The sequence below is a fragment of the Brassica rapa genome, chromosome A01 (assembly GCF_000309985.2).
Source record: "Brassica rapa cultivar Chiifu-401-42 chromosome A01, CAAS_Brap_v3.01, whole genome shotgun sequence".
Classification (NCBI taxonomy): domain Eukaryota; kingdom Viridiplantae; phylum Streptophyta; class Magnoliopsida; order Brassicales; family Brassicaceae; genus Brassica; species Brassica rapa.
In genome coordinates, this window is record NC_024795.2 from 21,945,649 (window position 1) to 22,075,779 (window position 130,131).

The 130,131-nt window shown below is 34.3% G+C and overlaps 15 protein-coding genes, 1 long non-coding RNA gene and 2 other non-coding genes across 21 annotated transcripts in view; 11 read left to right on the forward strand and 7 right to left on the reverse strand.

Moving 5' to 3' along the window:
• Positions 1-8,447: 8,447 nt before the first annotated feature.
• On the reverse strand, positions 8,448-9,848 carry LOC103836447. Its single transcript, XM_009112707.2, has one exon. It carries the CDS (start codon positions 9,846-9,848, stop codon positions 8,448-8,450), a length of 1,401 nt encoding a protein of 466 aa, XP_009110955.2.
• Positions 9,849-14,083: 4,235 nt separating this feature from the next.
• Positions 14,084-14,961, forward strand: LOC103835095 (protein DMP2). Its single transcript, XM_009111198.3, has one exon. The coding sequence runs from the start codon at positions 14,186-14,188 to the stop codon at positions 14,741-14,743; it is 558 nt and encodes a 185-aa protein (XP_009109446.1). The 5' UTR covers positions 14,084-14,185; the 3' UTR covers positions 14,744-14,961.
• On the reverse strand, positions 14,814-18,131 carry LOC103835105 (protein DMP1). The gene has a single exon (XM_033276918.1). It carries the CDS (start codon positions 17,029-17,031, stop codon positions 16,423-16,425), a length of 609 nt encoding a protein of 202 aa, XP_033132809.1. The 5' UTR covers positions 17,032-18,131; the 3' UTR covers positions 14,814-16,422.
• A 5,631-nt stretch (positions 18,132-23,762) lies between these two features.
• On the forward strand, positions 23,763-25,378 carry LOC103835126 (histidine-containing phosphotransfer protein 1). Its single transcript, XM_009111229.3, has 6 exons — positions 23,763-24,051; positions 24,332-24,462; positions 24,564-24,632; positions 24,750-24,821; positions 24,907-24,979; positions 25,076-25,378. Exons 1-6 carry the CDS (start codon positions 23,992-23,994, stop codon positions 25,133-25,135), a joined length of 465 nt encoding a protein of 154 aa, XP_009109477.1. The 5' UTR covers positions 23,763-23,991; the 3' UTR covers positions 25,136-25,378.
• A 6,232-nt stretch (positions 25,379-31,610) lies between these two features.
• On the forward strand, positions 31,611-39,299 carry LOC103835135 (X-linked retinitis pigmentosa GTPase regulator-interacting protein 1). Of its 3 annotated transcripts, XM_033274551.1 has the most exons (5): positions 33,695-34,478; positions 34,573-34,731; positions 35,246-37,990; positions 38,085-38,243; positions 38,790-39,299. In XM_033274551.1, the coding sequence occupies exons 3-5, from the start codon at positions 37,798-37,800 to the stop codon at positions 39,116-39,118; spliced, it is 681 nt and encodes a 226-aa protein (XP_033130442.1). In that variant the 5' UTR covers positions 33,695-34,478; positions 34,573-34,731; positions 35,246-37,797; the 3' UTR covers positions 39,119-39,299. The 3 variants fall into 3 exon arrangements, with proteins under 3 accessions (XP_009109506.2, XP_009109514.1, XP_033130442.1); XM_009111258.3 differs by lacking the exons at positions 38,085-38,243; positions 38,790-39,299 and having other exon boundaries at positions 31,611-34,478; positions 35,246-35,800; XM_009111266.3 differs by lacking the exons at positions 34,573-34,731; positions 35,246-37,990 and having other exon boundaries at positions 31,628-34,478.
• Positions 39,300-40,170: 871 nt separating this feature from the next.
• On the reverse strand, positions 40,171-41,877 carry LOC103835161. Its single transcript, XR_004449090.1, has 2 exons — positions 40,969-41,877; positions 40,171-40,880 (listed from the first exon to the last, which is right to left on the reverse strand). It is a non-coding gene; the product is annotated as an uncharacterized LOC103835161 (transcript).
• An 836-nt stretch (positions 41,878-42,713) lies between these two features.
• Positions 42,714-46,039, forward strand: LOC117126487. Its single transcript, XM_033274546.1, has 8 exons — positions 42,714-43,066; positions 43,151-43,351; positions 43,429-43,863; positions 43,945-44,148; positions 44,240-44,562; positions 44,648-44,930; positions 45,029-45,452; positions 45,979-46,039. Exons 1-7 carry the CDS (start codon positions 43,051-43,053, stop codon positions 45,295-45,297), a joined length of 1,731 nt encoding a protein of 576 aa, XP_033130437.1. The 5' UTR covers positions 42,714-43,050; the 3' UTR covers positions 45,298-45,452; positions 45,979-46,039.
• A 2,845-nt stretch (positions 46,040-48,884) lies between these two features.
• Positions 48,885-49,631, reverse strand: LOC117127663. Its single transcript, XR_004450680.1, has 2 exons — positions 49,286-49,631; positions 48,885-49,217 (listed from the first exon to the last, which is right to left on the reverse strand). It is a non-coding gene; the product is annotated as an uncharacterized LOC117127663 (long non-coding RNA).
• A 3,607-nt stretch (positions 49,632-53,238) lies between these two features.
• On the forward strand, positions 53,239-62,586 carry LOC117127536. Its single transcript, XM_033278129.1, has 7 exons — positions 53,239-55,949; positions 56,034-56,234; positions 56,316-56,753; positions 56,835-57,038; positions 57,130-57,452; positions 57,538-57,820; positions 57,919-62,586. Exons 1-7 carry the CDS (start codon positions 55,934-55,936, stop codon positions 58,185-58,187), a joined length of 1,734 nt encoding a protein of 577 aa, XP_033134020.1. The 5' UTR covers positions 53,239-55,933; the 3' UTR covers positions 58,188-62,586.
• A 5,994-nt stretch (positions 62,587-68,580) lies between these two features.
• On the forward strand, positions 68,581-78,088 carry LOC103835180. Of its 2 annotated transcripts, XM_033278090.1 has the most exons (11): positions 68,581-68,853; positions 68,938-69,138; positions 69,220-69,657; positions 69,739-69,942; positions 70,034-70,356; positions 70,442-70,673; positions 70,761-70,817; positions 70,915-72,297; positions 72,413-72,521; positions 76,269-76,780; positions 77,150-78,088. In XM_033278090.1, exons 1-8 carry the CDS (start codon positions 68,838-68,840, stop codon positions 71,202-71,204), a joined length of 1,761 nt encoding a protein of 586 aa, XP_033133981.1. In that variant the 5' UTR covers positions 68,581-68,837; the 3' UTR covers positions 71,205-72,297; positions 72,413-72,521; positions 76,269-76,780; positions 77,150-78,088. The 2 variants fall into 2 exon arrangements, with proteins under 2 accessions (XP_033133981.1, XP_033133952.1); XM_033278061.1 differs by having other exon boundaries at positions 68,588-68,853; positions 70,442-70,817.
• On the forward strand, positions 73,890-77,768 carry LOC117127077. Its single transcript, XM_033276305.1, has 4 exons — positions 73,890-73,989; positions 75,396-75,938; positions 76,269-76,339; positions 77,394-77,768. The coding sequence occupies exons 1-4, from the start codon at positions 73,890-73,892 to the stop codon at positions 77,766-77,768; spliced, it is 1,089 nt and encodes a 362-aa protein (XP_033132196.1).
• A 9,085-nt stretch (positions 78,089-87,173) lies between the features above and the next one.
• LOC103835202 (monothiol glutaredoxin-S10) lies at positions 87,174-90,584 on the forward strand. Its single transcript, XM_033278231.1, has 2 exons — positions 87,174-89,924; positions 89,964-90,584. The coding sequence occupies exon 2, from the start codon at positions 89,984-89,986 to the stop codon at positions 90,290-90,292; it is 309 nt and encodes a 102-aa protein (XP_033134122.1). The 5' UTR covers positions 87,174-89,924; positions 89,964-89,983; the 3' UTR covers positions 90,293-90,584.
• An 856-nt stretch (positions 90,585-91,440) lies between these two features.
• LOC103835211 (protein SRG1) lies at positions 91,441-98,452 on the reverse strand. Its single transcript, XM_009111340.3, has 4 exons — positions 97,919-98,452; positions 97,454-97,701; positions 96,775-97,102; positions 91,441-96,687 (listed from the first exon to the last, which is right to left on the reverse strand). The coding sequence occupies exons 1-4, from the start codon at positions 98,180-98,182 to the stop codon at positions 96,436-96,438; spliced, it is 1,092 nt and encodes a 363-aa protein (XP_009109588.1). The 5' UTR covers positions 98,183-98,452; the 3' UTR covers positions 91,441-96,435.
• A 5,283-nt stretch (positions 98,453-103,735) lies between these two features.
• Positions 103,736-106,084, forward strand: LOC117127078. Its single transcript, XM_033276306.1, has one exon. The coding sequence runs from the start codon at positions 103,736-103,738 to the stop codon at positions 106,082-106,084; it is 2,349 nt and encodes a 782-aa protein (XP_033132197.1).
• LOC117129055 lies at positions 104,333-104,439 on the reverse strand. The gene has a single exon (XR_004452628.1). It is a non-coding gene; the product is annotated as a small nucleolar RNA R71 (small nucleolar RNA).
• A 9,569-nt stretch (positions 106,085-115,653) lies between the features above and the next one.
• On the forward strand, positions 115,654-116,535 carry LOC117127080 (glutathione S-transferase T3-like). The gene has a single exon (XM_033276307.1). The coding sequence runs from the start codon at positions 115,654-115,656 to the stop codon at positions 116,533-116,535; it is 882 nt and encodes a 293-aa protein (XP_033132198.1).
• Positions 116,536-118,003: 1,468 nt separating this feature from the next.
• On the forward strand, positions 118,004-118,723 carry LOC108870945. Its single transcript, XM_033276308.1, has one exon. The coding sequence runs from the start codon at positions 118,004-118,006 to the stop codon at positions 118,721-118,723; it is 720 nt and encodes a 239-aa protein (XP_033132199.1).
• A 6,061-nt stretch (positions 118,724-124,784) lies between these two features.
• LOC103835222 (jacalin-related lectin 36) overlaps positions 124,785-130,131 on the reverse strand; it is a 12,807-nt gene continuing 7,460 nt past the window's right edge. The window contains exon 5 of the mRNA XM_009111352.3: positions 124,785-125,236. Coding sequence (XP_009109600.1) covers positions 124,985-125,236 — 252 coding nt within the window. The 3' untranslated portion in view covers positions 124,785-124,984. The remainder of the gene's footprint in view (positions 125,237-130,131) is intronic.

A 130,131-nucleotide genomic window follows, 5' to 3' on the forward strand; every position in this document is an offset into this window, starting at 1 on the left:
TTAAAATTTTCATTTCTCAAGTTTCTTATATTTAAAAATATAACTTTCAGTTAACTAATTTTTTTATTTTTAATTGATTGAATGGTTAATAGATTTGGACATAAAAATTTAAAACTAAAAAGGCATTAATTTAGTTATTTTTTAAAAAAATTTGGATGTAACTTTTTGTTAATTTTTTAAATAAAAAACTTGACATACATTTTCAGATCGGGTTCGGGTGCCACTTCGGATATCGGGTAAAGTGTCCACCCCTATTAATTAGGTTGTTTGTTTTTAATAACTTACCATTCTAATATGGATTATTTGTGCAAGTTGAAATTATTAAATATGCAAATAACTTATTGACAAAATTTATTTTTAATAACTTACCTTTCTAATATGAATTACTTGCGCAAGTTGAAATCATTAAATATGCAAATCACTTATTCACAATATGGATTACTTGCGCAAGTTGAAATCATTAAATATTATCGATTTAGTTTACCCTTGGGCAAGATTTAGAATTAAGACAAATATTAAAAAATTACTTATTATTCAAACGGTAAACTTGCACATGTTGATATCATATTTATTACATTGCTTACAAAATATTTTAATGTTTCTAATTAGGTTGTTTGTTTTTAATAACTTACCTTTCTAATATGGATTATTTGCGCAAGTTAAAATCATATCATATGCAAATAATTTTTTGAAAATACACATTTAATATCTTTCTTTAAACAATTTCATTATTTATTGTGCAAAATATTGTGCAAAATTTTTATTTCTCAAGTTTCTTATATTTAAAAATATAACTTTCAGTTAACTAATTTTTTTTTATTTTTAATAGATTGAATGGTTAATAGATTTGGACATAAAAATTTAAAACTAAAAAGACATTATTTTAGTTATTTTTTAAAAAAATTTGGATATAACTTTTTGTTAATTTCTTAAATAAAAAACTTGACATGCATTTTCGGATCGGGTTCAGGTGCCACTTCGGATATCGGGTAAAGTGCCCACCCCTACTAATTAGGTTGTTTGTTTTTAATAACTTACATTTCTAATATGGATTACTTGCGCAAGTTGAAATTATTAAATATGCAAATAACTTATTGACAAAATTTGTTTTTAATAACTTACCTTTCTAATATGGATTACTTGCGCAAGTTGAAATCATTAAATATGCAAATCACTTATTCACAATATGGATTACTTGCGCAAGTTGAAATCATTAAATATTATTGATTTAGTTTACCCTTGGGCAAGATTTAGAATTAAGACAAATATTAAAAACTTTCCTTATTATTCAAACGGTAAACTTGCACATGTTGATATCATATTTATTACATTGCTTACAAAATATTTTAATGTTTCTAATTAGGTTGTTTGTTTTTAATAGCTTACCTTTCTAATATGGATTACTTGCGCAAGTTAAAATCATATCATATACAAATTTTTTTTTGACAATACACATTTAATATCTTTCTTTAAAAGATTACATTATTTATTGTGCAAAATATTGTGCGTCATTAATATGAGAAATAAATTGACTGTATATATATAGGAGACACCCAAGGTCTTAAAATACAAACATTCTCTTTTCATTCTTTAAAGTATTATTCACAAATCTCTCCTCTTATACTATTAAGGTATTACGACGATGCTGCTTGTGTGCTAAGAAAAATGTGTTTAGACGCAAAGGCTACTCATCTTTCATCGACTCTGCCACCAACTTTGCCTTGGAAGTTCAATAAACATGTACAGCCTAATAAAGGACTAACCCGCCAAAACAATGGGAACTCAGAAGAGCTACGTTGTGGCATTGCTGTTATTCGACAGTATGTTTTCTTAGCATATAAATCACCTTTATCTCCTCTATACTTCTATCTGTTAAAGTTTTGTTATTACATGACAGTGGCGATTGAACTCTAAAACAGAAGGTGGAACTAAATGTTACAGAGGAGAAACTGTTAAACCTGATGCTGAAGTACAATGGTGGAAAGCCAAGAGCTGAGGTACGAGATGCTCCAGCTTTTGGACGGATCTATCGCAAATTGGAGTTCATAAGTGAAGTTTCAAGAAATTGTTATAATTTGATTGGTCGATTGTTTTTAATTTTTATTTATTTAATTTAGATCTAAAAATTTAAGATAAGTTTAAAATCATTTAACATCACTTGCCATATAATCTAACGAATATTACAAATTACAATTTATGGAAACTAATTCTCGAAATTATAGAAAGATTAATAATGTTTTATTTATTACTTTTAATATTTATAAACTATAAAATACAATGAACAAAATTGTATATAAGATAATTATAATAGTTTTATACTCTACTTGATGAATTGTGTTCAAATATAATTATATAATAAATATTTTAAATATTAAAAAAATCCAAAAATGTTTATTAATATTATTTTAAATTATTTATCGTTGTTTAAAGAATAAATTTATCATAATTTTTAAATAATTTATAAAATGCTTACAAAATGCAAGGCAAAGTTGCACTTTCAAGATATAAGTCGAGATCTGGATTAAAAATCCTAATAACTGGTAAAAAAGGGAAGCCGCAGACAAAAATATTGAATGTTGTATACAAACAAGTTTTTCAGAATATTTCGTAGTCACGGTACGTAATTTTAATCTATTTTTTTTTTCAAATACAAATTTTAAAATAAATAAACTGTTGCAATTATTTATTTTTTTTGTATTTGATAGATGGGTTGTGATGAGTTAGGAGACCGATGACGGTATGTCAATTTAATATTATTTCATGTTCAATAAAATTTAGAAATTTATAAATCTATCAAATAATGTTAACCCGTCAAATTGCTTACAAAATTTATTTAATTTTTTTGCAAGTTTCTAATTGAATTTGCTTTCTTTATCGAGAAATGTACTTCATAATTTATATTATTTATGGATAATATTTTGGTTTTTATTATATTTTCTTTTAATATGTCTACATAAATGTTTGTTTATTATTTATGGAAAAAAAAATATTATTCACCTAAAATAAAGAATTACGAAACATATACAATACAATTCTAATTAATGATAATATAAAATCTGTTACTTCTAAAACTATACACTATTTATTCCATTTTTTGAATGAAAGTATCTTCGTAAACACACAAAATATTTTGTGTCGTTGCAATATACATACACACAATATCTGCCTCTTCATACTGACGTTACTGTGTTCTCTCTCGTGAGGTACGGGCCGAGAGAGAACACATGATGCGGGCCGGTCATGTTCTTATGACCGGTCACCTAGTAATAATAAATTTTGAAACTTGTTCTCTAATATAATGGTCTAATCAATTTACACGTAAGCCGAGTTAATATAATGGTTTACCATAAACCAAACATACTTAACCAGATAAATCCTAAACTATTTTAAATCTGACCGAACATGATTTCAGACCACATTAAATCTGAATTTAACCATTTCACCTTTTGACAGCTTCTTCTTCACCCCAAAAACACATGTTAGCTTTTTGTTGGTCAATGGTGGTATGAAACTTGACATGAAGTATATAAAAATGGAACTTTTGATTACCCGTCCTCTTTATTTTCCTTCTTCTGATTCAATCATACAACGTTTTGTCTACTACCTCTTTGAGCCGCGTTCTTTGAAAGTAGACCAAAGAACTCGAATTCACAACATTACCAGAAATCCAGACGTAGATTGTTAATGAATGAATGAAGTCTTATATGATATTTGGATACATAATTAACTAATATATAAAGAGTTAAGGTCAACCCACTCATCTCCAATTGGTTCTAACTTCTAAGTTTAAAGGCTATGATAAATTCAAATTTCATATGGTATCAAAACCGCCCAATGATAGGCGATAACTCCCGCAGTTGCTATGCATGAGTGTGAGGGTGTGTGTTAATAAATGAATAGAGTCCCACGTTAGTAATTAGAAAAAGAATTAACTAATATTTCATATGTTTCATATTAAGTGTCACTTAAATATTTTTTTTTCTTGATACATAAAAAATGTCGTTCTATAATTCTAATGCAATTTATACTTACTTTTACCTCAATTCTAACTGTAAAATGCATTGATTTTATAAAGAAAATTATTTATCTAAAATGCTATTGGTTAAATAGATGACATTAATAAAAACATAAATGCATTTCAATCAATTTCTTTTTTTTAACACTGAAAAGTTTCAATAACAAAGCCTGAGCAGGCAAAGTATAGGGTGACAAAAGAAATAAAACAAAACAACAGATACCAATAGGTACCAAAACAGAAATAAAGAGGAGATTACACAGAGGTGTGTACTCATGATAAGTGAGATCTCCCAGCATCAGCACATATAGCTTAATCACACAGCTTGTGCTTCGGAGAGGATGGTATGCGAGAGCCAACTAGGGCCTCCAGTAGCAACATACGATTGGGTGCGGACGTCCGTTATAACACTCACTGCGATAGCAGTAGCCACTCTATTTCTCGAACTGTGAACATGGATGAGTGACCACGAATCTAGTCGAGAGAGGAGAAGCAAAATGCGATCTATTAGTGACTTCAGCTCTGGGTATTGATGAGGATCAAGGAGTGCTTCTCTCAGCTCAATGGATGAGGCTTCCAGAATAACATTTTTAAGCCTCATGTTGACCATGCTTTCGACTGCCCACAGCAGAGAGTTAAGATCCGCCTCCCTCCTAGAAGTAGATTCAGAGAAAGCACGTCTACTATGGTTTATAGCCGTTCCTTGATGATCCCTTACTAGCCATCCTGTTCCACTCAAACCCGAAGGATGGTCCCAAGCCGAGCCAATATTGCATTTTAAAAAACCCAAAGGAGGCCGAACCCAATGTTCAGAGAGAGGTAGGGGATGTACAACATCATGGCTAGGAGCTCCTGCGTCGTTGTTCACTTGGAACCATATATTAGCCTCTTCCACTGACTTCGTAACACATGATAGAGCCGAGGACCTATTATTCTCAAAAACCAGTGCATTCCTTGACTTCCATAAGTTCCAGAGAATCCAAGGGAATGTTTTAAAGTTCCCCAGCTCAGCGTTTCTTTTCTTTGTGCAGGCCACCAAATAGTGCAGGTTCAGGAACGTAGAGTTAGGAGAGAAACCACCTCTTGGCGGTGGTATTTGAGCAATCTTCCAAGCCTCAACAGCAGCAGGACAGGTAAAGAGAAGGTGACAAACCGTTTCAGGTCCTTGACCACAAGTTTTGCAAGTCGTATCCGTACCTAAGCTCCTCGATCTTAGTCTCTCCTTTACTGCAATAGCACCCGATAGAGCTCTCCAGAGAAAATGATGAATTTTTGGCATAGTCTTGAGCTTCCATAGACTCTTCCAAAGCTGTTGTTCCACTGGAGGGAGAGACCTGTGTGCAGGGTTGTTCTGCTCGTGGACCACCGATAAAAGCTTATACGCACTTTGCGTTGTATATACGAAGTGATTTGCTAGACCCCAAACATCATCATCAGGTCTTGAGATCACTGGTTTGATCATGAGAATGCGCTCAACATCTTCTGGTGTAAAAGTCTCTCTCACTTTCTCCTTATCCCAGAGACCAGTATTAGGAATAAAGAGATCACAGACCTTCAACGTCAGATCAACAAGGCTGTCTTGCCTGTACATAGGAGGTCGTGCACTGGTATCCATGATCCAGTTTGTTGACCACACATTTGAGTCCTTTCCATCACCTATTCTCCTTATCAATCCCAGATTCATAGCTTCCCTTCTATGAAGGATGCTTCTCCACGCATAAGAAGGACGGGTACCAACAGAAGCCTCTTGGAAAGATCCATTCCTGAAATAGCGGCTTTTCAGTACTCGAGATACCAGAGAGGTCGGGTTCGAATGTATTCTCCAGGCTTGTTTACCAAGCAACGCTTGGTTGAAGCGTTCTATATCATGGAACCCCATACCACCATTCTCTTTGCTTTGACAGAGCTTCTCCCAGGCAACCCAAGGTAGTTTACGGCGGGAACTACCATCACTCCACCAGAAATCTCTTAATGCTGAAGTAAGTTTAGCACATAGGTCTTTGGGGAGCTTAAAGACTGACATCGCATAGATGGGGAGTGCCAGACCAACAGACTTGATAAGAATTTCCTTACCCCCTGGCGAAAGTGATCTCGAAAACCACCCCTGGATTCTGTTCTGCAACCTTTCTCTGATAAAGTTCAGGATGTTCCTTTTTGAGCCCTTGAAAACCTCAGGTAGGCCTAGATATGTGCCCTCACCTCCTTCTTTATTGATATCGAGTACACGTTTGATGTCTGCTTTAATCCCCTCCTCAACTCTTTCACCAAATATTATAGAAGATTTAGATGGATTAATCTGTTGACCAGACGCAGCACCATAAAGTTTCAAACAACGGAGGATCTCAACACTCTCCATCAAGTTCGCTTGGCACAGAAGCAAACTATCGTCAGCAAACAACAAGTGATGAACCGAAGGTCCACCGGCACCGAGCTGAATGCCATGTAGACGACCTTTACTTTCCGCATTATTCAACACGCTCACCAGAGCCTCAGCGCAAATGATGAACAAGAATGGGGAGATTGGGTCGCCTTGACGTATTCCACGTTCAGGCCTAATGAAACCATGTTCCCGGCCATTGAGAAGGATTGTATATGACACCGTGCTCACACATGCCATGACCCAGCTGACCCATTTCCTTGCGAAACCCATCTTCTCCATTAGAGTCTCCAAGAAACTCCACTCAACACGGTCATAAGCTTTTGACATATCGGTTTTGATGGCCATGAACTTTTCATTAACAGAGTTGTTAGTTCGTAAGCCATGAACCATCTCATGAGCAACAATGATGTTGTCCGAGATAAGTCTACCTTCGACAAAAGCTCCCTGTGTATCAGAAACCAGGATCGGCATAACTGGCTTCAGGCGCTCAGACAGTAGTTTAGAGATGATCTTGTATTGAACCGAGCACAAGCTTATCGGTCTCAAGTCCTTCATAGTATCTGGCTTGGAAACTTTAGGTAACAGGCAGAGTTGAGTATGATTCCACCCCTGAGGAAGAGACGAATTACGGAAGAAGCTCTGGATTTCTTCAACAATGTGAGAACCAACAATGTGCCAATACTGTTGATAGAAGACTCCAGTGAGCCCGTCTTCACCAGGAGCACTGCTACTCTTCACCGAGAAGGCTGCTCGGTTTATCTCGTCTGCGGTAAACTCCTTCGTAAGTGCTTCATTCATGTCGGTGGTAACCTTTCCTTGGAAACCTTCAAACAATGACTCAAGATCCATCGGGTTCGAGCTCATGAATAATTCCCTAAAGTACTCAACAGCAATGTGGCCTTTTGCTCCTTCTGAGAAGAATTCATTTCCCTGTTCATCTTTGAGCATCAGGATATTATTCCTGATTTTTCTCCCCTTAACAACGTTATGAAAGTATGTTGTATTCATATCTCCTTCTCTCAGCCATTGCTCCCTACTCCTCTGTCTCCAGTACCTTTCCTCATCTCGATGAGCCTCAACCAGTTGCACTCTAAGACGACGCATAGACCGAGCACTAGGCCTGATCTTGGCAATCTCCTTTTCGAGCGCTTGGTGCAGCCGCTGAATACGAGTTTTTGAGTTAAGCTGTGAAGATCTTTTCCATCTCGAGAGCTCTGTTCTGCAACCCGACAGTCGATCCATGATAGACGTGTTGTCACCACCAGAGTTGTCCCAACCTCGACGGACCGCTTCCTCAAAGCCAGCCTTTCCTACCATCCTCCTATCAAAGTAGAACCGGCCCCTACCACGATCAAAAGGTTCCAATACAAACTTCAGAAGCAAAGGCCTATGATCAGAGGGCCACATATCCATGTAGTCTACACTAGAGCGTGGAAAAAGTTGAAACCACTCATCATTCCCAAAACTGCGGTCCAGTCTACACTGAACCCACACATTATCACGCCAGCCAACCCAAGAAAGAGTGTTCCCAGTTGACCTTACTTCTTTGATCTTACAATTCTCCACCATGTTTCTAAAATCCCAAAAAGTGGAATCATTCCGAACTGCTCCACCCAACTTCTCAGAGTTATCTAGCAACTCGTTGAAATCACCAATCAATACCCATGCACGATCTCGTACCAAACCAATATTCACTAGCTTTTCCCACACCACTTGCCTCCTGTCTCTAACGGGGTCTCCGTAGACACAAGACAAGAAGAAGAACAAAGATCCCATCTCCACACTCATATCAATGAGCCTTTTATCTGAAGACAAAATCTCAACCTTGTAACAATCCTTCCACAACACTGCTAGCCCCCCCACTCAAACCTTCTGGCGCCACAGTAAACATCTTATCGTAACCAAGAGTTTTTTGTAAACCAATCATGTAACTATCTTTTTGTTTAGTCTCCATGAGAAACAAGAAATCCGGATAATGCTCTTTACGCATCTCCGTTAAACGACGAACTGTCTCGGTGTTTCCCGCCCCTCGACAGTTTCAGCTCAATATGCTCATTGGGATGGCAGCGGCTTCAAACCGGAAGCCACCGAAATTTCTTGTTTTTTGGTAGATCTTTCTGATGTGGAAGGCGCAGACAAGTCTGACTTCCTTTTAGTTCCATTCTCTCTGTTGTTTCCTTCATTTTGAGTTGAATTGTTTGAGGTCCCAGCAGTTCGAACTTGCATCTTTCTCTTCCAAGAGGGTGGACGACGCCTAGCTCTCTTACCACTCTTACCATCACCGGCAGTAGGATCCTTAGAGGATGTCCCTAACTGAAAACCCGTAGTGATATCAAAGGGAGGAAGCAGAGCAGGAAGAGACACATTGGAAGACTCTGTTTCACTCTCATTCCCCAGGAGAGCTAGTGGAGCAGATGTTGAAAGCTGTAGCTTTTTAGGAGCAGGCCATTGGAGGCGTGAGCTGATGTCCGGGTAGTCAAAAACATGCCCTTTTCCCTTGTCAAGGTCTGGTGTGATCTTAGTTAAGAATACCGGAGGAGCATTGGCAGCATCTGTGATCGCTTGACGAACACGTTGGATCCGAGCATTACGCTTTGTTTCATCAGTGTGAGATACATAGACCATTGCACTGCGTCTATCCTGCTCCGAGAGCTCAGGGAACATGGCTGGAAAACCCGGGGGTTCAAGCTCTGAGCCAGGAACAGGCATCCCAGTATGCTTATCAGGTTGAGAGCTAGGTCGTGCTTCCTCACGAGCATTATTCATCACCTTAGAAGACCGCACATCCTTTTTCAGCATTGGACAACGAATCTTTTCATGAGTCAACCTCAGACAGTGAAAACATCTTTTATGGATCTTTTCATACTCAAACTCGATCGCCACAGAGCCACCTTTAGGTAGGTTGAGTCTTCTAGACGCCTTGGCTGGGTTCTCCGTGTTGAAAGAGATCAGAGCTCTGATGTATTCTTTCGTGTGCGACACTTTCGGGTCGTATGCTATCTCAACAACCTTGCCTACTTCAGACGCAAGTTTATACATAATGTCAATTTTGAAGAAAACCGCCGGGATATGGCGTATGCGAATCCAGAGATTCATCGACTGAAGGAAATCTTCAGATGGACTGTCAGTCCAGCGTTCAAGGACCATAGCCCAATGGTTGTACGACCAAGGGCGATCTTTAAGCACCGTTTCGAGATCTTCCTCTCTCTGGAACACGAACTGGAATCGGTCCCTGGACAGAGCAATCCCTCGAACCCTATCATATACACGCCAGGCTGTGGGCATGTAGTCAATCATCCTGGACATTGATTGACAGTCAGGATTAAGCAGGCGACCCAGGATACTCAGTGAGTTCTCATCATAAACTCTAAATCGGGGGCTGTCAGGAAGAGTCAATGGTTCTTCTTCATCAAGTTTCATAGCTCGCAGACTCTTGTGAAGCAGATCAGCCATATCGGAAGCGGTGAGGCAAACGGCCGACAACGGAGTAGGGAGGGGAGGTGGAGGACCTTGCACGGATAGATTTGAAAAAATCGAGACCACAAGACCTTTGATTACGCAAAAGTCGATCAATTGACTTGAGTAAATCATGATGATTGCGTATCGTACTCTAATTAATCCACAAAAGGAAATAAAAAATTCTGAAAGAGCGCCTTGTGTAACAAGAAAGGCAAGTTCAGAGCAAGTAAGGAAACAAGGAAATTAATGGAAGCGGGGATTATGGAAATTCCAAAAAGAAACCAAAAAACAACCGTAACACTAAGTGCCGGTAGAGAGATCCGCTCACGGTGAGGGAAGATTTAAAAAAGAAAATTGGAGATTTCCGGTAGAGAGCCCAAAAAAGGGAAAAAAGAGTGATCAATCAATTTCTTAATATGTGTGAAAAATGTTTAAATAGTACTCTTTGTGAAACAGAGAAAGTATATAAAGAGTCAATCCACTTATCGCTGCTGACTGGTTTTAAGCTGAAATAATTCAACGTATGTAGAAAGACACCCTGAGAGTTTAGAAAACTAAGCATTGGAGAATAGTGAGAGGAAAGGCTTGAAGAAATCAGTTGTCATCGGTGTTGAAGCCATTGTTCAACTCTGAGAGAGAAATCTCAAAGTCGAGAAGATACAGAGTGATCAGCACACATAGAATAAATCACAAAAATCACACACAAAAACATATGAACTAGAGATCAGCCATTTTTATGGATGAATAAGAAATTAAGTGTGGAGGTGAGCTGGCTGAAATAAGATTTGATTTGGTTTAAGATCAGGTTGGGTCAGGATTTTTTTGTGGTCAGGATTTTAATTGTGTTTATTTGGTTAAATGTGTTTTGATATAAATTAAACCAACTTTAATTCAGATTTATGTGCAAATTAACTTTAAACTATAATTTGAAACTGGACTAATATGCATGGGTAAATTAGTTTTTAATTTTTAAATAATAGATAACTAAAATGAGAGCTTAACTTGGTGTCGAAGTAGTGCTATATGAAAAGTTCTTATAGGGAAGTTGATCATTAAACCTAGCTAAACAGGTAGGCATCTTACACATCATATACATATGTCGTGGAACTAGCTCATAAGGAAGGGGATCACATGACCCATATGATTTCTTCAAAAAATAAAATTTACTTATATTTTCTTTCTAAAATCTGATAAAATATCAAGTAAATAACTACCCCCCCCCCCCCCCCCTCCAAAAAAAAAATTCAGCAACTGGATGTAATCTTTAAATTTGTTATTTTATATATTGTTATTAGGTTCCTTTATGTAATCTTTGTTAGACAACTATATAATCTTTTGATTCAAAAAAGTAAATAGGAATCCCCTATATATTATTTGAGAAGCATTACAACTTCTTTTTGTAGCCACATGTCATCACTAGGATGATTCTTAGAATCATTAGAGAAATATGTTGGTCCATCTAATTATATAATAAGTTTTTTATTAAACTAACAACAAATTCATTATTAATGTATTTCATTATTTCCTTAAATAAAATTACGAAATTGCCTAATGTGATTAAAGTATATATATGACAATTAATAATTTTGAATAATAAAGATTTGATAAAAATTAGTGTATATTCTATCATGTTTGTTTAATTTTAAACTATTAAATAAATTAAACAACCACAATAACCATATAATAAAAAATTTAGATTTTTCTATATATGTTATATTTTAAATTTTGAAAAACGATTATAAATTACTAAAACTGTTAAAAGTTTCACATTGAAATGATTACAAAATTATATAAGTAAAAAGTATAATTTAATTAATTATTAATATTGATATATATATATATATCGTTTTAAATTAAACTATAAACCATATAAAATACATAAATCTTTTAGTTTCAAAATTTACTTTGAACAATTTTTTGGTAAAAGTTTTGAACGAACATTGACAACTTATTTTTTTTAAATTATAAATTATTAAAACTATTAATCTCACAATGAAAATTTTGTTGTTAGTAATTTAAATATTTTGCTATAAAAGATACAAATGATCAAAAACACTATATGAGTAGAAATCATCATTTAATAGACATTAATATTAAAAATATACTAAAATATACTATGTATGTTAGTATCATTTAAATTTAATTACATATCCTATCAAATATTAAAAAAAAAATTAGATTATTAAAATTGATTTATATGTTCACACCAATTTAATTATATATTTAATAGTTACTGACTTTTAATTATTCAATATATATTTATTATTTCATAATATGTAAAAATATTTAATACATAAAATAATTTTTATATATAATGTTCATCCCGCGCAAGGCGCGGATCTTAACCTAGTATATTAATATAGTACAAAGGAAAACATACTGAAGATAGTGAAAACAAATAGCAAATCGTAAAATTAGATTTTTCATATCTATTCGATTTATCAAAAACATAGTTATATATAATCTGAAATAAAATTTACCATGCTCTGCTTTTTTTTACGTCAAAAACGTCATTCTATTACTAAAACTTGAGGTGGTCTGAGTTAAAAAAGCCATTCTATTACTGAAACTTGAGGTGGTCTGAGTAACCAAACCGGAATAGAACAATCAATAAATTGTAACTCCATATGGAAAGATCTCGCAGGCTTTGCTAAAAAGTCTGAAATTTGATTGCACGCTCGTGGAACGTGAATGATGTTGAAATCCGGGAAGCATATCTGTAGGATCTCTATCCTCTCTAATTATGTCGCAAAACTTGGCCAAGCATGAAGTTTCTTTATTATTGCAATCAGCTCCTTACAGTCTGTCCCAAAAATTTGGCATGGTGAATGTTAAAGCATGTTCTCTATTGCCCACCACAGTGTTTCTATTTCCGAATAAAAGGCTGATTCGCGTCGAGTGAAGTTTCTTGTCTCCATAAGTTGAATATTCCCCCCCCCCCCCTCCCCACTGTCCATCCAGACCCATCTAACAAGCAAATATTACCCAAACCTATGACTTGGGGTTCCTCAGTATTGTTATCTTGTACCACTAGTTGTACCACTTGGTTTGTAACAAACCATGCTTTGCATTTGCTTTCTACATCTCGAACTAGCTTCAAAGGATCTCTGTCTATCCCCCTGAAGAGTTTGTCATTCTTAGCCTTCCAAATATACCAGATTATCCAGTGATAAGGATCCTTGTCTTGTTCTGGCTCGATAATGATGTTTTTCCTCCATTATAGGTAATTCATATTTGTGTAGATGCTTGGTATTGGAAATATATCTGGACTTATTGGAATTCATGATAGGGACCAAACTTGTAAAGCTGGCGGACATTCGAAAATGGCATGGGTTACGGATTCTTCTAGTTCTCCACATCTTGGATAGTAGTTATCACACCTCATATTGCGTCTTGCTAAGTTTCTCGTTACTGCTATATGACCAGTTAACAATTGCCATATAAAATGACATATCTTCTTAGACACCTTTAACTTCCAAGCAAAGGCTTGAAGCTTCGTGATACTCGGCTCCAATACTTCCTTTCCATCATGTCTTTAATAAATTCTGAGACACCCAATATCCAGATTTAACCGTATATGGACCATTCTTTGTGTAGTTTCAACAGAATGTATCATGACGGTGAGTTGAGCTTATGGTCAAACTTCATATGAGTGGTATGTCATCAAGATTGACATAGTTCTCCAAAAACCAACATCCCAATCCTTCGATACCTGGTTAATGAGATCGATGATTCTCATATTAGAATGCATAACTGGTGCTACATGGATAGCTGGTCTCGCATGGATCGTTGGAATCCATGGATCCTCTCGCACCTTGAATTATGCTTCTTATATATCAATAAAATGCATCTCTTAGAGTTTAAATGAATACTTTAATAGAAGTTTATTACGACAGAGTTGGATTTATATAACTTAGCATACAATATAAAATAAATCAAGATAAATTAATTACATATACATTTTGGCCCACACTGCCACACATACTCGTTTTTGACTAGACGATATGCGTGACATCAATTGGAATGGAGCAATAAAGTTACTTCACGCTTTATATATCTAAATGGGACACCCTAATCCTTAAAGCCACGTTTTCTAGTAGTAGCCGAAAATACTAAAAAGGGAAACAAAAGCAAAAAATTAATTATAATTAGAGACCCCCACTACTTGAAAAGGTTCTTTCAAAAGAGTACAAGCAACACCAAACCCATTTTTACGTAGAAGCAATCTCTCTCTCTCATCCTATAAACACTCGAGAAAAATACTTTCAACAAACCATATTCATGAACAACCAACAACTAAAAAGCTAAAAATTTACCTGAAGAATATCAAAATGTCGACAACATTCAAATCGATAAGAGACCGGACATATTCAGGTGTAGGAGACCTCATCAGGCTCCTCCCGACAGGAACAGTCTTCTTGTTCCAGTTCTTGAACCCTGTCCTAACCAACAATGGACATTGCCTCCTAATCAACAAATACTTAACCGGAGCTCTTATCGTTATCTGCGCCTTCTCTTGCTGCTTCACTTGCTTCACCGATAGTTACCGAACAAGGGACGGCTACGTTCACTATGGAGTCGCCACCATGAAGGGTCTCTGGCCAGATTCATCTTCGAAAGATTTGTCTTCGTATCGGCTTAGAGTTGGAGATTTCGTTCATGCTTTCTTTACTCTTATTGTTTTCAGTGTTATTTCGTTGTTGGATGCTAATACTGTTAACTGTTTCTATCCTGGCTTCGGTTCCACCGGGAAGATTTTTCTAATGGTTTTGCCTCCGGTGATTGGAGTTATCTCCGGCATCATCTTCACCGTGTTCCCTAGTAAACGTCACGGAATTGGGAATCCCTCGGAGAACAACGATGACAAGGCTTCCGAGCTAGAGAAGTGATATGATTTCCACTATTATATATATGCATAATAAAATGAAATGATCAATATTAAGATTGTGTAAGTTATACATGAATGGTCACTGTAATGTTTTGTTTATTTATTTTCTTGTGATTTGTTACTTATGTTTGTGAGTGCTGAATTATATGTTCATATGTTTATTTATGTTTGTTTGTGATCATATGTTCTGTGTTTTCTTAACGATTTTTTTTTTCAATTTTTTGTTGATGAAACTCAAAGTAATAACATATCTTACAGTGTTAATCTTTTTATTCTATTAGTGAACAAGCATCATTTAATTAACAGATGTTTCGGATTTAGAAGACATGCATATGCATGCACACAATTCCAAAACATCCTTATATTTTAAAAGAAGGCAGTATAGGGAAAAAATTTGTGGTTGATTAGAATATGTCTAAAGGAATGGCAATGGAGTAGAACCACGATAAAGAGTGAATTTTAATATTTTGAAGTTTAATATCCTTTAAGTCATTCATTCTAATTATTTTTATCTATTATAAGGATCTGTAGTAGATTTATATGAAACATGGATGGTGGATGTCGTGAACTAAAAAGCTAGTCTAACAGATTAATTAAAAATAAGACTAGTTTAACAGAACCTTCTAACCGTTTCGTTCTTAGCATCAATAATTAAATAATACGACCGAGAAAACATTGTTTTTTGTGTTCTAGAACAAGCTGATCCTAGTGTTCTTAATGTTTCAAGCTGTAACAAGTCACTAAAGCTGGCAGAAAAAATAAACTCCTTCTCTAGTGGGGCAGTAGGGAGCCATTCGTGAATTCAAGTAATCTATATGTCACATGAATTAGGTGCTTCACAAAGTATCCAAAACTCGCAAGCTTATATACTGAGTACAATACACGTATATAAATAAGTGTATTTCAGTAGAATTGTCTATTTAGTTTGCATTATTTTAAATAAATTTATTAAACAAATAAATGTATTTAAGTGGTAATATTTTGTATTATTTGTCGTTTTCATAGTAAGTAATACTTTATTATTAATTTTTATTTCAACTTCTAAAAAATAAAAACTAAAAAAAATTATGATTCAAGTTTTCCTAAAAAACTAAGATTACAGAAAAATCAAAAACCAAAAATTTTAAAGAAATATTTTATTAATTTTTTAAACAAAGATCAACAGTCAAAAACAAAAATCACCGTTTTTGTTTTTGCGAAGAACTAAAATCTATTACAAAATCAAAAACCAAAAAGTAAAAATTAAAAATCCAAATCTAAAAATCAAACAAACAGTCATCACCTGTTGTTCCTTCGAAGAGTACTTTTTTTGTTTGATAACTCCTTCGAAGAGTACTTCTGATCACCATATACAGTAAAGCCGATTTAGTTATAACCAAGGATCGATCTCGTGGTAGATTTAAACATTCACCCAAAGTAAAGCGGAAAAGATGCATGGAAATTAGGAAATCTTATGTCTTCATAAAGTTTGGCTAATGAAGTTATAGATAGACACACCCCAAGTAAGGAACTCTAGTTTATATGGTAATGTTTTATTCATACTAGAAGATGCCATACACTATACAGTGGTTAAAAGAACTAAGTAAATGTTTTAAGCACACAATCGTTTTCTTTAGTTATATTCTACAACAAATCTTGACCAACATCACAACAATTTAGAAAAAAGAGAAGCAACACGTCTCATGCAGAGTCAGAACCCTTCTTGGTCTCCTCCTCCTCACCAACTGGAGCGTAACCGATTCCATTCCGTTTACTCGGAAATATAGCGAAGATAGCAGCCGAGGCAACGCCCACAGCCGGAGGCAAAGCCATGATCAAAGTCTTCTGCGTTTCCCTAAACCGAGGATAAAAGCAGCTTGCGGTATTAGCATCAAGCAACACCAAAGTCCCAAACACAGCCACCACGAAAACCGCATGAACAAAATCCGCAATCCTAAGCTTGTACTTAGACAAATCCACGGATCCTGGATCCGCGTAAGTCCAGAGACCCGTCTTGGTGACTATGCCATACTTTCTTGATCCATCGGTGCCTTTGAAACTATCGGTGAAACATGAAAACACGCAAGAAAAGCTGCAAAGAGCGACTAGAATGCTTGACATGACCTTATTAGCTGTGGAACATTCACCGTCGTTTGTGAGGACAGGGTTGAGTAATAGGTAGATGAATAGCGTTCCTGTTGGGAGAAGCTTTATGAGACTCTCTAGGCCTGTGAGGGATTTGTTTGCCATTAACTTAGATGAAACTGGAGAGTTTGTTTTAGGAATTAGCAAAGAAGAAGCTTCGGACATAGGCTGGAATTTCGAGTTAGATATGTATGAAATTATTATGAAGTGTGTTCTTGGTTTAATGCGTATTTATAGAAGAACTAGCGATGGTATAACCCATTGATCCGGTCCGGATGTTGGGTTTAGGACCAAAGAAAAAACTAGTCACGAACTTGACCAAGTCAAATTATCAGGTTTGTATATAAGTCTACACACGAAGACGTAATAATGCTGAAATAGTTGATTGTTATTTCCCTAAAAAGTAAAGGAGGAGAGTAATTAAATTTTGGACCTAAAGGAGAAGAAATTTTCAAGGATGATGCACGCATGGTATTGACTGAATCTAAATAGAAGTTTCTTTTGTGTTCGAAAAGTTTGTAAGACTATCGGGTTATAGCTTGAGCTCGACTTAACACGGTTAGCAAAAAGTCATGTTATTTACGACGAAGATGGTTTTTTTTTGGTGGGTTTGGGGGGTGGGGGTGGTGTTGAAAAATTTTTTGTTTACCAAATCTATTTTCAAGTTTTTCCGTTTGCATCAACATTTTGTATGCATGTTAAATTATGTGTATTTTTGCATGGAACTACTACACTTGAGAGGTTTTTTTTCTTTTTCAAAACTATATATTTACAAAAACTGTAAATGCATCCGTAAGAAATAGTATTTATTGCGTTTAAAATTATATTGAAAATTAGTTTACAAAAAAAAAAAAAATTATATTGAAAATTATGTACTATATCTAAACTTTCACATGTGCGTAATCACAAAACATCAAAATGCAAAGAAGTTTTTCAATGCGTTCTGCGTTTATATTTCTAATTTGTAAATATTGCTTGATAAAATAAAACTAACATAATGTATAAACATACTATCTTAACGTATTAAAAGCATACAAATATGCATTATTCTACATATTTCCTCTGTAATTTGACCGTAAAAGAATATTGGGAAAATTGCTAAAAGAGAACAAAAAAACAAGGTTGTTGTCCCCTTGGTATAAAACCAACATGAAGTTGTCTCAATAGTATAATTTTTCTCATAATCCCAAAACTATCCCTATATTTAATCTAATTAAACACAATTTAAAAGTTAATTTGAATTTAAAAAAGAAGTTAATGGAAAAAATGAAAAAAAAATTAAAAGGCAATCGAAAAAAAAAACGGTATAGATATGCATCATAGAGAACAAGAGTTTGTGAGAAGAATCAAAAGAAAAACTATGGGAAAACCATAGATTGATGAAGAAGAGAAGGGAGAATCATTTTTTCTTTAATTTTTTCAAGTAAAATCGACCATAACACGTTTTAGGAAGTTAGAATATTTTTAGGAGATTTTTATAATATTTCCTTAACTGAAATTTCATTAATTTTCGCAAAAAATCAGGTATTCTTATCCGTAGAATGCGACTTCTAAAAGTTTAGAAGAATGATAAAAATTTTGAATACATTTTCTACTTTGAGTAGACGTAAGAGTACATTGTAGAAAACACATTCCCTAAAATTTAGAATACTTTATAAACGTAGAAGATGCATTCGGAAGGAAAGTGGATACCTTTACGATTAGTAGAATGCACATTCCTCTTTTTTAGAAATTTAGTAAATAGTAAAATGGACGTTCTAAAAGAAGTAGATGAACGTGTTTATTTTAGAAATTGTTTTCTACTATACTATTTTATGTTGAAGACGCATTCTACTTTTAGTAGAACGTATCTTAAAAATCTTATTTACCAAGTTTTTGAACAAAACAAAATTACCAGCTTGTGTATATGGATGTTTTATTAATTGTTTATATTTTTAATAATTTTTTTGATTCTCAAAATTATTTATTTCATTAGTTTTCAGAAATACAAAGGATAAAAAAGAGAAAAAATGGGCAAAACTAGTTTTATACCAAAGGGACAACAACCTGGTTTTTTTATTCTCTTTTGGCAATTTTCCCAAGAATATTTATGCTAAAATTTCTTCCGCTTGCGCGCCTTTAGATATCAAATTATTTTAATTTACCATAATAACATAAATAAATAATAACATGGTAAATGTCGACCTATTCCTTAAATAATAACAACATATAACGTTTTGATTATGTGTTTGAGTTTCATATGTCAAAATGGATTGATTTCACAGTATTTGTGTGTTTCAGAATAACTAAATATAACATTCTAACATCTAAAACGCATTTACCCTTTTGTTTTTGTAAAATTTGGGGTGTTCCAGGTCGAAATCCAGACTAATCCTTAGGGATTAACTCAACCGTGATATGTAAATCCGGTTGTTTATCTGAGAGTTGGAGATCCACGTCGTCTAATCACATATAGAGCTAGTCAGTGGCAGGGCTGGTCCTGAACAAAGCCGGATGAAACATTCGTCTAAGACTCCCAAACTTTTTGAAAGAGAATACATATACATAGGCTCCCAAACTTTTTAAAAAAACCCTCAAATTTTCTTATAATGAAATCTTTACAAAAATCACCTAAGGCTCCCAAAATTGCGGGGTCAGCCCTGGTCAGTGGCGGAGGTAAGGTGTTAGCAGGTGGGTCAATTGACCCAGGTGGATTTGGTATTAAAAAAATGTTTACTAGTATGATTGCGTAAAAATTAGGTAAATTTTGTGTATTTTAACTAAATGACCCATGTAATATATGCTAATTTTGAAATTGATCCCTCTAAAATTTTTTTTTACCTCCGCCACTGGAGCTAGTAATTTTACACCGGAAGGAAATCGATCTCTTACATGGACCGACAAGATAACTCATTATAGACCACTACGATGCAATTCATTTTACTTGTAAAAGACATACATACACAAAACAGAATCAACAGCTCATTTATTTTACTTGTGTAAATTGAACATAACCTGAAATTGGCCTTGAATCAACAGATGGACTATGTCGCCATGCATGTTCACCTTGTATTTATTCGGGTAAAAAGAAATCATAATTGGCTGCTGCTACAGTGACTTATATTTAGAATTCTACATTTTAAAACCGATTTTGGCTATCGGCAATGCTTTTCTAATATTTAATTGCTTGGAGATAGGGGTGAACTCTTGACTTTTTGCGTATAATTAATTGCTAAAAACTACTCTCTCTGTTCCTAAAAGATCTATATTTTAGTTTTTTCACACATTTTAATAAAACACATTAAATTTGTATATTTTTTTGTGTTTATCTTCTTTCCACAATTTTAAGCCAATAAAAAAATAATTAGTGCAATTAAGATTTTTGAAGTTCGTAATTAGTTAATAAAACATGCATTAAAAATGTAAAAAATGAATCTTTTGAAAACAAAATTTTTCTTTAGAATATGTATCTTTAAGGAACGGAGGAAGTAATTAGGAAACACAGTTGAAGTTTTATACGGAAATAATGTCAGATTAATAGTAAGATTTGAATGGTCCATTAGTGATGGAGCAGCCCTCGTAGACAATGGACCCATGCATTGTCAAGAAAGATCCATTAATCATCTTGATTAGTTGGTATAATAAATTGTGTGCCATTGGTTTAAACGGATCGTATGTTCTTGCATGTCCCATTCACCATGTGCGAGGCGTGTTGAAATGAAGATATATACCCAAATGTTTAGAAATACAGTGATACTAATATAATACTACTATTGTTTAATTTGGCTTGACGTGTTGGAAGTGTCATTGAAAAATATATTATTTAAGGAAGAATGCGACATTTACTATGCATGGGAAAATAGATAAGAATGGTGTATGGGTATGGTTGTGAAAGTATTTAGAATGACGAAAAACACAGAAACGTGACAAATGAATATGTAGTGGTTAAAAAGATGAGAATGATGTGCTTAAGAGTTAAGATAGAGCAAAATAAATTAAGCCTCACATAAAAATTATACAGATTATGAGTCATTGCAGTTACCCTAAGCTGGTTTCGAAATACATGAATCTTGAAAACAAAAATAGCTCGCGTTGATTTCCGGGTTGGTCTGCTTATGTGGCCATAGATTAGGCTGTATACCAATCGCTTATACCTATCGCTTAACTTCTGTTGTCCCTACATACAAAACAGACATTGCTGAGACGTAAAAGGGTTAAACTAGAGAGGGTTGGAAGAAATCTAGACAGAGGGATTTTTGGGGAATTAAATAATGAAATTTAAACCGGTGATTAATTTCTATTCAATAGTTATGTGTATGGTTCATAACTCAAAATAATGATAACAATACTGTGTTTTGTGATATATATGTTAAAGAGGATACAAGAATATAAACTGCATTTTAGTTAGTTCTCCACCACATAATTGGATTAGATAGGCTGTAGAAATTAGATATTGTATTTTGTTGGGCTGTGGGCAACATTACAAAATGTTAGGCCTATATATGGAGTTCAAAGTCACAATGCACTTGATAAACTCATTACGTTACGATTTTGTGAGACATCACTGTAATTAAACTAACCAGTCAATGTTTTATGAGTTATTTTCACTCTAGGGCAGTTTACGTGTTTCTATGTCATAAAAAGGCACTTCCTGCTACTGGAGCAGTTTTCATGTGAAAAGACCCAACTTGCCCTCAGAAAATCCTAACCGGCCCGTTCCTTTTCTTTTTTCTTAGTTCGATTGTTCAAATTTCAAAATTTAAAATCTAGGTGGTGGGCCCACGGACGGATATTATAGACGGATCTGTAAGGATAATTATTCACTTTCAACTTCGCTTTTACCGAGACCGGAGAGGGAGAAACCGAAGCGGCGATAGCGAGCCAAAAAAACGACGGCGAGTTTCAGTGACGATAAACAAGATGTCTCGACGGCGGAGTCTGCGTGGTAAAGAGATTGCCGTTGGTTAGTAATGCGCACCCCCCCCTCTTAGTTTGATTTAGTTTTGCTGTCGATTTGTCCCTCAAACGAGTGGTTTTTTTTTATTGGAACAGACGAGGTAGAGGTTGTACCGGCCAGTCTACCGGAGAGGTTATTTACAACAGATCGTTTCCCCTGCGAGAAAATCAACATGTACTCTACTATAGATTTTCTGCTGTGCGTTAGAGACGCACTAAACGGCACCGAGGAGATGGCGATGCTCCTGAGATCTTGCTTTGGAACCCTATTTAGGTTTCCTGTCCGTGGGGTGCTGATGGGCAAAGTGATACACGGGATGCTGACAAGGCAGGTGCTAACGAAGAAAGGAGGGTTTATTTTGTTGCGTAGTGCCTTTGTACTTGTGATGATTGCGTAGGGAGGGTTTATTTTGTTGTGACATTGCAGAAAGGGTTGGATGTTGTTTTTGGTTAGGGCCCTTGTTGTGTTGGATGTTTCATTTACTATCGGCTCTCTCTGTTGCAAAACATGTTATGTCAGCAAGTTTTTTGTATTATCAACTATGGTTGGACGTTTAGGAAACCAAATCTTATTTATGTAGTTATTGTTGCATTTTTGGTTGTCGAACGCAAGCAAGTTGGTATACATTTAGATTTAGTAAGACTGTATATTATAGAATGTACATTTGGGGTTGTATGAAAAACGAGTGCACACATGTACACTTATAGTATGCGATGTACACCTGGCGTATGTACACGATTCAAGTTGGTATACATTTAGATTTAGTAAGTCTGTATGTTAAAGAATGTACATTTGGGGCTGTATGAAAAACGAGTGCACCCATGTACACCTATAGTATGCGATGTACACCTGGCGTATGTACGCATGTACAGAAGCGCTCTTGTATGTGGATGCGTAGGAGGAACCGTTTGGCGTTAGTGTGAACACTATAACTTGTAAACGTGTACTTAAAGTAAATTTAATGTATGAACTGACTCTCGGAAGAGTACATGTGGACAATGTATTGAAATGTGCGACATGTGTGTTAGGTGGAGGCGGAGGATGTATTTGTGCGAGTTAGGAACGACTGAGGTGTACAGGTGTACGTACGAGTTGGGAACAATATACGTGTACATGTGTACATCGTAGGTACACATGTACACAAGCGCTCCTGTATGTGGATGCGTGGGAGGAACCGTTTGACGTTAGTGTGAACACTATAACTTGTAAACGTGTACTTAAAGTAAAATTAATGTATGAACTGACTTTCGTATTGATCTTTGTGTTAGGTTGATTTGGTGTGAAGAAAAATAGAAAGAAAACGAGGAAGATGTGCGGTGGTGAGCGGAAGATGAAAAAGTTGGGAACTTGGTAAAATCTGGACCGCACAAATGAAAAGTCAAATTGTTAATCTAAAGGTTGAAAATTTTGACAGATATATGTCTTGTCATATATAGCAGAAACATTATGGGCCGTCGGATGGTGAGGGAGATGTGTGGTGGTGAGCGGTTCCCGCCCTTCTACTTGTTGGGTCTTTTTGACTAGTAGTTACAGACGCACTAAGTTAGTTAGAAACAAGTGGAGAAAAGAGAGCTTGTTAGAAGAAACTGTCCCAGTAGCTGAAAGTGATCCAAAGTGTTATTAGAAACTTGTAAACTCCCTTAGAGTGTAATTTTCTCATGTTCGATTATAATAAACAAATACTAGCCGGACAAGATCAACCAAGATCAATCAAATTAATATTAAAATAATTCTCCCAAAGAGATGCTATTTGAAGATACATTGAATGCAGTGCATATAATATTTACGTTCATCAGGTGTACAGTGATTATAAATTCGAAGAAAAGAAAGTATTTTTAAATAATAAGAAAAAGACAAAGAGAGAAGTATCAATGCATCTTATGTCTTTATCACATCTGCGGAAAAGAGAACGAGGAGAAACGCAAAATAAGAGAAAAAGAGGCTCGGATGGTTAGACAGTTGACAGCTCGACCAACTTCCATTTTTAAAGTTGATTTATTCGGTGGATTCTTCTCCCACATCAAAACTAAAACTGTAACAATAAAATACAATTTTCTTTAAAATATATAATATATGGGTTTTTGATACGGAGGATTTGGTGCTCATCTTTTAAGTACTGAGGATTTGGTACACAATTTCATCCTCCATTATTGGCAGAGAGAAACAGAGAACAAAAAATATAAAACAAGATGGAGTTGGTTCAGATGCAGAAGAGTTTGCAAGATTACACTAAATCACTCTTCTTGGATGTAAGTTTCTGCTATAGTCATTTTTTTGTTGGAAATAGAATATGAAGGTTGGTTGTTCAAAAAAAAAAAAGAATATGAAGGTTGAAGAAAGTGTTTTAGGAGTTATACAAAAACTGGAGTTTATGGTTAGAATTTAGAATTAATCGCTGTCCAGAAACTAAGGAAAGCTTTTGTAGTTTCTTTGGTAAGCACGAGTGTACGTTTGATTATGTAAATTTATAGTTTCTAATTATGGAAACTTCAGTAAAAAATTATGGAAAGTCTTGTTTTTGTATAAAAGGGGGTTTTGGACAGCCAGTTCTTGCAGCTGCAACAATTACAAGATGAAAGCAATCCAGATTTTGTTTCACAAGTTGTCACTCTCTTTTTCCAAGATTCTGACAGGATCCTCAATGATCTCTCACTGTCCCTGTAAGTAAATTCATTGCACACGCTCTCTCTCTTTCTCCTTAATCTTCCTCTTCTCTTTCTGTCTAGAACTTGTGTTTTCACTCGTCTTATTGCTTTCGCAGAGATCAACAAGTTGTAGACTTCAAAAAAGTTGATCCTCATGTTCATCAACTCAAAGGTAGCAGCTCCAGGTAACAATCAGAAAATATCAACAATATTTGGCTCTTCCATGCAAATGTATTTATGCACTTTGAGATCCTGAAATGTGTACATTAAGATTTTGACCGTGTGATGTTTCCAACAAACAGTATAGGAGCACAGAGAGTTAAGAATGCTTGTGTTGTCTTCCGCAACTTCTGCGAGCAACAAAACGTTGAAGGGTGAGTTTGATCGAATATGTTCCATTATTTTTTGTCTGTTTGATTTTAATATCTGATTATGAAAAAATTTTGATGAAAATCTCAGATGTCATAGATGTTTGCAACAAGTAAAGAAAGAATACTATCTTGTGAAGAACAGGCTAGAGACTCTGTTCAAGGTGAGGACTATGTACTATACCTTTATAATTCATCAAATTTAGCCATATTTGATTCATATTTATCTCATTTTGGTTGTTATTAACGAATCTACGCAGCTCGAGCAACAGATTGTAGCCTCTGGTGGAATGATCCCAGCCATGGAACTCGGATTTTGAGTGACACATCGTCATATCACCTTTCTACATATGGTTATTTCAGTTGGAGCTCTCTTCTTCTTTTGCGTTACTATCCAAAAAGATTGTTCTTAGGTGAACTTCTTCTTTGTGTTGTAGGATGAATGAAACATGATTTATTGTCTACCATGATAATGAGTGAGTAGTTGTCTAAACATGATTAATAATTCAAGAAATCAAGTAATCATAAAAGATAATGATCAAGATTATATATTTCACTCCAAAGTGATTTTTTTTTTTATAGATAATATTATCCCTTAATTTTTAGGTCTAAAATGTATATATATATATAGGACTTTAAAAACGAGCGGGCCTATTAACAAATCTCAAAAAGGCCATAAAATAAATAAAACTCGACCAATCAAAGTGTGGGAGCGGCTTCCTCATCCAGCTCCGAACACTCGCTCCATGGATCGTGTGAGGCACAGCGACCAGCCGACCACTTCACCCCGCTGCCCGTGACCGCTCCACTACTTAGCTCCGAAGATGATGTCTGTTGGAAGATGCGCGCGGGTCGGTGATGCCGCAGCAGAAGCCCGCTCCAGCTAACGCTCGTGGTACGGCGACTTCACAACCCGTTGTGCGTTGCCCGCTCCAGCACTTGTGAGATTCGAAGCTGGAACGAACGGTTAGGCTTCGTCGCTCCATACACCCGCTCTAGAGCTCGTCTAAGATACAGCGACCGCCGCAACCCGCTCCATGATCTCGCTCTCAAGCTCGTCGTGCTCACCTCCTCCTCTGCGACTTCCGGTTCAGCTCGCTCCAAGTCGACACGGGCTGACTCCAATCACAGCCACCGCGACTCCTCCACTCTCCATCTTCGTCAATCTCGTTCGTGGTTTCTCGATGTGAACCGTGACATCACCAAGTCGTCTTCTTCGTCTCAAGCTTCAGTCGTGGTGGTGGTTGAGCTCGTGCTCCGGCCAGCAGCACCGCTGCTCAGCTCCTCCGCGTCTCTGTCGTACTCTGCTCCGGTAAGTCTCGTCGTCGTCGCGTCAAGCCTCGCCGCCGTCGGAATCGTCGGGATCTACAGCTCCCAGTATTTTGCATACCAGGTCCCTGAAATTCTTGTTATTTTTAATGCAGCCTATAACTTCAGAAATTACAGACACACCCTTTCAAATCAACCCTATACTTTCGATTGTGCAATTTAACCCAACCGAGAGTTCTGAAATTTGCAGCTTTGGTCCCTGCCCTCTTGTTAACATCAAATTGGACCCAAAACTGTAAAATGTGCAATTTAATCATTGATTTCCGACACAAACTTCCAAATACGCATTCCAACCCCTATGATATGCAAATGAGTATGCAAATGCAACATAAAAACCTAAATGCAACCTTAAATGATCATAGTAAACATAAATATGAATCTAAAACTTATTAAAATCAAGAGATAGTAAAACACTAAAAAAAGTTTCTTAATCCACACCTAAGTCCTACGTTTTGTATCATAAAATACTAATTCTAAATAGTGTTTTATATATTCTTTTTTTTTTTGATCAACAGTGTTTTATATATTCATAAATCATAATAGGCTTGTTCATTTTGGATATAAGGCTAAATCAAATATAAACCTAAATATTACTTCCGAGTAAAAATAGAATAATTTCGGTTACCTTTTCTCGATATTTACATGCCTATACAGTATACAGACTTGTTATTAAACTACTTGTTGATGCCAAAGTGAAAAAAAGTAATTTTTTTTCCAACAATAAAGTAATTACAATTCTGATATAATTACAAAGATTCTGCTACTTTTTTCCACTAATCAAGTGGAGTCAAAGCCCGATATGACAAATCAAGTTGATCGTGTTATTGGAATTGGATTCTTTACCGTACACTAGTTTCCAAATTCATTTGCAGCAAACAAAAAGAAAATAGTGAACGAACATAGATGAGCGATGGGCTATATATTTATCAGCCCAAAATAATATTCTTTTGGTCACAACTTACATCTATGATTGACTAGTGGTAAATATGAATATTTTAGATAACAATATCGATAATTTGATTATTTTGGATATTTACATTATATTAAATATTTCAGATATAAAATGTTAGGATAATTTGGTTCCATGACATTAATTACGATAAAAAAGGCCAATAAAATAAAAAGAAACAGAGGAGGCTGGTGATTTAAAACAAAACAGAAGAGGCCAAACAAACCCGGATTGATTCCGTGTTCTATAAATACGAAAGAAAAGTTGGAGTAAGAGACTCGCTAGCCATAGCCATGGATGTTCATAACATAACCAAGACTCGCAGTATCTCTGATTCCTCCACCGCATTCCGCCTCCGCCACCGTTGGCCTCTGCAGACTCAGCCGCTCAAAATCAAGATTCGAGTCTACGTCTCATTCACCCGATTAAGTCTACGTCACATTATCCGTGCTTCCTCCGACGGAGGCGATGATGACATTCCGCCTCCGTCTTTGTCATGGTTAGGGACGCTATCGCCATCGAATGTTTGTGAAGGAGGAAAGCAAAGGTTCTTTCTTTGTTCTTCTTTGATGAGTGTGTAGCTAAGTTCCAAGTAGAAAAAGAGAAGACAACAGACTTTAAACGAACCTGGAAAGAACATGGAAGCGGGTAGAAGATTTGGCGGCTTCAAAGACCAATGAGGCAGTACTGGTCCTAAGATTTGTGTCATCATTGAATCTTGCAAGCAGCTCTTCTGAGTCTACAGAGTAGGTACTGTGGGTTCTGCTCTGTTTTGTCAGCTTCTACGGCTTTGGCTAGACAAAAGAAAATACAAAGTTTATAGAAAAGACAATACAAATGTTTTATGGAAGCTATAGAGTATATGGGCCGTTAAAAAAATTTGTCTCAAAGAAGAAAGAAACATAATTGATAAACCGAGATATCCACCTTTGTGTTCTATTTTATGAAATAGAAAAAGACAAATTCTTATAACTTATTGATAAGTTTTAATGTAGCACCTAATATCGTTAATTTATATGTAAAATAATACATTATAATGGTTAATTTCGTAGTTATCGGGTGTTGAATATCTTAGTCAATATAAAACACTATAACTTAGCAGTAACATATTATGTTAGCTGAAAAAAATTGTGGCCACTATGTAAATTAGACAATGTATAAACTTTTTTTTTTTTGGTGTAAATGTTAAAATGTATAAACCCTTGTATGAGATTGAGAGGTAAATGTAGAATTGTTTATTTATTAATGATTTAACATGTACCAGAAAATGTATTACATTACATATCCCTTATATATTAAAAGGCATGCATTGAATTTAATGCATTCACATTACCTTTGCCACGTGGCGCTCTCACATTCATTTGAGAAAAATTACGCTGACATGTCGTTTTATTAGAACACCTCAGAATTTTGTTTCCTATTTTGATTAAAAACTACAACAAATGTTTTACATTGTCTATACTCTCACGTTTCATGTAAGTTTTCGAGCTTCAAATGTCCTTCTCATAATAATCATTGATACAGTTTCATAAAGATCTTTTAGAGTAGATGGAAATGAAAATATGGTGACTGTACAAGAATCTAAGTAAACTCGATGCTCAACTCTGTTTTAAATATTTTTCTTTGCCATTCCCGTTTTAACTTTTTTTTCCTTTCTTTTGTCTTATCTCTCTTTAGATAGCTGAAAGTACGATGCTGGTCTCATCTATAAAAGACAGCACACCCAACTTGGATGATGGAAAAGCTTCTTCCAAAGAAGAGTATGATTCTTCTGTGAGTGCGAACACAGATGCAACTACGAAAGATAAGATGAGTGAGAACGGAAGCGGTAGTGCTACCCCAAAACTAATTAGAATTTGTATATTTAATTATTGGTCAGCTAACTAATTAGAATTTAAGCTAATTTATATATTATTGTATTTGTATGCTGTTACATGATTCCTATCGCAACATAATAAATTCAGAGTTGATCAAGTTTGAAGAATTTTTCGTTTGCTTAATACTATGTTTTCATTTTACTTAATAATGTTGTTTTACCTTTCAGAATTTTGCTAGCCATCTATTTATTATAAGTTTTATACTTATACATCTTAATAAAATCGAGCATTTTAGTTATAAGACTTCTTCTACAACATTCTTCATCGTTAACCTCCTGCACTTTTGTGATGGTTCCAATCCTTTTTTTGTCTGAAAAATAAGTTCAAACTGAATAGATATCCTATATTAATGACTTATATATCCTAAACCTCTACACATAAATTGTGGCCAATGAAAAGTCCAAAAATCCAATCTAGAACCAAATCGATATCAACTTTAAACACACCTAATGTCTTCTTATCTTATAAATAACTATTAATAATTTCAACCCGCGTTTTGCGCGGGTTATCACCTAGTTTAAGATATTATAACAGTTAAGTTTATATTTAACGCATGTTGGACATCTTAGATAATGAATAACAACTATGATTTAATAGTAACACACTATGTTAGCTGAAACTAATATGTGATGTTAGACAAATCCTTAGCATTTTCTCTCTAAATAAATTTCTTTCATCTGTTCTTACTTTCTCTCATTTTGGTGGAAGTCAAGATCATCCAATAACATGTGGAAGAGCTCCACTGCAATATTCTCTCTAACGACTCGCTGGTTCACGAGATGCCGGAGTAATCTAATGACAACTAATAACATATGCTTTTTGTTGCAATCGTAAGTTCGTCGTAGCTGCAAAACCAAAATACAACACTATAACTTAGAGCAGTTAATAGTAACTTAATTTGTAACATCTAATAAATCATTTATCAAATAACGATAACTCTTAATACATAAGATAATCATTGATCGGTCACTCACATCTAACATATAGCCAATAATTTTTGATAGATAATAAATCACATATATATTTATATATCATCTATTAATTTGCTTAACAAGTAACATAGTTGTTATATGTTAATCTGGATGTTAATCCAACATAATATAAATGTCATTTTTAAATTTTTTTTTTTTTTTGAAACTGTCATTTTTAAATTGTTGGTTTCACAGCAAGTTATGTTTTAGCCCATTGTCTCTTACTTTACTCGTTTAATTACGTATTTTGAATATAACATTTTGTTTAATGGTATAACCTAAATAATATCTAACTAGGTGATGATTCGCGCCTTGCGCGGGGTGAATAGACTAAAAAAAATTATAAATTTTAATCAATAGATATTGAATCGGTAAAAGCAATAGTGAGATATTATACATGGTTTAGATTTAGGAGTTTAATCTGGTAAAACCGAACCGAAATAGAAAAATGTTTTGAATTTGGTAATACCGAATATACCGAATGAATGTTATTTTTTAAAAATGCGCTATATGGATATGGTTTGGCATATAAATTGATTATACTGATCAAAGCGAATAAAATGAAAATATGTTGTATAATTATATGTAAATTCTATAATATAATTAGTAACATATACATAATTTATTTATTGATATGATCTTCATACTTAAAATTTTTATTTTACTAATTTAATATCTATATTATTAAAGTTGAAGTACACATTGAGATTGTTTGGCAATATTGATAGTAGTTAAAAAAATAATACTGTTTGGAAACATGGATACCAGTAAGTTAAAAAATAATAAAGGGCTTATGCTACTTAAAAAAATTGGAAGTCCATTACATTATATTAAAAAGTAATGGGTCTATGTTACTTGATATATATATATATATATATTCAAATCAAAATAATAATTTAAAATTGATTTATATCAAAAAATCATTCAAAAATATACATATATTCAAAATTTGATTTTTACTAACATATTTTCCAATAACTATTATAAAAATGTTTTCAATATATATAAGAAAAATACAATACAAAGCCCAATTTCAAACACCAACTTAAATTATGGTTTTATATTTCACACTAAATTTTAAAATATTATATATGTGATTATTTATATGATTGTACGTATAAAATATTATTAATTATAAGAAAACTTATTTGATGGTACGTATAAAATACGATTAATTATATGATAACACATATTTTTTAACCTATGATGACACATATAGAATATATATATAATAGTGATTAGGGGTGGGCGTTCGGGTTCGTTTTCGGGTCTTTTTGGGATTTCGTATTCAGTTAAGATCTTTGAGGGTTTGGTTCGGATTTGGATAACCAATTTAAATTAGATAGAGAATTAATAATTATTTATTTATTTTTGGAGCTTTGAGTATTTTTTTAAACTATTTAAGATATTTACGTTTGATTATTTGTATATATTTTTAAGCATTTATGCAAACTTAAAAGTATCATATATATTCTGGATGTTTATATATATATATATATTAAATCTAAAAATAGTTAATATATATAAGTATATAAATCTATTTTGGATACCCAAAATACTTCGGTTCGGATCGGATTAGGTTTCAGCTCTTCAAATACCAAAATTTTGAATAACTCGAATATTTAATCAATTACGGTTCGGATTTAGTACTACTTATTCAGATTGGGATGGTTTGATTCTTCGAATTCGAGTTTTTTGCCCAATCCTAAATAGTGACATAAAAATCAAATAGCATCATATTTTTTTTAAAAATACATCCGCACGGACGTGCGGGTCAAAATCTAGTTTTGTTTTAAGTCAAAAGGTATATTTCATCTTTATCAAATTAAAAAAAACATAATTTTATTTTTTACGCTGACATATATGTACATTAATATTTAGATAGTAATATTATGGATTGCTAAATTTTCTATTCTATAGAAAATATTATTGTTATCAACTTAATATGTTTACTAATTATTTTGAATTCTAAAAGAAAAATAGTCTATTTAAAAACGTAATTATCTTCGTTTTTTATTAAAGCCAATATCTAATTATATAAAGTAAAATTTAGAAATTATAAAAGATAAATATTTTTTTTGAAACAAAATGTTATAAAATATTAAATTTATGGTATTTTGGTATAAAACCAAATAAATCAAACACTGGCTGGATATAAATCGAACCAAGCCAAAGTAAAAATGGTCTTAATATGGTAGCTATTTTTTATAAACTGAAATACCGAAAAACCGAAAAAAACCAAAGAAAACAAACCGACATCCAAATTGAAAACCCCCATATAGATTAGCAGAAGCAACATTTGATTTTTTTTTTTAAGATTTAAAGAATATACAGCATAAGAAAACCATTTTACTGGTCTCTCCACCAGCAGCCGAATACTGCTTCCAAAGTTTTAAGACTTTCACCCTAATCTTCCACAAAGACTTCTTTGGCTTCAAGTTAGAGATGAAATTCATGCCACTCATTTTCTTTGCTAGTTTTAAAATGGTTAGGTTGTAATACCATAGATATTAGGATAGTATGATATCTATACACAACTAATAAAATTTTGACCCAGGAGATTTGAAAAAAATGAATATCCCATTGCAACAAAGGAATGTTGCAAATCCCTAATTGTTCGTACATTTCCATACAATTATAGAAAGTATTATATGCAAGGAGCCAAAATAAAAAAAAATCCATATTAAAAATGATATTTGACTTTAACCTTAACCGGAAAGAATTATATAAATTTCCATATTTAATGTCTATCACCATTTATGTTAATTTCGTAATAAAAAAATCTTGTTGCAAAAGTTAAAAGATTGAAAGAAATTTAATATGTAATTCCTTTTTGAATGTATTTTACAATCACTCGAGATTGCGTTTAAATTTTTTATATACGATATTTTAATTTTACAATATAATCGAGTTTCTATTGCTCAATCCCAAAATAAATGTCACGTATCCCATAAAATACAAAACAAATTAAACAAAATTAATGTCACGTACAAATGTTTATAGAAGAACATAATTATGAATCGTGTCCCTAAAAAATTTCATATATCATTTATGAATCGTAAAGAAAACGATATTTGACTTTAAACTTAACCGGAAAGAATTATATAAATTTCCAAATTAATGTCTGTCAGAATTTATGTTAATTTTGTAATCAAAAAGTATTGCTGCAAAATTTAAGGGATTGCAAGCAATTTAATATGGATTTCATTTTTGAATGTATTTTACAATCACTAAAGAACATGATTATTAACAATATATTATAAAAATATAGATTTTTGTCTTAGCCATCGAAATTTGTTATATAGCCATGATATAAGCTAAGACAAATACACTTAATGTGTGATAACTTCTATAAAATAATACAACATATATATCGAAGAATCCACTAATATTATACTATGAATTTGTAAAATAATGCAGTATACACATCGAAAATACAATAATATTATGCCACACCACATTTGGGAAAGACAACATTTCATAGTTATCAAGGGTATTGTTAATAACCGTCAGCGTACACCATAATTTTAGTAATGTAATCACGATTCATATAGTATTTACAACTATCAATCGATTTTTAGTAATGCAATAAAGTATCATATTGTATATTGCATGAAAAGATCCAAATAATAAATAATGACATTACATGTAATTAGTCTAAGCAAGGAAGGGTTATTTAATAAAAGTTGTGAGAATGATTCTCACGATGACACATAAGTAATGACCTCAACATATTCAAACTCGTGTAAGAATATATATATATATCCCAAATCAAATCAATCGAAAAAACAAGTAATAAATAAACCATGTCCATCATATTCAGACATTGAAATAAATAACAGTACGCGAATTGATGAAAAATCTCAACTTGAAACAAGATCAAGAAAGCTGGTCTTAACAACATCAAGAAATATTGTCTTTAACAACATATCACAAAAAAACAATACTGATAGAGAGAGTTGTGACCTCGTCATAAGGAGGACGATCAGCTAAACCAGGGGGAGGAGGGTGATGATGATGTACAGGAGGGGGATGTGGTGGAGGAGCTGATGATACTGCCGACGGAGGAGGCGGAGCTCCTGTAGGCGGCCACTGCTGGTGGTAAGGGTGGATTCCGGCGTGGACACTCTTAGAGGGAGAGAAACTCTACTGCTATTATATTATTATAGAAGATTTTAGTAGTTGACAATAGTATAAAAGGGCATTTGGTCTAAATAAAAGTTTCAGGCTTAGGCCCATATACATATACAGATATTGTGAGAAAATATGCAACCCTAGGTTTTAAAGGTATTCTTTCTTCTTTCTTCTTTCTTCTTTCTTCTTTCTTCTCTCAACATTCGATCTCTCTCTATGGAAACAGCAAACACAGGCATTTTTTGGTATTTGGATGATTGTCCAATACCAGAAGGTCTCAGTGCTTTGAAGGTGTCACAGAACATGAGATTGGCTCTGTCAAAGTTGAATTATAGTGGTAAGGTGTTTATCCATGCTTATGGCGATTCTCAAAAAATCTTGGAAGACCTAAACCACCCATCAGGTGATTCTCTTCTTTTTCTTTCTTTTATTATACTAGGTGCAAAGCGCTTTCTTCTTCTTTTTTATCACTGATCTTCTAGATCCACTTTATTTAGGAGACCAAACTCTAGACTTTGGCAAAGCATCCATCAGTGCTACTAAGCCAGCACTCGTTGTCAAAGATACACCCAGTAATTTTGATTACCTTGGTACCGCATCCATTTATTCTCCAGATGATGAATCAACACCTCTACTTATGCTCCATCACTCATCAGGTGAATACTGTTAAGACTTTTAAAACAATGGCTTTAAAAAATATTTGGATGTTGCTTTTGTGGTTGTGAATATTTCAACTCTCCTTTGTACGTACAGAACCTCGTCAACATATATGTTGACTTGATCGATGCTTTCAAGCCATTGCGTTGTTAGTTACTACTGGCTTTAGTAAATTTAAGGCTTTGATTGTTTAGGGCTGTTACTTACTGTTAAGACTTTTAAAATAATGGCTTTGGAAAATATTTGGCTCTTGTTTTTGTGGCTGTGAGTAAAAAAAACCATGAATTCAAGCTTTTAGAAACAGCAAAGGAACTTGAAAAGTTGGACTTTGAGTTATTTTAGGAGCTTTGAGTAATTTTAGGAAATCAAAAATCTGATTGGTAAATTTATTGGCTTTAGAAACTTTATATTATTATTGTAAAGCTTTCAAAGTCTCGAAAGTCTAATCCCCAATCAAAGTCTAATTGTAATCTTGATCTCCTTCTTTTCTTTTTTTTTTTCTTTATCTCGCAGGAGATAAAGATGGGATGCTTGGGAGGATTTTAGTGGACTTTATGATATGGGCAGTTGATAATCCTGCACCAGCAAATATTATACTAGTCTTGGGAAGCAACATGTCAAGACGTCAGGAGGAGTTCGAAAATGCTCTTATCGAAGTCAATATGCTACGTTACAACATCCATTTTGCGTATCCTCAAAACGCAACATGCCCCTCTCTTCCTTCTGTTCATATCAAATGGCTTTGGGAAAGTCTATCAAGTGGAGGTAACCCTGAGGAGGAGGAGGAGGAGGAGGAGGAGGAGGAGGAGGAGGAGGAGGAGGAGGAGGAGGAGGAGGAGGAGGAGGAGGAAGAGGAGGAAGAGGAGGAGAAGAAGAATGAGGATTAGTTTATTTAGTCTTGTTTGAGTGTAATATCTCAGTTTACTCAGCCTTGTCTTTTTATATGTGATGAAATGATGAAACTGCCAACTTGCTTGAAAAACCTGTCTTCGTCCATTATAATCATCACAAGAAACATGTCTTGGTCCATTATAATATAAAATCTTAATATTCATTATTGATCGGGTCTTTGAAAATTTTATATTAACGTTTTCTTTTGGTAACGTCTCTAGATGGTCAGCAAAAATTGCAAGGAAGAACGGATAATGAGATCAAGAACGTATGGCACACTCACTTTAAGAAAAGACTCGAAGAGTATATCTGTCATGCTCAACAATAACTAAAACCCCTTTGTTACCAATTTTGGTTCTGTAGATGTTATTGAAAACTATAGGTGAAGAACAACCATTATAACAGTGAACTACTTGGAACATGTCGGTAGTGCTCTAAGTGAACATGCTTCTTTTGAATCAAATTTCTTACACAGCATTCTCTGTGTTGTTGTTGTTGTCAAATAGGAGTGTTTTATTGTATATGAAGACTCTAGAGAGAGCTCACATGCCAAAACACTTGCGGGAGAGAATTAAGCTACCTAGAAACTATGAGAAGGCACCTGAACTCATTGATAAACACTTGTAGAGACCTGAGATTAATCCCTCCCTCTTCTAGCTTCTCTTTCAGTTATTCTGATCTATCACGATCAACTTCCCTTTCAGGTGTACTGGCCCATGTTGTTGAAGTACATGGTTAAACAAAGACTAACCAAAATGACTCAGATGCTTATTCGTATGAGAATACTTTCTCTCAAAACAAGGTCATTTTATTTTGTTGTTCTTGGTTTGTTTGGTATGCTATTTGATTTACAACATGTCTTAGTTTTTCTTCGTGTTCTGATTTGTTTACTTGGTGCTTTTGTTTTTGGAATCACAGGGAGAAGGTAATGTCGTCTATGCCTATGAGGGATATGAAGAGAGAGTTGAGAAGAGAGGAAAAGACTAAAATAGCAGCAGTGTTGGATAAGGTCACACTTTGTTATTCTCGGGTTTTGTTTGTATGCCTCTTTTAAGCTCTTAGATTCTCATGATAGTGTTGTTTCTTTTGTTAACAGGCCATTGAAACCTTGAAAAGTGTTTACTACCCTGATATACCTAATTCCCTTGAAAAGAATGTTGAAGTTGAAGAGGAAGAGGAGGAGGAGGAGGAGGTGCTATTGTTTTTTTTTTTTCTAAGCAGTCCATCAAACATTTTGAGGCATTTGGTTTGGTAGTTGTGCTTGTCAAAATTAATATACTAAAAATTGTATACTATAATGTTCTTGAATTGCTGTTTTTGCATCAAGAACTGGCATATTCAAGCAAGTTGAAACTCAGAACCGTGTCAGAGAGAGTGTCTTCTTTGTCTGCCTCACCTGTTTAGTTGCTTTTTATTGAGTATGACACTGTTTCTACAATATCAAATCTGAAAAGCTGAACAATCTTTGCTTTGTTTCAGACTTTGTACTGTGGTTATTTGTATATTCAAAACACACATTAATAAATATCAAATACATTTTATCTGCACAAATGATTTTGTTTGTGACCCGAAAGCTGACCCGATGAATTGGAGCTACCCACTTCCATTCAACTAACCAATAGTCTCTCGATCAACATTGAAATAAATAACAGCACGCGAATTGAAGAAAAATCTCAACTTGAAACAAGATCAAGAAAGCTTGTCTTAACAACATATCACAAAAACTACCAAAACAAAGATAGAAAGAGAGAGTTGTGACCTCGTCATAAGGAGGACGATCAGCTAAACCAGGGGGAGGAGGGTGATGATGATGTACAGGAGGGGGATGTGGTGGAGGAGCTGATGATACTGCCGACGGAGGAGGCGGAGCTCCTGTAGGCGGTCACTGCTGGTGGTAAGGGTGGATTCCGGCGTGGACACTCTTAGAGGGAGAGAAACTCTACTGCTATTATATTATTATAGAAGATTTTAGTAGTTGACAATAATATCAAAAGGGCGTTTGGTCTAAATAAAAGTTTTAGGTTTAGGCCCATATACATATACAAATACAGTGAGAGGATATGCAACCCTAAACTTAAAAGATATTCTTCTTTCCTCCCACCTCTTTCCTCTTTCTTCTTTTCTTTTTCTTCTTTCTTCTTTTTTCTTTGGACGCCGCAACATACGATCTCTCTATGGAAACAGCAAACACAAACACAGGCATTTTCTGGTATGTGGATGATTGTCCAATACCAGAAGGTCTCAGTGTTTTGAAGGTGTCACAGAACATGAAATTGGCTCTGTCAAAGTTGAATTATAGTGGTAAGGTGTTTATCCATGCTTATGGTGATTCTCAAAAAATCTTGGAAGACATAAACAACCCATCAGGTGATTCTCTTTTTTTTCTTTGTTTTATTATACTAGGTATGTGCAAAGCGCTTTCTTCTTCTTTTTATCACTGATCTAGATCCACTTTATTTAGGAGACGAAACTCTAGACTTTGGCAAAGCATCCATCAGTGCTACTAAGCCAGCACTGGTTGTCAAAGATACACCCGGTAATTTTGATTACCATGGTACCGCATCCATTTATTCTCCAGATGATGAATCAACACCTCTACTTATGCTCCATCACTCATCAGGTGAATATTTCAACTCTCGGTTTTGATTGTTTAGGGCTGTTACTGTTAAGACTTTTAAAATAATGGCTTTAGAAAATATTTGGATGTTGCTTTTGTGGCTGTGAATATTTCAACTCTCCTTAGTACGTACAGAACCTCGTCAACATATATGTTGACTTGATCGATGCTTTCAAGCCATTGCGTTGTTAGTTACTACTGGTTTTAGTAAATTTAAGGCTTTGATTGTTTAGGGCTGTTACTTACTGTTAAGACTTTTAAAATAATGGCTTTGGAAAATATTTGGCTGTTGTTTTTGTGGCTGAGAGTAAAAAGCCATGAATTCAAGCTTTTAGAAACAGCAAAGGAACTTGAGAAGTTGGACTTTGAGTTATTTTAGGAGCTTTGAGTAATTTTAGGAAAGCAAAAATCTGATTGGTAAATTTATTGGCTTTAGAAACTTTATATTATTATTGTAAAGCTTTCAAAGTCTCGAAAGTCTAATCCCCAATCAAAGTCTAATTGTAATCTTGATCTCTTTTTCTTTTCTTTTTTTTCTTTATCTCGCAGGAGATAAAGATGGGATGCTTGGGAGGATTTTAGTGGACTTTATGATATGGGCAATTGATAATCCTGCACCAGCAAATATTATACTAGTCTTGGGAAGCAACATGTCAAGACGTCAGAAGGAGTTCGAAAATGCTCTTCTCCAAGTTAATATGCTACGTTACAACATCCATTTTGCGTATCCTCAAAACGCAACATGCCCCTCTCTTCCTTCTGTTCATATCAAATGGCTTTGGGAAAGTCTATCAAGTGGAGGTAACCCTGAGGAGGAGGAGGAGGAGGAGGAAGAGGAGGAAGAGGAGGAAGAGGAGGAGGAGAAGAATGAGGATTAGTTTATTTAGTCTTGTTTGAGTGTAATATCTCAGTTTACTCAGCCTTGTTTTTTTATATGTGATGAAATGATGAAACTGCCAACTTGCTTGAAAAACCTGTCTTCGTCCATTATAATCATCACAAGAAACATGTCTTGGTCCATTATAATATAAAATCTTAATATACATTATTGATCGGGTCTTTGAAAATTTTATATTAACGTTTAATTTCTTTTGGTAACGTCTCTAGATGGTCAGCAAAAATTGCTAGGAAGAACGGATAATGAGATCAAGAACGTATGGCACACTCACTTTAAGAAAAGACTCGAAGAGTATCTGTCATGCTCAACAATAACTAAACCCCCTTTGTTACCAATTTTGCTTCTGTAGATGTTATTGAAAACTATAGGTTAAGAACAACCATTATAACAGTGAACTACTTGGAACATGTCGGTAGTGCTCTAAGTGAACATGCTTCTTTTGAATCAAATTTCTTACACAGCATTCTCTGTGTTGTTGTTGTTGTCAAATAGGAGTGTTTTATTGTATATGAAGACTCTAGAGAGAGCTCACATGCCAAAACACTTGCGGGAGAGAATTAAGCTACCTAGAAACTATGAGAAGGCACCTAAACTCATTGATAAACACTTGTAGAGACCTGATATTAATCCCTCTCTCTTCTAGCTTCTCTTTCAGTTATTCTGATCTATCACGATCAACTTCCCTTTCAGGTGTACTGGCCCATGTTGTTGAAGTACATGGTTAAACAAAGACTAACCAAAATGACTCAGATGCTTATTCGTATGAGAATACTTTCTCTCAAAACAAGGTCGATTTATTTTGTTGTTCTTGGTTTGTTTGATATGCTATTTGATTTACAACATGTCTTAGTTTTTCTTCGTGTTCTGATTTGTTTACTTGGTGCTTTTGTTTTTGGAATCATAGGGAGAAGGTAATGTCGTCTATGCCTATGAGGGATATGAAGAGAGAGTTGAGAAGAGAGGAAAAGACTAAAATAGCAGCGGTGTTGGATAAGGTCACACTTTGTTATTCTCGGGTTTTGTTTGTATGCCTCTTTTAAGCTCTTAGATTCTCATGATAGTGTTGTTTCTTTTGTTAACAGGCCATTGAAACCTTGAAAAGTGTTTACTACCCTGATATACCTAATTCCCTTGAAAAGAATGTTGAAGTTGAAGAGGAAGAGGAGGAGGAGGTGCTATTGTTTTTTTTTTCTAAGCAGTCCATCAAACATTTTGAGGCATTTGGTTTGGTAGTTTTGCTTGTCAAAATTAATATACTAAAAATTGTATACTATAATGTTCTTGAATTGCTGTTTTTGCATCAAGAACCATGATTGGCATATTCAAGCAAGTTGAAACTCAGAACCGTGTCAGAGAGAGTGTCTTCTTTGTCTGCCTCACCTGTTTAGTTGCTTTTTATCGAGTATGACACTGTTTCTACAATATCAAATCTGAAAAGCTGAACAATCTTTGCTTTGTTTCAGACTTTGTTCTGTGGTTATTTGTATATTCAAAACACACATTAATAAATATCAAATACATTTTATCTGCACAAATGCTTTTGTTTTTGTTACCAATTATAACAATTTAACTGTCGGGGAATGAAAAACGTAACCACATACTCTTGTAAAAAGCATTATAGAGAAAAAGGTAACGTAGGAGTAGGAGGAAATGAAGATTAAAGAATGAAGCAGCCACATCGTTTTGCTTCTTTCGGACGTTCGAACCATTGATCCCATGTCGAGTTCACAGCCCCTGTTGTTCTGCAAGTAGTCACCAAACCATAGCAAATGATCCCAAAGTCCATAAAAAAAGGAAGGAAAGAAGAGGCAAAGACAGAAGTAGAATTACTGGGGAAGAAGAGGATCTGGTTTGCTGTCAACATTGTTTAAGAACCTAAGAACATCCAGTGAACTGGATAGAAGATGATGCAGAAGTTTGTTCTTTATTCTTTGCAAGAGGCTGATGCCATTGTCCATCTTTTCAAGCTGCTCTAGCTCTTCCTGAATATTAATAAACATGGAACAAGTATTATATACCTTGTAAACATTTTACGAGAGAGTCAAATACCAGTACTCGATTTCACAATTGTCCAAACAGCTACTTGGTTGGACAAAGGACCAAGATATCAGCTAAAGTACATGGAAGACTCTCTGATATTTACAAGTTTAATCTCACTCCTCATCATTCTTTAACATTCATATAATTAACAGAAGCATGTTAGAATCTACTCTCTCTCTCTCACACGGGTAACATTTTAGCAATCAACAAAACTCTCGCCAAGGAGACTGTTCTTCACTACATTTCCTAAAGTGAAATTGCTCATTTTTAATTAAAGCCCTTCTTCTACTATCTCCAAGCTAATAAAACCCACATAAGTTTAGAAGGTATATAACAAACTATGTCTTTCTCAACATATCACATAAAACAAACAGTACAAGAGTTTGCGTTAAAGCCTGAGATATCAATCAAGCCTTTCGGGAATAAATCATAAAGGTTTTGAGACTACTAACTAACTAACTAACTAACTAACTAACTAACTCATTGAAAGCAAACTCACAATAGCAAACTACTAGAAAGTCAATGCTTATTATCTTCTTCATCCATTCGTAGAATCTCAACTGAGATCAACACCTTTTGCTATTGCTTCCCAATTGGTGTCGTCAAACTTTCAAATGATCAAATCATTGGAAAGAGCACAAAAGATTGATCCCAATACAGGATAAAATATCAGACAGATATAACAACACCGCTTACAAGGGTCTTTTAAATTTAAAGAGGAGCTTCTTGTTGGAGCCTATTGAGTTCGGCATGGACCCTGTGTTTGCGTCTAGTGTCAACAACCAGCCCCGAAAGCTGACCCGATGAATTGGAGCTACCCACTTCCATTCAACTAACCAATAGTCTCTCGATCAACCCAAAATTTTACAAATGAAAGAGACGAAAGACAAGTTTTTTTCGAAGAAGGCTGCGACAATCTCTATGGCCTCTTTCAAGTTAATTTGCTTATTTAGCCTTATTTAGCCTTAATGAAATGAATATAAAAAAAATAAAAAAATAAGGATAATTTGTCAAAACGGAAACGAGCTTGAGACCGCCAGACCTCCTCTCCCTCGAGACCGCCGGACCTCCTCTCCCTCGACCGCCGGACCTCCTCGTCGCTGCTCCGCCGTCTCGAACCATATGCTCCGTCATCTTTTCTCATCACCGTCGAGCTCATCCTCATCGTCTTTGTGTCGTCACGTTCAATGGGCCGGTGTACACCATCGAGCTTATCAATCTTCCCAGAAACGATTGATTCATGTTGGTCAGGAAGAAGCTTAGATCGAGAACAAACAAATCGAACGAATCAAGCGGCGATTATTCGGAGATTACTCGGAGAGTAATTACAGCCTTTTTTGTTACTTCTCACGCATATATTTTATAGAATGTAACAGATATCCAAAGGATTTGTGTTGTCATTGTGGTTAAGTTGTTTCTGAGTAATTTTGTGTCATAGGTTCGAATCTTAGGATGGCATTTTAATAATTTATTTATTGTTTTAATGCAGCGTAAAAATTTATTTGAGGACTCATCTTCCTTCTTAGACTTCCCGTAACCCTAATACGCAGCAACTCAACATTTTTTTTTTTTAATTTTCTTGAGTTTTAATCAAACAAAACCAAAGATCCTTTAAAAACACACACAGAATTTGCAACAAAACTCAGTTTCAACTCAACCCTAGTTTGTTTCATGATCTAGTCGCTATAGAAAAGCTCCGATTTTATCTCCGTTCAGGTCATCTCGCCACGCTCCGTCACCGCCGTGCGTAAACTCTCGGCCGATTTCACGGTTAACTCGCCGCGTTTTCGGCACGGTGAAAACCTAAGTTTCGATAAAAAAAAACTTTATTTTTTGTGTTCAGCAAGCAACCAAGCAAAAAAAAAAAAAAAAATGTTTCCCTTCGCCCGTAAGATCTCACCCTAAGAATTACTTGTTTTCCTTTGTCCAAGAAACACAATAAAACCTTCCGTTGATTGTTTTCGTTTTGCAGGTGCACCGACAGTCGTGTTGTGGGACACTTTTGATTGCCCCATCATCCCCGATGATGATTTCACTGAAGTTTTTCTGATCACTAAATCGGCTCTTGAAGAAAAGGGTATTATTACTGGTGTTTATGGTAGCGTCGAATTCAGGGCTTTCGTTGGCGACATGAACGAGTGTCCGGGATTTCCTGTTTTTTGGATAGACAAAGGTGAATTTATCTTTGGCCCTCTTTCTTTCTTCTTGTTTCTGTGTGTATCTATTGATTACATTTATTATATGCAACAGCTAAGGGCAAAGATGATAGACTTTGGAGCATCATTACATTCTTACTTGCTCAGGCGAATTATTATTCATCAAGTACAACATTCTTGAATTTGTTGCTAGTCGTGGGAGATATATCTGAGCACGAGGAGTTTCAGCGGACTATTCGCTTATTAAATTCCAGAAGAAAATTCAATGTTCTTCTAGCACAGCCTCCTCCTCAAAATGCAAGCTCATCATTAGGAGAGGAGCTTTTTGACAAAGACTGGCTCCGCTCCCGTCTTGCAGCTGGAGAACAACTTATCAACAAGTTGGGCATAGGGAAAACCTTTGAACCACCTTTGAAACATATTCCTTCTCATCAGGTTGCTCTTACTTCTCATCAGGTTGCTCTTCCTTCTCACCAGGTTGCTACTAAGTTGTCATTTGCAAAGCCATTATGCCTTAGTAAACATATGGGTAAGAATAAGATCTCTTGCTTGTCTTTATTATTATTATTTTTGCTGATTTTTGAATGGAATGGATCATTTTCTCTCGCAGCCGAGAGAGCAAGAACATGCGTCTTCTGGGACACTGTGGCTTACCCACTCCCTGCTGGTCTCCATTCCGATGATGTTTTGCAAAACATTGAAGATGCTCTTTCTGAAAGGGGTTATTCTGGCCGTGTCTCAATCACGGCTTTTCTCGATGATCACCCCTCCCCCCCAGGCTTTACTGGATGTTACGTCTTTTACCTAAATGATGGTGAGCTCTCTCTTGTTTTTTTTTCTTTCTCTAATTAATTTACTATTTTTGTTTGATCTTAGTTTTACATCTAATGTATGAATGGTCTCAGGAGAGAGAGATGCGCGCCATTGGCAGATTGCACTGCACTTGCTTGCTGCTGCTCGTCGCACTAGGATTGAGCCATTAAATCATATGCTACTCATGGGAGACATCTCAGGACACATTGAGCTCTTAAGGACTATCTACTTGTTGAATTTGAGATTTTCCTACAATGTTATCTTAACACAGCCTCCTCCTGAAAACGCATCATCAGGAGAGCCACTTGGTAAGGACTGGCTCTGCTCAAGCCTCTCAGCTGGAGACAAACTTCTCAGCCAAATCGAACAAAATTTAATCATGAGCACAGTTGTACAACCTTTGACTCCTTGGCAGGTACTTGCTCTTGCTGTTTGTAATCATGATTGCTGGCTTTTGTTGTTGTACATCCTGTCATCTCCCTCCGATCTATATGCCTCAGGAGCGATACAAAGCTGCAACCACGGTCGTGTTCTGGGACCTTGTGGATTGCCCAGTACCTGTTGGCCGCACTGCTGTTGTGGCTTCACAGATCATTAGATCGGCCTTTGAAAAAATGGGTTATCGTGGCACTGTTACCATCCATGCTTTTGGCGAAGTGAGTAATCTGGATCCGCTTGTTTCAGAACTAAGAGATGTGGAGTGTTATGATGAAAACACACCCTCAGGTGTATTCCTTGAAGATATGAATCCATCCGGAATCGTGTTTCATCACACACCCACAGGTGAATTCCTTAGGCTCTCATACCACTCTCACTCTTTCTCTCTTTTTCACTTATATGTCTTCTTTATCTGCGGTTTATGTGTATATGTATTGTTTCAGCACATAAAGACGCTAGACGTGAGATGATGCGTGGTGAATTAGGCGTCTGGGCACTTGCTAATCATGCTCCAACAAATGTGATGGCTATCTTACGAGACACCTCTGAAGACAAGATCTTTACCGGTTATCTTGACGTATTGAGATCGATAAATTATAACGTTGTCATAGCACAGCCTCAGAACGTGTTAGGCCAGCTTTTCGATTTGGAATGGCTTTGCTCAAGACTTGGAGACAGATTTCTCCCTCGAACGAGAAATTCAGCCTCCTAGCTATGATAGATACCGATTTCGTTAGCTTTTCCATGCAGAATGTCTCTCAAGACTTGAAGAAGTTCGACCTTCTACTTACCCTCCAAATTATTTTTTTTGTTTGTTCGGCTTGTTTTCTAAAGTGTTTTGTTTGGTTAGCCAAAAAAACTCGTTCTGTAATACTCCCTGTTCCGAACTACGCTAGGCGTTAGTCGGGCGGTGATTCCGAACCTAGCGAATTATCAAAAAATCGGGGATTAAGCGGAGTATGCGCAGGACCTAGTTTTTAAATATTTTAATTATATAATACGTATATATATTAAATACATGAAGTGTTACCAACGGGTTCGAGTCCTATTAAGGTCATTTACATTCAATTTTTAATATTTTTTGTTTAATGAGTACGAAATGACAATTTTATCTTTATCTTCAACCGTTTTTCTACGATTTATAGAACTTCAATGTCGTTTTTCATTATTTTTTCCACGATTTCAGAGCTTTTGCAAGTGATTCTTGTGGGTTTCTAGAAATATGATAGATCTATAACCTAATCTATGATTCAGAACCCAAAATTTTGATCTTTGGTGTGAGTTTTCCTTTCACCGCCTAAACCTACTGATTTCACCTCTACGCCACGGTGACCTTCCGATGACCCTTTCATCCGGCGAGTTCTCGGCCAGGCAAGCACGTTTTCGAACTAAGGTAATATTTGTCTTCCTTTTGCACAAGGTTTGCAAGTTTTTGCTTGAGCGTTTGTTCGAAACCTTTCATTATTTTGGTGGATTAATTTGTGGAGGTTAAGAGTAACACTAGTTGACATAGACTACATGTCACGTCTAGGAATCGCTTAAAATTATTGTTAACATTTTGTTAATTGTTATTTTCTTTTTGAACAAACAATTGTTTATCTAATGGAGGCCTCCAACAAGGGAGAATAAGCCCAAGATATTTAATGAATTAAATTTGAACCCGTCACAATAAACTTTATTTTAAATACAAGTAAATATAATAAAATTGCTAGGAATAACTCACTTTTCTTACTAACCCATATACTAGAAATTATATGATGATTTAATATTGTGTTACCCAGTGTATATTGTAAGAACTATTAATATATATATATATATATATAAAGCTGATTTATTTTGAATGAAACACAATTTGTAAAATAAACAAAATGTAACAGATGTATTTTGACTACTTGCACAAAAGTACTATAGTAGTTGTAGCCACACTAAACTGGTGTTTGGAAATCATAGTTTGATTTCTTGTCCTTCGTGCTATCTTAATGATTGTTTTGATTATATTCAATATAGTCCACATATAGAAGAGACAATTTGCATAACTTCCAAAAGCTTGCCCCTCCTTGACTTGAAACCAATGTTTCTGAACCCGATTTTGACACTGATCCGAAAAATTTACCTTTTCACTAGATTATTGAATAGATCATAGATGAACCATAGATTAATAAATTAATTAATTTTAATATAATTACTAAATTTGACCGGCGCTTTTAAACCACGGGATTTAGTTACTTACAAAATTCAATCAAAAATCGATATAAAAATTTGTTAAATAGAGGATGATGTGTTTTGAAATACATTTAATCTAATAAGATGTTTATTTGTGGTACCGGATGTGTATATTTGTAAATAGTTATATTGTTAAGTATCGAAATGTAGTTTAATGTATTGATGATTATTCGATTGCATATTATAGAATTTTTTTTATCATAGGTTATTAGCTTAAGTGAAAAAGACTTTGACCATTGTGTTAGAGTTCACCAGTTCGAGTGACCATTGAGATGAAACAAAAAATATATATTGTAGTTTCGGATCTATGGTGCTTAAAACTTCGGTTCAGAACCTTATGATATTAAAATAAAAAGAATTCTTTCATATTTTCGAAACTAATATAATCAAGAGGTCAATTTATTCAAATATTATAATATCTTCTGGTTGATAAAAAAAATAGATTATCTTCTTGTATCACAATAAAATTAAATTTATACAAATATATGTTAACCCAAAAATCGGTTCAACAACCTTATATCTTTATTGTTTCTCAGGTAAAGCCATGAACTATGATTTTTAAAAAAAAAAAGATTATATTTTAATTGTATTGATTTAAATATTCGGTGAAAATAACCCGTAAAAATATAATCATAAGAATGTCGGCTATGATTTGATCTACTATGTAAAATATAATCAAGTAATATAAATATTAATTATATTATATATATATATATTTTTTTTTACCTGATAATAGACTTTGATCAACTCTAATTTTCAAATTTTAACAGAATTTATTTTTAAATTAATTATATTCTTATTTTTATAATTTTTTTTTTAAACTATTCTATTATATATTGGTTTGATAAATAAAATTGTTATTTTTAGGTTGGTAGAATTGCTTGTGTTTTTTTAATCTGTTTCTAACATTTACCCAAACATTGCTATATGTTTTTGTATAGAAATGGTATCAAAATATATGATAGTATAATATAGGGTTTGAAAATAATATTCTTACCCAAGAAACTGATCTAGAACTGATCCAAAAATTAGGATACCAAACCTGAATGGCCGACCTAACCCGAACATGTCCAACTTTAAACCCCCAATCATATAGAATTCGATCCGCACCGAAAACCAATGAATATATACGAACATATTCAAGCATATATATATATATATATATATATATTAGTTATAATTATATTTATAATAATATTAATGCCTAAAATAAAAATTATTAATCAAATAAATTAGTTATTTTAGGAATTTATGGATAAAAATGAATGCTCTGGATACAAAATATCCATATCAAATTGTATCCATGGTTACTTGGGATAAAAATAATCGATCTGAATAATATCAACATGTAATTTTGGGTAAGTTTGGGAAATTTAGATATAAGATACCTGAATTAAATTGAGTATTTTGGTTATTTCAGTTAAAAATCAAACTTACCTGGAATTCCGAGAACCCAACTTGATTTTTGTAAGATCTGAATGAGTCCTATTTAAATATTTAATTAAAATCATAGGTTCAAAACCTGAAAATCGATATCAGAAAGGCTTCTATTCATATCCGAAAGCTTACTCGAAAAACCATGCATAGCCTAATACTTATATAATCTGGAAAAGACTTATGTTGTTAGATTGTCTTTGGTTTCTAAAATATATCTTTATGGATAAGGATGATTTGGTTTCCAAGTAAAAAATTATGGCTCATGATTATTATTGTCCTTTTTTTTTGTCATCAGCATAAACAGACTTCTAGACTCTCCAAACAAACCGGTAACTCGATATTATTGTCTCTATTCAAATGAAAATGATGTTTCATAGTATTAATTGTGAGTCCATTCAAATGAAAAACCCAATTTCTCTTCGAACTATTGGTTTACTTTGTAATGATTGATGTCATACATGTGTAAATCATCATCGTAGTTTTCTCCTAAAGAGATAAATAAGCAAAAATGTCTGACATTTTTTAAAATCATCCTTTTGCTTTTTACATTCAACCAAATCAAAAATCTATAATCACTACCAATAAAAACAACAAGATAATGGGGGACTCTCCACACTGTAGTAATCTTTCAACACCTTCAGGGAGAACGAAGTGATTATTGTTCAAGAAAAAAATGAACTCAGAAAGAAAAATAAAACTACCAAAGATGTCTTTGTTGTGTTTGTAACTACTTAATCAGCTTGTTCTACCTCCTTCTGAGATGAGGTTCTCTTTGTCTCCATTATTCTTTCTTCTCTTTTCTTGCTATCTCTTTCATCTCTTCCTGATACTTTGCTTATATCTCCTCCAGTTCCTCTCTTAACCTCTCCTCTTCCTCCGAACTCACTGGTTCGTTGCCTCCTCTGCTTCTTGATTGGAGTTCTCGTTTTCTCCTTTAGTGGCATCGACACACTACTTATCTTCTTCTTCTGACTGTGGGCAATTGTGGGTAATCAGGTTGAAACCCAAGACAAGGCTCAAAGTAAAGGAACATTTGATACCTAATCATGCCCTTGCCATGGGTATCCCAAGATCTGCCTCAGTATCATTTATAACCTTGAAGCATTGAAGGCATTCCTGAATAAACAATGCACAAGTATCCCCAAGCTGAACTATCCGAGGTTGTGTCAGAGAAACAAAATAATCTATAAAAACATCTTTTGTTCAGACAACTATGCCAACACTGAATTGAAAACTAACTCACCAATATGGCTTGAATCATCCTTGAAATTAGAAAGCTTCAGAATCTAGTCTCCTTCCCTTATAAGCCGGTGAATCACATTAGTGTTTTCAGTGTAACCTATTTAAGCAAAAACTATATTGATCGATCATTTTCAGTAAGATCAACTTAAAAAACAATCAGCATGCTCATACTCAAAAGATTCTGCAATTGTAGACGTAGAGCATAAATTAGATAGAAAGAGGAAAAAAAAAGAAATGGAAAAAAGGAAACAAGAGAGAAATCCAAGGCTGAGAATCTATCCCTAGAGATCCAATGGCTGAGAATCTATTCTCACGGTCATATCTACTAATAATAGCAATCCCAATTAATTCCAAAGGTTGTTATTCTCACTTATGTTGAAAGGTTGTGTTTTTTCAACAATTAAAAATTGTATCTTTTTATTAAAAAATTACTATTTATATTGAAAGAATGTGACCATTTATATTGAAAAGTTGTGACTCTTCCTATAAGTATTATTACAAAAGACACAATTTTTAATTCAAAAAATGTCTCTTCAAACAAATTTTTGAAAATCTATAAATAGTCCAATGTCCAAGTCTTCTCAATACATAATTTTTACTAATCAAATTAAAATGGCGAAGAAAAAAACAATTAATAATAGCAAACCCAAACAATGTTGAAAAATTGTGTGTTTTATAGGAATTTTATTTCTTGTTAAAAGTTGTGTTTTTTCATTATATATTAAGATTTAAGATATGTCCTTTCATTATTTGTTTCATTATTTCTTTCGAGAGTTGTGTATTAGTTATTATTTAAATTAAAAAGATGTAATTATTTAAATGAAAAATTGTGACTATTCATATATGTATCATTTCAAAATAACTACCTTTAAATTGAAAATATGTGACTATTTAAATTGAAAATTTGTGACTATTCATATAAATATCATTTCAAAATAACCACATTTAAACTGGAAAAAATGTGCCTATTCATCTATATGAAAGTTGCGTCTCTTAATTTTTTTTAATGAAAAGTTGTATTTATTAGTATTGAGATGAAAAATTATGTCGTTTCGTTTTTATTTTGCTCATATCTATTTATTAATATTTCATAAATATTTGCAATTGTATTATTTCTAAAAATCAGTATATTGATTAATATAAAAATTTGAATCTCTTAAGTTTATACATAAAAGTTGCATCTCTTAAATGTTTTACATGAAAAACCAAACAATGTTGAAAAGTTGTGTATAGGAATTTTACTTCTTCTTAAAATTGTGTCTTTTCTTATTTGTTTCAAGAGTTGTGCATTAGTTAGAATTTAATTTTTAAATATGTAATTATTTAATTGAAAAATTGCGACTATTCATATTACTATCATTTCAAAATAATTACATTTAAATTTAAAAAGACGTGACTATTTAAATTGAAAAGTTGTGACTATTCATATAAGTATTATTTCAAAATAATCACATTTAAATTGAAAATGTGACTTTTCATAAATATGAATAAAATAAAAAGAAAAGACATAAATTTTTATTTCAATACTAATAAAAATAACTTTTCATAAAAAACTTAAGGGACACAATTTTCATATTAACAATGATTAAAAAATGATAAATATTTACGTGGTGTCATCAACGAAAGCTACAAATGTGTTGTGATTTGAGAAATATGAACGCATCATAATCTAAGAGGTATGAACGTGTTGTGATCCAAGAGGTACAAACATATCATGATCCAAGGAGTATGAACGTTTTGTGACTGAAAGGATGTGAATGTATTTTGACCGAAAATATACAAAACGGTCGTGACGGAAAGACTGCCAATGATCATAAACAAAAAAGTACGAATTAATCTTGATCGAAAGGATGTGAAATTAATCTTGATTGAAAGGGTGGGAACGGATCTTGACCGTGACCAAAAGGGTGCAAATGGGTTATGACCGAAAGGGTGCAAAAGATTGTGACCGAAAGTTTGCGAATGGTTCATGATAAAAAATTGCAAACAGGTCGTGAACAAAGGGTTCAAATGGTCGTGATCGAAAGGTTGCGAATGGGTTGTGACCGAAAAAGTGTAAACGGGTCATGACAAAAAAAGGGTGTGAAAGGATCGTAACCAAAATGGTGTGAACGATTTGTTACCGAAAGAGTTTTAATGGGTCTTGACTGAAAGGGTGCGAACGAGTCGTAACTAAAGGTGTGTTACTGTCAATGGATCATGACCAAAGAGGTAAGAATGGATCGTTACGGAAAATGTGCGAACGAAACATCACCGAGAGAATGCTATAGGTCAACCATGATGTTAGTGATATAAGAGTATGATATTTTCTGGCCAACATAAAAAGTCTATTTAAAACAACTGCAAATATTTATGAAGTATTAGTATATATGAGTAAAGTATAAACAAAAAAGACATAAATTTTCATCTCAATACTAATAAATACAAAAACAAAATCATATAAATTTACCTTTCATATTAACACTGATTAAAAATTATAACTATTTATATTGTGTCATCAACAAAGAGGTATAAATGTGTTGTAATTTAAGAGATATGAACGCGTCATAATCTAGGAGGTATGAATATGTTATGATCCAAGAGGTACAAACGTATCATGATCCAAGGGGTGCGAAAGTGTTGTGACTTAAAGGGTGTGAATGTATTTTGACCGAAAATATACAAAAGGATTGTGACCGAAACGCTGTAAACTATCATAAACGAAAGGGTGCGGTTCTTGACTGAAAGGATGTGAAATTAATCCTGGCCGAAAGGATGCGAATAGGATCTTGACCATGACAAAAGGGTACAAATGGGTTATGACCGAAAGCGTGCAAATGAGTTATGATCGAAAGCGTGCAAATGGGTTATGATCGAAAGGGTGCAAATGGTCGTGTTTGAAAGATTGCAAATGGTTGTGACCGAAAGGTTGCGAATGGACTGTGACCAAAAAATTGCAAACGGGTCGTGACCAAAGGGTGCAAATGGTCGTGACCGGAAGATTGCAAATGGGTTGTGACAAAAAAGTGCAAACGTGTCGTGACCAAAAGAAGTAAACAGATCGTAACCGAATGGGTGAACGGATCGTAACTGAAAGAACGTGAATGGATCGTGAATGAAAGGGTGCAAACGAGTCGTATCCAAAGGAGTGCCAATGAATCATGACCGAAGAGGTAAGAATGGATCATGACTGAAAAAGTGCGAACGATACATCACTGAGAGAATGTTAAAGGTCAACCATGGTGCTGGTGATATAAGAGTATGACATTTTCTCGACAACATAAAAAGTCTATCCAAATTAGAATATACCATTTTCTTAATATTTCTTAGATTTTTCCTGTTTTTACTCATTCGGAAACTTTTTTGTCTTGTGGATCCCAATTTCAAATTACACCATTTTGTTCACGCCATTTACACTTTTTCGGCCATGACACATTCATACCTTCGGTCAAGGCACATTCGTCCCACCCTTGGAACAAGTTCATACCTCTTGAATTCCATCATGTTTGTATCTCTTAGTTTACGACGTGTTCATACTTCTTAGGTTATGAGTCGTTCGTACTTTTTCGTTGATGACACAACCACAACCGTCTAACGTAAACGATACATTTTTTATTTAAAAAGATTTTTATGTTTAATAAGAGATTTTATTTATTTATTATAAATTGATATAATTTAAAATTTTAGACTAACTTACCTAAAATAATAAAAATGTATAATTTGATTAGTATTGATGTATTTGTATTTTAATTGTAATTTAAAATTATAGAATATACATTTAAACATTATTTATAAATAAATATAAACAAATATGTTCTACGTTTTGACATGAAATTTTTTTTTAAAATAAAATTATTTTGTTATATAGTATATAAATTATAATATGATATATTTATTTATAAGAAATAATTCTCACGCGATATTGCGGTTTCCTTACCTAGATTAAATAAAAAGAAAACTTAATGACATATTTTTCTCAGGCTTGTAGGGGATGGATTTAACCACCCCACAAGGCCCAAAGAATATAAGGCCTGGCCCGGATTAGGTAGAGCGACGACTCGATCGGTCGGCTCAAGAGTCAGGTCTCTCGGCTTGACTCTAGAGTACTTTTAGTCGATCATCGTCGACTGAAGTACACTCGGCTCAACGGCTGCTCGGACGCACACGGGCTTTTCGGCCCAGCAGGGGAGGCCCATCAAGATGGCGTAAGCTAGGTCAAGGACGAAGCATCAGAACGACTATATAAAGAAAAGGGGAAACAACGAGAGAAGGATCCGAAACTCTTGACTAACACTTGGCGGCTAGATTAGGGTTTTCACCTTTGCTTCATCTCGCCGTTAGTTGTACTTTTCCAGTAGCTCATCGAGCCACCGGCTTTCTTTCTGTCGCACTCTCTTTGTTTCCTTTGTAACCGACTGAACGTTTTCTCTGACCATAAATAAGACGTCTTCGTTAAACCCACATCTTCTTTATTACCGTTTTCCGATCAAACAGTTTACCGTTTTGATGATGACGCTCTCAAGCTCCACAAAGGAAAGCTTATTGACCACTTGAGCTCTGTTCTTCAAAGACTTGAGCTCCATCAACGGCAGCTGAAAGCAGAGTTGAGCTCTGTTCTTTGTCATGACGAGGCCTCCACCAAAGGCGTGTCTTTCACAAGCTTGCTAGAGTTGAGTTCGGCAGGTCCATGCTTGATGTCTGTTGCAAGACGTGTCTTAACTCGTGCTTGAGTACACTTGGAAGTAAAGAGCTTAGCTTCTGATCAATCACTCGGATGGAAACGAGACGCTTTCAAGCTCCACAAAGGACAGCTTCTTGGCGACTTGAGCTCCAACGTCAATAGACAGTCTGTGTTTCTTCTTCATCATGACTGATTTTGAGAAGTGGAGATTGCAACATCTGGCGAGGCATGCTCCAGCTTGTTACTGCCGCTGTTGTGATTCCACTCAGCTTCACAAGCTTGTTCACTGCTCAAGACTCATTCCAGTCGCCTCTCTCATCCGTCTTTAAGCTCGGCCTCGGACAGTAGCAATCACGTGATGACCTTGGTAGTAACGATCTGATCTCCGCACCCGGCTTCTTACGTTTCACCGCCATGACGTCTTCAAAAGCTCCGTCAACAGAAGCTTGTCGCCAAGTTCTCAAGACTCCGTACCGGCTTTGTTCTCGACATTCATCTCATCTCGTCACTCATTTTGTATCTTCAGCGAGGAGACATCATGATCAATAGAGAATACAGTGAGATGTCCATTGCCCGGCAAGAAAGTATGCACACGCCACTAGTGTCTTCAAGGGATCATGGGAGTCACGAGGAAATAGACAACAAGATGCGCAGTCACACGTTAAGCTTCAGATACATCAAGTTCTACGAGCTTTTACTCATCTTCAACACGTGTCATCATGTTTTCATCAAAGCATGAACCACTCCAGATTATCATCACGAGACAAGCACTTTCCCTTATACAAACAGAGTAGAGAAGACGAAGAATATGAGACGCTCTTTGCAAATGATGGCAATTTGGTCACAGTCCTCACAACTCTCTTGGCGACTTCATCGTCACTGATCACCAACTCAACAGCACAAGCCGGCACATTTCTCAACATCATCATAGCCTGACGAACACACAAGCCAACAACTTTCTTGGCACACACGATCTCAACACGAGACTTCGGGTCAGCAATAGTTCAGTAAACGTGTATTTTAGGTACAAGTTTAAATTGAACTTGCTTTTTATTAGGCACGAGTTTGCGGTCGACTCGCTTATTGTTAGACACAAGTTTACAGAAACTCGTCTTTGGCTAGGCATGAGTTTACAGAAGCTCTCCTTCTACTAGGCACGAGCTCTCAGTAAACTCGCCTCTGTCTTAGCATGAGTCAAGTAAACTTGTCTTTCGCTAAGCACGAGTTTAAGGCAAACTCGCTTATTACTAGACACAAGTTCGAAATAAACTCGCCTAAACCGTCATAGGCATGAGTGTGTCTAGTTTTATATAATGTAACAGATGCCCAGGTGATTTGTGTTGGCATAGTGGTTAATGTGTGTAAGAGTAATTTTGTGTCAAAGGTTCGAATCTTAGGATGGCATTTCAATAATTTTTTATTGTTTTGAGGGATCTCTTGTTTTAATGCAGCGTAAAAAAGTCTTTGCGGACTCATTTTCCTTCTGAGACTTCCCGTAACCCTAATACGCAGCAACTCAACATTATTTTTTAATTTTCTTGAGTTTTAATCAAACAAAACCAAACATCCTTTAAAAAACACACAGAATTTTCAACAAAACTCAGTTTCAATTCAACCCTAGTTTGTTTCATGATCTAGTCGCTATTAGAAAAGCTCCGATTTTATCTCCGATCAGGTCATCTCGCCACGCTCCGTCACCGCCGTGCGTAAACTCTCGGCCGATTTCACGGTTAACTCGCCGCGTTTTCGATAAAAACTTTATTTTTGCGTTCATCAACCAAGCAAGATGTTTCCCTTCGCCCGTAAGATGTCGCCCTAAGAATTACTTGTTTTCCTTTGTCCAAGAAACACAGTAACACCTTCGGTTGATCGTTTTCGTTTTGCAGGTGCACCGACAGTCGTGTTGTGGGACACTTTTGATTTCCCCATCATCCCTAAAGATGATTTCACTGCAGTTTTTCTGATCACTAAATCGGCTCTTGAAGAAAAGGGTATTACTAGTCGTATTTATGGTGGCGTCAATTTCAGGGCTATTGTTGGTGACACGACCGAGTATCATGGATTTCCTATCTTTTGGATAGACAAAGGTGAGTTATCTTTGGCCCTCTTTCTTTCTTTCTTCTTGTTTTTTGTGTGTATCTATTGATTACATTTATTATATCCACCAGCTAAGGACAAAGATGATAGACTTTGGAGCATCATTACATTCTTACTTGCTCAGGCGAATTATTATTTAAAGGGAGAAACATTCTTGAATTTGTTGCTAGTCGTGGGAGACGTATCTGAACACGAGGGGTTTCAGAGGACTATTCGCTTATTAAATTCCAGAAGCAAATTCAATGTTCTTCTAGCACAGCCTCCTCCTCAAAATGCAAGCTCATCATCAGGAGAGGAGGAGCTTTTTGACAAAGACTGGCTCTGCTCCCGCCTTGCAGCTGGAGAACAACTTATCAACAAGTTGGGCATAGGGAAAACCTTTGAACCACCTTTGAAACATATTCCTTCTCATCAGGTTGCTCTTACTTCTCATCAGGTTGCTCTTCCTTCTCACCAGGTTGCTACTAAGTTGTCATTTGCAAAGCCATTATGCCTTAGTAAACATATGGGTAAGAATAAGATCTCTTGCTTGTCTTTATTATTATTATTTTTGCTGATTTTTGAATGGAATGGATCATTTTCTCTCGCAGCCGAGAGAGCAAGAACATGCGTCTTCTGGGACACTGTGGCTTACCCACTCCCTGCTGGTCTCCATTCCGATGATGTTTTGCAAAACATTGAAGATGCTCTTTCTGAAAGGGGTTATTCTGGCCGTGTCTCAATCACGGCTTTTCTCGATGATCACCCCTCCCCCCCAGGCTTTACTGGATGTTACGTCTTTTACCTAAATGATGGTGAGCTCTCTCTTGTTTTTTTTTCTTTCTCTAATTAATTTACTATTTTTGTTTGATCTTAGTTTTACATCTAATGTATGAATGGTCTCAGGAGAGAGAGATGCGCGCCATTGGCAGATTGCACTGCACTTGCTTGCTGCTGCTCGTCGCACTAGGATTGAGCCATTAAATCATATGCTACTCATGGGAGACATCTCAGGACACATTGAGCTCTTAAGGACTATCTACTTGTTGAATTTGAGATTTTCCTACAATGTTATCTTAACACAGCCTCCTCCTGAAAACGCATCATCAGGAGAGCCACTTGGTAAGGACTGGCTCTGCTCAAGCCTCTCAGCTGGAGACAAACTTCTCAGCCAAATCGAACAAAATTTAATCATGAGCACAGTTGTACAACCTTTGACTCCTTGGCAGGTACTTGCTCTTGCTGTTTGTAATCATGATTGCTGGCTTTTGTTGTTGTACATCCTGTCATCTCCCTCCGATCTATATGCCTCAGGAGCGATACAAAGCTGCAACCACGGTCGTGTTCTGGGACCTTGTGGATTGCCCAGTACCTGTTGGCCGCACTGCTGTTGTGGCTTCACAGATCATTAGATCGGCCTTTGAAAAAATGGGTTATCGTGGCACTGTTACCATCCATGCTTTTGGCGAAGTGAGTAATCTGGATCCGCTTGTTTCAGAACTAAGAGATGTGGAGTGTTATGATGAAAACACACCCTCAGGTGTATTCCTTGAAGATATGAATCCATCCGGAATCGTGTTTCATCACACACCCACAGGTGAATTCCTTAGGCTCTCATACCACTCTCACTCTTTCTCTCTTTTTCACTTATATGTCTTCTTTATCTGCGGTTTATGTGTATATGTATTGTTTCAGCACATAAAGACGCTAGACGTGAGATGATGCGTGGTGAATTAGGCGTCTGGGCACTTGCTAATCATGCTCCAACAAATGTGATGGCTATCTTACGAGACACCTCTGAAGACAAGATCTTTACCGGTTATCTTGACGTATTGAGATCGATAAATTATAACGTTGTCATAGCACAGCCTCAGAACGTGTTAGGCCAGCTTTTCGATTTGGAATGGCTTTGCTCAAGACTTGGAGACAGATTTCTCCCTCGAACGAGAAATTCAGCCTCCTAGCTATGATAGATACCGATTTCGTTAGCTTTTCCATGCAGAATGTCTCTCAAGACTTGAAGAAGTTCGACCTTCTACTTACCCTCCAAATTATTTTTTTTGTTTGTTCGGCTTGTTTTCTAAAGTGTTTTGTTTGGTTAGCCAAAAAAACTCGTTCTGTAATACTCCCTGTTCCGAACTACGCTAGGCGTTAGTCGGGCGGTGATTCCGAACCTAGCGAATTATCAAAAAATCGGGGATTAAGCGGAGTATGCGCAGGACCTAGTTTTTAAATATTTTAATTATATAATACGTATATATATTAAATACATGAAGTGTTACCAACGGGTTCGAGTCCTATTAAGGTCATTTACATTCAATTTTTAATATTTTTTGTTTAATGAGTACGAAATGACAATTTTATCTTTATCTTCAACCGTTTTTCTACGATTTATAGAACTTCAATGTCGTTTTTCATTATTTTTTCCACGATTTCAGAGCTTTTGCAAGTGATTCTTGTGGGTTTCTAGAAATATGATAGATCTATAACCTAATCTATGATTCAGAACCCAAAATTTTGATCTTTGGTGTGAGTTTTCCTTTCACCGCCTAAACCTACTGATTTCACCTCTACGCCACGGTGACCTTCCGATGACCCTTTCATCCGGCGAGTTCTCGGCCAGGCAAGCACGTTTTCGAACTAAGGTAATATTTGTCTTCCTTTTGCACAAGGTTTGCAAGTTTTTGCTTGAGCGTTTGTTCGAAACCTTTCATTATTTTGGTGGATTAATTTGTGGAGGTTAAGAGTAACACTAGTTGACATAGACTACATGTCACGTCTAGGAATCGCTTAAAATTATTGTTAACATTTTGTTAATTGTTATTTTCTTTTTGAACAAACAATTGTTTATCTAATGGAGGCCTCCAACAAGGGAGAATAAGCCCAAGATATTTAATGAATTAAATTTGAACCCGTCACAATAAACTTTATTTTAAATACAAGTAAATATAATAAAATTGCTAGGAATAACTCACTTTTCTTACTAACCCATATACTAGAAATTATATGATGATTTAATATTGTGTTACCCAGTGTATATTTGTAAGAACTATTAATATATATATATATATATATAAAGCTGATTTATTTTGAATGAAACACAATTTTGTAAAATAAACAAAATGTAACAGATGTATTTTGACTACTTGCACAAAAGTACTATAGTAGTTGTAGCCACACTTAAACTGGTGTTTGGAAATCATAGTTTGATTTCTTGTCCCTTCGTGCTATCTTAATGATTGTGTTTGATTATATTCAATATAGTCCACATATAGAAGAGACAATTTGCATAACTTCCAAAAAGCTTGCCCCTCCTTGACTTGAAACCAATGTTTCTGAACCCGATTTTGACACTGATCCGAAAAATTTACCTTTTCACTAGATTATTGAATAGATCATAGATGAACCATAGATTAATAAATTAATTAATTTTAATATAATTACTAAATTTGACCGGCGCTTTTAAACCACGGGATTTAGTTACTTACAAAATTCAATCAAAAATCGATATAAAAATTTGTTAAATAGAGGATGATGTGTTTTGAAATACATTTAATCTAATAAGATGTTTATTTTGTGGTACCGGATGTGTATATTTGTAAATAGTTATATTGTTAAGTATCGAAATGTAGTTTAATGTATTGATGATTATTCGATTGCATATTATAGAATTTTTTTTATCATAGGTTATTAGCTTAAGTGAAAAAGACTTTGACCATTGTGTTAGAGTTCACCAGTTCGAGTGACCATTGAGATGAAACAAAAAATATATATTGTAGTTTCGGATCTATGGTGCTTAAAAACTTCGGTTCAGAACCTTATGATATTAAAATAAAAAGAATTCTTTCATATTTTCGAAACTAATATAATCAAGAGGTCAATTTATTCAAATATTATAATATCTTCTGGTTGATAAAAAAAATAGATTATCTTCTTGTATCACAATAAAATTAAATTTATACAAATATATGTTAACCCAAAAAATCGGTTCAACAACCTTATATCTTTATTGTTTCTCAGGTAAAGCCATGAACTATGATTTTTAAAAAAAAGAAGATTATATTTTAATTGTATTGATTTAAATATTCGGTGAAAATAACCCGTAAAATATAATCATAAGAATGTCGGCTATGATTTGATCTACTATGTAAAATATAATCAAGTAATATAAATATTAATTATATATATATATATATATATTTTTTTTACCTGATAATAGACTTTGATCAACTCTAATTTTCAAATTTTAACAGAATTTATTTTTAAATTAATTATATTCTTATTTTTATAATTTTTTTTTTAAACTATTCTATTATATATTGGTTTGATAAATAAAAATTGTTATTTTTAGGTTGGTAGAATTGCTTGTGTTTTTTTAATCTGTTTCTAACATTTACCCAAACATTGCTATATGTTTTTGTATAGAAATGGTATCAAAATATATGATAGTATAATATAGGGTTTGAAAATAATATTCTTACCCAAGAAACTGATCTAGAACTGATCCAAAAATTAGGATACCAAACCTGAATGGCCGACCTAACCCGAACATGTCCAACTTTAAACCCCCAATCAATATAGAATTCGATCCGCACCGAAAACCAATGAATATATACGAACATATTCAAGCATATATATATATATATATATATATATTAGTTATAATTATATTTATAATAATATTAATGCCTAAAATAAAAATTATTAATCAAATAAATTAGTTATTTTAGGAATTTATGGATAAAAATGAATGCTCTGGATACAAAATATCCATATCAAATTGTATCCATGGTTACTTGGGATAAAAATAATCGATCTGAATAATATCAACATGTAATTTTGGGTAAGTTTGGGAAATTTAGATATAAGATACCTGAATTAAATTGAGTATTTTGGTTATTTCAGTTAAAAATCAAACTTACCTGGAATTCCGAGAACCCAACTTGATTTTTGTAAGATCTGAATGAGTCCTATTTAAATATTTAATTAAAATCATAGGTTCAAAACCTGAAAATCGATATCAGAAAGGCTTCTATTCATATCCGAAAGCTTACTCGAAAAACCATGCATAGCCTAATACTTATATAATCTGGAAAAGACTTATGTTGTTAGATTGTCTTTGGTTTCTAAAATATATCTTTATGGATAAGGATGATTTGGTTTCCAAGTAAAAAATTATGGCTCATGATTATTATTGTCCTTTTTTTTTTGTCATCAGCATAAACAGACTTCTAGACTCTCCAAACAAACCGGTAACTCGATATTATTGTCTCTATTCAAATGAAAATGATGTTTCATAGTATTAATTGTGAGTCCATTCAAATGAAAAACCCAATTTCTCTTCGAACTATTGGTTTACTTTGTAATGATTGATGTCATACATGTGTAAATCATCATCGTAGTTTTCTCCTAAAGAGATAAATAAGCAAAAATGTCTGACATTTTTTAAAATCATCCTTTTGCTTTTTACATTCAACCAAATCAAAAATCTATAATCACTACCAATAAAAACAACAAGATAATGGGGGACTCTCCACACTGTAGTAATCTTTCAACACCTTCAGGGAGAACGAAGTGATTATTGTTCAAGAAAAAAATGAACTCAGAAAGAAAAATAAAACTACCAAAGATGTCTTTGTTGTGTTTGTAACTACTTAATCAGCTTGTTCTACCTCCTTCTGAGATGAGGTTCTCTTTGTCTCCATTATTCTTTCTTCTCTTTTCTTGCTATCTCTTTCATCTCTTCCTGATACTTTGCTTATATCTCCTCCAGTTCCTCTCTTAACCTCTCCTCTTCCTCCGAACTCACTGGTTCGTTGCCTCCTCTGCTTCTTGATTGGAGTTCTCGTTTTCTCCTTTAGTGGAATCGACACACTACTTATCTTCTTCTTCTGACTGTGGGCAATTGTGGGTAATCAGGTTGAAACCCAAGACAAGGCTCAAAGTAAAGGAACATTTGATACCTAATCATGCCCTTGCCATGGGTATCCCAAGATCTGCCTCAGTATCATTTATAACCTTGAAGCATTGAAGGCATTCCTGAATAAACAATGCACAAGTATCCCCAAGCTGAACTATCCGAGGTTGTGTCAGAGAAACAAAAATAATCTATAAAAACATCTTTTGTTCAGACAACTATGCCAACACTGAATTGAAAACTAACTCACCAATATGGCTTGAATCATCCTTGAAATTAGAAAGCTTCAGAATCTAGTCTCCTTCCCTTATAAGCCGGTGAATCACATTAGTGTTTTCAGTGTAACCTATTTAAGCAAAAACTATATTGATCGATCATTTTCAGTAAGATCAACTTAAAAAAACAATCAGCATGCTCATACTCAAAAGATTCTGCAATTGTAGACGTAGAGCATAAATTAGATAGAAAGAGGAAAAAAAAAGAAATGGAAAAAAGGAAACAAGAGAGAAATCCAAGGCTGAGAATCTATCCCTAGAGATCCAATGGCTGAGAATCTATTCTCACGGTCATATCTACTAATAATAGCAATCCCAATTAATTCCAAAGGTTGTTATTCTCACTTATGTTGAAAGGTTGTGTTTTTTCAACAATTAAAAATTGTATCTTTTTATTAAAAAATTACTATTTATATTGAAAGAATGTGACCATTTATATTGAAAAGTTGTGACTCTTCCTATAAGTATTATTACAAAAGACACAATTTTTAATTCAAAAAATGTCTCTTCAAACAAATTTTTGAAAATCTATAAATAGTCCAATGTCCAAGTCTTCTCAATACATAATTTTTACTAATCAAATTAAAATGGCGAAGAAAAAAACAATTAATAATAGCAAACCCAAACAATGTTGAAAAATTGTGTGTTTTATAGGAATTTTATTTCTTGTTAAAAGTTGTGTTTTTTCATTATATATTAAGATTTAAGATATGTCCTTTCATTATTTGTTTCATTATTTCTTTCGAGAGTTGTGTATTAGTTATTATTTAAATTAAAAAGATGTAATTATTTAAATGAAAAATTGTGACTATTCATATATGTATCATTTCAAAATAACTACCTTTAAATTGAAAATATGTGACTATTTAAATTGAAAATTTGTGACTATTCATATAAATATCATTTCAAAATAACCACATTTAAACTGGAAAAAATGTGCCTATTCATCTATATGAAAGTTGCGTCTCTTAATTTTTTTTAATGAAAAGTTGTATTTATTAGTATTGAGATGAAAAATTATGTCGTTTCGTTTTTATTTTGCTCATATCTATTTATTAATATTTCATAAATATTTGCAATTGTATTATTTCTAAAAATCAGTATATTGATTAATATAAAAATTTGAATCTCTTAAGTTTATACATAAAAGTTGCATCTCTTAAATGTTTTACATGAAAAACCAAACAATGTTGAAAAGTTGTGTATAGGAATTTTACTTCTTCTTAAAATTGTGTCTTTTCTTATTTGTTTCAAGAGTTGTGCATTAGTTAGAATTTAATTTTTAAATATGTAATTATTTAATTGAAAAATTGCGACTATTCATATTACTATCATTTCAAAATAATTACATTTAAATTTAAAAAGACGTGACTATTTAAATTGAAAAGTTGTGACTATTCATATAAGTATTATTTCAAAATAATCACATTTAAATTGAAAATGTGACTTTTCATAAATATGAATAAAATAAAAAGAAAAGACATAAATTTTTATTTCAATACTAATAAAAATAACTTTTCATAAAAAACTTAAGGGACACAATTTTCATATTAACAATGATTAAAAAATGATAAATATTTACGTGGTGTCATCAACGAAAGCTACAAATGTGTTGTGATTTGAGAAATATGAACGCATCATAATCTAAGAGGTATGAACGTGTTGTGATCCAAGAGGTACAAACATATCATGATCCAAGGAGTATGAACGTTTTGTGACTGAAAGGATGTGAATGTATTTTGACCGAAAATATACAAAACGGTCGTGACGGAAAGACTGCCAATGATCATAAACAAAAAAGTACGAATTAATCTTGATCGAAAGGATGTGAAATTAATCTTGATTGAAAGGGTGGGAACGGATCTTGACCGTGACCAAAAGGGTGCAAATGGGTTATGACCGAAAGGGTGCAAAAGATTGTGACCGAAAGTTTGCGAATGGTTCATGATAAAAAATTGCAAACAGGTCGTGAACAAAGGGTTCAAATGGTCGTGATCGAAAGGTTGCGAATGGGTTGTGACCGAAAAAGTGTAAACGGGTCATGACAAAAAAAGGGTGTGAAAGGATCGTAACCAAAATGGTGTGAACGATTTGTTACCGAAAGAGTTTTAATGGGTCTTGACTGAAAGGGTGCGAACGAGTCGTAACTAAAGGTGTGTTACTGTCAATGGATCATGACCAAAGAGGTAAGAATGGATCGTTACGGAAAATGTGCGAACGAAACATCACCGAGAGAATGCTATAGGTCAACCATGATGTTAGTGATATAAGAGTATGATATTTTCTGGCCAACATAAAAAGTCTATTTAAAACAACTGCAAATATTTATGAAGTATTAGTATATATGAGTAAAGTATAAACAAAAAAGACATAAATTTTCATCTCAATACTAATAAATACAAAAACAAAATCATATAAATTTACCTTTCATATTAACACTGATTAAAAATTATAACTATTTATATTGTGTCATCAACAAAGAGGTATAAATGTGTTGTAATTTAAGAGATATGAACGCGTCATAATCTAGGAGGTATGAATATGTTATGATCCAAGAGGTACAAACGTATCATGATCCAAGGGGTGCGAAAGTGTTGTGACTTAAAGGGTGTGAATGTATTTTGACCGAAAATATACAAAAGGATTGTGACCGAAACGCTGTAAACTATCATAAACGAAAGGGTGCGGTTCTTGACTGAAAGGATGTGAAATTAATCCTGGCCGAAAGGATGCGAATAGGATCTTGACCATGACAAAAGGGTACAAATGGGTTATGACCGAAAGCGTGCAAATGAGTTATGATCGAAAGCGTGCAAATGGGTTATGATCGAAAGGGTGCAAATGGTCGTGTTTGAAAGATTGCAAATGGTTGTGACCGAAAGGTTGCGAATGGACTGTGACCAAAAAATTGCAAACGGGTCGTGACCAAAGGGTGCAAATGGTCGTGACCGGAAGATTGCAAATGGGTTGTGACAAAAAAGTGCAAACGTGTCGTGACCAAAAGAAGTAAACAGATCGTAACCGAATGGGTGAACGGATCGTAACTGAAAGAACGTGAATGGATCGTGAATGAAAGGGTGCAAACGAGTCGTATCCAAAGGAGTGCCAATGAATCATGACCGAAGAGGTAAGAATGGATCATGACTGAAAAAGTGCGAACGATACATCACTGAGAGAATGTTAAAGGTCAACCATGGTGCTGGTGATATAAGAGTATGACATTTTCTCGACAACATAAAAAGTCTATCCAAATTAGAATATACCATTTTCTTAATATTTCTTAGATTTTTCCTGTTTTTACTCATTCGGAAACTTTTTTGTCTTGTGGATCCCAATTTCAAATTACACCATTTTGTTCACGCCATTTACACTTTTTCGGCCATGACACATTCATACCTTCGGTCAAGGCACATTCGTCCCACCCTTGGAACAAGTTCATACCTCTTGAATTCCATCATGTTTGTATCTCTTAGTTTACGACGTGTTCATACTTCTTAGGTTATGAGTCGTTCGTACTTTTTCGTTGATGACACAACCACAACCGTCTAACGTAAACGATACATTTTTTATTTAAAAAGATTTTTATGTTTAATAAGAGATTTTATTTATTTATTATAAATTGATATAATTTAAAATTTTAGACTAACTTACCTAAAATAATAAAAAATGTATAATTTGATTAGTATTGATGTATTTGTATTTTAATTGTAATTTAAAATTATAGAATATACATTTAAACATTATTTATAAATAAATATAAACAAATATGTTCTACGTTTTGACATGAAATTTTTTTTTAAAATAAAATTATTTTGTTATATAGTATATAAATTATAATATGATATATTTATTTATAAGAAATAATTCTCACGCGATATTGCGGTTTCCTTACCTAGATTAAATAAAAAGAAAACTTAATGACATATTTTTCTCAGGCTTGTAGGGGATGGATTTAACCACCCCACAAGGCCCAAAGAATATAAGGCCTGGCCCGGATTAGGTAGAGCGACGACTCGATCGGTCGGCTCAAGAGTCAGGTCTCTCGGCTTGACTCTAGAGTACTTTTAGTCGATCATCGTCGACTGAAGTACACTCGGCTCAACGGCTGCTCGGACGCACACGGGCTTTTCGGCCCAGCAGGGGAGGCCCATCAAGATGGCGTAAGCTAGGTCAAGGACGAAGCATCAGAACGACTATATAAAGAAAAGGGGAAACAACGAGAGAAGGATCCGAAACTCTTGACTAACACTTGGCGGCTAGATTAGGGTTTTCACCTTTGCTTCATCTCGCCGTTAGTTGTACTTTTCCAGTAGCTCATCGAGCCACCGGCTTTCTTTCTGTCGCACTCTCTTTGTTTCCTTTGTAACCGACTGAACGTTTTCTCTGACCATAAATAAGACGTCTTCGTTAAACCCACATCTTCTTTATTACCGTTTTCCGATCAAACAGTTTACCGTTTTGATGATGACGCTCTCAAGCTCCACAAAGGAAAGCTTATTGACCACTTGAGCTCTGTTCTTCAAAGACTTGAGCTCCATCAACGGCAGCTGAAAGCAGAGTTGAGCTCTGTTCTTTGTCATGACGAGGCCTCCACCAAAGGCGTGTCTTTCACAAGCTTGCTAGAGTTGAGTTCGGCAGGTCCATGCTTGATGTCTGTTGCAAGACGTGTCTTAACTCGTGCTTGAGTACACTTGGAAGTAAAGAGCTTAGCTTCTGATCAATCACTCGGATGGAAACGAGACGCTTTCAAGCTCCACAAAGGACAGCTTCTTGGCGACTTGAGCTCCAACGTCAATAGACAGTCTGTGTTTCTTCTTCATCATGACTGATTTTGAGAAGTGGAGATTGCAACATCTGGCGAGGCATGCTCCAGCTTGTTACTGCCGCTGTTGTGATTCCACTCAGCTTCACAAGCTTGTTCACTGCTCAAGACTCATTCCAGTCGCCTCTCTCATCCGTCTTTAAGCTCGGCCTCGGACAGTAGCAATCACGTGATGACCTTGGTAGTAACGATCTGATCTCCGCACCCGGCTTCTTACGTTTCACCGCCATGACGTCTTCAAAAGCTCCGTCAACAGAAGCTTGTCGCCAAGTTCTCAAGACTCCGTACCGGCTTTGTTCTCGACATTCATCTCATCTCGTCACTCATTTTGTATCTTCAGCGAGGAGACATCATGATCAATAGAGAATACAGTGAGATGTCCATTGCCCGGCAAGAAAGTATGCACACGCCACTAGTGTCTTCAAGGGATCATGGGAGTCACGAGGAAATAGACAACAAGATGCGCAGTCACACGTTAAGCTTCAGATACATCAAGTTCTACGAGCTTTTACTCATCTTCAACACGTGTCATCATGTTTTCATCAAAGCATGAACCACTCCAGATTATCATCACGAGACAAGCACTTTCCCTTATACAAACAGAGTAGAGAAGACGAAGAATATGAGACGCTCTTTGCAAATGATGGCAATTTGGTCACAGTCCTCACAACTCTCTTGGCGACTTCATCGTCACTGATCACCAACTCAACAGCACAAGCCGGCACATTTCTCAACATCATCATAGCCTGACGAACACACAAGCCAACAACTTTCTTGGCACACACGATCTCAACACGAGACTTCGGGTCAGCAATAGTTCAGTAAACGTGTATTTTAGGTACAAGTTTAAATTGAACTTGCTTTTTATTAGGCACGAGTTTGCGGTCGACTCGCTTATTGTTAGACACAAGTTTACAGAAACTCGTCTTTGGCTAGGCATGAGTTTACAGAAGCTCTCCTTCTACTAGGCACGAGCTCTCAGTAAACTCGCCTCTGTCTTAGCATGAGTCAAGTAAACTTGTCTTTCGCTAAGCACGAGTTTAAGGCAAACTCGCTTATTACTAGACACAAGTTCGAAATAAACTCGCCTAAACCGTCATAGGCATGAGTGTGTCTAGTTTTATATAATGTAACAGATGCCCAGGTGATTTGTGTTGGCATAGTGGTTAATGTGTGTAAGAGTAATTTTGTGTCAAAGGTTCGAATCTTAGGATGGCATTTCAATAATTTTTTATTGTTTTGAGGGATCTCTTGTTTTAATGCAGCGTAAAAAAGTCTTTGCGGACTCATTTTCCTTCTGAGACTTCCCGTAACCCTAATACGCAGCAACTCAACATTATTTTTTAATTTTCTTGAGTTTTAATCAAACAAAACCAAACATCCTTTAAAAAACACACAGAATTTTCAACAAAACTCAGTTTCAATTCAACCCTAGTTTGTTTCATGATCTAGTCGCTATTAGAAAAGCTCCGATTTTATCTCCGATCAGGTCATCTCGCCACGCTCCGTCACCGCCGTGCGTAAACTCTCGGCCGATTTCACGGTTAACTCGCCGCGTTTTCGATAAAAACTTTATTTTTGCGTTCATCAACCAAGCAAGATGTTTCCCTTCGCCCGTAAGATGTCGCCCTAAGAATTACTTGTTTTCCTTTGTCCAAGAAACACAGTAACACCTTCGGTTGATCGTTTTCGTTTTGCAGGTGCACCGACAGTCGTGTTGTGGGACACTTTTGATTTCCCCATCATCCCTAAAGATGATTTCACTGCAGTTTTTCTGATCACTAAATCGGCTCTTGAAGAAAAGGGTATTACTAGTCGTATTTATGGTGGCGTCAATTTCAGGGCTATTGTTGGTGACACGACCGAGTATCATGGATTTCCTATCTTTTGGATAGACAAAGGTGAGTTATCTTTGGCCCTCTTTCTTTCTTTCTTCTTGTTTTTTGTGTGTATCTATTGATTACATTTATTATATCCACCAGCTAAGGACAAAGATGATAGACTTTGGAGCATCATTACATTCTTACTTGCTCAGGCGAATTATTATTTAAAGGGAGAAACATTCTTGAATTTGTTGCTAGTCGTGGGAGACGTATCTGAACACGAGGGGTTTCAGAGGACTATTCGCTTATTAAATTCCAGAAGCAAATTCAATGTTCTTCTAGCACAGCCTCCTCCTCAAAATGCAAGCTCATCATCAGGAGAGGAGGAGCTTTTTGACAAAGACTGGCTCTGCTCCCGCCTTGCAGCTGGAGAACAACTTATCAACAAGTTGGGCATAGGGAAAACCTTTGAACCACCTTTGAAACTTATTCCTTCTCATCAGGTTGCTCTTACTTCTCATCAGGTTGCTCTTCCTTCTCACCAGGTTGCTACTAAGTTGTCATTTGCAAAGCCATTATGCCTTAGTAAACATATGGGTAAGAATAAGATCTCTTGCTTGTCTTTATTATTATTATTTTTGCTGATTTTTGAATGGAATGGATCATTTTCTCTCGCAGCCGAGAGAGCAAGAACATGCGTCTTCTGGGACACTGTGGCTTACCCACTCCCTGCTGGTCTCCATTCTAATGATGTTTTGCAAAACATTGAAGATGCTCTTTCTGAAAGGGGTTATTCTGGCCGTGTCTCAGTCACGGCTTTTCTCAATGATCACCCCTCCCCCCCAGGCTTTACTGGATGTTACGTCTCTTACCTAAATGATGGTGAGCTCTCTCTTGTTTTTTTTTCTTTCTCTAATTAATTTGCTATTTTTGTTTGATCTTAGTTTTACATCTAATGTATGAATGGTCTCAGGAGAGAGAGATGCGCGCCATTGGCAGATTGCACTGCACTTGCTTGCTGCTGCTCGTCGCACTAGGATTGAGCCATTAAATCATATGCTACTCATGGGAGACATCTCAGGACACATTGAGCTCTTAAGGACTATCTACTTGTTGAATTTGAGATTTTCCTACAATGTTATCTTAACACAGCCTCCTCCTGAAAACTCATCATCAGGAGAGCCACTTGGTAAGGACTGGCTCTGCTCAAGCCTCTCAGCTGGAGACAAACTTCTCAGCCAAATCGAACAAAAATTAATCATGAGCACAGTTGTACAACCTTTGACTCCTTGGCAGGTACTTGCTCTTGCTGTTTGTAATCATGATTGCTTGCTTTTGTTGTTGTACATCCTGTCATCTCCCTCTGATCTATATGCCTCAGGAGCGATACAAAGCTGCAACCACGGTCGTGTTCTGGGACCTTGTGGATTGCCCAGTACCTGTTGGTCGCACTGCTGTTGTGGCTTCACAGATCATTAGATCGGCCTTTGAAAAAATGAGTTATTGTGGCACTGTTACCATCCATGCTTTTGGCGAAGTGAGTAATCTGGATCCGCTTGTTTCAGAACTAAGAGATGTGGAGTATCATAATGAAAACACACCCACACCCTCAGGTGTATTCCTTGAAGATATGAATCCATCCAGAATCAGGTTTCATCACACACCCACACCCACACCCACACCCACACCCACACCCACAGGTGTATTCTTTGAAGATATGAATCCATCCGGAATCGTGTTTCATCACACACCCACAGGTGAATTCCTTAAGCTCTCTTACCACTCAACTCTTTCTCTCTTTTTCACTTATATGTCTTCTTTATCTGCGTTTTATGTGTATATGTATTGTTTCAGCACATAAAGACGCTAGACGTGAGATGATGCGTGATGAATTACGCGACTGGGCACTTGGTAATGATGCTCCAACAAATGTGATGGCTATCTTACGAGACACCTCTGAAGACAAGATCTTTACCGGTTATCTTGACGTATTGAGATCGATAAATTATAATGTTGTCATAGCACAGCCTCAGAACGTGTTAGGCCAGCTTTTCGATTTGGAATGGCTTTGCTCAAGACTTGGAGACAGATTTCTCCCTCGAACGAGAAATCCAGCCTCCTACGATAAATCCCGATTTCGTTAGATTTTCCATGCAGAATGTCTCTCAAGACTTGAAGAAGTTCAACCTACTACTTACCCTCCAAATTAATCTTTTTGTTTGTTCGGCTTGTTTTCTAAAGTGTTTTATTTGGTTAGCAAATAAAAAACTCGTTGTGTAGTACTTGTCTCGGGCTCTGTTTGTTCGAAACCTTTCATTATTTTGGTGAATTAATTTGTGGAGGTTAAGAGTAACGCTAGTTGACATAGACTACATGACACGTATAGGAATCGCTTAGAGCATCCACAATGGGATCTCTTAAGGGAATCCTTAGAGGGTGTGGAGCCCACTTTCTTAGAGTTTGTGCAAAAAAAAATTCTTAAAATCCTTTAATAAGGATTGATCCTTACACTGTTCACGGGTCCCATTGACTACGTGGCGGTCCGTGAATGGTCATTTTTAAAAAAAAAAAAAAAAAATCCAAAATATCCAAGATTAATCTGAAATGCCCTTGTGCTAAGGACTCCAATGAGTCTCACCATTGCGGATGGTCTTAGAGCACGTTTATCGGCATGTCTTAGCCGTGCCCCTTACCATTAAAAAAAATAATAATAACAAAGATGGAATTAAAGTGAAGGCATGTCCCCTAATTAGGCCCACGAAGTCACGTCTCTTGGGGAGACGTGCTGCAACGCTATTGGAGAGAGGAACGGTGGAGTCGAGATTCTTTCTTTCCTTTCTCTTCTCGGTTTCTCTCCTCCTCGACGACAACGGCGATTTCGAAAGTCGTCTCGTTGGATCTCGTGGACGTCTCTGTTGGCTTCTATCGTTGACGGTCGATCTCGTCGACGTCTCTATCGGTTTTTCTCTCCCTCTCGGTGGTTCTCTTCGAAAGAAACGACGAATTCTCTCCCTCTCCGTCGATCTCGTCGAAGTAACCGGGGATTTGTCTCCCTCTTGGTGGATGTCGTCGAAGGAAACGGCGATTGCTCTCCCTATCGGTGGCTCTCGTCGAGGATGGAAGACGGTGACCTGTCAATCGGTGGCTGTCTTCGAGGAAGCAAAATGGCTCTGTCTCGCTCGTGGTGGCTCTCTAAGACGAAGACAAACAGCGATTGATTCTGAAGGGAATCCAAAGGTAAAGCGTCTCTTTGCTTATTTCAACTATGTTTGTCTTTGATTTTTGTTGTGAACCGTAAAGAAATAGAAAAACTCTAATAATTTTAATTTGTTTTATGTCTTTGTGTCGTTAGATGGATGGATCAAGAGGCATGATCCTGGCATGATCCATGATTGATCAAGAGGCGTGAAGTGGGCACAAAACCTGTCTCTTTGTCAGACAAAACCATCACGATTGCAAAGGTAAATCCCTTCTCACTCATCTGGTTAGAAATGTGAATGAGATTTAAGTTGCGAATGTTGATGATTTTAATTCTAGTTTGCAATGATTTTAGAACTGTATAAAACCTCTGTCTTTCCTCGGTTATTGCCTGATCGGATCTACTAAGCAATGAATTTAGAACTGGATGTAACAATGTTTATTTGGTCACTGATGTTTTGAATGGACGGTAACCAGTTTAGTCAAGTTGTTAACGAGTTTACTCTAGTTTGAAATGTAACTGAGTTGTTGTTTTGTGTTAGGTTAGGTAATAAATGGAGTGGTTATTGTGAGATAATGGTTAGCTTAGGTAATAAATTGTTGTGTGATGAATGGTTGTAGTTATATGTCAACTCGTTTATGGTTGGGTGTGTGTGATCAATGCTTGAGCCTTCTCTTCTTTTCTTTATCAACGTCCTTGTTGAAAACGAGTTCTTGTCTTCCCTTCTTTCTCAGCTTCTTTCTTTTCTGTCTCTCATCCTTGAGCTTCCTTTCTATATGGATTCCAATCCATCTACCCAACGCTCTAAATTTGTTTAACTACTTCATAGTCAACAAAGTATCTCCTTCGGTAACTATGAAGACTGTCACTGTAATAACCCTCACGAGCAGATATAATTTTGGTCGAGAAAATTCTTTAAGATCAGTTTGAAGATTGATCGATCATAATTTAAATAAAAATCGACACGGTGAATTAATCTCGACGGAGCTGTCTTTTGGTCGAAAAACCATCTCTTGATGGTTCTGGTCGAGTGTTAATTATTATTGTTGATTTTTATTCATGCTGGGCGAGTTTATTCAGAGCAGGACAAGATTCGAATGATGAAAAATATTTAGTCGAAACAGTCCGAAAAATATCGACAAAAATCTAAAAATTATTTCTGAACAGTCACATGCTTTGCACCTTCTAGCCTACTTGCTTCCTCAGTAATTAGGTCACATGACCTGCACCTACTTGCTTGCCTGCTTGCTCATTATAAGTCACATGCTGGTCACAAGGTACTTGCTTCAGCTGCTTGTAGCTTTCTTCATGGGAAGGAAAAGTTCAGATGCTTGTGCTGCTTGGTGTGCTGAAGCATGTCTCCACCTGTCTAACCTCAGTTTTGCCTTGTGTGGGAGTAAACCCTCATCTGAAGTAACTCCTTATGCTTTAAAACACCTTCTTCTCTCCTCTGGACGTTCATAACCTGTAGCATAAGAGAAATTTTCAGAGAGAAAACAATGAGAAAGAAAAGAAAAAGTGAGAGAAAAATCAGAACAAAAAAATATAGAAAAATTAGCCACGACCTTAGATGACTTTGTTCCATCCTCTAGCTCAGTTCCCTGCTGTGTAGAAAATCAGAAGTCCAGCCATGAGTTCAGTTTCAAGGGGAGGATTATCTGAGTTCATATGGCCATCAGTTGCTGTTGTCAGTGGTCGAGTAAAGTTGAAGGATAAGACTGTTTCATCAAGTAAAACCATTTTCTGTCTAGGTGGTTGTGGAGTTTTGCTAGATCGGTCCAGTCACTCCTTGTAGCCGCTCAGTCACTTGGTCTGAATTCAGATATCAAGGAGAGTGGTCGGATCAGTCAGATAATTGTGACTGTTTTGAATCTCAAGTGTACCGGAAGTGGAGTGTGATTAGCTTGAGCTCGAGTCTAGTCTTGATTAGCCAATTTCAAAGAATCAAAAGTGAGTCTAGATAGATGATTGATGAGTACTGAATGAATATTTCTTGATTGAACGTACTGATTGTAGATGATTGATAGGCTTTGTCTCTTGATCAATATTGAATTGGTAAGTGTTTACTTAGTGTAAACACTTATTAAATATTTATGAATGATCATAGAGGTTTATTCCAAACATTAGTATTTGTTCTCAAGTACTAATACAAATGTATAGTATTAAATATAATTAAGTATTGAAGTATTAATCATGTGAAGTCTTATTATAAACATGTCTTTCAAAATATTCCCGTATGAATGATGATTACCGTGAATTGGTCATGCGATATGGAACAAGGTCACGAAGACACGATGATGGGGTTGCACCCTGGAGGCCGTGTAACTGCATGCAGCGTTAGATGTTCAATTTTTGAATATCTGATGGCGATGATGGTGATGCTAACTCGTTAGACTCGTTTAGCCTTTGTGGTTTCTCGGGTCTGGTATATATATACATATATATATATACATATATATATATAAATATGATTATATGAATGATATGAAAGACGGGAATAGGAAGTGAGGTATATGATTAGATTCACAATGATGGAATGATAGTCGTTATATATAAATATCCAGATATGGAATATATTTCCACTGCATACAAATGAAGATGATTGCTTGAGATATTATTAATATATGTTGGGGTGCGGGACTAGGCTCACTGAGTAAACTAGTTACTCATGACTCATTTGTGATGCAGGTAACCAATAGGCGGGAGACCTTACTCTAGGACGGGAAGGAAAAACATTAGCCAGCAGTAGTTTTATTATCCTTAAAAGTCATTTTGATATATCTTATGTATAAGATTTGTTGACCGAAAACCTCGAGGTTAATTTATAACAAATTTTGAAAGATGCTTTTAAATGATATATAAATAATGTTTTTAAAGTACGGGTTTCATATGATATTAGTCCTTGTCCGGACGAACTAACTATTGGGTATTGCTTTTTCGGGTTGAAAAGCCCAGAGTGATATCTGATAGGAGCGTTGGTGTTCTTTGGTTGTACGTCTAAGGTGATCGGAAGTATTATGAGAACCTCGGATCGACCATCGAGAAACATCGACCGTGTCATTTCCGGTCATCTATGGTCGGGGGTGTCACAGTCACGAATTCTCTTCATCACAACCTTACTTTCTTCACACTCAAGGAACCGCAGATGGTGGCGAGACAGCTTCAGATCGTAGAAAGCGAAGGAAGTGGACGCCGGCTGATGATATCTTGCTCATCAGCTTGTGGTTTAACAAGAGCACGGATCCTGTGGTTGGCAACGAACAAAAATCAGGAACATTTTGGAAAAGAATTGCCGCATACTTTGCGGCAAGTCCTCGGGTTGCTGGCTGCGAAGAGAGGGAGGCTAACCATTGCAAGCAGCGTTGGCACATGATCAATGACCTTGTGTGCAAGTTCTGCGGTGCGTATGAAGCTGCTACCAGAGAGAAAGCTAGCGGCCAGAACGAGAATGATGTTGTGAAACATGCTCATACAATATTCTACAACAACTACAACAAGAAATTTACTTTGGAACACGCTTGGAATGAACTACGCAACGACCAGAAGTGGTGCGCCTTGAAGACTGCTAAAAAGGATGTAAGCTCGAAGAATAGGAAGTGTGAGGATGGAGCTGATTCAGAGACCTCTCAATCTACAGAGAACAAGCGTCCCCCGGGTGTGAAGGCCTCAAAGGCAAGTGGTAAGAAGAAGGTGGTAGAGGAGAAAAAACTTGAAGGGTTTGAGACAATGTGGACGATCTAGCAGCAGGATTTGGCCGCTAAAGAGAAGCTGTATAAGATGATTATGCTTCAATGTCTTTTAGGAAGAAATGAACCTCTTGCTGACTATGAAGAATCACTCAAGAAGAAGCTCATAAATGACTTGTTCTAAATTAGCTTCCGTGTTCTTCTCTGTTCTGTTTCATGTTTAGGTTGTGTGTTCTTCTCTGTTCTTGTAGTGTTCTTGTTCTGGTTGTTTTAATATTATATTGTTCTTGTATGTTTAAACTGTTCTTGTTCTTGTGATGAAGGTTATTGTTCTTCTGATGCAGAGTGGAGTGCTCCTGTGATGCAGAGTGGAGAGTTCTTGTCGTGTCGTCGAGTCTCTTGTACTCTTCTGTCACGAGAGTGGAAGAGTGTGACGAGTCTATCTTGTTTTGTTTGTCACGAGTTTGTCCTAGTCTTGTAGTGTTGTGTCACATGTCTTGGAATGTTGTAAGTCTTGTAGTGTTCTGTCACATGTTTTGTAGTGTAGTGTCCTGAGTCGAGTCTTGTTCTCTATATAACATTAGCTTATGCATACGTTTTCTTTCACAAACTGATCTCTCCTTCTCATTTTTACAAAGATCATCTCTCGTTCTTAACAAACAAATCAATTCATCTCCTTTCATTTGATCATCTCCTTCTTAACAAACAAAACAAAACAAAGATCATCTCTTCTTTACAAACAAAGACCAAATGCAATAACGGCTGGTTCTCTCCACGTATTCTCACGGACCAAGTTCGAACAAGCCAAACCAAACCAGGACCATCACTTTACTTGGTAAGCCAACATCAAATCGATGTTTCAATTCTTTTCTTTAGTTGCATTACATCAACCATCATCAAATCATCAACATTATAGAATTCTAAATCATCAACATTATAGCAGCTCGTAAATGACTTGTATTTTAAATCATCAACATTATAGAATTCCATAATAATCTATTGGTGAACTATTTTTCTATCTCTCTTGGAAGATATTTAATTTGAGACGCAAAAAGAAAGTTCCAAATTGAGTTGAAAATATCTACTGGAAAATGAATGAAAGAGGACAAAATATTTATAAAATAATCAACATTGTAAAATCATCAACATTATAAAATTCTAAATAAATGACTTGTATTCTAATGTTCGTCTATTTTGTTTCTAGATTCTGAAACATTTCATGGCGTCTTCTTCTCATAACGATTAGTTGGATAAAACATTTGATCAATATTTTGATCAAACATTCGAGAATCTGGTCAATGCTCACGGTGATCAAGAAACCGAAAGAAAGACAAGGAAAAAATAGTTTTTATCGAACGAAATCGCGAAGAAGGTCATCCCCAGTTATGGAATGATTATTTCAGTGACACTTCAACATGTCCAGATAATCTATTCCGACGACGATTTAGAATGAACAAGCCATTGTTCATGCGTATTACCGCCTCTCCAATGAAGTTCCATTCTTCCGTCAAACGCAAGACGTTACCGGAAGGCTTGGTCTCTCTACACTTCAAAAGTGTACGGCAGCAATTCGTGTCTTGGCATATGGTTCTGCGCTTGATGCGGTCGATGAATACCTCAGGCTCGGTGAAACCACAGCTCGGTTATGTGTGGAAAATTTTGTGGAAGCAGTAATAGATTTGTTCGGTGATGAGTACCTAAGGAGACCAACGTCGGATGATCTTCAACGTCTACTTTATATTGGAGAGCTTCTTGGGTTTCCCGGGATGATAGGAAGCATCGATTGTATGCATTGGGAGTGGAAGAATTGTCCCACCGTTTGAAAAGGGCAATATTCTCGTGGTTCGGGAAAACCCACAATCGTTTTAGAGGCAGTTGCTTCATATGATCTCTGGATATGACAGGTGTTTTTTGGACCTCCATGTACCTTAAATGATATCAATATTCTTGATCGCTCATATATTTTTGATGACATAATAAAAGGTCAAGTTCCGAAAGTGCATTTTCGTATATTTTAAAAATCTCAAGTTTTTACATTTACCTTATGTTTAGTGTCTGTTTTGAACAAGATCACATGTGTTTTCCATGATGTTAGAAGTCTTGCTATTCTCTTCAATCCTTTATTTTTTAGTCATTCCTTGTATTGACAATGTTCAGGCTGCGTCTTTGGTAAAAACTGGTCTTGAATTCTGTATTGAATGAAAGAAATGGTTGACCAAAAAAAAATACATCAAATTATTTTGGACATAAAGACTGAACATCCCATAAGAAGAATATTGCATTTAATTATAAAATATCTATGGAAATTATGAACTCATTAAACGTATAATCATCTTATATAAGAGAAACATAAACTAAAGCTAAAATATACTTTCTGATTTTTTACTGCTACAAATTAAGAAGGAAAATATAAAAGGGCTAATTTGCCTAATAGCCATATATAGTGTGTAAATTAGGTAACTACCATTGATTTTGACATAATTTAATGTCAGACATTTACACCACTTCCCAACCGGTTTTACCCCTTCCCTTACCAAGTTCTCAGTCAACATGTATGATAAGAGATGATGTTTCAAGTTGCGAGAATAAGAGCATATGGTTAAGAATGGATCTCTAATATTCTTTAAGAAAGAAGAGTCATCCACGTTATACATTAATTGACCATATATATATACAACGATTATTCTATTCCATATCAGCAAAGTATTATATGATTATGATCTCACCCAAAACCTCTAATACTAAACATTATCCATCTCCTACCCATAAATTAATACTAAACCTAAATCCCAACTTCAACCCAAACTCACCCCAACCCCTAAATACTAAACTTTAATTTTAATCAATAAATCTTAAACCCAAATATAAACCATAAATCAAATAATAAACTCAAAACCAAAATAAAATGGACCAAAAATAAATAACATAGTACATATGGGTTAAATTATTAAATGTCAATGATTGCATGGAATAAGTTAATGCCGACCCCAATCAAACTCCCTCATGTTCTTAATACTAAACCCTAAACTCTAATCACTAAACCCTCATCCAAAACCCTAAACCCAAATATAAACCTTAAACCCAAATAGAATGTAAAAAAAAAAAAATAACATAGAACATATTGGTGGAACTTAAATGGAATAGAACACAATAACAAAAAACTGTTCATCTTCTTCCACATGCGACATGAATACTAAACCCTAAACTCTAATTACTAAACCCTAAACCCAAAACCCAAATATAAACCTTAAACCCAAATATAAACCCTAAACCCAAATAGAATGTAAAAAAATAAATAACATAGAACATATTGGTGGAACTCAAATGGAATAGAACACAATAACAAAAAACTGTTCATCTTCTTCCACACTCGACATGAATTTACTTCAAATTCATATACATACATGTTTCGGCATCCTCGTGACTGTCGCTTTTAGAATCCGAGAAGCCTCTTCTTTTCGTCACCGATTAAACCTCCTAAACCGGCCTTCTCCTCCACAAAACTTCTCCTAACACATACCGTAACGTCTTCATCGTTCAAATCTGCGGAAGAATCTATTCACTTTTCCAAATATTAGCAATGAAAATAGTCGTGGGCATATTATCCGAAACCGAAAGTCCGAATCGGAACCGAACCGAAAAATCCGAGACCGAAACCGGACCAAAAAATACAAAATCCGAACGGTTCCTATATTTCTAAACCCAAAAAACCGAACCAAACCGGGACCGAACCGAAAATCGAACGGGTATCCAAATATTTTGAATATATTAAAAATATTAATTATTTTGATTTTAATATATATGAGATATAATTTATAAATAAAAACATATCTAAAAAAATTCGAACTATCCGAATAACTCGAATATTTTTTCGGTATTTCCGGGTTTAACTCCGGTTTTCGAGATTTTCCGGTTTTTGGCTTTAAACCCGAACCAAACTCGAATTATTTGTAATACCATTCAACTTTGGTTTTTATAAAGAAATAGAAACCCGACCCACCGACATTATCCGACCCGAACCGATCCGAAAAATGTCCGGTTCCTAAACATCCCAACCCAAATAACCCGAAAACCGAATAAACCGAACCGACCAAACCTAAAATCCGAATCCCCAGCACTAGTCAGAAACAAAAACTGAATTGGCTTAGTTTGTGGACGGCTTAACGGTGATGAAAAATTGTGACAAGTGGTCATCGATGTTTATCTTTGGGAAAATCGATCGCTTTATCAAAAATGGTCCATTCATGAATGGTCACGCTGTACTCAGTATGTCATCTTATTCCAACATAAAGAATCCAGGAATATATGTGTGTATATGCCATCTTTTATTGTATTTCTTATAGATATATGAAATAATATGCTGGATATGCAAATTATTATTTTTTTGTTTCTTGAACATTTGGATATGCAAATTAATGCATCATTTGTTCAATTACTTGGAACATTTGGAGCTATTCAAGACAATGATATGAACACCAAATACGGATACACCACTATAAGCTTTGGCAATGTACCACCATGAGCTTTGGCAATGTTGTTGATCAATTCCATAATTAGTACTGTCTTACCCGGTGTAAGAATGTAAAAGACTTCAGAAAATCCTTAACAAACATATGGTTTCCGACATTAGAAAAAAAAGCTCAGAAAAAGAATATATATATCGTCCGTAACCGACAACTGTTCATCTAGAGACTTGAGATGATGACAAAATTTTTGGAAAAGGGATCAAATTCAAATAGCAAAACGTCAACTCTAAAATTATATATAGTTTTATTTTAAAAAAAACAATAAGAAGAATCATAGAATTTTGAGTACGTGATCATTGAAGTAAGGTCCTTTTTTGAAGGAATATATGTAAAATCATACAAGAAGACGGAGAGGAAATGGGCGTGAAAAGAGAACTTGAGCAGTATATTATAGAGATGTGTCATGCATGTATATGACAACGATATATATGCTTTAGGAGGTCCCAAAGTTCGTCCACTAGTTCTATGATGATATTATTTGAACTGATCCTATTAGAATATAACTAACCATTCGGTTACATCCGTTTTAGTGATATCATCAGCATTAGTTTCGATTCAAAGCAATGATGAGTAAACGAATTATTTAGCCCTTTAAGCTTATTAATCATCAAAAGATCGTTACATCCAAATAAGTATCTGATCCAGATAACTAGTTCTGCTCGAATCAAAGTGAGAATGTGTCTCGTACATCAAATCCTAAGAAACAATTTCGACTGGTGACATGTAGTGTTAGAGTTGAGTGACAATAAAATTTACAATTTGATGTACCTTGGAGTAAAAAATATGTGATAAAAACTGTAGATTTATGTAAGGAGTCCGCTGTAAAAATATGAATTACTACATTATCAATATGATTGGTACCATTTTTGATGTATAGGTTGCAGTACATATTATTTTTTAAAAATATGAATAATATTTATAAAAATTTAATAAAAATATTTAAAAATAAAATACATAAATTAAATTAATTAAGGATATTGATATATAAAGCTCCCATATATATACAAATAATTTATGTACATATATTTTAAGGAAACCTTTAGTTACCAAACAATATTAAAATAATTGACTATTTAAGTCGAACTTATTCAAATAATTTATTTACATAAATTTTTAATCACCAAAGAAAATCAAAAACTAAAATTACAGAATATTGTTAACTAATTAAAATGGAAATATGTTTTTTAGAAAAGTGTTTTACATAATTTTCAGAAAAAAAACTTTGGCTGACAAGTAAATAACCATATTAAATTGTTAAATATATTGTATTAATTAATATAAAGTAAACGTACATAACTACATGATTATGTATCGTAAATTTTTAAATTTGTTAAAATGCAAAAAGTAGACGTGGGGTAGTTAATAGTCAAACCTAATTTTTTTTAACTCAAATCCTAATACATAAGATTTTTGTTGATGTTGATTTAAGATTTGAGTTACCATTTTTATAAAGGCTATAACTCAAAATCGTAACTCAACAATAATCAATTATAACTCAAACACACTTCAAAATTATAAAACTAATTCATTTCAAAATTATAAAACTAATTCATGATTGATAACATGATTGATTTATACGCTTAACTCAACCTAAATCAAAGTGTAATACATGTTACCAATCATAGTACAAAAAGTAAAAAGTAAAATTTTGATCTCTATATCATCAAAACATATTTAGATTGTTAGTTGTAAAAAATGTATTAACTATTAAGGTGTGTTTGTCTAAACACATTAAAATAATCATTAAGCTAATTAAACTACTCATAGTTAAATTAGAGAACCAAGGTAAGGAGAAATGATCCTCATTAGCGACTGAAATCTATTAGCTAAATATATTCGCAACCCACTGATAAGCATAATTATCCTAAATACTTGCATATTTATTTTTTCATCACTTAATGAAATACTAGACCATCACCCGCCCAACCGAGCGGGTATTAATTTTTTTATGTTTTTAGTTTTTTTTTGTTTATATTAAATAATGCATTTGTAATATTGAAACATAAATTTATATTGAAAATTAATCTTTGCAGTTATAGTAAATATAAAAATAAAAAGTTTAATAAAATATTCTGATATAAATTTTAAATTTCCTAATTAAAATAATTTAGAGGTGGTCATATTTTGTTTCGAATTTCAAAATCTAAGCTTCCTTAAAGACAAATAAAATAAATTTATAAATACATAACATATAAAAAAATATTTTGAACTATAATTTCAATTAAAATAAATTTGTTAAAGAAAAATAATTTTGCTGTCGTTATTTATTTCTAGAGTTTGAACCGTGACTGTATAAATATTTGCTTTCGCTTTAATTTTTTTCTTTGTACTAATGGTATTATATATATATAAATTAAATGTATTACATAACTGTTAATATAACATTTTTAAACATAACAATTTTATTTATTACTTTGAATAATTATATTTTATGATTTTAATCGTCTATTATAGCACAATGTATCATATAAACAAATCTAATACTTATAACTAATTGGACTTATATTATGAAAGCATTATACTAATATATGAATAAACTATTTTATATTTTATTTATATTTTATTTATATGTTATATAAATTGATTATGATGTGTGATTTTTTTTATTTTATTATTTATAACTTATAAATATTAAAAATATTGAATATGTTAATACAAAACATATTAAAAAAAATATTTTGGTTACGATTTGATGAAGAAAAACTATTATTTAAATTTTGGAAAGACATTAAATGCTTAAATCTATTATTTAAATTAGGAAAAGACAAACATGCTTAAATATATGTTCAATAAATATCTCAATGGCATTCTAATGTAAATAAGTGGTAAAACTAAGGGGTATTTCTATCTTGTACTTCTCTTTTAATAATATAGATTCTTGATTAGGTACTAAACAAATTTTGAGAGAAATATTTTGATTGATACTAACAGATTGCAATCATCAATGGTTGCGGTCAAAATTGAAAGGAGATAAATTCGAATGTTACTCTATCACTACAAGAAAACAACAAGTTTCCTACAGACGATTTCGTCGAAAATCTGTCGGAATAAGCCATTTCCGACAAATTTCTGACGAAAACAGTCGTCGGTTATGTTTAGTCGGAATTTCGTTGCAATCTAATACTATAAAGTAGACAATTCTCTCTTTCTAGAGAGCCACGTCATAAAATCAGTAAACTGCAGGGCAACACGTGTCCACTTTAATCTGTACGCTTCGTTTCATTAGTTCGGTCGTGTCTGTATTTGTAAGATCTGGGCTTTCGTTAAGCTATTTTAGTTTCTGTGTGTATTGGCTAAGAAGGTATTGGGCTACGGTTGATTTAATACAGGCCCGTAACTTGAATAAGAAGACCGTAAGCTTCTGGCGTTGTGTCTCCTTCTTCTTCGTTTTCGTGTGTCGCACTGAAAAGCAGCCGTTTCTTTCTTTTTCGTGTTTAATCTCTCCATTAATTCAATCACCACGATCTAGCCTTGAATGCATGCTTTAATTCCGAGTCGGTGAATCTGAGATTATAAATAGGTGAGAATTCTTCCTCTTACAATCATCTTGTCGGCAGCGAGAAGGCTAAGTCGGTAGCAGGACTGTCTGTCTCCGAGCTCAAAGAGCATATCACACCGTCTCTACAGAGACGGTTAACAACCTCCGTAATAGGCTTAGACAGAGACACCTGCAGCTCCTCCATACATCCGGTTTGTGTTTCTCATCTTCTTCTTCCCAATCTATATGTAGTGGTATGGGATTATTTGTTCTTTTACCTGTTTCTGATTTCTTTAAGACTGAATTTTGATAGTGGCTAAGTACTCGGTGGCGCAGAGCGACGAATCTGGATTTTCGTTGTATTCTTTTGGGACACACCAGAAAGGTGAGTGAGAAGTTGCATCTTATTGGTTACATATATTCTGCAATTTTTTTTTTTTTTTTTTTGGTAACAACATATATTCTGCAAATATATCTTTGTATTCCTCCACTGCAAAGTATATCTTTTTATTCCTAACTATCCATCTTTATTGGGTTTTATAGCTTATGATTAAGTGTTTAGTGTAGCCAATCTTTGAAGCTTCATTCTTGGAGGAATATAAGTCTGAACGTTCTATACGATTCGAATAGTTTTCCTGTTTGAAGTATTTGGTAGAGATCCTAACTTTTTAACTTTAAAATGTGTGGATTCACAGGTTTTTTCTTTCGACTGGACGGCTGAAATGAAGTAGATTGTCAGTGCATCTCAACAAGAAGGGCCTCAACTAGAAGAGAAAAGTGATGGAATATGGAAAGACGAAACCAATGGGCGAAGTGATGAAGCTTCTGCATTTTTGGGAAGCACAGAATGCGAACAAGCATGGTGATCTCATGGGTGTTTATATTACTTTGGTGGATGAAAAGGTGTATTTTAATTAACTTAAGCTCTGATATTCTACACCGAAAATAAATCTTATTTGTATTAACTCCACGGAACAATTTTTTTTTTCTATTAGGTTTACCGAGAAGACCCGTTTTGTTGAGATTGCAGAGGCATTTTAACCCTATCCCTACGTCGAATCTCTCTTTTTAGTTACAACATAGTCAACTCTCAGGACAAGACAAACAATAGCGAAAGAGCCTTCTTGGCATGTTCGTGGCGTCTTTGTCACTTAAGATTTCTCTCACACACATCTCCTTTAAAACAGAGATATTGTCTTCAAGCTAAGCTACTGTGAATGTGTTTGCTATAATCTTACTATGCTTTGTAAATGGACTGCAACATGTATAACTAACTTCACAATGAACCAGGCAAAAAAGACTTTGAATTCACGAAAGAGCTTCTACGGTTAAAGGGATTTGTGATAGTGGTTCACTTAATTAATGGAGTCAGTGCTTTACAACAACTGTGATTAAGGGATGCGGGCTCGCCAGATTCCTCATTACCAATTCCTTATATTATTTCATGCCATTGGTTCTCATTACCAATTCCTTATAGCTTTTAGCTATTTTGACATGTTCATCAATGTTCACTCTTCACTAATCAAATCCAAATTTGGTATATTTAATTTTCTACCTCTTTAGATTGTTTTCACAATCAAATCTTCAGGAAATGAATCTCATGTATTCTCTTCTGATTTATGTTTGTATAGATAACAAATTAACCTCTAGCATAAAGTTGCCAATTTTATGTCTTTCTTATAATATTTATTCACTGTATGCACATGATTTCATGGCAAGAATAGTAGATAGTCAGGGTCTCATCGCCCTCATGATGATGACACAAGGCGGGAGAAGACATAAAGGCAGATACAGTTTTGCAAACGGTGAATGACTTGAAACATGTCTACTTAAGCACATACCTTCTCATTGCGGTGTTCTTGCTCAAGAAACCCAGCAGCACTGATGTTTGACTCCACAAAGGGCATGGATAATCGTAAAAGAACTCGGAAGTAAGTTCTAAAAACAGTGTATTTGTTTCTTTAAATACTGAATTTAATGACAAGTGTAATGATAATTGTTCTATGTTTTCTTATTTGAATAGAATCTGATGTTTTTTCTTTGATCATGTATCACATCATCATAAAGTTATTTAAAAACTTAACACATAAGAGAAAAATTCATCTATAAACAAAAAAAATTCAAAACTTAGTTTGATTAAACTTTAGTTTGGAAATTGAAAAATAACAAATATTCAAACCTAAATTGCAAACTTTTTATAAACAAAAGATATAATTGTATTCAGTAACAAAATACAATCAATATAGTTAATATATAATAATGTATAACGAAATTATTGTAAAGGTTATCTTTTTTAAGTCAGCCAGTAATATTTATTTCAAAAATTTAATTCAAATATTTTGATAACATGATTAACTTCATTTTCATTTATACATTTTCTATTGCATGTATATATAAGATTCTAACAAACATGTATATGTATACATTTTCTCAAAAAAGAACATGTATATGTATAGAGTAACAATAGTTTCAGATTATCTATTTATCTATTTTTAAATATTTTTAATTGTAGTGAATAAGTTATTTTTAACATAGTGAAAATCATTAATTTTTCAGAAAAATGTATTTATTTTTTTTTTACAATTTTCTAATAATTATACAGTTGTAATTTCTAAAATGAATAGTTAAATTTTTGTAAAAATTATGAACATTGGTATTATTTTAGATAAAACTAAATTACTTATATAAATAAATTTATACTATTTGTATTTACTCACCCGCCCGTAGGGCGGGTTTACCCTAGTTTCTAATGAATTTTCGACTCCGACGGACATATTTCTAAAAAAATTCTGACGGACAGAATTCCGATGAAATTCCGACGGACAGTTTTCTGACAAAACTGCGACGAACAGTTTTCCGACAAAATTCCAACGAACTTATTTCTGATGAAATTTCGACGGATTTATTTCCGACGGACTTTATAAATTATTTAAAAAACAGATTTATTTAAATATTTAATAATAAATATTTTTAATTCATTAAATATATATAAAATGTAAAAATATAAAAACGTTTTTGTAATATAATTATTTTTTAAAAATCATTTATAATAATATTTTTAATTCTTTATATATATATATAATTAAAATCAGGAAAATATTTTTTCAGTATAATTGTTTTTAAAATCCTTTATAATAAATGTTTTTAATAATTTTTTAAAACATAAAACGGTTTATAAATTAAAAAATATTTAAAACAAAGAGAAAACGTGTTTTTTTTTAATTTTTAAAAACTTTTTGTAATTGAAACCTTTTTCTAATAACTGAAAACCGTTTTAATTAAATCTAAAAAAACACAAAAAAATTTTATAGATTGAAAAGGTTTTTAAAAAGGTGAAAATTGTTAAAAAAAAATTATAAATATTAGAAACCAGAAAACGTTTTATAAATTATAACAAACTTTAAAAAAAATTTATATCAACTTAAAATTTTTTATTAAAATCTTAAAACGTTATTAAATTATAAAAACGTTTTGAAACAATAAAAAGATAATAAAAACTTGAAAAGATTATATATATATATATATATATATTTAAATATAACTTTTCAATAATTATAAATACACAAAAAATGTTTTTATAAAAATGTTTAACATATCATTTCTAAAATCTAAAAATCTAGCATCTAAAAGTTTCAATCTACATACAAAACAACAACCTAAAACAAAATCTAAGAACATATAACTCCTAAAACTATCAATTCTATCATAAATCTTCAGATTCAAAACCTAAAATCCAGAAATCTAACATTCCAAACCTATAAAAAAAAGTAATCTAAAGAGGGGTTTAGATGACTTACAAGATTGGGGAAGAGATTTGGAGGATTTGGGGTCGGAATCGCAGATTTGTGAGAGAGAAAGAGGAGTAAGACCGTGGAGATTGCAGAGGAGAAGAGAAAAAAAATGAGAAAGAAGAAGAAGGGTTGGCTTATGTATTAAAAATAAACCGACAGACAGTTTCCGTCTGAATTCGATTGGTTCTATTTTAAGCGGTTAATCAAATTAATTTCGAGAATTTTCTTCCCAGGTAAAGTGAAAAATTCCGACGAAATTCTGACGAAACATGTGTGTCACATTATTTTCGTCAGAATTCTGTCGGAATGTTTCGAGAATATCAACAAAGGAAGCCTTAGAAACTATGAGTTTCTGCATGTCTTTTGATTGGTCGGGGTTAGAGTCCGTCGGAATTTGGTCGGAATTTTCGATGGATTTCCGAGAAATAAGAATTTGGGGTTTCAAAACAACAATCTAATGATCACATACAAATCTTTGATAGTATGTAAATGATTTATAAGAAATTTAACTAAAATAATTACTTGTTTCAATCGATATTATACAAAATCAAAATCTAGTTTAATATTACCATAATATGTTTGTATAAGTATATAAGTGTTATTGGAGGATGTTACGAATACGTTGATATGTATACGTAAATATTTTTTTATATGAAAAACTTTAACGGTGTGAACTAATTTCATATTACAAATTTTTTATTTTTTTTTTTGGATATTTTAAGTATCCAATTATACATTTATAATAACATTGCAAATCTAAAATCTATTTCGTTGGAAATCTGTCGAAATATTCTGATGACTTTCCGATGAAAGTCAAAACCCCGTCGGAATATTCCGACGAAAGTCAAAAACCTGTCGGAGTTCCGTCGGAATATTTCGATGGGATTCTGACGAACTTCAAATTCCTATCGAAACTCCAAAAATTATAGTATTCTGTTGGAATTTTGTCGAATATTTCCGACAACCTTACTTTCGTCGGTATTTCGTCGAAAATTTCCGACGACAAATCGACGAACATGAAATTATATGTTTCGTCGGAATCTCGTCGGAATTTCATCAAAGAAAACCGATGAATATATTGTCCGTTAGAATGTAGAGTGTTTTCTTGTAGTGTATGTACCGAAAGTGATTGTGATATATACACAAAACCAATAGTACTCGAGGAATTTTGCAGATGACGCAATTATCCCTAAAAATTAGCAGTGGACGTGAAGCGGATATCCAGAACTTTGGGATTATTTGTGATTCGATCTATTTTATCTAAATGATTAATTTTTGATTGGATGTTAGTATTAATGTTTTAATTTACTTTTTATGATATTACATATATACGTTTTGATTCGCAGAATGATGAATATCCAAATTTTTAAATTTAAAACAGATAATAAATTGAATTAAATTTAAGAGATGTTTTGCCAACCCTTTGAAAAATAAACAGTCATGTCGCCACTTGCACCGCCGTACGAATCCTGGTTATTCTATTTGACTCCGTTGATATCTCAAGAGCCACAACGAATTTTTGTGCCCCGTTACATTATTGCTAAGTTTTTTTCTGGTTGATCTCTATGTAAAACGAACTTTAACTTAAAAAAAAACAAACAAAAACATTATGAACAGAAAACTGCAATTACAAAACCAAATTGATTGACACTACTGAAAGCGTGCATGGAGTGTGAACGCAAACTCAATTTGAGCTTACTCTATAAAATTAGCAATTTGACTTTTCTTTAGTAATGTATTTATTACTCTATAAAATAAGCAATTCCACTCATAACATAACATCAGTAGCTACGTGATCGCCCGGCAGCATAAAAGTAATTATCAATGCGAATCAATGCAAAGTTGACATTCTCTTGACATGTAATACGGAATTTCTCTTCTTGCATCATCACAAGTTACAATATGCATATTGATCTCTATACTGAAGTACACTATATCTTACTTAGATTTTTCAACTCTCGAGCATCTTATCATATGCTTCTCTTATCCACAGCCATGTACAATCCAACTTCCCAAAAATAAGATTCTCCATATTTTGCATTGGCCCATCACTAATCGATAATGCATCTACTGTTCATTTAGAAAACATGCAGGTACTTGTATATATAGAGGTCCAAGACTCACTTCTACAAAACAAACCATTAAACAAAATTTCCAAGCAATAACAAGAACAATATACATAATAAAAGAATATCACAACTATAGTATTGATTACCAAAAAAAAAAAGAATATTACTATACAAATGGATGTGGTAGCAAGACTAGCGTCACAAAGTGCAGTGGTGATATTTAGCAAGAGTACGTGCTGCATGTCTCATGCAATTAAACGGTTGTTTTATGAGCAAGGAGTAAGCCCTGCGATTGTCGAGATCGATCAGGAAATGTACGGTAAAGATATCGAATGGTCTTTGGCCCGGTTAGGATGCAGCCCTCCAGTTCCCGCAGTGTTTGTCGGAGGGAAATTCGTTGGTACGGCTAATACCGTCATGACTCTTCATCTTGATGGGTCATTGAAAAGGTTGCTCAAGGAAGCTGGTGCCTTGTGGCTTTAGTAGTTTAGTTCATCTCATGTGTTTTTGAGAATATATATATATATATATATATATATATATATCTTTACTTTGACCTTTTAAAGCTTCTTCACTTTATGCACGGTTAATTAAAGCATATGTGAAGAACTGCTTTGTATTTGGCTGTTATGTCTTTGTGGAAGTTGATTTAATGATTAACTATGACCCACTTTGGATAGAATCTTTGTTTAATTTCCACTCTTTACAAATTGAAGGGTAATTATAACAAGCAAAAACTGTAGTTACGCTTAAATGGTAATTTTTATTTTAAACCTTTTCTTTCCTTAAATTGGTATTATGATAAGAAAAATATATAATGTACCAATGAATCTACGAGAAATAGATGAGGGTAATATTTCCAAATTTAATAAAATAAAAAGTAAAAAACTATACAACTCCTTGATACTTTTTAGTGGAGAACAAAACAAAAACTGAAACAGGGTGGGAAAGGGAATGTATATTGGGTAAATTGGCAAGTATAACCATGAAAAGAATTAATTAGGCAACTGACATTAACAACTAAATGGCTAGGATACGCAATATTTATTATGTATTAATTGCAATTATACCTCTCTGTATAAGATATGTAGTGGTTTGGTTTTTCTGTATTTTCTTTTTATTTTGTTGTGAAGGGTTTCCCCCCCTAATCTTGTTTATCTTCTTGTTTCTTTAAGAACAATTATTTAAAAATTTATAAAATATATAGATTTTTTTTTCAATTTATGATGTGTTTTGAAAATTTTAAAACAAATATATATTTTATAACATTTGATATATCATGCTAGAGTAAGAAAATTGAATTATAAATGATATACTATATCGTAAATTCATACATATAATATAGTCTAATTTATACTTCAAATGATACCCCATATTTAAATATATAGATTAAATAATTTGATATGAATTGATTTGTCTAGAGTTTTAACTCAATCAAAACTCTAGATTTTCTTTCATATTTTCTATATTTTCGTTTTATTCTCTCCTCGAACAATCAATACGTAAATGGTTATAATATATTGTAGATACTATATATTATTATATTTTAATGACACAGTATAGTTTGTTACAATATTTTTTTTATTTACAATATCATCCTCACCTTTCTTTCTCGGCTTCCTCCATGGAGAATTTTAATATGTTTTGATCATTATTGTATTTTGTGGGTTGTGTGTTTTTCTTTTGTTTGGATTTCTTAGTGCAGTTGATAATATATTGATGATTATATTATGCTATTTTATTTTGTGAACATAGTATATAGTATGTTATACTATATAGTCATTTTCCTTTTCTTTTTATCTTTCACCACTTTTTTCTTATTTTCATTCCTTTATATTCTCCTCATTCTTCTTATCCTTTTTTCCTCTCCTCTTCGTCATCCTTCCGTTACTCTCTCCCTTTTTTTGGGTTTGGTTTAACGTACTAGGACAGTTGATAATGGAGAATTGTAATATGTTTAGGTCCTTATTGTGTTCTATGGGTTGGATGTTTTTGTTTGGGTTAACTAGCGCAGTTAGTAAGATAATTATGTTTACTAATTTGCTATTTGTATAAATGGATTATTTCTATACTATTTTTATGTTTTATATTATAGTTATTATTTTCTGGTGTCAACTCTCCAATTGCTCGAGTCTTCTTTTATGTGGTGAGCAAAGTTTGTGCCGCTGAGTAAAGAAAATTTTCTAAAACAAAATGTTGACGAAATTATAACAAAAATAAATGAGTATATTATTCTATACTACATATCGAAAAAATATAGTATAGTAAAATTTATATATCGCATTTTCCAAACTTTTACGCACGGAAAAGCAGAAAATGATATGTTTTCATACCAAATTGTCACATCAAACCTTCTACTTTATTACATGGTTATTTATCTAATATTTTTCTCAATATAGTTATCCTACCAATTCACTCATGTATATTTGTAGAATTATAAGTGGGGAAATGGCAGTAAGATTATTTTCTCTTTCTTTCATTAATCATTGATGAACCTATTTGTTATCATTTTAAAATTTGCTCATGCACATGGCTATCCCATGATCGATACATTTACCAATTCAGTGAAACCGCATACTATAGTTTTTCACTTTTTTGTATGATGTCTAGTACATAATAAGATGCATTATCGCCACAAATTGGATGATTATACTATATGAGTCAGCAATAAAATAAGTTTTAATATAAAATTTACCACATATTATAGAATGTAAGTCAGCAATATAAATAATTTTAGTGTTAAAAATTTTAAAAGCAAAACTGAGAGCGCGAGCGCGCGCGCACACACATATATATATATATATATATATATATATATATGGTATAAATAAATTCATAACATTGTATAATCATCCATTTGTAACAAGTATGAGTAAGAAAAAAAATAAATCAGTCAAATACAATTATGTCGTAGGGATATTTTGTAATTTTACTTGTTGTATCAGTAAATCGTATCTATTTTGACAGTACATTTGGTATTTTACGTCGCAATAAATCGTATCAATTGTATTTTGTATCGTTTACATTAGAAGCACCCATTTCCTATCTTCTGACCAATGTCATTTCCCATGCCCAGTCTCCTCGCTTCCGGTTTAACTTTTTTCAAACCTCTTCCGACCATTTTCTGTTGCTTCTTATTCTATTTGTTTCATAATAAGTGTCATTCTAATATTATTATTTTTGTTACACAAAAAGTGTTACTTTAGAATTTAATTGCAAATTATACTTATTTTCAGCTGAAAATCAATTGCAAACTGCATAAAATTTTATAAATAATTTTATTTACCTAATATATTATTGGTCAAAGATGTGTAATTAATAACAATTAGGTGGTTCTCCACGATTTCGCGGGTATAAATATTTTATCAAAATTTTATATTATGTTTACAATTTTCTAATTTTGAATAATAATCATAACTATTAAAAATAACCTTTTTATTTTAAATAGTTTGAAAATCAAATTTTTTGGAATAGTATAATCTTAGAAGATTATTGAGATATATTGTTAATTCTATAAATTTTATTATAAGTATCCAAAAAGTTTTTTTATGACATATTTTTTGATTAATAAAAAAACAGATATTAATGAACAAAAACTTATTTTATAACATTTTCTATTTTCACATTATTTTGTCTACCACTTTTATTTAGAAGTAAAATAGTTACAAATAATTAATTAACAGTTATAGTAATTCGTAAAACACATGTATTTCAGCAAACATATAAAAAATTAAGTACGTAAAAATATAAAAAAACAAAGAATACAACCAATAATATAACAAACAAGTTTTATTATTCTTCACTGCTGTTTTTATATGTATCCTTTCTTTTTGTCATATCACAAAATAAGCATGTCAATTTTATTATAATCAAAACTATATCAATAGAATCTTAACTCTAGTCATGCATTAATATATTGTTCTCGTTTTTTTAAATTTATATTATAATAAACTTTTTATTTGATTAATATTATTTTAAAGAATTTACCATATAATTTTATTATAATCAAGGCTATAAGAATTATATTAATAGAGTATATTAACTTTAGTCTCGTATTAATATAATGTTCCAATTTTTCAATTTTATGTTATAATAAATATTTTCATTTTTTAATATTATTTTAAAAGACTTGATATATATATTTTTGTTTTTAAATATACAAATACTTTAATCATTTCTGAAAGTAATAACTCAACTATACCATCAACATTTGTCACTGAAAAATGAGTGAATATTTTTAAAATTGTATATTTGACTCTTTTGCATTCATTACATTTTAGAATATATATATATATATCTACTGAGTATAACAAATATTATTAGGTTTACGTTAATTAGTTTTCTTGTAATCTATAATTTATTGTATCCACTATTAATGTAAATATGTTAAAATCCTTTATATAATTATTTCTATCATACCACATGTATTTATTTAAATTTCTATAATGTAATCTATGATATTTAATTGTTTCTATAAAAAAATTATGTTAATTCTTCTATCTTAAAATGTTTAATTGTTTGTATGGTAATATACATTAAATTAGGAAGTTATAGGATTAGTTTCATTTCTTAAAACTTTAATTAAATAAATAAAAATTCAAATACCAACAACCAATCAAATTAAGAGAATTAATTCTAAAATTTACCTATGAATGACACCTAAGCACAAGTCCCTTAAGTGACTTCTCAATTAATATAAAAAGTTTTGGTATTGTATAATCTTAGAAGATTACTTAGAAGAAAAGTTTTGACACCCACAGCATGTTCTATTTCATAAAATAGTATAGAAGTACTATTACCCTTCCAATTCATCCATGACAAACCTGAAGAACAAAATGAAAATGAATACATACATTGGTTTACAAGTTGGAAGAAAATGGCAGCATATGAAATATGCTACTAGTATATGCATTATTTTATGCTTAAGTTAAATGTTTAGTTGTGTCAATTCTAAATAGCCTATGCGAGTAAAGAAGTAACATGTGCAATTAAAATTAAACCATCTGATATAATATATATATTTTATAGATATGGAATGGAACATATGGTCTGATGGAACAGAAAGCGAATAGTATATTAGTTCTGATATGATTCTTCAGAAATAGCAGAGGAATGGAATGACACATAAACAGTCTCTAAAACTAAATTTTTCCATTTCAAATAGCACAGGTTCCATAAGATATTATATTTCACACAGAACTAAACTTGTTTTATCACAAAATGGACTTTTATATCCAAAATCTCTATTCCCCCCCCCCCATCGCAGTAAGAAAATTTCAACCCTAAATCTATTTGTTTACGTCTGTTTACCTCAACTTACCAGATTGGACATGCAACAGAAATGATGAGTTAGATTTATCAACTTAGAATATAGTAGGGCCGAATCTATTCCAAATAGGAGAGCTAACATAGAAATAATAGAATCTATGGCACAACACAGAGAACTTACAATATTGTGCAACAGAACTTATCGTAATCGCCGATATGAAGGAGATCTGAGAAGAATCAACTTGGTGAAATTAAAGATAAAGGGTCTGTTATTAACCGCCGCTACAACTTTAATGCCGTCCGATGTCGGAGGATGGTACAAGTGGAGAAAGTACACGATTGGAATGGGAGTACGAAGGAGATGACAAAAGCAAACGGAGGCGATGCTGTGGAGCAAATCGGTGCTGACTTCGAGAAAGTTACCAAGGGATGTAAAAAGAGAAAGATGTGAAGTCGAGTAGGCCACGATTTATTTTTTGTGCGATTAATAATTAATATTATAAATTTTCTTTCGAACAGGTTGCCCCAGTTGAGAGAATGGGTATTACAATATTAATATGTATATATAACAGCGTGTATAGATCTGTTAGGTAAACTTTCTAGTATGTGAATTAAACTTCTTTTTTTATTTTTTAATGGTTATATTGCCCAATTTCCCATAATAAAATCTGAAAAGTAACAAATTTTTATTTAAAATTTTTTATTTTGCATATGATGCAAGAAAACACCTAGTTGTAATGTAAAATTATTGCTGAGCTATTATTAACTAATAGTAATAAAAATTAGTTTGTCTATTTTGTTCTTTGACATATAATGGAGCCTTTTGTCGTTTGGTAAAACAACTTACATAATAATAGAGCCTATTGTCTTTATTTGTCTCGTTTCTTCTGAATTTTTCTTCCAAATTGCTCGAATAAATCTTTGAGCATGCTAATTCAAATCCCGTGAAGAAAACGATTATTTAGATAACTACTTACGAAGATTCTTTTATTTTTCTCAACACTAGGAAGATTATTTTTTGAATATATATGCTTAATGATACAAACTAAAGAAAATTGCATTGTATGCACAAATATAATGAACAAAACAATGGATCGGATGTTATTTTTCTTATTCTTTTGTTCCTTCTCGACGTACATATATAAACACATAAACTCACCCAACTCCACCCACACACAATATAATATAATACATGTTGTATGTACATTGGGGAGTTCAATCATGACATCAACACCCTTAGGTGGGGAACATTCCTATTATTAGACACACAAAAGTTCCAAACCTAAATTTTATAAGAATAAAAGAAATAAGTGGTAACTAGTTAATGGATCGTGAAAGGGTTGTGAAAGTAATACTAGTTAATTCAGAATCTTGGCAAAATCAAGGGACTTCTTTCCTTGGAGCTTGTTGGAGATATAGTGATAACTGTAGTCACCATGATTGTAACTTCTATACTTGCATGGGTTGGTTTCATCATCAACCAACTCACCCATTGGTTCTATTTCAACCTCATAGTTTGGTGCATAGAATGTCACTATTGTAAGCCTCTCCCTTTCCCTGTTTGTCACTGCCCTATGCTCCACACTCTTGTACTTCCCATTAGTTAGCACCTATACGCACATAATCAGAATTATATATAATTAATAAGTTTGGTGATCAATAAATTAACTCTGATCGAAATCGATGTAAAATAATACCTCAACTGTATCACCAATGTTGATGACAAGTGCATTGGGAAGAGGTAGGACAGGGACCCAAGTATTGTCCTTGAGGATCTGAAGCCCAACACAACTGTCCTTGCTCTGTTGAAGAACTGTTAGAGCACTTCCATCAGAATGTGGACTAAGTCCCAAGACAAGATCAGGGCTTGAACATGGTGGATAATAGTTCATCCTCACTGCTTGCACTGCTTCCCCAAACATTTCCTCAAATGTCTCTTTCTTTAGACCCAAGCTTATTGCTATGTACGTCAACAACCTCTTGCACAATTTGCTTATTTCTTTTGAGTAACCTTTAAGGCTTTCACTAAAGGAAAAGAAAAGTAATTAGTTAGTCAAATATATTTTATAAAAACAAGTGAATTAAATGTCTTTGAAAAAATAATTAAATAATTGAAAATATAATTTACGAAGATTGTCATGTAATTTTGTATTATCTCATGATCCACTAGAAGTTTTTAAAATTCGAATCATGATTTAGAACATGTATACTATGTATGTGACATTAATTTTCTAGTAAAAACTATTTGCATTTGCGCGCCATATGGTCACTAAATAATAAATCTATAGAATATGATGATCATGAAACTGAAAAGGGTACTTACTTCAGAATATGAAATAATTGCGTTAAGGGAAAATAGGGGTTTTAGTTGAGAACCTGAACCGAGCCGGCTTAGAAGGCCAAAGTTTGGGGTTACGAATAGAAGGAGGATGAACACCAAGAGCAAACATGTTGCACCAATCAAGCTTCTGATCTTCGGAGAAAATGAAAGCTTGACCGTATCCTTGTACGGTCCCTGGCTCCATTGGATACTTCTGCTTTTCCTCCAATGGCATCTCGAAGAACTCCTTAGCCACTTTCTCTATATCATCCACCACATCCACTTCAAGCCCGTGATTTATAACCTATACGTTGTAGTAGGAAAGCATTATGAGATTCTTATATAGCTTTAAACATAAGTCCAGTCAAATGCAATAAAATTCGTATTTATATATGATCAAATTCAAACATGTTAGTTGTCCACGGTTTTGCCTAAGAAACCGAAATATCTAAATAAAATAAGAATTGCGAAATTAGATATTTGGATATCTGAAAAAATCGAAATAAAATATCATAAATTACCTGAAAAAATCCCCAGTCTTCACAAGCTTGTGAGAGCTTAAGAATCTCAAATACAAAATCATCATTAGTGTGAGGTTTAGAGAGTTTAGAGAGATCAATAACAGGAATAGGTTGGTGAAGGTGAGTCTTAAGCGACACTAAGCCTCCTCTTTCATTGGCGTCTCTTATGAATCTCTCTGGAACTTTGTTTGGTTTTGATTTTATTAGTTCTTGAACATCCTCTATTTTACCAACTCTAATCGAAGAAATAGGTAGAGGAGCCATATTGAAGCAAACAAACCGAGAAAGAGATTTCAGATTTGGATTTTTTCTGCTTTTTTGGAACTTAGCTAATACAAGTGGGAGATATATTTGCTGTGTGAGAGTCGTGAGAGTCTTTCTTTTCTTTTTATCAAATAAGAGAGTCTATCTATACTTATAGAAGAAATACTTGGAGCTCAGTGGTGTTTATTATTGTTTGCATGTTGTGGGTATAATTGAGTGCTGCAGGTTTTGTGGAGAGTGGGGTCCATTTTGTGCACTTTCGAATTTTTCCTTTGGTAAAATAATCGTAAGCGTATACGTATGGCATAAGTTCAAATTAAATTAATTAAATTAGAAAAAAGTTCAAATTAAATATCTTCAAATAAATACTGTTTTTTACAAAATTCTTTGTAGGTACAGTTTGTTGACCATAAGTAGTTACAAAAAAAATCCTAAAAATGACTCTCAAATTACCCATTTTGTGCAACATCAGCCTCCATCTATTAAAAATGCTATTATTATTACCACGTGTTTTCTACTAAAACCGTAAAATCGAATTTCTTATCAAAACATTCATTTTCCTACCAAAACAGAAAAATCACAATTTCTTGTCAAAATCGTAAAAGCGCAATTTCTCGTCAAACCGAAATCGCATTTTTCCATCAAAATCATAAAATTATGCTTTCTCACCAAAACTGGAAAATCAAAATTATCTGTCAAAACCGAAAATCACATTTTCCGACAAAACCGCTAAATCGTGTTTTCTTGACAAAACTGTAAAATCGCATTTCCCGCCAAAAACATAAAATCATAATTTTTTGTCAAACTAGAAAATCATGTTTTCTCGCCAAAACAATAAAATAGTGTTTTCCTATCAAAACCGTAAAATTGTATTTTCCGTCAAAACTAGAAAATCGCAATATCTCATCTGAAATTTTGTTTTCCCACTAAAACCATAAAATCTTGTTTTCCGGCCAAAATCGCAATTGCGTTTTCTCGTCAAAATCGCAAAATTGTATTATTTTATTTTTTGCCAAAATCACAAATTGAGTGTTTTTTCTCAAAATCGTAAAATTAAATTTCCGTCAAATCTGCAAAATCATGTTTTCTGCAAAAATGCAGTATTTATTTAGATGTATTTATTTGAGTGTTATAATTAATTTATTATTAAGAATGCAAATCAATTATTTTTATTCTGTTTAACTACTGATATTCAAATGTTATTATACAGTAAAAAAACGAACAACTTATCTGCTAGAGTATTGCATCTGGATATACTAACTATAAAAACAAATATCTAGATGCAATATCCAAGATGTTATATTAAGATGCTGCATCAAATACAAAAACGAAAATGGTACATTGTCGCAGATGCATAACGATTTTGGCTGAATTACATTGTTTATAATTAATTAAATGTCGTTTGTACTTTAACGACGGTGTATTAAGGGTTTAGCAAGTTTCAGCTTCTTTTTTGGCGTTAGTATATGTGCCATTTTGTATTGTTTAAATGTTTTCCATATGCTGACAAAAAAAAAGAAAAAATGTTTTCCGTATTTGTCTGCATTTATGTTCCGAGTGGCATTTCTTAGCTGATATGTGCTATAGCTGTGGGAGAAGAAAAACAATCAGGACCGGCTTACGAAGGCACAAACGGTGCGACCGTCTCGGATCTAAGTCTGTGTCTTTCCATATATTAATAATAGTTAAGCAGTTTAATTTTTTTTTATAAATTTATATTTTTATTAAAAAAATATAAATATAATAAATAAAATTGAAAAGGATCCACAAATATTTGATATGTATATAGTTTTATTTTCATTAAAAATATATATAATATTAGTGATTAAATTTTAAAATATTTTAAATATTATCTAAATATAAATCGTAGAGAGTAAAAATATTTTGTTTGCCTTAGAACCATAACAATGTTAAGCCGGCCCTTTGAACAATGGTTACCATTTTTCACATATCCTATATATAATCTAGTATACCTTCAAAAATTCCAAAATTAAAGTCAATCTCTTATATATTATTTATTTTTATCATCGACTTAAGTAAACTCTATGAAGATTCTACAAACCAATCTTTTATATATTATTTAAGAAGCATACAACATTTGAAATATCCATGTGTCATCACCACAATGATTCTTAGAATCTTTAGAAAAATAGATTGGTTCAATATATAACAAATTGTTTAATAAAATAACTATAAATTAATTATTAATTTTTTTCATTCTTTCCTTCTAAAAATTACAAATTACCTAATACGGCTAAATTATATATGACAATCAATTATTTTAAATAATAAAGATTTGATAAAAATTAGTGTATCCTCTATCATTTTTGTTTAATTTTAAATTATTAAACTAAACTAAACAACTACATTAATCATATAATAAAATTTTAGATTTTCCGTATATGTAACATTTAAATTTTTTAAAACGATTATAAATTACTATAACTTATAAAAATCTCACATTAAAATTTTTTTGATGTATGGTTTAAAATATATGTCATGAGAAAGTACAAATGATTAAAAAAATTATATAAGTAGGAAGTCTCAGTTAATAAATATTAAGATTAAAATTATATATAATAACATTCTTTAAATTAAAAAATATACCATATAATAATAAATAAATATTTTAATTTTAAAATTTACTTTGAACAATTATATTTTGATAAAAGTTTTGAACAAATACTGGCAAATTAATATTTAAATTTTGAACTTTGCATAAATTAATTAAGAATAATTAAATTACTATAACTATTAAACATCCCACGATGAAAATTTTCTTATCAGTGATTTAAAGTTTTTATTATAAAAAAAAATACAAATGATCAAAAATCATATGAATAGAAAGTATCATTTAATAGATATCAATATTAAAATATACTATATACATATGTTAATATCATTTAAATTTAATTATATACTATACAAATAGAAAAATGATTGGTTGGACTAATTAATTTATTTATGTGTTCGCACCAATTTAATTATATACGTAATAATTACTTTATTTATTAATAATAGCAATCTCAATTAATGTCAAAGGGTTGTGTTGTTTCATTCTAAAAGGTTGTGTTGTTTCATTCAAATGTTGTGTTGTTTCATTCTAAAAGGTGCATTAATAATTGACAAAAAATTATTAAAATGTCAAAGGATGTGTCTTTCTATGTTGATATATGTTTTTTTATCATGCAATGATTTAAATATTTTTTTGAAAATGTGTAACAATTTGTTTTATGATTCTTAGAATCTGTTTAAAAAAAAATCTAAAATAAATGTTTAAAGATGTATCTTTTGATCATAAAACTTGAATTAGTTTAAAAGAAGTTTTTAAAGACATATTTTTAGATATTTTAATAAATTCTTAAAAATAAATATAAATTTCAAGATGAAAAGACACATATTTTAGATAATTTTTTAGAATAAAACATTGCAACTGTTAATGACAAACCATTACAATATTTGGTGGCTGACTATTATAACCTTAGGTGATGAATCATTCTAACTTTTAATGTTAACCACTGCAATCTTTAATTGTCAACGTTACAACCTTTAGCTTTTTATATAAAGAATTGTGAACAATGATAAATCCCAATCAAAATAATAATTAAAAAAATATCACTACATTCACAAATATATTAGAAAAAATGATTATTGTTATGCTGGAAACCCAGTAAACTTTAAATAACACAGGGGTGCAAGTATTCTAAATAGCTTTTTTCACGAGTCATTGTTTCAAGGAGATTGCCATTGATGCACACCACACATCGACCAAGTCAATTTCAGATTTTAATCATTTAACCAGGAAAAACCAGATGTACAATTATTTTTTTGATGCGTAAGTCGGAATTTCAGACAATCTGATGACCGGAAACAATAATGATAAAAAATTTGGTGCGCCGTGAGCGAATTCTACTCTCCTCTTACAATGTTTCCTTTTATATTTTACCATTCGAGTTATAAAAAAAACTGACTACAACACGTAATGGCGCTAATGTGGAAAATCTCTGAATTAGGTGTAAGTTGTGTTCCATGTTCAACTTTGATTTGCGTTTGCAGTCTGATATCTTGCATGTTTACATGTTTTTAGCCTTCATATCTTGTACATTTTGATCATATAGATTAGGAATTAAGCATCTTTAGAGTCTATGTTGCATGCATTGTCCTTATTAGATGTTGGAGAGTGCTATGGAGTGATTGGAGATGTTTGGAAGCATTGTGATTCAAAAAAGAAGTAGAAAAGGATCATTGGGCGAGTAGAGGAGCTGGAGCGACCTACTGGAGCGAGGTCATGCACCCGCTCTGGATGAGTGAAGTGTAGAGCGACCCACGGGAGCGAGGTATGACACTCGCTCTGTACTGGAGCGACCTCTTGCACCGGGATAGTGCACCCGCTCCGAGCTCAACATGTCGTCGACAACTTTCCAGATGTGGAGCGACCTGGTGCAGCGAGGTCATGACCCCGCGCGCAATTTGAAGAAGTGGAGGTGATCTTTGGAGCGACCTACGGGAGCGAGGTCATGCACCCGCTCCGAGCATTCTTTATCTTAGTCGAATTTTAATGTTTTAAAAGGGCTTTTTAGACTTTTTAATGGGAACCATTAGGTTTACCAAAGACATATAAATACTCTTGTAATCCTAAAGTTAGGATCTTATCTTATTTTCTATCTAATCACAAAGAACTTTGAGTGTGATTTCTTAGATTATATTGATCACTAATCATGATTAACACCAAATCATCATTGATTCTTGGGTCTATCATGACAATTAGTGAGTAGTCATCTTTGGATTCATGGGTTAGGGAGATTAAGGGTGATTAAGCTAAATCTAAGGTGTTTAGGTATAGATCAATCTTGTTCCTTGCTAGTAGAGTGCTTTTAATGCAATTTTAGAGTTGACCTCTCTAAAGTTGAGCTCTAGGCATTTCATACCCGGAAGGTGTTTGATGAAATGCCTGAACCAACTCTCCTAAGCTTTTAACATTCTTTACCAAAGGGATTTGTTATTAAAGGTGTTAAGATGGCTAGTAGACTTGAGATTAATGATTACTTAGATAACATTCAACCAAAGGAATTTGATGCTTGAGTTATCTAGGTAAATGAGCATTCATCTAGGGATAGAGTTTGTTTAGGATTGTGTCTAGGTCTAAGGTAGATATAAATTGGTTGAAAGTTGACACCTTTAGGTTGAATCTTGATCACCCAAGATCAATTCCCATAACCCATGAGTTCTCCCATCTTATAAGAAAGAAAGCTTTGTCCTTTATTGCATTTTAGGTAGAAATCTAGTTTAAAATCACCTCAAGAACTGGTAGCACTTAGATTAAGCAAGGTCTTGCATTCTCTTTGCATCATAATCACTTAGAACTGGTTTGGCATCCTTTATACTACAACATTTGATTAGGAGCCTTGAAACTCCTATCATCAAATTGGCGCCGTTGCCAAATTCTAAGTTGATTGTGACATTGGGATTTAGTCATTTGCTTGAGACTCAGTCAATTTTTATTTAATTGTGTTATTGCTTCTCTTTGTCCTTCTCCCTTTGCATTTCAGGTGTATGAACACAAGGAGCAGAGGTCCAACAAACCTAGTTCCAAGAGTTGAAGACATTAGAGCACTTGAGAGGGAGATAGCAAGACAAAGAAGAGAAGTAGAGCAACAGGCTCACTTGCAAAGGTTGGGGCTTGATATGGAGAATCTGCCTCAAGATGGTGAAGCCCAAGGAGGCAATGGTCCAAGAGTTGATCCTTTTAGACCACAGCGCCAGCCACAACACCCACAGCGCCAAGCTCGTGCCATTGGAGCCTATGATCAACCTCACATTCATGGTCATAGGTTGGGAATCAGAGCACCAGCTGTGGAGAACAACAACTTTGAGATCAAGTCAGGGCTGCTCAACACTATAGAGAACAACAAGTATCATGGTCTTGCTGCTGAAGATCCTTTTGATCACTTGTACAAGTTTGATAAGTATTGTGGCTTGTCCAAGATAAATGGTGTTTCTGAAGATGCTTTCAAGCTGAAGCTATTCCCTTTCTCTTTGGGAGACAAGGCACACCAATGGGAGAAGACTCTTCCAAGTGACACTGTCACTACTTGGGATGAGTGCAAGAGAGCTTTTCTTGACAAGTTCTTCTCTACTTCAAGGACAGCTAAGATCAGGAACGAAATCTCTGGGTTTCAACAGAAAGGTCTAGAGAGCTTCAGTGAAGCATGGGAGAGGTTCAAGGGCTATTGGTCTCAATGCCCTCATCATGGTTTCAGCAAAGAGAGTTTGCTTAGCACCTTCTATAGAGGAGCTCTACCACAATGCAGAAACAGACTTGATACTGCCAGCAATGGTTTCTTCTTGGGAAGAACTGAGGAAGAAGCAGAGGAACTGGTAGAGAACATGGCCAAGAGTGACTCAATCTACAGTGAGGAGCATGATAGGATCAACAGAAGTGATGATCAGCAGACAAAGAAAGAGCTGAAGTCTCTTCAAGCCAAGTTGGATCTACTTCTTGCAGAAAAGGCTAAGCAGGAGAAGATGAACTTTGTTGGTGACCAGAAACAAGAGGCACCTCCAGTGATCAATGATGTTGATGGTTTAGAAGGCCAAGAGGAGCTGTGCTTCATCAATGCTAATGGCACATGGTACAAGAAAGAGCCCAACTTTCAGTACCAAAACAACTACCAGCAAAGACCACTTTACAACAATCAGCAAGGAGGTTACAAAGCCAACCAGTCTCCTCAGACTCAAGGAAGCTCTTCTCAAGCTCAAGCTCCAGATTCAAGTGTGGATTCTATGTTCAAACAACTCTTGGAATTTCAGGCCAGAAATGAGAAGACCATGATTTATGAGTTCAAGAACATCCATGCAAAGATTGATGGGAACTATTCTGACCTCAACAACAAGTACATGCAACTTGCCTCTCATCTCAAGGCTTTGGAGAGTCAAGTTGCTTCTATGCCTTCATCCTCCAAGCAGCCAATGGGATCTCTACCAGGAAAACCAGAAAAGAACCTTAAGGAGTCTTGCAATGTTGTCTTCTCTACTACTTCTCCAGAGATTGAGCTGAGTGATCATGAGAAAGAAGAGGAGGATGAGATTGAACGGCTGGTATTTGGAACTGTGTTTGGGGAAGTTGAGAGATTTGTTGTAGCCACAGCTGAAGCACAGATCGTGATGGACGCTGCCATCAAGGTTGAAGCAACGAATCTGCAAAGAGCTGAGCACAAGGCTGAAAAACAAGTTGAGAAGAGAGCTGACAACAAGCTAAAAAAGGTTAAGCTAGAAGAAACAACTAAGGTTGAGCTTTCACCCTATGATCAACTCCCTTTCTCCCAAAGAGTTCTCACCAAAGCTCAAAGGAAGGTGCTCTCCAAGTTCAGGAAAGATCTTACTGATGTTGGCGTCAGGCTTCCAGAAATCTCGGGTATGCGTGAAGCTCATGTCCAGATGATGCTCATCAACGACATTCTAGACCACCAAGCTGAAGTGGCTGAGCTTTTGGACATCTCCATTATGAAGATTGATCCACCAATCCCTCCAAAGTTTCTCCCTAAAATTGAGTCTCAAGGAATGTTCACCTTGCCTTGCAACCTTGGTAAGTTCACTTTTGATGATGCTCTTGTTGATTCTGGTGCAAGTGTGAATGTGATATCAATGGAGATGATGAAGAGTCTAGGGATTGAGAGCATGGAGCCAAACACATCTTCTCTACATTTTGGAGATTCCTCTTCTACAACTCCTATTGGTCTCATCAAGGATTTCCCTTTGAAGATTGGAGAATGCACCATTCCTATAGATCTCACTGTTCTGAAGATGGCAACTGAGAAGAGAGTCCCATTGATCCTTGGCACTCCATTCCTTACAACAGTGGGAGCTTGCATAGACTTTGCCAACAAGAAGGTCACACTCTAAATGTGAACAAAGCTGTCTCTTATCCACTACAATCCCCAAAGATGAATGCTGAGTATTGTGGAACAATCACTTGTGGAGCATCCTCCATTGAGAAGACCAAGGCTGAAGGGGTTGGTCTTAAGAAAGAAGGTCTTGCTGGAGAGTCCTCTAAAGAGTTGTGTGATGAGCACTTGGAAAGTGCTAAAAAGAAAGAGGTGAGTAGAGCCACAAAGCCTGTTCATGACAACAAGAAGATTGTGAAAGAACCTCATCTCCACCTCTTGATAAGACTCCTCACACACTCACTCTCCACCCAATGAAGCTTAAGGATGGGGCATTGATATAAATCAATGCAAGGGAAAGTCTAACCATTCTCAAGTGCAAGGCCATCATCACTCCACAGCTCCAAGATGATCCAATCAAGCTTCAAGAGCTTCTCTCTCAAGTCCTCACCATCACTCTTGAAGGAGGGAAAGATCCTCCTCTTCACTAGCCAATTGGAAGGAAAGTCAAGCTAGAGACTTAAAACAAGCTCACTTGGGAGGAAGTCCCATGGTATCCTTTGTATATATCTTTATATATCTTTTTCTTGCTTTAGTGTGTTTGAATAAGCTTAGGGACAAGTTTGGGGGAATTCTCAAAAATTCCCAAAGGTCATGTCAAAAATTCCAAGGTGACAGCAAGTCCTCCCTCCTCATTTCCCTTCTCTTATGACAGCCAACTTCAAGTAAGTGCATTCCACCCTTGTAAATTTTTAGTTTTCATGTTTATCTCTTTCCCTTAGATCTCTTCTTTGAGCTTATTCTCACACAAGAGACTGTGTGAAGTAAGTTTGGGGGAGAGTCTACTATCTCACATTGTGTTTTGTTTTGACTACTAGTCATTAAGTCTCATGCATTGCATTGTAAATAATTATTTGCATAGAAAACCCACAAAAATTAAAAACATTTCGAAAATCACAAAAATAAGCATTTAGTTGCATCATTTGCATCTTTAGGATTGAGTCTAGAAGCATTTAGATTGCATTCATGCATTGGAGAAACCTTGTAAAGAACACATGTCTAGAACTCAATTTGACATCCTAGCTAAACATATCAAGTAGCTTAAGCATCTTTTGAAAAAGCTTGGAAGCTTCGAGCCTTGAAAACTCTTCTTGAAACTTGTTTGCTTGCTTGATGTTGGCATTGTTCTTAAGATCAGCTCCAATCTAAACTTGGCTTGAACGAACTTAATCTCTCTTGCATATGGGCACTTGCATACTTAATCATGGATCTCATACACATTTGGGTTATCTTATTCCTTTATATACCAATCTTTGTTAACCCAAATGGCACTCCATACCCTACAACCCTAACCATTCTTTGAGACCAAACATTGAATTGCATGAGTGAGGCCTCTTTTGATAGCTTGTCATGTGCAAAATCTTGAGAGTATTGGAGGCGACATAGGTTTATTCTCATCTCTTGCTAGCATAATGAGCTAGCATTTAGGGACGGTGAGAGGGGTTTGTGTAACCTAAATTTCAATATCTTGGGTTTGAGGAGTGAGAAAGATGAGAGAGATGAATAAAAGAGTGTTAATAGAAAAGAAAACTCTAGGGACAAAAGAAAAAAAAAAAAGAAAAAGGGAAAGTATGAAGCTTTAGATTATGTACGAAAGAACCTTCCCCCTTATAGAAAAAAAAAAGAAAAAGAATCAAAGAGAAAGTGTGGAAGGAAATGAGAAAGAGTTAGAGCTAAGTGCTGTAAAGAAAATGAATTAAAGTCCCTAGTTAGTTGAGTCAAAAGAAGAAGAGAGTTGTTCATTGGGTGAGTGATGAGAGTGTGTTTTATCTTGGTTTGAGATGATGATAAAAGGGTAGAACTGGTAATCACTTAGGAAAAGGGTAGCATGATGAGAATTAATCTATGTATGCATGAGTTGCTTCTAATCTTAGATAAATTTTGCATAATGATCAAGTTCCTTGTTCTTGAGTGATAACCACTTTGGAATAATAACATTTAAATCCTTCTTTTCATTCATATTAGACCATTGCTTACCTAGCCAAATGATTGAGATCATGTGCCCATTTGTGAGAATTCACTTTGTGTGTGTGTGTGAATCAATGTGAGAGCTGGTTGAAGGAACTTGTCAGTTGATGAGTATTGCAACTTGAGTAGAGGCATAAGAGTATGGATAGGCCTAGAGAAGCTAGAGTATAATAAGGGAGTTGCTCATGCTATTTGCTATGTTTTCTTTGGGATGTCATATTGAAGGCTAGAAAGTGTTTCTTTTGGTTATAATCTCCCAATTTAAAATATCTCCTTCTTGTGTTTTGAAAAGTTTACTTGAGGACAAGTAAAGGACAAGTTTGGGGGAGTTGATATCTTGCATGTTTACATGTTTTTAGCCTTCATATCTTGTACATTTTGATCATATAGATTAGGAATTAAGCATCTTTAGAGTCTATGTTGCATGCATTGTCCTTATTAGATGTTGGAGAGTGCTATGGAGTGATTGGAGATGTTTGGGAGCATTGTGATTCAAAAAAGAAGTAGAAAAGGATCATTGGGCGAGTAGAGGAGCTGGAGCGACCTACTGGAGCGAGGTCATGCACCCGCTCTGGATGAGTGAAGTGTAGAGCGACCCACGGGAGCGAGGTATGACACTCGCTCTGTACTAGAGCGACCTCTTGCACCGGGGTAGTGCACCCGCTCCGAGCTCAACATGTCGTCGACAACTTTCCAGATGTGGAGCGACCTGGTGCAGCGAGGTCATGACCCCGCGCGCAATTTGAAGAAGTGGAGGTGATCTTTGGAGCGACCTACGGGAGCGAGGTCATGCACCCGCTCCGAGCATTCTTTATCTTAGTCGAATTTTAATGTTTTAAAAGGGCTTTTTAGACTTTTTAATGGGAACCATTAGGTTTTCCAAAGACATATAAATACTCTTGTAATCCTAAAGTTAGGATCTTATCTTATTTTCTATCTAATCACAAAGAACTTTGAGTGTGATTTCTTAGATTATATTGATCACTAATCATGATTAACACCAAATCATCATTGATTCTTGGGTCTATCATGACAATTAGTGAGTAGTCATCTTTGGATTCATGGGTTAGGGAGATTAAGGGTGATTAAGCTAAATCTAAGGTGTTTAGGTATAGATCAATCTTGTTCCTTGCTAGTAGAGTGCTTTTAATGCAATTTTAGAGTTGACCTCTCTAAAGTTGAGCTCTAGGCATTTCATACCCGGAAGGTGTTTGATGAAATGCCTGAACCAACTCTCCTAAGCTTTTAACATTCTTTACCAAAGGGATTTGTTGTTAAAGGTGTTAAGATGGCTAGTAGACTTGAGATTAATGATTACTTAGATAACATTCAACCAAAGGAATTTGATGCTTGAGTTATCTAGGTAAATGAGCATTCATCTAGGGATAGAGTTTGCTTAGGATTGTGTCTAGGTCTAAGGTAGATATAAATTGGTTGAAAGTTGACACCTTTAGGTTGAATCTTGATCACCCAAGATCAATTCCCATAACCCATGAGTTCTCCCATCTTATAAGAAAGAAAGCTTTGTCCTTTATTGCATTTTAGGTAGAAATCTAGTTTAAAATCACCTCAAGAACTGGTAGCACTTAGATTAAGCAAGGTCTTGCATTCTCTTTGCATCATAATCACTTAGAACTGGTTTGACATCCTTTATACTACAACATTTGATTAGGAGCCTTGAAACTCCTATCATCACAGTCTACCCATTATCCATCAATATGACGTCATCTGTAATAGACCTAACGATGTTGCATTTGGTTTTAAATTCACATCCTCTAGGAGTCGCACCCTTTTGGTGTCAAAGTCTCATTTGCATCTAATAAATATAAATATGAGGATTTGAAATTCTGTATCCCCTCATAATTCCACCATCATCATCAAATACGTTAGAATCTAGATTTCCGTCTCATACACTATCATCACCTTTGCTGAGAATTGTCTCTGCAATTGTTTTCTTTTCTGATTTTAGTGCTTGCTCCATTTTTTATAGAAAAATATCAAGTTAGTGGTTGTTTTATTTCAAGATATACAACTCTTTTGAATGGTTATGATGGAACGTGTGCGAGCAGATGGAGTGAATTAATGCCTCCTTTATGTGGCCACCAACAATCAGTAATTCACTCTTTTTTTTCTCAGATTTTTTTTAACAACTTTCTTGCTCAGATTATTTAAATATATTTATAAAATTGTATATTTACAAAATTAAAATATATCAATAATTATATTTATTAGGTCTCACATTGGTTTTAAAAAATATATTAGTGCAAATCTTATCTCTATTATATAATTCTTTTATTTTGGAGAAAAAAATAACAAAATACATTGGAATAGTTTTAACTACAAACAACAATTGCAAAAAAAAAAATTTATCGTATTGCATTTGCTTGTTACCAAATGGCAATCTCAGTAAAGATGAGAAGAACATATGCATATTTTTAAGCACCTACTCTTACCACTAGAAGCAAAAGACATTGATCTGTTTTTTTGATTTCAATAATTATATATCAGTTAAGGAGAATAGATATGATAAAAAAAATGAAATTTCTTGCTTTTTCGTAAAACTATTAAGACAATTACTAAAAAATATCTGAAAATGTGTCTTTTGATTTTTGAAGCTGCATAGGTTTTCATGGATATTATTTTTGTTTTGTTTTTATGTCTATTTATCATACCTTTAGAAAAATTAAATAAATATTTAAAAGTATATATTTTATCAAAAGTTTGGACAGTGATCTATGAACGTGTTTTTTCATATTTGCTCATTTCTATGTACTATAATTTCAAGGATCTAAAAAAATGTTTCTACTATTAACCAACCAATTTTTCACAAATTAAGTTTTATCAAAATATTGATGTCTGTTGGTATATTTTAACAGGTCTGGAACAACTAAATATCAATACATATCAATATATCCTGAGAAATACTATTGGTGCAGTTATACATATGGTTTGAACCAGGACTGGTTTGAACACATGATTCGGCCGTTTACCAAGGAACAGACATGACCTTTTGCAATGTGTCTTTTGGTCGTGTATATATATGATACATGGAAAAGAGAGAAAAAGGTTAAATGAAACATTTAGTGATTGTTAATTTTTGTCTGTGATATGATTTTTATTATGACTCTTACATTCATTTCTATATCAGATTTAAATCATATTCATCATTAATCATTCAAAGATATGTGTACGGTCTAAACATTTTGTAAAAAATAAATATAAAATTACATGTACAAAGTGGTAAGTTGTAAGCAAATAAGTTAAGTTATAATAGCGCATTTTATAAATATTTTAATTTATTATATTTCTATACTTCTACGTGTTCTAACATTTACTGAAATTTCTTTTATTTTTTATTATAATTTAATATTTTTTCTTTTATTTTGCTGTTCTGAGTTTTCATTTTTTTTTGTTTTACTAGCGTAAGTTCTTATATTGCTAAGAAAAAAATCTGTTTCTATTTGTGAGAAAAAGTTTATATTTTCTCCCTTAATGTACTATATTTAGTGTAAGAAAATTGTTTCAGTTATTCAGTGTCAACTACATCATTTTAAAGGCCTTCAACTATGTCATGCCTTTTATATTTTTTCAGTTGAACAATACTCCATCTATTCAAAAATACATAAAGGTTTAGAATAATGCACAACAATTTTTTTTTAATAATGCACAACAATTACAAAATGATTTTTACTCAAAAAAATATTTATAAATATAAATTGAAAATTATTCAACCAATTAAAAATAGACTAGACAATATCAATGGTTACTAAATTTCTGATAAAATTAAAAGTAATATTAAAATATGATAATATCATCTATTTTGAAACACCAAAAACTTTCTTAAATATCATCTAATTTAATACAGAGGGAGTATTTATTAAAATTTTGATAGGTTTTGGGAAACCGGAAAAATAACTAAATCATATATGAAGAGTTTTCAAGTATTTTAGAGACTGAAACCTACTCAGATTGAACAGAAACTATTCGGTATGTGAGTCTAAAACTACTCTACTTATATAATTTTGTCTTTTCATAATAATTTATTATCTTAAATATTGCATTTTTCTCAAAAGAAGTTATCAAAATATCTAAAAATATGTTTTCCATCCTAAAATTATATTAGTTTAAAAGTTGTAAAAATGTTCAAGGATGTGGGTCTCTTAATCCTAAAAATACAATAGTTTATCAAAAGGTGTAAAAGATGCATAAGGATATATCTTAACATTTTAGGAATGTGTATTTTTATGCTAAAAATGCAAAGATTTTCGAGAGGTTGTGAAAATGAATAAAAATGTGTCTTATCATTCTAGGACAGTGTTTTTTTATCATAAATAGGAATCCAAAAATTGTCAAAAGATATATTTTTTTCTAAAAATTGCAATAGTTGAAAATTTTGTCAAAATGTCTAAGAATGTATATTTTGTAATGATGTTTATAAGTTGTAAAAATATGTCTTATCATCTTATTAAATGTGTATTTTAATGTTAATTACATGAAATCAATGTTTGTAATGTAGGTACTTTTTCAAAGGCAATTGTAAACAGTTTTTACAAATAACTTTTTAATGATATTTTTTGTAAAATGAGTTTCCATGCGACATCGCACGGGTTCATTGCCTAGTATATATAATGTTAACCTAGTATTGTAGTACATATATTGTACTTCTAACGTGTGTGCCAAATATTGAGTCTGCGCTTGCATTCATTCGGTAGACCCCATAACTTAAAGTACAAGTCCATGGAGGTTATAATTCGTACTAATCGTCAAATTTGATCCGACTCCAATGCTCATTACATATTAATCGAGACCTGTTTGAACTGAGAGTATAATCAGATAAAGAGTGTATGGTATTTGGAAAAGAGTGAATGCAATAATAATTCAAAATGATAGTAATATATTAGTTAATTGGTAAACACAATGAACGGAAATTGAATAACACGAAATGAGAGGTGACTTTCGATCCCTACTTTAGCCTCTCTATGTTCTGTGTGGGTTTTTAACTGTATGCACTGAATAATGAACGTATACCTTTCCATGTGTTTTTTACCTTTATTAATCTAAAATATAATAAAAATGTAAAGGAAGACTTATATGTCTTAGGATCTGTGTTTCTAAAAATCCAGCTAAAAGAAAGATTCGTTAAGTTTACTTTGTTGACATTTTACAGAACGAGACAATGCTTACAAACCTAAAGTCAAGTTTTTGAAAACTGTTTTCCAAAAATATGCTTTAATTTTTCTTTTTCTTCAAAAACTAAAAGCAAACGTAGACCAATTAGAGTTGAAATTTTCCAGACAACATGCCAATTAGCTAATCAGTAGACCCAAGTTACTGTATGCATGTGATCATACTTCTGATGTATGATTTATGGTTGTCTAGCAATACATCTCGATAACATCTAATCATAGAACTCGTTTATGTTAGACCAATAAAATATATTGTAGGTTGGTTTTGGTTTGGGTTCGGTTATTAACTTAATACCAACTTCCATCTTAAAAAACATTTGACAATAAACGAATCAGCCTTTCTATATTAAAGTCTTTAACAAATGTTTTAAGAAGTTATTTCCAGCAACAAGAATATACATACGTCAATTGAAAGGGTCACTAAAAGTGTGATATAGTGGTGAAAGAATTCTCAACTTGCAAACCAATGCCTTAGTATGGGAGTCTTTGTCACATATTCATTCGATGTTACGTTGTTTTATTTTATTTGAACACATAAATGGTCCAGAATAGTCACGTGTTGCCATATGTGATGTGTCGATCTCTCGTTCCTGGCGATGATGAAATTTTAGTTTTCTAGTGGCCGAACCCTAGTGACTTCACCGTATTGGGTTTTTGCCTTTAAGTTAATTACCATCAGGCCACAAGCCTTGGTTCCATATTACATTGCTAACTAAATAATTACTCGCACTTTGAAACTTGTACGTCTCTTTCTCTTTCGAACTTTCGACCACGAAGATTACAAAATCAATGTAGACTTGCAACCCAATGAGAGAAAAAAGTACAAAAGAATATTGCAATATTTTTGACAAAGAAAAAGAAAAGAGCACACTAAATATGAAGAGGGGTGAGTTCGAAGATAATAAAAGTTGTGGGGCTGAAAAAGAAGAAAAGTGGATACGTAAAGGTAGGGACCAAAGGGTTTGTGTATTTATGAGTTTCAGAGAGAAAAGTGATATGCCGACCAAATCTATAAGTGATCTTCTCGTCGAACTTCCTTAGGGCAACATTATCGGGGTATGATAGAGGAAGTCGTTAGGCTTTATTTGATTTTATTTAAATAAAAATTATATAATATTGCTGGGACGGACGCGGTTTGTCGTTGGCTAACATATTTTTTTTTTGTCCTTAGGTGATACGTGTCGGCAAGAGAATGGTGGAAGCCTTTTGGTTTGGGCAAAACCGAAAAGAATCGAGAATCAACTTTTCACTTCTTTCTCTTTCTCTCTCGCGGCGATAGAATATGCGATAGAGCTCTCATCAACGGCGTATCTCCTTCCCGGCGACGGATCTCCCCCCGATTCGATAACAGAACGACGGATCTCCTTCCGAGCGTCTCCTCTGGACGGTTAGCTTGTGGAGCATCTGTTCTGGACGCATCTCCTCCCGAGCGTCTCCTCTAGACGGATCTCCCCTCGATCGTCTCCTCCCGACCTTTATCGCTGCGAATCGAAGGTGAAAGGGTGATTTTAGGGATTTGCATGTATTTATACTTTGAATCATTTGCTTGATTTTTTATAGATTTAGGGATTTGGTATTTATATTGTCGTCTCTTTAGTCTTTGATGATAAATGATTCATTTGTATTTGGTGATGTTATCGTGTAGATTTAGGGATTATGATGTAGATTGTGTACGTTTAGGTGAGATGTGTTTATCGATTCAGTAGACGTGTAATGTGTTCTTCGCATCTGGTAAATGTGTTCTGTTATCGATGAAACTGAGATGTATGATGAGTTTATGATCTAGATTGTGTAATTATTTGTTGTTTAACTCTTGAAACTGAGAAGTGTGTTCTTATGTTTCCGAGTTTATTAGGTGAGGTGAGGTGAGGTTCGATCACGAGGATTGTATTAGCAAGGAGATCAAAGAGAAACAACCATTTCCTCCACACTTGAAGGTAAACTTATTTTTCTTCAGCTACCAAGTAATGTAGTTTGTACAATAGTTAAAGGCGTCTAGTTTGTTTGCAAGGCCACAATTTCTTGGTAGTGTCGAGTCTGTTTTGACTGTGACCATAGTGTCGAGTCTGTTTTGATTGTGACCAGAGTGTCAACTTTGTTTGCAAGGCTAGTTTGGAAAGTAGTTAATGCACTTGTAGATAGGTAATTATGGTTGTGTAATATACAATAACTGAGATGTACTTTTGTAGTTAGGTCATTATGGGAGTGTTAATTATCATTTTCAACTATTTAACCCTTCTTTCACGAGTTTATCTCCATCATCTTCTTTCTCTTTTTTCTCTAGTATAACTCTGTCACATTCCTTCTTCTATCTTCTTTATTCTGTCACATTCCTTCTTCTATCTTCTTTATTCTCTCACATTCCTTCTTCTATATGGATCCAAGGAATCCGTATAGCCAGTCTGTTGGTTATACGAGCCTTCTTTACAGTCAACACGACAATGTTAATGATGGAAACTCTCCTTATGAGAGTTTTCCTTCTGGATCTTCACAGATCCCTCAATTCAGTTCTCAACAGTCTGTTGCTCCAACTCCACCCACATATCAACCCGTGGAGCGTGGGAGGAGACATAAATGGACCCCAGCCGAGGACGAGATGCTGATAAGTGCTTGGTTAAATACCTCAAAGGACGCTATAGTCGGCAATAACCAGAAATCAGGCACTTTTTGGAAACGTGTAGGAGATTTGTTCTTCGCAGCTCTTTGTGGTGGAGATAGTGTTGAAAGTAGCCAGCATCTCCACTATAAACAGAGGTGGCACAAAATCAGTAATGACACATCAAAGTTTTGTGGTGCATATGCGGCTGCAGAGAGACAAATATCCAGTGGTCAACATGAGAACGATGTACTCAAGGTGGCCCATGAAATATTCTTCGCGGATCAGGGGTCCAAATTCACACTGGAGCATGCGTGGTGTGTGTTGAGGTATGAGCAGAAATGGCTCAACCTCAACAGCACTAAAGCTTCTGATAGTTCTAAGAGGAAAACCGTTGACCCAGATTCCCAAACTGAAACGACAGGTGTTGGTGAAGAAGAGATACGCCCTGAAGGTGTAAAGGCTGCAAAAGCTAAACGTAATGGGACTGGGAAGTCTGTTGATTACTATACAACGGTACTTGAACTGAGGAAAGTGGGTTTGGATAGGAAAGAAAAGCTCCAGAAGCTTGCCATCTTAGACACACTCCTGACCAGAACGCAACCACTCAGTGAGGCTGAGGAAGCAGCCAAAAACAAGCTCCTCGCCGAGTATATTTAGAGAAATATCTGCTACAACCTTTGTGTTTTCTGTCAGTTTGTTTTGTCTGTTTGGTTATTAAATCTAGGTTGGTTATTATGTTTTAAATGTGTACGGTTTCTATGTTTACTTGCTTGTACTAAACCCTTTATCAATTAATCTACGTTTACAAATGTCTCATCCTTTGAATGTTTACTTCATTGTATGTATGTTTACTTGCTTGTTAACATGTTTACTTGATCGTATGTCCATGTCTAATTTTTATCTTGTATTTTTTTGCAGTTTTCGGATTACACATGGGTCTTCACAGCTATTCACAACCTTCACAGGATGATACATTTGGTGGGGCTGAGTCGGACAGTGACTACAACGAAGTAGAGTCTCTCATTCAGCAAGACCAAGCGCAGTTAGACCAAGCTCTCATTCAGCAAAATCAAGCTCTCATTCAGCAAGACCAAGCTCAGGCGTTTGTGTACCCTCCGCAGCCGGAGGTTGAATTCGGATTTCCACAGATATGCTACTGTGGAAGTGAACCGAAGATAGCTACGTCTCGCATCGAACCAGGTCGCAGATACTACACATGTACAAATGCAAACGATGGAGAGTGTCATGTGTGGAAATGGTGGGACGAGGCTGTAATGGAGGAGATGCGCGCCATGGACAGACACACACTTCAGTTAGTCGAGAAGGTAGATTCCCTGACCTTCTGCAGTCACCAAGATACTGAGCAGAAGCTCGTTAGGTTAGAGAACATGGCGTGTGAGTTGTCCAAGAATAAATCTAAGTCTACCTTTGATTACTTAGTTGCGGGTATGCTTTTGGTCTTAATTTTCGTAGGTCTCATCCTTGTATTTCTCTAATGGCTTTGATTATGGTTATGTGTTTCTGAGAGACAATGTCTTTGTAATGACTTTGGGTTTAATGTCGAGGATTGTAAACCAACTTGCCGTTTTACGTATGTGTTGTTGTTGCATTTTAAGGTCGAGTATTTAATATTGGTAAGCATATTTGAGAAATATTCAATTCAAGAATTTTCATCACCAATATGCATGTTTAAAATTCAGAAGAAGTGTACCTAAAAAGTAGTTGAAAGGTTCACATGTTGTGTACCTAGAAAGTAGTTGAAAGGTTCACATGTTTAAAATCACAACTCCTCTAACTTCATGAGCCTATAAATGTGACCAACATATTCTCGTTAAAATTACAACTCATCTACTTCCTTCTCATATTAAAAACATTGCCTTTTTTTTCATTCAAAATGGCTTCATCTTCACATTATCATTATAACCAAAATGACGATGATGATGATCCATTTGAAAATATTTTTGAAGATTTCTTACAAATCCCAGATAATATTCCCGTACCGAGAGAGCGAAGAAGACGTATCTTTATTGAGAGAGAGCGGGAAGAAGGCCAAGACCAGCTTTGGAATGATTATTTTAGCGATACTCCAACATTCCCACACAATGTTTTTCGGAGACGATTTCGAATGAACAAGACATTGTTCTTGCGTATTGTGCATCGTCTCGAGCAAGAAGTGGATTATTTTAAACCATCACAAGATGCAACCGGTCGGTCGAGCCTAACCGCGCTCCAAAAATGTACCGCAGCAATTCGTCAGTTGGCGTATGGTGGTGGTGCTGATACCGTTGACGAATATGTCCGACTTGGTGAAACCACGGCAAGAAAATGTTTGCACCATTTTACCAACGGAATCATCCACTTGTTTGGCAACCAATACCTTAGACGTCCTACACCGGAGGATCTGCAAAGACTACTATATATAGGAGAACAACGTGGATTTCCAGGAATGGTTGGAAGCATCGACTGTATGCATTGGGAGTGGAAGAATTGCCCATCCGCTTGGAAAGGAATGTATTCACGAGGAACCGAAAAACCAACAATTGTGTTGGAGGCGGTGGCTGATTACGACGTCTGGATATGGCATGCTTTTTTTGGAGCACCAGGTACTATGAACGATCTTAATATTCTTGATCGATCTCCAGTTTTTGATGACATTATTAATGGAATAGCACCAGAAGTTAACTTCTATGTTAATGGTCATACGTACCACAAACTGAGAAACATTCATTATTTGCTAAGAAGCAAGAAGCTGTACGGAAAGATGTTGAACGTGTCTTTGGAGTCCTGTAAGCTAGATTTGCCGTCGTCAGAAATCCATCTAATTTATGGGATAAACACAAGATAGGAAATATTATGAGAGCATGTATCATTCTCCATAATATGATTGTGGAGGATGAACGGGCATCAAGGACACAATATGTGGTTCCTGGATTTCAAGAAAGTGATATGGAAAGATTTTCCGTCAATATGCCTTCGCCGGTCGGCAATACAATGGATCGTCGGACGAGCGTTCGCAATATACAAGCCCATCATAATTTAAAATATGATTTGATTGAAAATATATGGGTAAAATTCGGACATCGTCCAGATAACATGTAATTTATAAGTTTTTATGAATTTAATAAAATGTTTGTTTCCATTTAAATTTCTTTTTTGTTGTAATTCTATTTTGCTTTCAATTTAATGTTAACCTTCTTTTTATAGTTTATTTAAAATGTATTTTTTATATCTAATCACACATTAAAATAAATATTATAAAATATGCTAAGGACTTTTTTTGTCCTACCAATAATCAACAAAATTAAAAAAGTCCTTATGGATTTGTCCCTAACTAAAAAATAATACTAATTTATTCTAAGGACAAAAGTTTGTCCAACCAATAATGTTGCCCTTACCACATTGTGCCTTCTCTCTTTTTCTTTTCTATTGGTTATCTATTTTTATTTACTACTTTCCATATCCATTCAACATTGTATATTGACTCACCAACCACAAACTCAAACCATAAAATGTCCTCTTCTTTTTTGCCATAGCATATTTACATCAACACATGAGAGTGTCTCGTCTAAAGACAATATTCTAGAAGTGTAGTGAAACAAATTCAAATGAATTGTTTCTGCCTTTTGACGAAATGTTTAGAGGAATCTTATTCATTACAACTTGACCATAAAAAGTTACAAATGTCTGGGAGAGAAAACAAAAGCTTTTCCGACGAAAGAGGAATCTGTCTCTGAGATCATTATTATGTCTATCGACAAAACACACAATGGCCTATAGTACTAACTCATGTAACCATCTAAGCACAAGAAAGTTAGTAAACACAATATGCAATATTTTTTTTCTTTTGTGAATCCTAAATTTTTGTGAATCTTAATTTTTTTTGCTCAAGAGAGAAAAACCTATACAGTCCATGCATGTTTCACCATAATATTTTTACGATCAGAAAATATTAGAGAGAAGATCCCACATCGAAAATATGAAATGGACTTGAGTAATATATAAGGAACTTAGGTCAATCTACTAATTGTTAATTAGTTTTAAGTTGGAAGCCCAAGAAACTTGTCATGGTATCAGAGCGGGTCCAATACCCTGACCCATTAATCCGGTCCGGACAGTGGTCCGATCATCCCATTAGCTGATGGCCCCAGGAAGGGTATTAGAGAGAAGATCTCACATCAGAAATATGAAAGGAACTTGAGTAATATATAAGAGACTTAATTCAATCCAATAATTGCTAATTGGTTTTAAATTGGAATCTCAAAAAACTTGTCAGAAAAGCTTAACAAGGTTCCAAAAGCTTCTATTTAAAAAAGTAAAGAAGCCTGCTCTCTACTTACCATGATAAGCACAACAACGAGATGAAAGAGTTTGAAAAAACAGAGTAAGATGCATACTAGAATCTAAGCGTGCTACAAAAAAAACATACTAGAATCCAAGTATATTAGAAAAAGTGCCACATTACATCAACAGTATAGGTACTTCGAGCTAAGATTTCATGCAGCATAACCACAATGTCTCGCAACATATCACACTTACCAATGCGTTACTCCAAATCCATTCATTTGTCTACGTTACTCTGAGCACTATATGAAGGATCTGTAAAGCCCCTCTAAATCATTTTTGTTAAGTTCTCAATGGGTAATGGAAATATGACAATAGCAAAGCTATATAGTTTTGCTATTGTCATATTTCCATTACCCATTGAGAACTTAACAAAAATGATTTAGACCTACGAGAGAATCTCAACTCTCAACCAACTCACAACGGTTACAATCTGCTTGATTCAGTCATAGACTAGTTGTAGTATACCTATAGCAAAATTTTGGGACACATTCTTCTAGTAAATACACTGTACATGTCTTGACTCAATCAACTATCAACAGATAGAATCTGCTACATGCCACCAAGGGCAAGACCACTTTTCCTACAATCGTTAGTGAATGATGGAACCCCAAGAGCAAGATCTCTGTAAATTGGCCTATATATGATCAAACAAATCAGTGTCTAAATATTCTTGCGTTTCATATCTTCATGGAAACCTTCCCAGAAGTTTGAGATGATTCAAATTTCGGAACCACATTCTGTACAAACGTTTAAGTTATCTGGAATCCAGAGTGTACATCTAACCTGTTTGCAACACAAATACTAACTATGTTAGAAGGGAACTAAAAGCTCTGAAAGATATATAACGGTTGGGAACCATGCAGCCTACATTGGTCATGAATTCTTCAAAGCAGTAACAAATCCATAATGTAAACACTAAAAGCAACGAGGGGGTTATAAACTTATATCATCTTCATTGTCCATATAAGCTTTGCACTAAAAAGCATTAATCTTTCCATCCAAATGATTGATTTTTTGTTTGTTTGCATATAAAAGGATATGATTCTTATTGGATATGACTTAGGAGGAAGATGTGTACCTTGCCGACTAGTAGGGACTATTAAAGTTCGATAATGAAGAGAGATCCACAAAATATGTGAGCCCTAACCAAAAATATTATACTACTAATATTTTGATTAGAATTAGTTGATTTAGATATATATTATGAGATTTAGATAATTTCTATTTTAACGGATATATGTATAAGTCTTATATATATCATGTAATTTATTAAAGCACAAATCTCCTAAATAAGCATTTTTAGTTTGTTTGTCCAAAATAACACCCAAAATTCAAAGTTACAAAATATATTTTAATAAAGAATTAAATGGAAATTATATCCTGATTTACAAATTTAATTAATTATTTATTAATATATAAAGATAAGTAAATATTAAAAATTCTAAAATAATACTTAAACAAAATTTTCCTTTTTTGCTCAATTTTTTAAAGTTTATGAAGACCTTCCTAAATATGTATGATATATTCTTAAGTTTGAGTTTAATAAGACTTTCTTGAATGTATATGATATTTTCCTGAATTTCTAAAAAAAAAATCGAATTCAGGAATGCTTTCATAAATATTTTTGAATGTAACTTGTATATATGTTTAAGAATTTATTCTTAAATGTGTAAGTCATCTTCTTGAATTTTATGTATATTTATATTTAGGAAAATATTACTTGATGCATAACATCTCTCGAAAGTCTACAAAGGTGCTTTTAAAAGTGTATAATATCTTTCTAAAATTTAGATATCAAATTCACGAAGGTCTTCCAATTCTTTTTGGGAAGATGTTATACTACTTTAAAAATATATTATTAAATATATATATATCATTCCAATTTAGTAAGGTATTCATATATCTATATCATGAAGTTCTCCTAAATATGTGTTTAATAATGTATTTTAAGTACGCATTTATTTTAAAAAATTCTCTAAGTTTTGTGAAGATATTATACATATTTATTAATATCTGCTTAAATTTTAGGAAGATAATGGATTTATCAGAAGTGTTTTTCACAACTCAAATTGAAGAACATATCATATACTTTCAGGAAGATATCTTTCTAAACTAAATTTTAGATTGATATAAGGTCTTCATAAACTTAAAAAAAAATGTTTTCTAAAAACTAGTATAGGAGTAAAATATTCAGAAACTAAAATTTTTGAGAAAATTTTTGAAAAACAAATTTGAGAAAAAAATTATTTTCTTAAGAAAAATGTGGTTCAAATCAATACTATTATTTTCAAAGTAATTTTTTGCGACGGAGCTCTCACGTTAAAAATTAAAATTGTTAATATCATTGTTACCCTTAATGAATATATATATATATTATATAATGAAAATGTATTTATATTAATACTATCATATTTTCTATACATTGTGTTATTATATATATTAGGTGATTTTCTCGTGCTTATACACGGATATAAATATTTCTAAAGTAAATATACTATAATAATTGATTGCTATTTGTTTTTTAATTTATAATTTATATGCATCATTTCTATTAATAATATTACATTACTTTAATTATACATATGATTTTATATATGTTATATCTAATCGGTTTTGTTTTTTTATAAGTGATTTAGTTGTCATTTGGGTAAATTGGATTCCATCTCTGAATTCAACTGTAATATTTTCTATTTTAAATATATTAAAATTTTGATTGTATTTGAGTGTCTAATTCCAAAACGATAATATTCTGAAGTCTCATGCACATATATAAATTGTACAAAAGAAATAAATTGTACCAATTGTTTAATATTTTATTTTCATTTTAATATGTTTTGAGTTGTCCTATGATTTATATTTAAAAAATAAATTACTATTGTTATAAAATTATATATTCTATAGTAGTTAAATTTATGATTTTAGATATAAGTTGGATTAGTCGAGCCACTCATGTTCTTAGTATATTTAGTTACATATATTCTTTCAAATTCAAAATGAAGTACAATTATTTTTTTAAATATATATAATTAAGTCAAATAAAATCAATTTTATCTATCATTTTAATGTTCATGTATTTTCATAATATTTATCAAATTATATGTTGATGTTTTTTTAAAAAATATTAGAAAATAAAGCGATGATCAATAGGAAGTTACATGATAAGTATCTGATAAAATTTTTGAAGCTAATGAACACATATCAATTTTTACAATAATTAAAATATTTTATAAATTCTAAATAACTTTATGCATTTGATTTATTGAATGAAAACTGAAATTTATTTTAAATAATCTTAAAATGAGAATTCATGTTTGCTTTGGTATTTTGATTATGATTATATTAATTCCACAATCATATACACATAAAATTTAAAACCAAATTTAATATTAAGAAAACAAATAAATTAAATAATAATAAAATATAATATATCTACCTCATTTTACGATTTTGTAACTATTTGATCAAACGATGCTTATTATTAAATTTTTTTTTTATTATTATTAATAAACGATGCTTATTATTAAAATTTATTTTTAGTTTTTTAATATCTCTTAAAAATAAGCAGTAAAAAAATTATGATTGTATATGAAAATAATACTATATAAGTAAAATACAATTTATCGATATTTTTTGCTGTAATTGAAGTATATTATAATCAACTAAATATATGAAAAATAAATAAAACATTTTAATAATATTAATTATAACCTATTTTTAGTCAATTATAAATAAATGAGCTTATGTAATCATCTATGAAAATAGATAGATATATAAAAATATTTCTATTACTTTGAATTTTTTTTATTGCTTAAAATTATGTTTTAAAAAATAATATTTCTTTTTCTAATATCAAGATTATCTGTGTAAATAGTTTTTAATGAAATCACATTATATACAAATTTATATTTTTCATCTAAGAAAATATAGATGTAAAGGTAGTATTTTAATACTTCAAAGTATATTTTATGTTATTTAAAAATAGTTTTTAATTTTAGTATTACTATTTTGTGAACTTTCTCTTTTTAATTAATTTTATAAATATGGTTGCTATTTACCTCTTTCATGAAATATATTTTGGTCATTTTGACCATTGTGTACTATTTTTATAATAAACTTTTTTTTTATAAATCTTTATTACGAAACAAGAAAAGAATAATATTAGAATCTATCATTCGAGGACAGCGAAGTATATATAGTTGAGTTGGAAACCATTAACTCAACACACGGTCCAATGATTATGATACGAGATAGCCAAAAACAGGACGGACGTTCAGAAAATCACTGTTTCTGTCTTTGCCTCTAGAGGCTTTTTGTAAATAGGGTAAAGGCTTTGTGTTCATTTAGAAAGATCTGTACGTCTATGGGCAACGCATAACCAGAGTCAGAGATGACGACATTGACTTCGATTAGATGAATTTTTTTTTTCTTTGTTTTGTTCTTGTTTAGTTTTGATTCGTGATCTATTTCGTGCAAATACAAAATCATATAATGTCGCTAAACAACTTTTGAAATTTATATAAAACCTGGTCGAAATCTCAAAACATTAAGGAATCGTACGCACATTACAATGTAACCAAGATTTTATATTGTACATCTTATAAACAGTGTTACAACTCCATTACAACACAAGGAGACACTGAAACACACAAGCACATAGTACGGAAATACCTTATTCAAACCTTTTGCTTACCGTTACACACGTATAATGACAATTTCTAAAGGATCTTTATTACATTGGGACGTAAGAGAAGACATTCTCAGATCACTTGGAGATGGGCTTGACATGGACTCCAACTTGGTGAAGTATGTCAGCACCTGCTTTGCCATGGAACCCAACGACCTTGTGGCCGTCTTCTTTGAGTAGGACACTTTTAGCACCTTCAAGTCCAAAAGGTGGAGAGGTTCGCTTATTTGTCGTGAACCTAAGCATCGTTATAATTTCGGAGTCGGTACCAAATATGTTGTCGTAGTTAATCTCCACCGCTGTGATATATTCGTTTGGATCAAGCACGAACTGCAAAAAAAAAAAAAAAAAAAAACAGTAAACACAAGATTTTTTTTTGCCAAAATGTGAATTCCATTAAAATGGGTAGAGTTTGTAAATTATTACAATCGGTTGTTTCATACTATGGTTTACCTTGGCAAAAATAATAAAAACAAGGTAAAGCATATGAGAGGAAGAGCAAGAATTTCACTCCCTAGAAAGCCAGTGTTGCATTAGTCCGCAGCTCTGTTTTTGATTCCTCTTGGACAGAATTGCATCTCTAATGAAACGGTCTAGTAGTTTGAAGATGGTTGTTGGAGACGATGATATGTTATCATGATAGCGCTTGTTCCTTTCAGACCAAATTGAGTAGATAGTTGCAGAGGCCACTAGACGCTTGAGTAACCTAGGAACAATTATGTCACGCAGGCTAAGCCATTCGGAGAAAGCTAACCACGTGTGGAACCCCGCAAAGGAGTATCCCATTCTGCACAGACAGATGTTCCAGAGATCAGCACTCCATTCACAGCGAAAGAAGAGATGGTCTCTGTCTTCTGTATAGATATTACAGAGGCAGCAAGATGATGGGATGTTGGTGCTCCATTGGGATAGACGAGCTCTTGTGGGTAGCCTGTCAAGCTGAGCTAGCCACATATTGAAGGAATGGCGGGGTATCGCACCTTTGAACCAGATATAAGAGGACCAAGGTTGTGTTGGAGCTCTGTGACGCAGGACTTCCCAAGTTCGTTTGACCGAGAACCTTTCTAGAGCAGTGTCGTTAACATGCCAAACGAAGGAGTCATTTTCACTCACAAGGGAGGGAAGTGGAATCGTGGTAAGGAAAATCTGAAGCGTCTCAGCAGCAGGCGACCTTGCCCCGCGTACGAGCCACCCCTCAGAGTTGCAAGCGGCGGAGATGGAGGCCTGAATAGGGATAGACAGCTCTCGAGGACCATCAGGTCCGAAGTATTCAATCAGTTTACCGAAAGGTGTCCAAATATCCCACCAGAAGCTGATCAGTCGACCATTGCCAACCTGAGCCCTTAAGAATCGAGAGGCCAAGTACCGCAGGTGGAGGAGAGCACGCCAAGTCCAAGATTTTGCTTTATCTACATCGCAGCTCCAGACACTTTCATCCTTGATCCTATTTGATTTCATCCAGGTCGCCCAAAGAGAGGCGCCATTTGCAAATAGCAACCACAGCAGTTTTAAACATAACGTTTTGTTCCAGAGACCAAAGTCCCGTAGTCCTAATCCACCCTCCGCCTTTGGGAGGCAGACAGTGGTCCAGGCGACTTTGTATTGGACCGGGCCAGAGATCTTTCCACTCCATAGGAACATAGAACACAAACTCTGGATGCGCTTCAGACATCCTTTCGGTAGGATAAACGCAGATGTCCAGAAATTTATGATACCATAGATAACTGAAGATATCAATTCTCTTCGCCCAGCGTAAGAAAGCGCTCTGTTAGACCATGAAGAGAAGCAGCCGGTAATCTTGTCAATGAGTGGTCTGTAGTCTGGAAGCCGTAGCTTACGATGCATAAGAGGAAGCCCGAGATAACGAACAGGTAGAGACCCTAGAGTGAAGCCAAGACCTGAGAGTTCGTAGGTTTCATTCTGAGTCAAGCCTGCAGTATAAAGCTCTGTTTTCATCCTGTTCAATTCAAGGCCAGACCATCCCGAGAAAGTATCAAACGTGTTAGAGATGTTTTGCAGGGAAGACCGCTCACCATCAAAGAATACCATTATGTCATCAGCAAAGGCGAGGTGAGAGACACATGGGTTAACCGCGTTAGGATGGTGGCCAATCGCACCATCAGCATATTTAGAGTTCAGTAGCTGTGAAAATACCTCAATGCACAGTACAAAAAGATAAGGAGAAAGGGGGTCTCCCTGCCTCAGCCCTTTAGATCCCTTGAAGTATCCACACAATTCACCATTAATGGCCACAGAGAATCTAGTAGTTGTAATGCATTGTCGGATCAGGTGACGAAAATAAGGAGGAAAACCCAAGGCTTCAAGAGTGTTCAATATGAACTCCCAATTCACAGTATCGAAGGCCTTCTTGAGATCAACTTTAAGCATACACCGCTTCGATATGGATTTCCAGTTGTATCCTTGAACCAATTCAGTAGCCAGGAGAACATTTTCCACCAATAATCTGCCCGGAAGGAAAGCTGATTGCACGTTTGATATAATCTGCGGCAAAACCGTTTTTAGCCTATTTGCTAAAAGTTTAGAGATGACCTTATAAACGGAGTTGCAGCAAGATATAGGCCTGAAATCAGAGATACGTGAGGCGTTCGTCTTCTTAGGCACTAGGGAGATGATGGTTGCGTTCCATTGCTTAAGGAGACATCCTGAGGCGAAAAATTCATTGACCCCATCGATCATATCCTTTCCCACTGCAGCCCAATTTGCTTGAAAAAATTCTCCTGGGTAACCATCCGGACCCGGAGCCTTACTCTTTGGGAGGGATAGGAAGGCCTGCTGAATATCTGAAGCGGTGAAGGGAGCGTTTAGCGCATTTGCAGATTCTTGTGAACATCTGAAGGGGACGAGGTCTGAGATGATTTGGGGTGATGAGGATGTGTGATGATCAGAGCTACCCAAAAGCGAACTGAAGTACGACACAGCATGTGCCTTAACGCCCTCCAGGGAGTCAATGATATTATCATTGTTATCAATGAAGAAATCGATCTGGTTCTGGTCCCTTCTCGTCCTTATAGACCTATGGTAAAAAGCTGTGCTTGCATCTCCAAAAGACGTCCACTGAATTCTTGAACGCTGTCTGAGAAAAGAGTCTTCTGCTTTAGCTAACTCCAGCCATTTACGGTGAGCTTCCTCTTCTGCTGTAGCTGCTGAGGGAGAGGGGGAAGCAAGAGTGAGTTGCTGACAAAGAGAGAGATTTTCAAAAGCCTCCACCACTCGTTTTTCCAGATTTGAATAATTTTCTTTAGCAAAAAATCTGATGACCGGCTTTAGCTCTTTAAGCTTCTTTGAGATAGCTAACTGACGAGAACCAGAAAAAGCAAAACCATGCCAACAACCCCTTATGATATCTGAGAACTCCGGGTGCTGGTTTAGGTGAGCAAAAAATTTGAACGGACGCTTCTGCTTGGGCCTAAACTGATCCATGAATAGGCACGAGGGAGTGTGGTCAGAGATTCCTAGTTTACCAAAGACCGCGAGGGAGTCGGGGAATGTTTGCAGCCAAATATCATTGACCAGAATCCTGTCCAGCTTCTTAGAAACATGCTTGTTCGTCCAAGTAAAAGAATTTCCACGGTAGGGAAGATCTGAAAGATCACAGCGGATGAGACATTCCCTAAATTCACGCATTCCTCTAGTTATGGCAATGTTTGCTTCATTCGAATGCTCAGAAGTAGCAATGATTTCATTGAAATCACCAAGAATGAGCCAAGGAGAACACGCAATAACAGGATTATTAGCAGTAGCTTCAAGTTCCAACCATAACTGACGCCTTTCAATAGCACAGTTAGAGCCGTAGACCATCGAGACAATAAACTCGGAGTTGAGCGATGGCAGCTTAACCCGAGAGGTAACAACTTGTAGAGATTTCGAGATGACTGCGACATGAACCGATGGGTGCCATAGAAGCCATATCTTCCCGAGATCAGAGAACTCATAGTTATTAGCAAAAGACCAACCCGGAAGCGTACGCGATACTATAGTCGATGCTTTAGCCGGCTGTACATGCGTCTCAATGAGACCACCGAATATAGGTTTGTGTTTTTTGAACCATTTTCTAAAACCTCTCCGCTTTACAGAATCATTGAAACCTCTTATGTTCCAACAAAAAATATCCATAAAAATAGGCAAAATTTAGAGGATTTGAGGGCCTCTAACCCTAGCTCTTGACTTCTCCTTATCCTTTAGTTGCTTCTTAGAGCGCTTAGAGATGACTTCTATGAATTCATCCTGGGAATCCCCTGTGTTGTCCTCATCACCAGAAGTAGAGTCCCGTTCCGAGGATGATTCACCGGAGGATGATGAGGCGATGAGAGAGAAGCCCGGAGATCCTGAGAGATCAACATAGAGTTGGCCTATATTGAGGTCGTGAACTGTGGTAACCGTGAGCCCGTCTTTCGAAACCGAAGAGGATCTTTATTTGTTTCGGCTTCCTTAATCACGGCTGCTGCATTAGCGACGGAATCCCGAGCTAATACAGAATGAGAAGGAACATTTGCTTTCTTCTGAATTTCCCTATACACCTGCTTGGGAGTAGACTCTCTCTTGTTCAGGGAAACAATAGGCAGCAGACTCTTTATAGGCGCCTTCCCTTTATCCTTCGGGGGCAAGTTAAGACCTCTCGGACAATTTTCAGTGGTATGCCTAACTGAGTTGCAAGCAGCACAGGTTCTCGGAGCAGCTTTGCAGCGTGAGATGGTGTGACCTAGCTTCTTACAGAAAGTGCATTGAGAGGGCAGCCATGGGCTCGTTACAGAGATTCTCCTAGTATCACCATTTTGGAATCTCGCATTAACAAAGGCCGGGAGAGGCTTCCTCGGGTCAATGACTGTGTAGACCTTCGCTACTTCAATGTTTGTGAGGTTCTCTGTCGAAGGATGCAAGCAGACTGGGTGACCCACTATGCCTGCAATCTCTTGGAGAGCATCACTGTTGAAAAACTGGAGCGGAACTCCCGTGAACTCTAGCCACACAGGCACCATTTCAAGTTCCGGCTTTACTTGCTGCAAGCCCGGAGCCCATTTGGCAACAAACATTGTTTGGCCATCTATCTGCCAGAAGTTTTGTCTGAGTATCCTGCGTCGAGCGTTAGGACAAGGCACACGAAATAGGAAAGAGTTCCCTTCCATTTTGGATACTGAAATGTCCCTTCTCTGATTGCTCCAAATACCATTAGCAATGGCATGTACAGCACCTCGAGCTGGGCTTCT

Excerpts from the sequence above, each read along its gene's own strand:
- LOC103836447 (XM_009112707.2), bottom strand. The coding sequence starts at position 9,848 with ATGGCTGATCTGCTTCACAAGAGTCTGCGAGCTATGAAACTTGATGAA.
- LOC103835095 (XM_009111198.3), top strand. The coding sequence starts at position 14,186 with ATGTCGACAACATTCAAATCGATAAGAGACCGGACATATTCAGGTGTA.
- LOC103835105 (XM_033276918.1), bottom strand. The coding sequence starts at position 17,031 with ATGTCCGAAGCTTCTTCTTTGCTAATTCCTAAAACAAACTCTCCAGTT.
- LOC103835126 (XM_009111229.3), top strand. The coding sequence starts at position 23,992 with ATGGAGTTGGTTCAGATGCAGAAGAGTTTGCAAGATTACACTAAATCA. Across the intron at positions 24,052-24,331 it reads CTAAATCACTCTTCTTGGAT|GGGGTTTTGGACAGCCAGTT; the intron begins GTAAGTTTCTGC and ends TTTGTATAAAAG. Across the intron at positions 24,822-24,906 it reads GAGCAACAAAACGTTGAAGG|ATGTCATAGATGTTTGCAAC; the intron begins GTGAGTTTGATC and ends TGAAAATCTCAG.
- LOC103835135 (XM_009111258.3), top strand. The coding sequence starts at position 34,292 with ATGGAAACAGCAAACACAGGCATTTTTTGGTATTTGGATGATTGTCCA. Across the intron at positions 34,479-34,572 it reads AGACCTAAACCACCCATCAG|GAGACCAAACTCTAGACTTT; the intron begins GTGATTCTCTTC and ends CACTTTATTTAG. Across the intron at positions 34,732-35,245 it reads TATGCTCCATCACTCATCAG|GAGATAAAGATGGGATGCTT; the intron begins GTGAATACTGTT and ends TTTATCTCGCAG.
- LOC117126487 (XM_033274546.1), top strand. Across the intron at positions 43,864-43,944 it reads ATGCCTTAGTAAACATATGG|CCGAGAGAGCAAGAACATGC; the intron begins GTAAGAATAAGA and ends TTTCTCTCGCAG. Across the intron at positions 44,149-44,239 it reads CGTCTTTTACCTAAATGATG|GAGAGAGAGATGCGCGCCAT; the intron begins GTGAGCTCTCTC and ends GAATGGTCTCAG.
- LOC117127536 (XM_033278129.1), top strand. Across the intron at positions 56,754-56,834 it reads ATGCCTTAGTAAACATATGG|CCGAGAGAGCAAGAACATGC; the intron begins GTAAGAATAAGA and ends TTTCTCTCGCAG. Across the intron at positions 57,453-57,537 it reads AACCTTTGACTCCTTGGCAG|GAGCGATACAAAGCTGCAAC; the intron begins GTACTTGCTCTT and ends TATATGCCTCAG.
- LOC103835180 (XM_033278061.1), top strand. Across the intron at positions 69,658-69,738 it reads ATGCCTTAGTAAACATATGG|CCGAGAGAGCAAGAACATGC; the intron begins GTAAGAATAAGA and ends TTTCTCTCGCAG. Across the intron at positions 70,818-70,914 it reads GTTTCATCACACACCCACAG|CACATAAAGACGCTAGACGT; the intron begins GTGAATTCCTTA and ends GTATTGTTTCAG.
- LOC117127077 (XM_033276305.1), top strand. The coding sequence starts at position 73,890 with ATGAGTTCAGTTTCAAGGGGAGGATTATCTGAGTTCATATGGCCATCA. Across the intron at positions 73,990-75,395 it reads GGATAAGACTGTTTCATCAA|GAACCGCAGATGGTGGCGAG; the intron begins GTAAAACCATTT and ends TTCACACTCAAG. Across the intron at positions 76,340-77,393 it reads AGTTCTTGTCGTGTCGTCGA|AATGAACAAGCCATTGTTCA; the intron begins GTCTCTTGTACT and ends ACGACGATTTAG.
- LOC103835202 (XM_033278231.1), top strand. The coding sequence starts at position 89,984 with ATGGATGTGGTAGCAAGACTAGCGTCACAAAGTGCAGTGGTGATATTT.
- LOC103835211 (XM_009111340.3), bottom strand. The coding sequence starts at position 98,182 with ATGGCTCCTCTACCTATTTCTTCGATTAGAGTTGGTAAAATAGAGGAT. Across the intron at positions 97,702-97,918 it reads AAGACTGGGGATTTTTTCAG|GTTATAAATCACGGGCTTGA; the intron begins GTAATTTATGAT and ends TACAACGTATAG. Across the intron at positions 97,103-97,453 it reads TCTAAGCCGGCTCGGTTCAG|TGAAAGCCTTAAAGGTTACT; the intron begins GTTCTCAACTAA and ends CTTTTCCTTTAG.
- LOC117127078 (XM_033276306.1), top strand. The coding sequence starts at position 103,736 with ATGAACACAAGGAGCAGAGGTCCAACAAACCTAGTTCCAAGAGTTGAA.
- LOC117127080 (XM_033276307.1), top strand. The coding sequence starts at position 115,654 with ATGGATCCAAGGAATCCGTATAGCCAGTCTGTTGGTTATACGAGCCTT.
- LOC108870945 (XM_033276308.1), top strand. The coding sequence starts at position 118,004 with ATGAACAAGACATTGTTCTTGCGTATTGTGCATCGTCTCGAGCAAGAA.